The following is a 142,308-nucleotide window of genomic DNA, read 5'->3' as shown; positions in this document are numbered from 1 at the left end:
TGAACAGAAAACTTGTCCCCACTCTGACTGCAACCTCTGTACATCTGGGTAAGGCTGTGACCCTCCAGGTCATCAGTGTAAGCTCTAGCACATTTTCTCCCCTCTCAAGTTCCATCCTTGTTCTGCAAGGCTGGGTGTCTTAGAGTCTTGGATCTGATGATTTGAGCTTTGCATTTACAAGTGACATTTCTGGTGACATTGTACTTACAAACTTGGTGTATCCAATGATAGCATGGGAGGCAAGAGGACCAACTTGGATTTACTGATAACAAATAACTGCTTTGTTCTGAAGCCAAGCAGCCTGTGGGCAGTGGCACGGCACAGACTTTAGATGTTGGTCACATTCCCTGCCCAGTCATAAACTCGCTTGAGGTTAGTCGTCGATGTAATCATTTGAACAAATAAAAGTCAAGATGAATATGTTCTCAACCCAAACGCCTCTATCAAAGATAGCTGTGGTTTTCTAAAGCGTAACCTATTTGCTATACAAGCATTTTCTTTTTTTTTTTTTTTTTTTTTTTGAGACAGAGCTTCACTCTGTCCCCCAGGCTGGAGTGCAGTGGTGTGATCTCGGCTCACTGCAACCTCCACCTCCTGGGTTCACGCCATTCTTCTGCCTCAGTCTCCCGAGTAGCTGGACTACAGGCAAGCACCACCATGCCCAGCCAATTTTTGTATTTTTAGTAGAGATGGGGTTTTATCATGTTGGCCAGGCTGGTCTCGAACTCCTGACCTCAAGTGATCTGCTTGCCTCAGCCTCCCAAAGTGCTGGGATTACAGACGTGAGCCACCTCGCCCAACCTATACAAGCATTTTTTACATTGTGATACTATCTCTTGCCATGGAGGCATCTAGGATCTAATGTGGTCCTCGATGTCTGAGCTGCACTATCCAGCCTGCACAGACTTAACCTGTTAAATGGAGAAATAGAGAAAGGGCAAGAGGACAAGATGTCATTGTATAACTATTAGAAATAGTACACTAAGGATGATGCCAAAAAATATTCCTGGACAGATAGAGAACAAGAACTGGCTCTCCCTCATCAATTTCCCTTGTTCCCTGCAAATCCTTTGTAATTATTACTTATTCTGCTGGGGGAATAAGCAGGGGCCAGCAGTCTTCCTCCACGAGTCGAGTCTGCCAGGCTTTTCAGGTTGCGACCTGCTCGCCAGAGCTTACCATACTCTCTCCATTTGGTCTGGATCTCAAGTGTAGAGCTGCCTAACAAGCCACCCCCAAATTTAGTGGCATAAAATAACAACAATTGATGAGTTCTTATGAGTTTATGTATTGACTGACCTGTAAGGCACAGTTCTTCTGCTCCACCTCGTGTTGGTTGGGGTCACTCATGTGACTTCATGCAGCAGGGAGCTTAGCCAAGGCTGGAACATCCAAGATGGCCTCCATGCCATGTCTGGCAGTTGGTGCTGGCTGTTAGCTGGCTTGTATTACTGTCCTCCACATGGCATCTCATCCTGCAGGGCCTGTCTCTCCATGTGGCCTCTCAAGCAGGATAGCCCAGACTTCTTTCGACAGAAACTGCAATGCCTGTCACGGCCTAGGCCTGGAAGTCACCTAATGTTCTATCTGCCACATCCTAGTAGTCAAAACAAGTCACAAGGCCAGCTCTGATTCCAGAGAAGGGGAAAAAGCCTCCACCTCGTGTTGGGCAGAGTGCCAAGTAATGCTGTAGAAGGACATGCAGAATGGGAGACATGGGAGCAGCCATCTTTGGAAACAATCTACCTCATCCAGTGAGAGGTGTTCCGTCCATTCCCATGTTTAAGAGAAAACCCTAGGCTGGGCACTGTGGCTCACACCTGTAATCCCAGCACTTTGGGAGGCCGAGGTGGGTGGATCACCTGAGGTCAAGTGTTCGAGACCAGCCTGGCCAACATGGTGAAACCCTGTCTCTACTAAAAGTACAAAAATTAGCCAGGTGTGGTGGTGGGTGCCTGTAATCCCAGCTACTCTGGAGGATGAGGCAGGAGAATCGCTTCAACCTGGGAGGCGGAGGTTGCAGTGAGCTGAGTTCGTGCCATTGTACTCCAGCCTGGGCGACAAAAGCAAGACCCTGTCCCCCCCAAAAAAAAGAAAGAAAAAAAGAGAAAACCCAAGGAACAGGAAGAAGTTGGTACATCCTTGGCACTGGGATCTCTGATGGGAAAGTGGGGGTCTATGACAGTGGTGCTGCCACTTTCCAAGTATTGGTGTCCACATTGTCACCACTTGATAAACCTTGGTGTTGATGCGTTCTAGCCACTGCATTCACACCAAGGTACAGCTTGGCTGTACACCATGACCCTGTCCTGCTAGGCCACTTGTTTCTAGCTATCTTGGGTCTGGAAATCTCCATTTTGTGAGTCACTAAAACTATTAATGGACAAAGAGATTTTAAAGCTCACAATACAATCTTTCAGAAGGTAAAAAGTCATCGTGCTGAGAGCACTTGTGTTAGCTCTTGCATAAAAAATAAACATTTAAAATTCATCCCAAGAAGTTATGCATTACCAAAATATTTTGTGTTTTTGTTGTTGTTCGAGACAGAGTCTCACTCTGTCACCCAGGCTGGAGTGCAGTGGCACGATCTCCAATCACTGCAGCCTCTGCCTCCTGGTCTCAAGCGATCCACCTCAGCCTCCCAAGTAGCTGGGACTACAGGTGTATGCCACCACACATGGCTAATTTTTTGTGTATTTTTTGTAGAGATGGGGGTTTCACCATGTTGGCCAGGCTGGTCTCGAACTCCTGGGCTCAAATGATAGTCCTGCCTTGGCCTCCCAAAGTGCTGGGATTATAGTTGTGAGCCACCACGCCTGGCCAATATTGTAGTTTTTAATTAAAGTGAAAATCACATAACATAAAATTAGTCATCTGAAAGTGTACAGTTTAGTGACATTTAGTGCGTTTACTATGTACTTACAGAATATTTCATCATCCCATACAGAAACCCCGTATCCATTACGTGGCCACTCCCCATCCCCTAATCCCTCAGCCCCTGGCAACCTCTAATCTGCTGTCTGTATCTGTGAATTCCTCTATTCTGGATATTTCATATAAAGTGGATCATCTGATATGTGACTTTTTGTGTGTGGCTTCTTTCACTGAGCACAGTGCTTTTGAGGATCTGTCTGAATTTCAGCATGTATCGGTACTTCATTCCTTTTTACCGAAACACATTGAAATTAGTGACATTTTTATACATTTACAGGATAGTTTTTGTTTGTTTGTTTGTTTTGAGACAGGATCTTGCTCTGTGACCCAGGCTGCAGTAGTGGCATGATCACAACTCACTGCAGTCTCGACCTCCTGGGCTCAAGCGATCCTCCTGCCTCAGCCTCTCGAGGTACCTGGGACTACAGCCACACACCATCATGCCCAGCTAATTTTTGTATTTTTTTCTGTAGAGACAGGGTCTCGCTATATAGCCCAGCTGGTCTCCAACTCCTAGCTTCAAGCGACTCTCCTGCCTTGGCCTCCCAAAGCACTGGGATTACAGGTGTGAACCACTGCTCCCAGGCTGCAGGGTAGATTTTATAATTCCATTGAGTCACTTTTCATAACTACAAGCCTCATTCTTCTTGGTATCAGCCTTTATTCGTGTGCACCATACAGTGGGTTACCCAAGCCAGGCAAAGGGGCAAACCTGGATGGTCCCAAGCAGCCAGCTACCAAACACGGTGATCCGAAGACCCTTGTCAGTGTTGTTATTAGTTTGAGGACTGATCTTGGAGAAGTCCAGTACCAAAGAGAGTTGCCAGGAGAGACGGGTCAGTTGCTTAAGAGAGGAGCATAGCTGCCCTAGAACAAGAAAGGCCCATGGCCTTGACAGTGTAACCAGAGTCCCAATATTTGATAACAACACACAGGAGAAAGTAACATGATAAGCAGTAGGAATTTTAGCTCCTCCACAAAGGAAGAGCCTTTGCTCTCTGTTCTGTTCGATTGCTTGTTCTCCTATAATTGGCTGCAGTTATGAAATAACCATGCCAAGGGGCAGCATAAAAGCACCTCTGTTAACAGATTTGCAGTGCTGTGAGCTCCTAGTAGGGCGAGAAAAAAAACCTCTGGCTCTAGATAGGATACTTGAGGTTGAAAATATATTGAATACTTAAAGACCCTTTACTCCCTTGCGCCCAGGCCTCTGCACTCCATCATACAGAAACTTTTAAAAACATTCATTGATGTAATACACCTCTATTTATGTTTATGTAAACATACACTTATATGCAGTCACAGTAAAAGATGTTCACGGCCAGGCGTGGTGGCTCATGCCTATAATCCCAGCACTTTAGGAGGCTGAGGCAGGCAGATCACCTGAAGTCAGAAGTTTGAGGCCAGCCTGGTCAACATGGTGAAACCCCATCTCTACTAAAAATACAGAAATTAGCCAGGCATGGTGGTGCGTGCCTGTAATCCCAGCTACTTGGGAGGCTGAGGCAGGAGAACTGCTTGAACCTGGGAGACAGAGGTTGCAGGGAGCCGAGATCGCGCCGCTGCACTCCAGCCTGGGCAACAGAGTGAGACTCCATCACACACACACACACACACACACACACACACACACACACAGAGATGTTCAGGTAGTGGTATTATTTACTGCTTTAAGAGTTTAGGTTTTATAGTAAAAACTTAAAAATCAGGCATAGGTTGGGCACAGGGGCTCATGACTGTAATCCCAGAACTTTGGGAGGCCAAGGTGGGAGGATTGCTTGGAGGCCAGGCGTTCGAGACTAGGCTGGGCAACACAGCAAGGTCCCATCTCTACAAAAAGTAAAAATGCAAAAATTAGCCGGGTGTAGTGGCATCCACATGTGATCCCAGCTACTTGGGAGGCTGAGGTGGGAGGATCACTTGAGCTCAGGAGTTTGAGGCCACAGTGAGCTAGGATTGCACCAGTGCACTCCAGCCTGCGTGACAGAGTGAGACTCGGTCTCTAAAAAAAAATAAATAAATAAGTAAAAATTCAGGCATAGCACAAAACAATGTTTAGACTACAGTGATTTTCTGATTTATGAGTGTTGTGTGGCACCATTGTGTTTATGCATAGACTAGAATACATATATGTCAGAAATAACTGTGTGTGTTTGTGTTTGCGTTTTGTCTTTATGAATTTTCATTCCCTTGGAGATTATCCAGGTAAACATACTTGCTAATTACCTCAATTCATTGTCTACCCCAGGTCTCAAAGTCAGTAAATGAGGGAATCTTAGAAATTATAGTAGGCTGGCCGGGCGTGTTGGCTCACACCTGTAATCCCAGCACTTTGGGAGGCCAGGTGGGCAGATCACGAGGTCAGGAGTTCAAGACCAGCCTGGCCAACATGGTGAAATCCTGGCTCTCCTAAAAATACAAAAATTAGCTGGGCATGGTGGCGCATGCCTGTAATCTCACCTACTCGACAGGCTGAGGCAGGAGAATCGCTTGAACCCAGGAGGCGGAGGTTACAGTCGGCCAAGATCATGCCACTGCACTCCAGCCTGGCAACAGAGCAAGACTCCATCTCAAAAAAAAAAAAAAAAAAAAAGGAAAAAAAGAAATTATAGTAGGGTGACGTTGAAGCACAATATGATCACACTTCATGAATAAAATTTGACAAATATGACACTAAAATTTATTCCGTTTACAAGGTGGAGTAACTTTGTAGGGCTACACAATTACTGCTATTGTTGGAAGTTTAAAAGGTTGATTTTAAAATACAGACATTCATTATTATAACTCAGTTTAGCTCAACTCGTGTTTACATTTACAAAACCTTAGATATTTAGTGTAAGAAATGCTGACGTACGTGATCTGCAAGGTAAGTATTATGGGTTTAGAAAGGTCAACATAATAAAATTTCTCATGAGAAAATCATAATGGATACATCTCAAATCTTGCAAAAACCAAAGCGCAGTGTTCGCATTGTCACTTTTACATACTTCATACTGTGATAAAACTGGAGAGAAGACAAAGACATAGAGCTATTTTTTAAATGAAGAATAAAACAATTTAATCTATTCAAGGATTTTTCTTATAAAGAAATATTGAGGAAACCTGGAGTTTTAGATTATTTTCTTGGCTTTATTTGTTTTTTCTTGACATATTGTAATCATGCATATTTATGATGTCAATTCATATCATGTTGCACAATGATCCAATCACGGTAGTTAGTGTACCTATCACCTCATGCAAGTATCATTTCTTTACAATGCGAACGTGCAAATACCTCTCTTCCAGCTATTTTATTTTATTTTTTATTTTTTATTTTTTGAGATGGAGTCTTGCTCTGTTGCCCCCAGGCTGGAGTGCAGTGGTGCGATCTCAGCTTACTGCAACCTCCGTCTCCTGGGTTCAAGCGATTCTCCTGCCTTGGCCTCCAGAGTAGCTGGGACTACAGGTGCCCACCACCACACCCAGCTAATTTTGTATTTTTAGTAGAGATGGGGTTTCACCATGTTTGCCAGGCTGGTCTTGAACTCCTGACCTCAGGTGATCCGCCCATCTCGGCCTCCCAAAGTGCTGGGATGCCAGGCCTCTTCTAGCTATTTTAACAGTAATATGCAGTATCTTACAGTGAACCATCATCATCCCACTGTGCACAGAACAGCAGAACTTATTCGTCCATCTAATTGTTATTTTGTAACTGTTGACAAACTTCTCCCTGTGCTCCCTTCTCCAGTCTCTGTGCTTCTAAGATATCAGCTTTTTTTGTTTTGTATACAGACACGGTCTCACTCTGTCACTCAGGCTGGAGGGCAGTGGCATGATCCTAGCTCACTGCAGCCTTGAACTCCTGAGCTCAAATGATCCTCCCACCTCAGCCTCCTGAGTAGCTGGGACTACAGGCTCACACCATCATGTCTGGCTAATTAAAAAAAAAAATGTATATATATATTGTAGAGACAGGGTCTCACTAGGTTGCCCAGGCTGGTTTCAAACTCCAGACCTCAAGGGATCTTCCTGCCTTGTCCTCCTAAATCACTGGGATTACACTTGTGAGCCACTGCACCTACCCTCAACTCTTTAAAAAAAAATTCCACATATGAGATCACACAGCATTTGTCTTTCTGTGTCCGGTTTATTTCACTTAACATGATGTCTTCCCGGTTTATTCATGTTGTTGCAAATGACAGGATTTCATTCTTCTTATGCTTGAATGGGATTCCGTTGTGTATAGATACCATATTTTCTTTATCCATTCATCCGTCAATGGACACTTGGGTTAATTCCATACCTGGCTACTGTGAATAATGCTGCAATAAACATGAGGGTGCAGATCTCCTTGACACACCATTTCATTTCCTATGGATAATGGTGTGGGATTGCTAGATCAGATGGTAGTTAGCTCTATTTTTAATTTCTTTTTTCTTTTTCTTTTTCTTTTTTTTTTTTTTTGAGACAGGGTCTCGCTGTGTCACCCAGGCTGGAGTGCAGTGGCACTATCATGGCTCATGCAGCCTCAACCTTCTGGGCTCAAGCAATCTTCCCACCTCAGCCTCCTGAGTAGTTGGGACTACATGTGTGTACCACCACGCCTGGCTAAACTTTTTAAATTTTTTTTTTTTTTTTGAGACGGAGTTTCACTCTTGTTGCCCAGGCTGGAGTGAAATGGCGTGATCTCGGCTCACCGCAACCTCCGCCTCCTGGGTTCAAGCGATTCTCCTGCCTCAGCCTCCCTAGTAATTGGGATTACAGGCATGTGCCACCATGCCCGGCTAATTTTGTATTTTTAGTAGAGACAGGATTTCTCCATGTTGATCAGGCTGGTCTCGAACTACCGACTTAAGGTGATCCACCCACCTCGGCCTCCCAAAGTGCTGGGATTACAGGTGTGAGCCACCGCACCCGGGCTTAATTTTTTTTTTTTAATTTTTTGTAGAGATCAGGTCTTGTTATGTTGTCCAGGCTGCTCTCAAACTCCTGGGCTCAAGTGATCCTCCCACCTGGCCTCCCAAAGTGCTGGGATCACAGGTGTGAGCCACCATGCCTGGCTGATTTTAAATTTCTTGTGCCTCATATTGTTTTCCACCAACACCAAGTGTTCCCTTTTCTCCACATCCTCATCAACACTTGTTTTCTTTTGTCTTTTAAAAAATAGCTGTTCTAATTAGAGTAAAATGGTATCTCATGGTGGTTTTAATGTGCATTTTCCTGATAATTAGTGATGTTGAGCATTTTTTCACGTATCTGTTGCCCATTTCTGTGTCTTCTTTTAAGAAATGTCTATTAAGGTCCTTTGCTTTTTTTTTTTTGAGACAGAGTCTCACTCTTGTCACCCAGGCTGGAGTGCAGTGACGCAATCTTGGCTCACTACAACCTCGGCCTCCCGGGTTCAAGCAATTCTCCTGCCTCAGCCTCTGGGAGGCAGGATTACAGGCGCCTGGGATTACAGGCTCCTGCCACCACGCCAGGCTAATATTTGTATTTTTAGTAGAGATGGGGTTTCACCATGTTGGTCAAGCTGGTCTCGAAATCCTGACCTCAGATGATCCTCCTGACTCGGCCTCCCAAAGTCCTGGGATTACAGGCGTGAACCACTGTGCCAGGTCCCATTTTGTTTTGTTTTGAGACAGAATCTCACTCCATCACCCAGGCTGGAGCACAGTGTACACACATGGCTTACTGCAGCCTCAAACTCTTGGGCTCAACTGATCCTCCCACTTCAGCCTCCCAAGTAGCTGGGAATTTACATGCCATAGTTACAGTGTTATAGTGTTTTGTGTTTTTTTATGTACTTACTATTACCACTGAATTTTATACCTTCAAGTGATTTCTTATTGCTCATTAACATCCTTTTCTTTTAGATTGAACTGCTCCCATTAGCATTTCTTGTAGACAGGTCTGGGACTGATGAAATCCATCAGCTTTTGTTTGTCTGGCAAAGTCTTTATTTCTCTTTTGTGTTTGAAGAATATTTTTGCCAGTTATACTATTCTAGGGTAAGCTTTTTTTCCTTCAGCACTTTAAATATGTCATGCCACTCTCTCCTGGCCTGTCAGGTTTCCACTGAGAAGTCAGCGGCCTCCGTTGCATGTTATTTGTTTCTTTTCTCTTGCTGCTTTTGGGATCCTTTCTTTATCCTTAACCTTTGGGATCTAAGTGTTTGGTCACTGCAGCTGTATCTGCTTTAGGGGGCACCCCAAGCCCAGTAACCCTGTGGTTCTTGCAGGTGGCAAAGGCAGCCAGGCCAGTGTCCTCCCCTCCAGGGTGGCGAGTTCCCCCCAGTCCTGGGCGGATCCAGAGATGCCATTTGGGAGCCAGTGCCTGTAGTTGGGAGTCTTAGGAATCTAGTTGGTGCTCTATTCTACTGCGGCTAAGCTGCGAGACACACAGGCCTTCCCACTCTTCCCCCCTTTCCACAGGCAGAGAACCCTCACCCCACAGCCACCACCGCCCCAGGCCCACGGGGAGTACTGCCAGGCTACCATTCGTGTTCACTCGAGGACCAAGGGCCCTCAGTCAGCTTGTGGTGAATATGCTGCCAGGCCTGAGCCTCTCCCTTCAGGGCAGTGGGATCCCCTCTAGCCCTAGGGCAGGTCCAGAAATGCTGCCCAGGAGCCCAGGCCTGGAACTGGGGACTCCAGGAGCCCACTTGGTGCCCTACTCCGCTGTGGTCGAGCTGGTACCCAAGCTGCGAGACAAAGTCCCCTTTACTCTTCCCTCTCTTTTCCTCAAACCGAAGGGGTCTCTGCCTGTGGCCACCGCAGCTGGGAGTGTGCTGGGCCCGCACGGCTCTGAGTGTCAGCCAAGGCCTGCAGCAAATACGGCCTGGGTATGGCTGCTGGTTCCTCAGTGCCCAAGAGCCCAAGAGCCCTTCAGTCAGCAGGTGATGAGTCCCGCTAGGACTGGGTCCTTCTCTTCAAGGGAGAGGGTTCCCTTCCGGCCCAGGGTGTGTCTAGAAATGTCGTCTGGGCCTGGAATGGGCCTGGAATGGGGCTGGCCATTCCAGGCCAAGCTAGGGCCTGGAATGGGGGCCTCACGACTCTGACCAGTGCCCTATCTTACTGTGGCTGAGCTGGTATCCAAGACACAAGACAATGTCCTCCCCACTTTTCCCTCTCCTCTCCTCAAGCAAGAGGAAGGAGGGGCTCCTGGAGCTGTGAGCGGCACTGCCTGGCCTTGGAGGAGGGGAGGTGTAAGCATGGCCTGAGCTACCCTGGCTGCTAGCTCACTAAGTCGCTTGTACCCCAAGTCCACTGGCTCCGAGCCCAGTCCAGCACCAGGACTTGCCCGGGACTTGCCGTCCTTGTTGCCTAGACTGCCTTTCAAGTTTATTTCAGGCCCCTGAATACTTTAGGCCACAGTGGTGAGGCTTTGCTGGAACGCAGGCTCCATCCGCTGAAGATGGGCGATTCCTCTCCGGCTTGGGCTGATGTAAATCCTCCCTTCGTGTGCAACCGCTTTGCTTTCTGCTGGGACAGGGCAGCAGCGTTGAGTTCCGACGCAAAGCCCCACAGTCACCGTGCCCTCCCTCCCCTAAGTGTACAGCTTCTCTCTCTGCACCAGGAGGCTGCTGTGGGGCGGGGGCTGGGGGTGGGGGGTGCCGGGGCTGAGGCCGGGGCGCGGGGCGGGGAGTGATTCAAGACTGTCCTTCCTACCCTTGTCAGGGCCTCTTTCAGTGATGTGAAGTTCAACCAGGTCCTGTGATCGCTCATCTGATTTTTGGATCTTAGGAAAGTGCTTTTTTGTGTGGCTAGTTGTTCAATTTGGTGTTCCTGCAGTGGGGATGATCACTGGAGGCTTCTATTTGGCCATGTTGTTCCTGCCTCTCTCTCTGTCTTCTATGTTGTTAAAGCCCTTTCAATATTAGTAAGTGTATTTAACACAGTAGAGATTCCTGAAGCTTCTTCATGACTGTTCAATTTGGGCCTGATAGCAATATGCGTTTCCTTGTTTCTTATCCTGTGACTGAGCAAGCAGGACATTGTAACAGTGGAGGAAAAATCCCCAGTTTTCCATGTTCTCTCATCCAAAAACTTTTTGAGAGAAAGAGTATATTTAGGAAGCAGGACGACCATTTAGATTTTTACTAATAGCCTGGTTTTATATGGCTACTTATAAATGTTTTGATTTAACTTCTTAAAGTGTAATATCCCAAAATTCTATGATTTATTTTTCTCTTTTCCCATTTCAATATTTATTTATTTATTTATTTATTTATTTTGAGACAGAGTCTTGCTCTGTTGCCCAGGCTGGAGTGCAGTGGAGCCATGGCAGCTCACTGCAACCTCTGCCTCCCGGGTTCAAGCGATTCTCTTGCCTCAGCCTCCTGAGTAGCTGGGACTATAGGTGCACCCCACCATGCCTGGCTGATTTTTGTATCTTTGGTAGAGACCCAGTTTTGCCATGTTGGCCAGGCTAGTCTCGAACTCCCAACCTCAGATGATCCACCTGCCTCAAGCTTCCCAAAGTGCTGGAGTTACAGGCATGAGGCACCACACCCCGCCCCATTTCAGTATTTAAAAACTACTTTTGTGCACAGAAAAGAAATAACATGATGATTTGTTCCCCACAACTTCAACTTATTTAATTTAATTAAAATTTCTAAACAGGTTACCATGTATATAGGAAGGAAAACCCACATTGTTTAGAGACCAAAATTTATATAATTTAGGGTTCCTCTTTAAGAATACTAAATCACTTGCAAATGTGTCCATTTATTTAGAAAAAGATAAGAAATCACAACAAATTACAAATTTTAAAAAGCTGACAAATACAACAAAAGGCAGCAAAGTACAATGTTTTTGTTCCTATTATTATATTTTGTACTGAAGTTACCTGTGTTATCTTTTTTCCCCACATTTTGGCTGCATAGTGTTAGATCGCATCTTCATCTGACAATGATATTGTGACATAATTCTCACTAGAGGGAACAGAAAGATAAAGCAGTCTTCCTTCCACTCTGCTTGACTGAAATGTTTTCTGATTGCTATCACACAGTCTTTTGCTTGTTTCCTTATCAGTAAAGCTGCACCAGAAACTTCCTCTGTCATTTCCTGCTCAGAGGCACTCCCTGCCCCAGGACTAGCTCTCTGGGTGTGGCCTGTGGTGTGGCCCATCAGTCCGCCCAGGGGTCACTCGCCCTCTGGCCAGTTGCTGGGTTGCTTTTCCTGCAGCAGCTGCCCTACCCTGGCCAGGCCCTTACTGTCTCTGGTTCTCTCCATCCCAGGACCATTCTAATAACCGTTTTTCCTTTTTTCTTTTCTTTTTTTTTTTTTTGGAGACGGAGTGTCTCTCTGTTGCCCAGGTTGGAGTGCAGTGGCATGATCTCGGCTCACTGCAAGCTCCGCCTCCCAGGTTCAAGCGGTTGTCTTGCCTCAGCCTCCTCAGCCTCTGGAATAGCTGGGATTACAGGTGCTCACCACCACACCCGGCTAATGTTTGTATTTTTAGTAGAGAAGCAGTTTCACCATGTTGGCTGGGCTGGTCTCGAACTCCTGACCTCAAGTGATCCGCGCACCTTGGCATCGCAAAGTGCTGGGATAACAGGCGTGAGCCACCGCACCCGGCCCATCCTAATAACCTTGAAGCCTGATTGTAGCCTCCCCTTTCCCACCTATCCTCAACCATGCAGGGAGTGGAGCAGTGCCTCACGGGGTTCCTCCTCCTGGAAGTCAAAGAAAAGTCAAGCTTTTGATGAGGTCTGGCAGCTCCCGTGCTACCATTGACCAGGGTGTGAGGGTGGCCCAGGCCTCTAGTGCCCAGCTGGGGTAGCTGCCCGGTCCCCAACTGTGTGGAGAGATTCTCACCATGGGGAAACTCTAACTTTGAGAGTTTCTCTTAAAAGGCCAGCACTTTTATAGTATCAGAGGTTTGGCCCTACATTTTAAAATATTTTTCTCTGGTGAGTCTTTGAAGCCAATCAATCAGAATAGTGGTTCCATCAGCTGGGAGAGCCTCAGCATCTTCATTCGTTCATTTCCTTTGCAAATGGGCAAAAGTATCCTTCGGGGGAAACTCCTCCCCTTTACTCTTGTTCTAGCTGTACAGAAAAAAAGCCACCATCACCCAGCAGGATCGTCTTTTTTTTTTTTAATTAAAAAAAAATTTAGGGACAAGGTCTTGCTCTGTCACCCAGGCTGGAGTGTAGTGGCATGACTGTAGCTGACTCCAGCCTCGGACTCCTGGGTTTAAGTAATCCTCCCACTTCATCCTCCCAAAGGGTTGGGGTTTACAGGCATGAGCCACCACGCCCAGCCACCCAGCAGAAGAATCTCATCGAACCCTCCAGCATGCTGGAGAGTGTCAAGGAGGCCTCCCCTGAGGACATGAGTCCCTCCCCTGTGACTGTGCCCGGACTGAGGGTCTTTGATGGCTACAGAGTTTCACGGTGTCCCTACAGAGTTGGTCAGCTCAGGAACCCCCAGGTAAGGACTGGCAGGGAGAGGGGCTGCTCCCTACTGTGCACAGCACTACAGAAAGTGTGGATGGAGGATGAGCTGCTATTCAGTGCTGAAGCTTGAAGCTCACACTGGCTCCCACAGCTTCTTCTGCCATCCCGTCACCTTATTCCATGCAATCCAATGTATGTATTTTCCTGGGATTTCTCTAGTTATTCAGAGCAGAAGGACCAGCCTCAAGGAGTTCAAGTAGAGGTCAGTCTCATGGGGGCCAGACAGGCCTAGATGGCCATCACTCACTCGCTTCCCTCTCAGTACAAGACTCAGACCCCCATGACCATGATTGAGATGTCGCGGGTGCCCTCGAGCCACCCCCCCAGGAGCCAAATTCTTCCCGAGAGTCCATTATCCCGGGGACAGCTGTCTTGTGATCCTGTTCCCTGGAGAACTCAGGCACGGAACAAGCCCTGATCCCCTTCGGTGACGACTCAGTAGTGTGCACAGCCAGGAAACCACAGAAGACAGGCAGAACCAGTTCTCCAGCCGTAGCTACAAGTTAACTATAAAAAGACCCCTGGGTCCACAGGGCAGGGCTACTCGGCTGGCTCTGGCCCAGGCTCTTGGGCACAATTCTGGCCACAGATGGGAAGCACAGAGAAGATAACCAATGGTGTCACAAACAGGTTTTCCAAGATTTCAATCTGGGAGACAAGACACTTCATCCAGGCTTCCGGTTTCAAAATTGGAAGACAAATGTCCTAAGGGGTCTTGTCAGTTTTGTATACTGGCACACAGCCATGATTTACAGAAACAGGACTTTTGGTCTCTCACCCTGGAAGACAAGAGGAACTAATCAAAATGGGCCAAAGGACCAGAAACTTCCAGTGGACATCACACTTGGACAGATGAGAGCTTGGAAAGCAGCTCAATTGCTGTGACCAAAGTTCGGCTCCCCCCTCAGTGACAGTCCTCCTGGAAGGAAGGTAAGAGACTCAGGGAGCCTCTGGGGTCCTGCTGGGACTTCCCAGGCCAGGGCTGTGCTCCAGTGGCAGCTATCTTGAGGCCAGGGACATTGAGGGGAACCTCTAAACAATGGAAACAGCCAAAGAGATGATGAGCATAGGTCCAAGTGCAGCCAGGCAGCCTGAAAAGAGAAAGGGAAGGTGGAGTTCTCAGGGACAGGCTTCAGAGGAAGAGGAGGGTTTAGATGAGTCTCTTCAGTAGGGCCAAAGCAAGTTCATTTCCCAAGGGCTAAAAGTCTGCCATGTTTTTATGAGTTGTTTGGGTTAAACCTGGGTCATGTTGACCTAGATACATCTCCAAGAAACACCAGATATGGGAATCTTAATAAGAAAGAATGAGCAACATGGTTGTGATCTTCCAACAGAAATACAGTGCAAGAGGCTGGGTGCGGTGGCTCACGCCTGTAATCCCAGCACTTTGGGAGGCCGAGGCGGGTGGATCATGAGGTCAGGAGTTCAAGACCAGCTTGGCCAACATGGTGAAACCCTGTCTCTACTAAAAATACAAAAATTAGCCAGGCGTGATGGTGGGCGCCTGTAATCCCAGCTACTCGGGAGGCTGAGGCAGAGAACTGCTTGAACCCAGGAGGCGGAGGTTGCAGTGAGCCGAGATTGCACCACTGCTCTCCAGCCTGGGCGATAGAGCGAAACTCCATCCCCCCTTCCCCCCTCCCCCAAAAAAAGAAATACAGTGCAAGAAAGTCCAGTTTTTTTCTCATAACAATGTTCTGCTTAAGTTTGGAGAAAATATGCTTTTTCTTAAGCTTGAAATGAAGTTTAGCTACTTGTGGATGGGGTCTTTGTGTCATTCCCACGTCAGACACCAATCTATACTGTTGTCAGGAGGCTGGCGACATGACTGATGGGAAAAGGAAAAACTTCACACAGGTGACTCCTTAGAGCAGGGAGCAAAGCAGTGACGCCTGTCAGAGGCAGAAGCTTCCCTGGCAGGACTAATGACATTTACAATCCTCATTGAGAGAAACAAGAGAAAAGGCACATGGAAACTATACTATGAATGGAAATGGCTATAACCACAGATGCAGACAGGATTTTAAAGTAATGGCTATTGTGAATAACTTTATGCCAATACATTTGAAAATACAGTTGAAATGAACAAAGTCCTAGAAAAAGAAATTACCAGTATTGACTCAAGAAAAAGCAAAGACCCTAAATAGTCATATAATTATAAATTTTTTGCTAGTAATAAAATATCTTCCCTTCAAACCAAACTCTAAGCCTAGATGACTTCATCAGCAAGATCTATCAAATATTCAAGAAGCAATAATTCTAATTTTACACAAACTCTTTCAGAGAATTAAGAAAAAGAGGCTCCACTCTTGTTAGAAGGCAAACATAACCTTGAAACCAAAACCTGTCGAGGACATTATGAGAAAGAAAATTATAAGCCAACTTCACTTGTAGGCAGAGATTCAGAAATCCCAAACAAAATACTAGCAATATATAAAAAAGATAATACATGGTGACTGGACTGGGCACAGTGGCTCACGCCTGTAATCCCAGCACTTTGGGAGGCTGAGGCGGGTGGATCACCTGAGGTCATAAGTTCAAGACCAGCCTGGCCAACATGGCGAAATCCAGTCTCTGCCAAAAATACAAAAAATTAGCTGGGCCTGGCGGCGTGCACCTATAATCCCAGCTGCTCGGGAGGCTCAGGCAGGAGAATCGTTTGAACCCAGGAGGTGGAGGTTGCAGTGAGCTGAGATTGTGCCACTGCACTCCAGCCTGGGTGACAGAGCGAGACGCTGTCTCAAAAAAAAACAAAACCAAAAGAAAAAAAAAAAGATAATACATGGTGACCAAGATGTGTTTATCTCAGGAGTGAAAAGTTAGTTTAATAATATAAAATCATTTATTGTAATTAACCAAATTAATGTTAGAAAAATTACATGATCAGCAGGGCATGGTGGCTCATGCCCGTAAGCCTAGCACTTTGGGAGGCTAAGGCAGGCAGATTGCTTGAACTCAGGAGTTTGAGACCAGCCTGGTTAACATGGTGAAACCTAATCTCTACAAATAATAGACACACACACACACACAAATTGCCGGTGGTGGCACATGCCTGTCATCCCAGCTACTTGGGGGGCTGAGGCAAGAGGATCGCTTGAGCCCAGGAGGTTGAGGCTGCAGTGAGCTGAGATCATGCCACTGCACTCCAGCTTGGGTGATAAAGCGAGACCCTGTCTCAAAAAAAATTAAAAAAAATACCAATTACATGATCACCACAATAAGCACAGAAAAAGCATTGGATAAAATTCAATATCCATTCATGATTAAAAAGAAAAGTCAGGAATCTAGGAATTAAAATGAACTTCCTTAGCAAAGGATTTATTAAAATGTTATAGCATCATCATATTTAATGACAAAAAGTTGAAAGCATCCCCTGGAGATCATAAACAAGAAAAGGCCAGTGCAGTGGCTCACACCTGTAATCCCAGCACTTTGGGAGGCTGAGGTGGGTGGATCACTTGAGGCCAGGTGTTAGAGACCAGCCTGGCCAACATGGTGAAACCCTGCCTCTACTAAAAATACAAAAATCAGCCGGACATGGTGGTGGGCGCCTGTAATCCCAGCTACTTGGGAGGCTGAGGCAGGAGAATCACTTGAACCTGGGGAGTGGAGGTTGCAGTGAGCTGAGATCTCGCTACTGCACTCCAGCTTAGGTGACAGATTGAGACTCTGTCTGAAAAAAAAAAAGAGAGAAAGAAAGAAAAAGAAACTGTAAAAAAAGGAAAAGGAAGGAAGCTGTACCTCTACTTCACACCATTACAAAAATCAATTTTGCATAGATTGAAAACCTAAATATGAAGGGCAAAACCATAAATCTTTAAGAATAAAATGAGAATAGCTCCATTACTAGGGGTAAGCAAATGGTTGCGTGGGTGTTCAATTTAGAATTGTTCTTTAAACTGTACAATATATTTGATGCACTCTATTTCAAACAGCCTTATCAAGGTATAGCCTACATAAAACAAAGTGTGTATTGCTTAAAGTATACAGAGGCTGGGTGTGGTGGCTCACACCTGCAATCTCAGCACTTTGGGAGGCTGAGGCAGGAAGATTGCTTGAGGCCAGGAGTTTGAGACCAGCCTGGGCAACAAACATAGTGAAGCCTAGTTGCTACAAAAAATTTAAAAACTAGCCAGGCATTGTGGCATGCACTTGTGGTCCCAGCAACTTGGAAGGCCAAGGCAGGAGGATCACTTGAGCCCAGGAGTTCAAGGTTATGGTAAACTATGATTGCCACTGTACTCCAGCCTGGGAGACAGAGTGAGACCTATCTCTAAAATAATGATAATAATAAAGTATATAATTTTGCTGGGCACCATGGCATGTGCCTGTAGTCCCAGCTACTCAGGAGGCTGAGGCAGGAGGATTGCTTGAGCCCAGGAGTTTAAGACCAGCCTGGGCAACAAACACAGTGAAGCCTGGGCAACATAGTGAGACCCCCATCTCTAATTTTAAAAAATAAATAACATAAAGTATACCATTTGGTCCATTTTGACACAGGTATGCACCCTTAAAACCACCACAATCAAGGTAATGAACACAGCTATCAACCCTAAGAGCTTCCTCCTGCATCTCTGTAAATCCTCCCTCCCAACACTTCCCATATCCCAATCTCCGGGCAACCCCTGATCAGCTTTCTGTCACTATAGATTAGTTTGTATGTTCTAGAGTTCCATATAATCATACAGTATATCCTCTCAATGTGGACTCTTTCAGTGTAATTATTTTGACATGCATTTAGATAGTTGCCTGCTTGAATATCATATTCCTTTTGGTTGCTGAATAGTATTCTTTTGCATGGATGTACCACAATTTATCATTCACCCTCTGAAGGACATTTGAGTTGTTTCCAGTCAGAACTACTACAAATAAAGCTGCTATGAATATAAAACTTCACAGAGAGGTTAATTCTGGGTCGAGAATGCAGATTGAACATCTGCATCTAATTCCACACCCCAGTAAAGCTATAGTAAAGCAACTTTGGGGAGAAAAAAAGGGGCATAAATCGACATGAATGGGGAGGGCAGGGGATGACACAACAGGGACAAGGTTTGGAGAGCCGGACAAACAGCTCTCAGAATGTCAGAGGGCAAGCTGCAGAGAGGGAGCCCAGGGCCCAGGAACTGGAGCTAGGGGTGGAGGGGGCACTAAAATAAAGAGGACTGGGTGAAGGTTGGCCGCAGTGACTCACACCTGTAATCTCAGCACTTTGGGAAGCTGAGGCAGGTGGATCACTTGACCCCAGGAGTTCCAGACCAGCTTGGACAACAAGGCAAAACCCCTTCTCTATCAAAAATACATAAATTAGCCAGGCATGGTGGCACATGCCTGTAATCCCAGCTACTTTGGAGGCTGAGGCACAATAATTGCTTGAACTGGGGAGGTGGAGGTTGCAATGAGCTGAGATTACGCCACTGCACTTCAGCCTGGGAGACAGAGCAAGACCCTGTCAAAAAAAAAAAAAAAAAAAGGAAAAGAAAAGAAAAAGGACTGGGTGAAAGCTGGTTACTAATGGTTACTAAGCACTCTGAGCTCCGGGTGCTAGGGTAACCTATTGTCCCAGCCACTTTCAGTGCTGCCAGCCCTATGTCCTCTGAACGCCCTCAGTCCCAGGCAAACGTCTCTGCCCGTGTGCCCCTGGGCAACTGTGCCTTCTCCATCCTGACAGAAATGGGGGACTTTATTCTCTGGAGAGGGTAAAGGAGTCAGTGAATTGTGGGACACCAGGTCCAATTGAAGGCAGTGAAATTCTACCTGGTGCAGAGCGACGCTGTGAGCCGGCACTGCCTGCAAGCGCTGAGCAACGTCCCCTCCCCTGCTCTGCTCCCAGAACTCTGCAACCAGGTCCCGGCCCTCCAGGCAGCTTGTTACAAGTGTCTTCTCTGGGGAATCTGATGTCCCCAGAGCTTCTTGTCGTTCTCCCAGACTGAAAGGCAGGAGCTGCCAAATGGAAAAGGCCCACAGTATGCCCTGCATGTGGCTGACAACAGAGCCTCTCCCAGGCACATCACCGTGACATCTCAGAGCACGGAGGACACGAGGAAAGTTCAACGAGCTTCCAAGGAGAGTTCAGTGTACAGGCACGAAGCAGAATGGCCGGCTTATATTTTTGTAATGAAACGGTCAGTCAAGTGAGACACAGCACAGGCTCAGGAAAAAAGAGTCGATTATCCTCACAGGTCCTAGACATGGGAGACACGGCCCGGCACACGAGGCCCCACAGGGAAGCACCAGGGGGTCGGAAGACAGAATACAGGGGCGACAGGAAGACTGAGGCCAGAGCCTTTACTGGGGTTTCCACAGCAAAGGCAAGGCCAGCAGTTTAGAGAGCTTAAGGGCACAGGGCTGGTCCCTGGTTGCCTGGCGCCTGGCTCTGGGATGATGAAGGCGGAGGGAGGAGGAAAGGGCCTGGGCTACTCAGTCTGCACACCAAAGGTCTGTTAGCGGCAGGGCCCTTCCTTCTCTCTAAGAATTGGCTGGCCCTGGGAGGACAGTCTCCCCAGCCAGAAAGAGTTTTTTTGTTTTCGTTTTTGGAGTTTTTAGAAAAGATGTCTAAACATTATAATATACAGGTAATGTATGTGCACACACACACACACAGACGCACACACACACACAACACACACACTGCAATGGCAACACCTGGAGCTAATGGAGCAATTCCCTCCAAACGCTGGAGGAAAATCATTTCCAACCTAGAATTCCACATGTAGCCACATCATCAACGGCATCAGTGGACAGAAGGTTGTCAGACATGCACGTTCTCAAACATTTCTCTTCCACACACTCTTTCTCAGTGCGCCAAACTCAGGGGGTAGACAAGAACAGGATGACAAGGGCTACAGGGACACTAGTGCCAACAGACAGGAGACACAAAGGAGACCCCGGGAGGAGGGTTCAGCCTGACCAGCTCCCAGGCTTGAGGGCAGCCAGCCTGGAACGGCAAAGTGTGACTTAGAGACAGAGGTGTGCAGTCTCTGGTTCCCATCCCAGCCCTGTCAGGTGCACGACTGCAGACCCCTGTTTCCCAGGAGTTGCTAACAACCTTGCCCACTGGCTTTCCCAGAAATGAACTGTCAGGGAAGCCGAGGCCCGGCCGTGACCCAGAAACTCTGTCTGGCTTCCTTCTCCTGGGAGCCTTGGCCTAGAGAAAGGGTAAGCAGTTGCCCTTTCCTTACTCACCACTTGGTTTTCTACGCATCACCTTTCTTGTGCATTTCTACAAAGCGAGACTTCCCTGTCACTCTATATAAACTCACAACCTTCCCACTGCCTGTCATGCTAGACTCTGGGGCTAGAACACTGAAGACATCCGCAAAGATTCCATTTCCTCCTTGACACCGATAACAAAGGCAAGAGAGGTGCAAGTGTGTTTGCAGAAGTTATCCATTCAGTGAACTGACATGTGAGTGCTGAGGATGGGCCAGGCACTTCCAGATGCTGGCTTGAGCCCTGTTCTTGGGGCACGCTTCTTTGAGCGGAGAAGACCAAAGTGAACACACCTCTAGAATCTGAAACGTTCAGTAGCGATAGGTGCTTGTAAGGAGGGCAGAGCCAAGGCGGAGAGCAGGACCAGGTTGCAGTGGCAGTGGCAGCTGCTGTTCCAGATGTGCTGGGTGGAGAGGGTTTCTCAGCGGCCAAGGCCATTTGAGTAATTGATTCTGATTTCCTTTGCAGCATGATATATTATCATCCTTTGTAAATTTGTCCTTGGAACTAGATAGCGCACATTCTGTGTAGCGTACACAGTTTGACACATAGTTTTAGCCAGCTTGTTTCCTTCTCTTGGTTTTGCCCCAAGAAAAAGACTGTGTTATACTTCTGCCCATTTCTTCTTCACCTACTTCCAGCAAATTGTGCTTTCTCTAATAAATGCTGCCTGGTTCATAAAGATTCATTACAGTTACCTCTTTATGGCAAAGTGGTCTCCTTATTGACATAAAATTATACTTTTTTGATACCATTTAATGTTCTTTGAGTTCTGCTTTGCCAGACACCATTACTACTTTTTTCATTAATTTACATTTATTCACCCAAACTGAAAGAGGTTGCTGAGGGCAGATGGGTCTCTGAAGAGTTCAGACAGTTGTTCAATTAACTGGCGCTTCTGAGGGACCAACCAGTGACCCTTTTCTTGGAATGACAGGGCCATAGGGCATAAGTCAGTAGCTGGTTCACAGGGAATCATCCCCATTTTCGAAATAAGTGATTATCTGGAAGGAAACATTCTGGAACCAAGTCTAGCAAACTCAGATGCGAGGAGCAACAGCGGTCTGAACAGTGGCGGTGAGCAGGAAAGCCACGTAGATGGAGAATTGTGAGAAAGCGAAAATGTCTAAAGCTGTGGGGTAACAACAAGTGAAAAGCTGAACAAACTGAAAAATCAACAGCTTTTCTTAGACCTATAAGAAAAGCTCACTTCCACTGCCCCGGAAGTTGGAGAGACAGACAGGTGGATACAAAGAATCATGACTGGGCAGAAACGTCCATGGGAACCACTGCTGGAGGGGAGACCTGAACTGTAATTGACGAATTGCTGGAGGCTAGGTATGGACAAATTTCAGAGCTAAAAACTTCAGGGGTGGCCACTGATGGGGTGAGCACACTTTTGTGAGTTTTACCTCCAGGAGCTTGACCAGGTTCTCACAGTAAATATCAGAGAATAACTTCCTCATGCTTCTGGCAGGGGGAGGGAAAAGGAACCATTCTGAAATCATTACCTTCAACTTCTCAGAAACCCTGGAAGCAAGGAAGGAGCAGAGTGAAATGTTTCCAGTGTTGAGAGAGAAACTCCACCAATCTAGAATTCTGTACTCCCGGAAGTTATCCTTCAAGAGTGATGGAGAATAAAGACTTTCTCAGACAAATAAATATTGAGAAAATGTGTTGCCAGTAGACCTGCATTGCAGGAAATGGTAAAAAAAAAAAAAAAAAAAAAAAAAAAAGCCCTTTAAAGAGAAGGACAATGACATAGGGTAGAAACCTGGATATATGTAAGGAAAGGAGAGCATCAGAGAAGGAATAAATGAAAGTAAAAGAAAAACGTTTATTTTTCTTATTCCTAATTGATCTAACAGCTAACAGTTTCTTCAAAATAATAATACCAACAATCTATTTGATTATGTAGCCTAATATACAGGTGAAATGAATGACAGCAATGGTGCAGGGATGAGAGGGAAGCATTAAGATTATTGTGTTATTATAAGGTACTCACACTACCTGGGAAGTGGTACAGTGTTATTTGGAAGTGGGCTTGGATTAGTTGTAAATGTATATGGCAAACTCTAGGGCATCTGTTAAAAAAGGTATTAAAAAAGAAGTATAACTGATATGCTAAGAAACGAGAGAAAATAGAATCATATGAAATGCTCAATTAAAACCACAAAAGGAAGAAAAAGAGCAGAAAACAAAAATAGAAACAAAAGCAAAAATTAGAAAACAGCACCAAATATCATTAAATGTCAATAGTTTAAGTACACCAATTAAAAGACAGAGATTGGCTGGGCATGGTGGCTCAGGCCTGTAATCCCAGCACTTTGGGAGGCCAAGGTGGGTGCATCACCTGAGGTCAGGAGTTCAAGAGCAGCCTGGCCAACATGGTGAAACCCCGTCTCTACTAAAAATACAAAAATTAGCCAGGCATGGTGGCAGGCACCTGTAATCCCAGCTACTTGGGACACTGAGGCAGGAGAATCACTTGAACACAGGAGGCAGAGGTTGCAGTGAGTGAAGATTGTGCCATTGCGCTCCAGCCTGGGTGACAGAGTGAGACTCTGTCTCAAAAATAAAATAAAATAAATAAAATAAATAATAAAAGACAGAGATTGTCAGAGGAAGTCACAAAACATGACCCAATTATATGTTGTCTACAGGAAACCCATTTGATGTGTAGACACCTGTAGATTAAAGGTAAGTGGATGGAGAAAGATATATCATGCTAACAAATAATCAAAAGAAAGCAAGCAGTAGCTATATTAATTTCAGACAGAGCAGACTTCAAAGCAAGGAAAGTTATCATGGATAAAAAAGGGCATTACGGGCTGGGAGCGGTGGTTCATGCCTGTAATCCCAACCCTTTGGGAGGCCGAGGCGGGTGGATCACCTGAGGTCGAGAGTTTGAGACCAGCCTGACCAACATGGAGAAACCCCATCTCTACTAAAAATACAAAAAATTAGCCGGGCGTGGTGGTGGGTGCCTGTAGTCCCAGCTACTCAGGAGGCTGAGGCAGAAGAATCGCTCGAACCCGGGAGGTGGAGGTTGCAGTGAGCCGAGATCGTGCCATTGCACTCCACCCTGGGCAACATCTCAAAAAAAAAAAAAAAAAAAAAAAAGGCATTACATAACAATAAAAGGGTCAATTCTCCAAGAACACGCAACAATCCTCAATATGTAAGTGCCTAACAACAAAGTGTTCAAATACATGAGGCAAAAACTGGTAGAACAACAAGGAGAAATTGATGAGTCCATTGACAAAGTTAGAGACTTCAATACCCCTCTGTCAGAAATTAGTAGATCCAGCAGGCAGAAAATCAGGAAGGACATAGTTGAACTCACCAACACCATCGATCAACCTAATATAATTGACATCTATAGAATACTTTATCCAACAACAGCAGAGTACACATTCTTCTCAAGCTCCCATGGAACATTCACCAAGATGGACCACATTCTGGGCCATAAAGCACACCTTAACAAATGTAAAAGAATAAAATTACACAGTGTTTTCTCTCAGACCACATTGGAATTAAACAAGAAATGAATAACAGAAAGATAACTGGAAGTCCCCAAATACTTGAAGATTAAACAACATGTGTCTGAATAACACATGGGTAAAAGAAGAAATCTCAAGAGAAATTTATAAGTATTTTGAACTAAATGAAAATGAAAACACAGCTTACTAAAATGTGTGGGATGCTGTGAATGCAGTGCTTAGAGGGAAATTTATAGCATTGACTGCATATATTAGAAAAGAAGAAAGATCTAAAATGAATAATCTAAGCTTCCACCTTAGGAAACTAGAAAAAGAAGAGCAAATTAAATTCAAAATAAGCAGAAGAAAAGGAATAATAAAAATTATGGCAGGCCAGGCACTGTGGCTCATGCCTGTAATCTCAGTGCTTTGGGAGGCTAAGGCAGAAGGACTGCTTGAGCTCAGGAGTTTGAGACCAGCCTGGGCAACATAGTGAGACCCTATCTCTACAGAAAATAAAAATAAAATAAAATTTAAAGTAAAAATTATAGCAGAAATCAATAAAATTAAAAACAGTAAATTAATAGAGAAAATCAATGAAATCAAAAGCTGGTTCTTTGAAAAGAATAATACCATTTGTATGGCTCTCGCTAACTAGGAAAAAAATAGCGAACACAAATTACTAGTATCAGAAATGAAAGAAAGAACATCACTGTGGATCCCATGGACATTAACAGGATAATAAAGAAATCCTATGAACAACTCTATGCCCACAAATTTGGAATCTACATAAAATGAATCCATTCCTTGAAAGACACAATCTGCCAAAACTCACACAAGAAGAAATAAACAACCTGAATAGGCCTATATCTTTTTTTTTTTTTTTTTTGAGACAGAGTCCCACTCTGTCGCCCAGACTGGAGTGTAGTGGTGCAATCTCCGCTCACTGCAGCCTCCGACTCCCAGGTTCAAGTGATTCTCTTGCCTCAGCCTCCTGAGTAGCTGGGATTGCAGATGCCCACCACCACGGCCGGCTAATTTTTTTTTGTATTTTTAGTAGAGATGGGGTTTCGCCATGTTGGCCAGGCTGGTCTTGAACTCCTGACCTCAGGTGATCTGCCCACTTTGGCCTCCCAAAGTGCTGGGATGACAGGAGTGAGCCACCACGCCCAGCCTGAATAGGCCTATACCTATTAAAGAAATTGAATCAATAATTAATAACCTTCCTAAAAAGAAAGCGCCAGGCCCAGATGGGTTCATTGTTGAATTCTACCAAACATTTAAAGAAGAAATTACAGTCATGTGGCACATCAGAGCCTTTCAGTCAATGACAGACCACATATATGATGGGGATTACAATGCTTAGGATATGTTTAGATACACAAATACTTACCATTGTGTTACAATTGCCAACAAAATTAGTACACTAACATGCTGTACAGGTTTGTAGACTGGGAGCAATAAGCTAATCCATATAGACTACAATTTAAGTTTGTATAAGTACACTTCGTGATGTTCACACAATAATGAAATTGCCTAATGATGCATTTCTTGGAACATAACCCCATCATTAAGTGATGCATAACTGTATACCAGCTCTTTATGATCTCTTTCAGAAGAAGCTGAGAGAATACTTTCTAATGCATTCTATGAGGCTAGCACCACCTTGATGTCAAAACCAGAAGACATACCAAGAAAACTATAGACCAATATCCCTAATGAACATAGATGCAAAAATCTTCAACAAAGGATTAACAAATAGAATTCAACAATGTATACAAAGAATTATGACTATGACCAAGTAGGATTTATCCCAAGTAGGCAAGGCTGGCTCAACATTCAAAAATCAATTAAAGAGGCTGGGCACAGTGGCTCACGCCTGTAATCCCAGCACTTTGGGAGGCCAAGGCAGGTGGATCACCTGAGGTCAGGAGTTTGAGACCAGCCTGACCAACCTGGTGAACCTCTACTAAAAATACAAAAATTAGCCGCGTGTGGTGGTGGGTGCCTGTAATCCAACTACTCGGAAGGCCAAGGCAGGAGAATTGCGGAGGTTGCAGTGAGCCAAGATCGCGCCATTGCACTCCAGCCTGGGCAATAAGAGCGAAACTCTGTCTCAAAAAAAAAAAAAAAAAAGGAAAAAGAAAGAAAGAAAAATTTGTCCAAGTGTAGTGGCGTGCTCCTGTAATCCCAGCTACTCGGGAGGCTGAGGCAGGAGAATCGCTTGAACCTTGGAGGCAGAGGTTGCAGTGAGCCGAGATTGCGCCATTGCACTCCACTCTGGGCGACAGAGTGAGACTCTGTCTCAAATCAATCAAAGAAACAAACAAAAAACAAACAAACAAGAAAATTGGGTCGAAAATCTTTAGAGAAACCTCCCCAAAGAAGATAGACAGATGGCAAAAAAGCATATCAGAAGATGCTCCATATCATACATTATCAGGGAAATGCAAATTAAAGCAACAATGAGACGCCACTACACACCTACTAGAATGGCCAAAATCCAGAACACTGATAACACCAAATGCTGGCGAGGATGTGGAGCAATGGAAACTCATTCCTTGCTGGTGGGAGAGCAAAATGGTATAGCCACCCTAAAAGAGAGTTTGGTGGTTTCTTATAAAACTAAACATACACTTGCCAGATGATCCAGCAATCACACTCCTTGGTATTTACCCAAAGGAGTTGATAAGTTATGTCCACACAAAAACCTGCACATGGATGTTTATAGCAGCTTTATTCATAATTGCTCAAACTTGGAAGTAATCAAGATGCCTTTCAGTAGGTGAATGGATAAATAAACGGTGGTATATCCAGTTGATGGAATATCACTCAGTGCTAAAAAGAAATGAGCTCTCAAGCCATGAAAAAACATTGAAAGAAGCTTAAATGCATATTACAGAGTGAAAGAAGGCAATCTGAAGAGGCTACAGACTGTAGGATTTCAACTCTATGACATTCTGGAAAAGATAAAACTATGGAAACAGGGAGAATATGGGAATTCTCTGTACCTTCCTCTCAATTTTGCTGTGAACCTAATAGTGCTCTAAAATATAAAGTCTTTAAAAAAAATCTGGCCTTCCCTCTCCTTTGCCCTGCAGGGGCAGGTCCTGTTGCCTGCCTGTCCCAGGATCCAGGCTCAGCTTGTTTCTGGCTGGGTTTGACCATAGGAGACCCGAGCCGGAGACTAGAGGGAAGAAGAAGTGGGGAGAGCAGCTCGGCAGCAGCTGCAGCTCCTACCAAAAGGCCCCTGTGATTCTAGGCCTTCTCTCTGTGGCCCCCCAACCTCGGGTGGGCTGTGCTGATCCCCTATCAACCTCCAAGTAGTCCTGGGTACCCTTTTCCTGGTATTTAGTGCCCTAAGTCGAAGTGGTTTCTGTTTTCCTGGGACTACTCTAAACTGATGAAATAGTCACTTGGAGACTGATATGATTTGGATATGTGTCCCCACCCAAATCTCATGTTGAATGGTAATCCCCAGTGTTGGAGGTGGGGCCAAGTGGGAGGTAATTGGTTCACGGGGGTGGGTTTCTCATGAATGATTTAGCACCATCCTCTTGGTGCTATCCCCACAATAGTGAGTGAATTCTCACCAGATCTGGTTGTTTAAGAGTGTGTGGCACCCTGGAGTCCCAGCTACTCAGGAGGCTGAGGCAAGAGAATCACTTGAACCCGGGAGGCGTAGGTTGCAGTGAGCCGAGATAGCACCATCCACTGCACTCCAGCCTGGGCAACAGAGTGAAACTCCGTCTCAAAAAGAAAAAAAAAAAGTAACCCCGACAATGTAAAATTAAAGTGTAGCTGATGCAAAATGGTCAAAGATAACTTTACTAGTGAAAGCTAATGGAACAAGAGGCTTAAATGTATTATTTAAACACACAAAGAACTAAAGATAACAGTGGATGGTGTTACATACATGGTCATATATCAGGTGTGGGGGTCCCCAATACCACCTTCAGGAACACCCAGGCCTGCTGGAGTTAACTCTTGCTACACATAAAGAGGAGAGAAATGTGTCCCATCCAGCAACAAAAACCTATCCTTCCATGTTTTGTGTATAGGTTGATGCTAAAAGCTGAAAAGCAAAAACAAAAATTCACATTAGAAAGTCTATATAAATATTTTCAGTGCCAGGTCAAGAAGAGGAATGCTAGGATTATATTTCCTTCTTATGTGTCTAATTCGATAGTCCCTGAGCCATTTGAAAAGAGAACTTTCCTAGCACCCAGGTCCCAATGATTCTCTTCTTACCATCAATTAAGAAAATTATGATCTATTTTACTTTACTTCTGGCTTTTTTCTTTATTTTGTTTTTATTTTTTGAAATGGAGCCTCGCTCTATCACCCAGGCTGGAGTGCAGTGGTGCAGTCTCGGCTCACTGCAACCTCCGCCTCCAAGGTTCAAGCAATTCTTGTGCCTCAGCCTCTTGAGTAGCTGGGATCACAGGTGTGCACCACCACACCCAGCTAGTTTTTATATTTTTAGTAGGGACAGGGTTTCGCCATGTTGGCCAGGCTGGTCTTGAACTCCTGGCCTCAAGTGATCTGCCCACCTCGGCCCCCCAAAGTGCTGGGATTACAGACCTGAGCCACCGCGCCCGGCCTGCTTCTTGTTTTGATCATAACTTTCTTTTCTTTTCTTTTTTTTTTTTTTTTTGAGATGGAGTCTCGCTCTGTCGCCCAGGCTGGAGTGCAGTGGCGCTATCTCAGCTCACTGCAACCTCCGCCTCCCGGGTTCACGCCATTCTCCTGCCTCAGCCTCCGAGTAGCTGGGACTACAGGCACCCGCCACCACGCCTGGCTAATTGTTTGTATTTTTAGTAGAGACGGGGTTTCACCGCGTTAGCCAGGATGGCCTCGATCTCCTGAACTCCTGATCCGCCTGCCTTGGCCTCCCAAAGTACTGGGATTACAGGCGTGAGCCACCGCTCCTGGCAGATCATAACTTTCTTGTATAGTTCTTTCCTCCTGGTATTTCTAATTGCTTTTCCTTATTTTCTTGTACTATTTGCCATCATCATATCCAACTTCAGACTCCCAATCACACCATCTAATATGTTGAATTCACATATACACAATTTTTTTTTTTTGAGACGGAGTCTCACTCTGTTGCCCAGGCTGGAGTGCAGTCGCGCAAGCTTGGCTCACCGCAACCTCTGCCTCCCAGGTTCAAGTGATTCTCCTGCCTCAGCCTCCTGAGTAGCTGGGATTACAGGCACCCACCACCATGCCCAGCTAATTTTTGTATTCTTAGTAGAGACGGGGTTTCGCCATGTTGGCCAGGCTGGTCTTGAGCTCCTGACCTCAGGTGATCCGCCTGCCTCAGTCTCCCAAAGTGCTGGGATTACAGGCGTGAGCCACCACACCCGGCTATATATATATTTAATTATTGGAGTCCTCTCTCCCAGAGCCTACCATTCTCCTACTCCAACCTGGACTGATTGCCAACCAGGCTTTCTGCCCAGTTGGCATCCCTGGTATTTCCCATCACAGCTCTCCTGGATTAGATCCATTGTCTTATGGATCCCACATTTTCCTTTTTCTTGGCTTGCACCCTTGATTTGCTGCAGAGCATCCCTAAGTAGCTTCCTAAGAAAGTACATTTCAGAGGCAAATTTTCTTAGCTCTTGTGTATCTAAAAACATTTTTATTCCATTATCACACGTAATGGATATTTTGGATGGTGTATTTCTATGTGGAAAATCATTTTCCCTTGGAATTTGGAAAGCATTGCCCAATTATCTTTTTGTTTTCTTGTTGTCCTGTGATCTTTTATCATTCAGTGTTGTTATGAACTCTGGTGCTACTCTGATTCCTGTTCTTTTTCCTTTATTTCATTTTTCCATAATTCTTGTTAGTTGCTTGCTGGACTTCCTAGATCACTCCTCAAAGTCCTTATATTTTCTCTCATATCTTTGTCTCTATTGTTTTGTTCTATTTTCTGGGAGACTTCTTCAGTTTTCTTTTCCAATATTTCTATTGAAATTTGAATTTCAATAATTCCTTCTTGTTCTCTGATTGCTCTTTTTACATAATATTCTGTTCTTGTTTTATGAATACAGCATTTTCTTTTAGTTCTGTAGATATGTTAATTAAATTAATTTTTTTGATACATTCCCTGAATTTTCTTGAATTCCAAGTTTATATTTTTTCTACAGGTTTATCTTGACTCTTTTTCCTGTTGAAGGCTTTCATCAAATTTCTGATAATATTTACTGGCTGGTTTATATTTAATAAGGAAGGACTGGATAAGTATTGTGGATTTAATCTGCTGTTGGGCAAATAGGTCTGTTTTCCTGCTGTGACTCTTCTCTGTGTAGGACAGGGAGGTGAGGAACAGAGTATTCCCCAGATGCTGGAATGAGGAAACAATTGTTCAGGGGTTGTCAGCATCCATGCTGGAAGCCTTAGCTCTCCACCAACATTTCAATCAATTTCTTTACAGAACTGTCAGGTGTTTTCCCTGTAGGCCTGTGCCAGCTCCCAGCTCAGCTGTCTGGTGGGGAGAGGAGGTTCCAACTGGTACAGTCATTCTGTACTGGGGCCTTCAATTAATCCCCATGTGTTCAGTCCTATTTAATTCTGTCGTTTTCTGCCACATGCCTGCTGATTCTGATTGTCTGGTGTTATATCTATAGCAAACTCACTCCCACCTCCTCTGCGGCTCCCTTGTCAAATATTCCCACTTGGATTTTTACTGCCTATTTTATTCATCAATCAATTCCCATATGCTTTCTATAAAGTTGTTGTCCTTTGATGATAACCTCTCATCCTCACCACATTCTCTTCACTCTGGTGGGTTTATTCCTTTCCTTTTTTTTTTTTTTTTTTCAGACGGAGTCTTGCTCTGTCGCCCAGGCTGGAGTGCAATGGCACGATCTCGGCTCACTGCAACCTCTGCCTCCTGGGTTCAGGTGATTCTCCTGCCTCAGTCTCCCAAGTAGCTGGGATTACAGGTGCGTGCGACCAGGCCTGGCTAATTGTTTGTATTTTTAGCAGAGGCGGGGTTTCACCATGTTGGCCAAGCTGGTCTCGATCCTGACCTGAAGCAATTCACCCTCCTTGGCCTCCCAAAGTGCTGGGATTACAGGCATGAGCCACCACACCCTGCCTCCTTTCTGTTTCTTGACATTCTTCTTCTTTTAGTGCACTTCTATGAGTAAAGAAGGAAAACTGTGTGTGTGTGTGTCTGTGTCTGTGTCTGTGTCTGTGTGTCTGTGTGTATGTGTGTCTGTGTCTGTGTGTCTGTGTGTATGTGTGTCTGTGTATGTGACTGTGTGTGTTTGTGTGTGTCTGGGTGTGTGTGTGTTCATGCACATCTGTGCCTGCTCATGGTGTCTTATATCAGAATTTATTCATTTCTTATCTATTTTCTAACAAATATGGTTAAGGCTGTTAATTTTTCTAGGTGACCTCTGTAGCCTTATCTCCTAGGTTTTAATATGTAGGGCTCTCAATGTTGGTCATTTCTTTTGTTTTTAGAGACAGGGTCTTGCTCTTTCTCCCAGGCTGGAGTGCAGTGGCATGATCCCACCTCAGCCTGCTGAGTAGCTAGGACTACAGGTGCGCACGTGCCCAGCTAATTTATTTCATTTTTGGTAAAAACGAGGTCTCACTTTGTTGCCCAGGCTGATCTCGAACTCCTGGGCTCAAGCGATCCTCCTGCCTTGGCCTCCCAAAGTGCTGGGATTACAGGCATGAGCCAGCGCTCCTGGCCTGGATGAGCTCTTCTGAAATATATATATTTTCTATCAGTTTAAGAGATTTTTAAACAAATGGAGTAAAAGTTTGTGTTGTTTGTCATATTGATAAAATCCTTCTGGTTGTGGGCTTTCTGTCAATTACCATCTATACTAGATTTTCCTGGTTTTTATCTTCTACAGTCCTGTTTTTAAGAGGACCTTAAACTATTACAGTCCCATTTTTTAAATGACCAATTTTTAATTCTAATAGTAAATAATTTTGATTATAGTATATTTTTCTTTTTTTTTTTTTTTGAGATGGAGTCTTGCTCTGTTACCCGGGCTGGAGTGCAGTGGCACGATCTCGGCTCACTGCAAGCTCCGCCTCCTGGGTTCACGCCATTCTCCTGCCTCAGCCTCCCGAGTAGCTGGGACTACAGGCGCCCACCACCACGCCCGGCTAATTTTTTGTATTTTTAGTAGAGACGGGGTTTCACCTTGTTAGCCAGAATGGTCTTGATCTCTTGACCTTGTGATCTGCCCGCCTCGGCCTCCCAAAGTGCTGGGATTACAGGCGTGAGCCACCACGCCCGGCCGATTATAGTATATTTTTCTACTTTTCAATGGCAAGTGTGAAACTGTATAACTTAAGTCCCTTCTATTCAATCTAAGGAATTTAGCAAGATTCTCTTCATTATTTTTTAATATTTCAAAAACTTCTTGATTTCTAGTCTTGTACATTACTCTTTCCAATCTAGATTTAACTTGTTATAGCCCATGAAACTTCTTGACTTTTGATTGAGGCAAAGAATTTCCAGAGTTATTGATGAAGAATTAACATTTCTATAATGTTAATGGTTCCCTTCTAGGAATATGGTAGCGTCTGTTTTTGTTTTTGTTTTCTTCAGGTCTTCTTTCAGATTTTTCAGTAAAGTTTTATAGCTTTTTGATGCAGGTTTTGACATTCCTTATTAAGTTTATTCCCAGCTGTTTTATAATTTTTGTAGTGAGAGTGAGTTGAATCTTTTTTCCCTCATTACATTTTCCAGCTTTTTATTACTGGTTGTGTTTATATGCCTGCATCCTAACACCAGGGAACTGACTTGAAATGGGCCTTTCTCCCTGCAGTGACTCACCAAGAATGAGGTTTAAAAGAGAATGGAAGAAGGATGTATGTGGGGCTTTTTATTTTTGTTTTTTAATTGACACATATTTAGGAAGTACAATTTGATATTTCAATATATATTTATGTTGCACAATGGTCCAAGCAGGGTAGTTAATATATCCATCACCTCATGCATGTACCATTTCTTTGTTGTGGGAACTTACAAAAGTCTCTCTTCTAGGTATTTTGTAACATACAATATATTGCTGTCAACCATAGTCACCCTGCTGTGCAATAGAACAACATAATTTTTTTTTTTTTGAGACAGAATCTCGCTGTGTCACCCAGGCTGGAGTGCAGTGGTGTGATCTCAGCTCACTGCAACCTCTGCCTCCTGGGTTCGAGCGATTCTCCTGCCTCAGCCTCCCGAGTAGCTGGAACCATAGGCACCCGCCACCATGCCCAGCTAATTTTTGTATTTTTAGTAGAAATGGGGTTTCACCATGTTGGCCAGGCTGCACTCAAGCTCCTGACCTCAAGTGAATCACCCACCTCAGTCTCCCAAAGTGCTGGGATTACAAGCGTGAGCCACTGCACCTGGTCAAAACACCAGAATTTATTCATCTTATCTAATAATAACTTTGTACCTGTTGACCAATCTCTCCACATCCTCCTCTCCCTGATCCTCTCCCCAGTCTCTGGTAACTACTGTTCTACTTTCTGCTTCTATGATATCAACTCTTTTTTGTTTTTGAGATTCCACATATGACTGAGATCATGTGGTATTTGTCTTTCTGTTTCTGGTTTATTTCCCTTAACATTATGTCTTCCAGGTTCATTCATGTTGTCCTAAGTGACAGGATTTCATTCTTTTTTATGGCTGAATAGTATTCCATTGCATATATATACCACATTTTCTTTATCCATTCATCTGTTGGTGGACACCTAAGTTGATTCCGTATCTGGCTATTGTGAATAGTCCTGCAATAAAAATGGGAGCGCAGATAATTCTTCCACATACTGATTTCATTTCCTTTGGATATATACCAGTAGTAGGATTGCTGGTAGTTCTATTTTCAATTTATTGAGAAACCTCCATACTGTTCTCCATAGTGACTATTCTAACTTACTACCCCACCAACAGTAAGAAAGTATTCCCTTTTCTCCACATCTTTGCCAACTTGTCTTCTTTTGTCTTTTTGATTAAAGCCATTCTAACTGAATTGAAGGGGTATCTCATTGGGCTTTTGATTTGAATTTCCCTGATGATGAGTGATGTTGAGCTTTTTTTCCCCTCCCTCCTTCCCTTCCTTCTCTTTCTTTTTTCGAGACAGGGTCTCACTCTGTCACCCAGGCCAAAGTGCAATGGCACGATCCTAGCTCATTGCAGCCTCAAACTCCTGGGCTCAAGTGATCCTCCCACCCCGGCCTCCCAAGAAGCTGAGATGACAAGTGGGAACAACCATGCCTGGCTAATTTTTTATTTTTTTAGAGACAGCGGTCTTGCCATGTTAACCAGGCTGGTCTTGAACTCCTGGACTCAAGTGATCTTCCTACCTCGGCCTACCAAAGTGCTGGGATTACAGGTGTGAGCCAAGGTGCCTGGCGAGATTTTTCCCATATACCTGTTGGTCATTTGAATGTTTTCTTTTGAGAAATGTCTATTCAGGTCTTTTGCCCTCTCCTAGATTTTATCTATCTATCTATCTATCTATCTATCTATCTATCTATCTATCTATGTATCCATCCATCCATCTATTTCGAGATGGAGTCTCGCTCTGTCACCCAGGCTGTAGTGCAGTGGCGCGATCTCAGCTCACTGCAACTTCCACCTCCCAGGTTCAAGCGATTCTCCTGCCTCAGCCTCCTGAGTAGCTGGGACTACAGGTGCGAGCCACCACTCCTGGCTAATTTTTTTTTGTATTTTTAGTGGAGATGGGGTTTCACCATTTTAGCCAGGATCATCTCAATCCCCTGATCTCGTGATCCGCCTGCCTCGGCCTCCCAAAGTGCTGAGATTACAGGCATGAGCCACCGTGCCTGGTCACTTTTTTTTTTTTTTTTTAAGACAGGGTCTTGCTCTGTTGCCCAGGCTAGAGTGCAATGTGCAATCATAGCTCACTGCAGCCTCAAACTCCTGGGCTCAAGTGATCCTTCCACCTCAGCTTTCCAGGGAGCTGGGACTACAGGTGTGTGTCACCACGTCTGTCTAATTTTTAAATTTTTTTTTGTAAAGACGGGGTCTTGCTTCTTGCTATGTTGCCCAGGCTTGTCTTGAACTCCAGTTCTCTGATTTTTTAATAAAGTCATAAGTAAATGCTGAATTTTATCAAATGCTTTTTCTGCATCTATTGAAATAATTATGTAGTGTTTTTCCCCTTAAGTTTGTTAAGGTTGGGTTTCTAATTTTAAACCATATTTGCATTCTTAGGATAAAACTCAACTTGGTTGTGATAGATCATATACTGCAGGATTCAGTTTATTTGTCTCGAATTTTAAAACTTATTTCCACATCTTGTGTCATACTTTTCTTGGCTCATCATAGTAGATATATTAGTCTAGTAAAATAAGTTTGGAGACATTTATTTCTTTTCTGTGTATGATTGGAATTGTCTACTCATTAAAGATTTGGTAGAAGTCATCCGTAAAGCCCTCTTGGTCTCTTTTTTCTCTCTCTCTCTCGCTCTCTCTTTCTCTGTGTGTGCGTGTGTGTCTGTGTGTGTCTGTGTGTGTCTGCGTGTCTGTGTCTGTGTGTAGGGGGATGGGTAGCTTTTTAAATACATAGTCAATTTCATTGTGGTTACAGGGATTTTCTGTTTCTAAAGTCGGTTTTGGTAAGCTGTACTTTCCTAGGAATGTATTCCTTTTGCTTATGTTTTCAAATTTACTGACACACAGTTCATAATAAAACCTTTTCATGAGTAACATAATTTACTTTTCTCTTTATATCCAGCTTGTTAGAGGGTTGGCTTTTGTTTTTCAGCTTTTCAAAGAAGCAGGTTTAAAATTTTCTCAATCCTCTCCATCATTTGTTTCTATTTCATTAAGTTTTATTCATCCTTATTTTTCTTTCTTCTACTTTTGCAGGCTTACTCTGTCATTTCTTTATGGCTTCTTGAATTGGATGTTCGGCGTGATGACTTTTGGACTGCTTTAGCCGCATCTCTATACTTCAGCATCACACACCAAATGGCTTACTCAACATCTCCACTTTCACACCACTGGGCACCCCAAGCTTAATACAGCCAAAGCAGAACTCTTGATCTGCACCTCTGAAAATGTACTTTTCCTGTAGTTCTCCCCACTATGGTGAAAAGCACCCTTATTTCCCCAGTTGCTCAGGCCCCAATCTCAGGAATCATCCTTGTTTCTTCCCTTGCTCTATGCCCTACATCCAATCCTTTTGTTCAGTTTTGAAAACATATCTTGAATCTCACAACTTCTCAGAGCTGCACTGCTACCACCCTAGTTAAAGCCACCATCAACTCTTTCTCCTAGATTTTTCCAGGGCCTTGCAACTAGCCTTGTGCTGTAGTTTTATCACATCCAGTTCTCCACTCTACACCTGCAACATAGATCAGACAGCTCCTGGCTCAAAATCCTCTGAGGGCTTCTCATCTTAGAATAAACTCTCGGTTCTGGCCAGGTGCGGTGGCTCACGCCTGCAGTCCCAGCACTTTGAGAGTCCGAGGCGGGCGGATCACTTGAACTCAGGAGTTTGAGACCAGCCTGGGCAACATGGTGAACCCCCATCTCTATCAAAAATACAAAAACTTAGCCAGGCGTGGTGGTGCGCATCTGTGGTCCCAGCTACTTAGGACGCTGAGGAGGGAGGATCGCTTGAGCTCAGGGTGGACATTGCAGTGAGCCAAGATTGCGCCACTGCACTGCAGCCTGGGTGACAGAATGAGACCCCATCCCCCCCAAAAAAAGAATGAACTCCCAGTTCTCATAATGGCCCCAGCTGCCTTTCCAATCACATTCCCTACCACTCTCCAGCAACACTGACTGCAACACTGACTTCCTTGTTAGTCCCCAACATGCCAGGTACAGTCTCTCCTCATGGCCTTTGAACTTGCCTGGAATGTTCTTTCCTCAGATATTCATATGAGGGAGTAAAATGAGGGTGAAAACCAGTAGATATCTAAATAGCACCCCCTTCACTCTTAGTTTATCTTTCTCAAAGCCCTTATCACTATGTGAAATGATATATTATACTTATTTGTATGCTAGTATGAATCTTCCCGACAAGAATGTTAGTTTGCTGTCTGTTCAGTACCGTGCATCCAGAGCCTGGAAAAGTGCCTGGCACATAGCAGGTAGTCAATAAATGAATGGGGGCAAGCAGCCAAATCAGAATCAGGTTTTCTTGCTAAGCATAGAACTAACAGAAGGATCACTGAATGGACTGGATAATGACTGGCATCAGGGTAAGGTCCCCTTAACAAACACTCCTGTCCTGAACACCTGGTTAGCTAACAGTTTTCTCATACTCTTATTTTCCCAAAACACAATTGCTGGATCTCAGCTCTTCTAGGAAAGTGAAAAACTGCTGGATCTCAGCTCCCAAATCATATCTTCCAGGCAGAGCTAACATTGCCCCTTATTCACACCTCCACCAAACCATCTGATCCAACAATGACAGGTGTCACGAGGCCTTGGCATGCACTCTCTTCCCCCGCCAGAGTTCTGCGAAGGCCAGGGTTGGGATTTGTTGTCAGTTTATTCCCCGCCTCTATGAGAGCGTGAGCACCGGGCAGGCTCGGATGAAATAATGCATTGAGTAGGCCTCTGAAACCAAGGCCCCTCAGCTGGGGCAACGTCAGGCTCCAGGGTGGGCAACTTTGCTGCTTCTGCTGAAGATGGTGATATTGAGAAAATGCGGGTGCAATGAAACGCTTATTGCAGCGCACTCGGTGCATCTGTGGACAGAGGGTCAATCTCCCCTCAGAGCCGCGCAAACAGGCATCCCAAGCCTAGGCCTTCACTTGCTCCAGCATCCGCAAGGGTCCATTAATCCTTAACATTCAAATTCCGCCCACTAAACCAGCCCCTCCGCGCCCAAGCCGCCTCTTTTCCCCAAACGACGGCCGAAAGCAGCCAATCAACAGCTGGAGGGGTCCGCCCCCTTTTCCCTGGCCGAAATGGACAGGAAATCTCGCCAATTGACGGCATCGCCGCTGAGGACCCCCCCCCCGCCCCCGCCCCCCCGTCCCAGCCCGGCCATCACAGCCAATGACGGGCGGGCTCGCAGCAGCGCCGAGGGCGGGGCGCGGGCGCGCAGGTGCAGCAGCGCGCGGGCCGGCCAAGAGGGCGGGGCGCGACGTCGGCCGTGCGGGGTCCCGGCGTCGGCGGCGCGCGCGCTCCCTCCTCTCGGAGAGAGGGCTGTGGTAAAAGCCGTCCGGAAAATGGCCGCCGCCGCCGCCGCCGCGCCGAGCGGAGGAGGAGGAGGAGGCGAGGAGGAGAGACTGTGAGTGGGACCGCCGTGGCCGCGGGCGGGGACCCTTGCCGGGGGGCGGGGGTCAGGGGCGGGACGTGGCGCGGGAGGGGCCCGCGGGGTCGGACGACACGGCTGGCGGATGGCGTCCCTCCTCTCTACCCTCCCCCTCCCGCCGCCGCCGGTGGCGACTCTCCCCTCGGCCCGTCACCCGTGCTCGCGGGTGACCGTCCTCGGCGCGGCCTCCCTGGAGCCGCCTTCGCCTGACGCCCCTCTTCCTCCCGCCCTCGGCGCGCATCCCGGCCCCCGGCCCCGCGGGCGCCCTGTCGCCGGGGCTTCGCCTGTCGGGGCTGCGCGCGCTCCTGCCCTTCTCGGGGCTTTGGGCCGCGGCGCCGTCGCGCGCCCGCGGCCCCGGCCTCTCCCTGGATCGCGCTCTCCCCTCTCCCTCCCTCGCGCGCCCCCTCTCCCGTTACTCGGCCCCCCCACCGGCGCGCGTGCGCACTTCGCCTCCCGTCGGGAGAGTGCGCCACAAGGGCTCCTGAGCTCTCACCCCCATCTCTGGGCTTTGCCTCCCCCTCCTTCTCGCCCATTCCATGAATTTCTGCCCCCCGCTACCCCCCCGCGAGCGAGTAGGTCCACCGGCTCCTTTCCCCATCTAGCAGGAACAAGTAGGTGGGGATTATTATCCACAAAAGGGACTAGACATTGTGTTCTGGGTCCCACAGCTCATCATAAAGAGGTGGTTATAGTTCCCATCAGGAGCCGTGGGTAGGGGACTGTGCGTCCAGCAGCACCCGAGGCTCTTCGGCGCCTGAGGCTCTAAGGTGCGAGCGTGTCCCCAGGGTGCTCAGAGGTTCTTTGGAGTGCTGTGGCTTCGGAATGTGAGCACCCTCCCATCCTACCCTCCCCTTCGCCGGCGATCTTCCAGTTACATAAGTGGAGTGGGACATAGTAGGTAACGGGCTCTCATCGCCCTGGAGCGCTCGGGATCACCGGTACCAGATGGGGCAAGTTCATCGCGACGCTGTGGCTCCTGTTCATTGTGCCTGAAAGGTTATTCTCTGTTCAGTTTGGTCATCACCGAATCACCCAAACTGAAACTCAGATGACTTTTATATGGCAGTGGCAATGTTTCTGTGGTTTTGCACTAAAGACTTAAGGTCATTATGAAGAGTTTAAAAGGATTGCTCTCGCAGGGGAGACCGTTTATGACATTGCTAAGTATGGACCCCGAGGGGGAAAAAGCTCATTCTGGAATTGCTCTGTGGCGGTTGCTTCTGTTGTGAGTGTATTCGGGTGTGGGTTGGTCCCAGCAGAAATGGGCTCCACCATAAAATTGATATTCCTGACTCATGGTCAGGCAGATGTGTGCTTCTGGTTATTTTTCCAGGAACAGGAATGGGCTCTGTCGAGCCTTTCACACGTTGTGTCTCTGCTGTGCGGGATCAGTACCCGAGACTGTGAGATAACAGGATCGAATTCAGGGGTTGGTTGGTGATCCAGGAACCATACCTACTTGGATGTGATACTGAGTGGCTTAGATGTTGTAGGACTCTCATAAGTTTTAGGCATTTTGTTATACTATAAAAATGAAGCATAATACGGCCTCGGTAGTAACATTGCACTAATAGGTAATTATTACTCTAGAGAATTTTGGGTTCCATGGCTGGAATGTTCATCAGTATCTCAGCAATTTCAGTTAATAACCAGATTAAGCTGACCTCTTGAGTCTTTTGAAATCTGCTGGGTCCCTATAATAAGACAGGGTCTGGATTTTTTAATCTTTTGGGAATTTCCACCAAGGATTTAGGGAAATAGGCTTATTTATGGGCTTTTCAGGATTTCTATTTCAAATCCCAATGAGGAAGTCTAGGAAACACTTGCTTTTATTTTCTTACCTGAATATGTCAGAACCTTAAATCACCCAATCAATCTAGAAGTACTACAGTTGATTAAAGTAAGTCACCACAGGTCACTCATTCGTGGCAGGTCAGCTAGGTGGCTGATCACTGGAATACAGTCATATCCCCAGGCAGACACACGAGCCTCACTTGACGATCACAAAGTTTGTACATCTGAGCTTGAGACGTGACAAGTTGAGGTCTCTGCTTTGTTCTTCATAGTTGGCAGTTTGTCTCCTCGGGTGCCCCTCCGGTTAGCTGTTTATCATACGCCTAGCCCTTTCAACAGTGCAGGCAGCTTCCAGAGTATAGTTTTCTCTGCAAAGTGCCTGGTGGAAGGGTACCTCCTTTTCCATTGTCCTAATGGCTCCATTGGGCTTCCATACCAGCCCTTTCCAGTGTCCTAACAGCTCAAAGAAACCCATCTGTGGCTTTCTTGTTAGCACTGGCCTATCAGACCTTCCTATTGCCTGTTACTAAAATTTTGCCTGGAATGCTTTAAGCTTAGAGTACTGGGTCTTTGTTTTACCCGATTGATAGGAGAGTGTCATGCAGTCAGCCGAACTCCGACTTCTGTGCTGTTTAAATCCTTAGGTAGGTCTGGGGCAAGGCACAAACCACTGTGTATTCAAAGGGTTATGGTGCTTGCATTCTGTGTGTATATGTTTGTAATTTCCAACCAGAGTCGTTTCCCGTGCCTGCCCTGCCTCTGTGCAATCTAGTCTAGTGGGGTAGGGAGGCAAGCTGTGGAGTTTGAAAAAAAAAAAAAAAACTGGCTAAATGAGTTTAATAGGCTGTTACCCCCTCCAGAACATTCCTCCCATGTGGAGATGGAACGAGAAGTTCATTTCTTTAACCTAAAATAAAGAACAACAGAGATAAAATTGTTAGTTCCTTATTGGAGCCTGGTTTCCACTGCTAATGTACCTGCTTGGGACGCTGCATGATAAATGACGTGTCCTGGAACCTGAAATCTTTTATAAAGGTTAATATCAGCAGAAATCTTTTAATTAGCTAAGAGCAGCTTGTTCTCAAGCTGCCCGAGTTATCTTGGAGGAGGAGAGAATCACAGGAAATGTTTGATATTTCTAGTAACCAGTGTTTTCAGTGCGTGGGGTAAAGCACACTCCTAGACTGGCCAGTCCCAAAGAGTGTGGCAAGACACCTGCTTGTTTTCCCTGCCCTCTGCTACGGTGACATCCTTGCAGACCAGTCTTGCGTGGCTGGCAGACGCAATCTTTTTCTCTTGGGTAGAGCGTTATCATCGCTGCGATGGAAGGACCTTGTCCTCGGTGCCTCCATACCAGCCCTTTCCAGTGAAACTACTGCTGTCCCGGCAAGCCCCTGTGCGTGTGCATCATTCCGGGTAGGACAAGATATGAACAGGTCCCTCTTCTTTGGGCTTAAGTAGAAGTTGTGCTCTTCTGCTTTTACCTGTTCTCTTCTGCCTTTCTCTTGCAAGAAACCTTCTCCTGTCGAAAGCTTGGTTTGCATGCCATTGCTTAAATACTTTGATGGTATGTATGGTATGTGGGATAACTGAGTGGGAGCCAGAATTGGGGGGTGGGCAGGGCATCCCCACCCCCACCCCCACATCAAAGGGGGAATGACCATTTCGTTAGAGAATAAAGCCTGAGTCTTATAACTTCTTCAAGCACATGTATGCTGGGTCTCCTGGCGTGTGACTGTGTCCCCGCTGTGCTGTGTGGCTGTTTTGCAGTTACTGTAGACACTGTAGTCTGGGCTGTCATTATTGCCTCTGAAGTTGACAGGACCAAGCCTTAGTAAGGATGCACTTGTTTTCCTTGCCTAAGAGCTAGGGGTGTTTTATATATATATATTAACTTTCTTTTTTAGACTTCACAAACTGCTCTCATTTTCTGGCTCGCTCTTTCTTTCTTTTTTGAATTGAGACAGTCTCGCTCTGTCACCCATGCTGGAGTGCAGTGGCACGATCTCAGCTCACTGCAACCTCTGCCTCAGCCTTCCAAGTAGCTGGGATTACAGGCAACTGCCACCACGCCCGGCTAATTTTTGTTTTTTGTTTTTTGTTTTTTTTTTTTTTAGTCGAGACGGGGTTTCACCATCTTGGCCACGCTGGTCTTGAACTCCTGACCTCGTGATCCACCCGCATCAGCCTCCCAAAGTGCAGGGATTACAGGCGTGAGCCACCGTGCCCAGCCTCTGGCTCTTTTCTTTTTGACATGAAATCTTAAGTTAATTATCTTAAACTTTAAGAACTAGAAGGATTCTTAGTCCAGCACCATCAGTTTACAAACAGAAAAAACTTGTGTCCCTGAGAAGTTGTGACTTTTCCAGGGCCTCCTAGCCAGGATACCAGTTTGGTTTTTATTATATAGCTAGCCAAGTAATACTATTAACTTGACTTCTGGAATTTCAAAGTATTCTATGACTTGACTATTTAAGGGAATTATGAGGCCTCACTGAACCTCAAAAGATAATTTTAGGTACCATCCCGGTAGCTATAGAGCAGCAACAGACCAGTAAAAGACTTGGTTGATATTGCCCTTCTTCTGGGTTTGATTACATGAGTAATTGTGTGAATAGTCTCTAAGTTGTACGCTCTGAGCTTTTGTTTTTAGCTTATAAAAGTGCTACTCTTGGGCTAGCATAGTATCAGAAATTAGCTAATTAATATGGGGCAGTTTAGGCTTTAACTAGGAAATGATGGTTATCTTAATGACAGGAAAGGTACTGACGAAAGTCCTTTTTTGAACATGTGTTCAAAAGAAAAAGGGAAACTATCAAAACTAATAACTGAGTTTGTTCAACATCAAGATTGACTGATCTGAGAGGCTTAAAACTGATTGCCCTGAAATAGACTTGCATGTTTTGGATGATAGCTTTGGGTCTCCCAGAGCACTTGGTTTCCCTTGGTGCTCATTTTTTCTCTCAGGATTAAAGCCCCTTTACGTGATGTTGTTACAGCAGCTCATTGCAACTTCATTCAGCTGCTTGAAAAAGAAGGGAGACTGCCTCTATGTTCCATGTGTTCTTTCAGGGATGGTATTTTGATGTTGCATATTCTCTTGAACATGTATTCTTCCCTGAGAATTTCTGTGTGACGTGGTAGAAGAAATACTTGCCAGAAATCACCACTCATGGTATGCTTTTGTAGCGTCAAAGTGTCCCCTAGAGATGACAAGACTTGTGATAGTGTTGATTCTAACAAGCATGAATCTTTCCTTTATTTTAGCACTGTGTGTTACGTGCCAGTAATTTGCAGCTTATCCTTTGTTTCTAGCTAGGTAAGCTGGGAAATAGCCTAGTACTTTGTCTATGTGTTTATCTTCAAAATGTCCCAAATAGCCCTGGGAAAAAGGTCGTGCAGCTCAATGGGGGCTTTCAACTTACAATTTTCTTTGTTTTAGGCTCCATAAAAATACAGACTCACCAGTTCCTGCTTTGATGTGACATGTGACTCCCCAGAATACACCTTGCTTCTGTAGACCAGCTCCAACAGGATTCCATGGTAGCTGGGATGTTAGGGCTCAGGTAAGTAACCTTCCTTTTTTTTTTTTTAGTATATGTCCTGGTTTGGCCATCTGTTTTTTTTTTTTTAAAAAAAAAAAAAAAGGAAAAGAGGAAAAAAAATATACTACTCTTGGACAGTATAAAAGTACCCCAAAGACTAAAGACATAACTGTGCCAAACTGTGCCATATAATAAAAAAAAGTCACTTCCCTGAGCCCTGAAAGGTCAGTGTGTGTAGGGTTACTTGGTCGCCACAGCGTGATCTGGGGGCGGGCGTCAGATTAGAGCCGGAACTGGTGATCTGCAACTTCAGTTCACCTTGAAGCAGGTCAGCTGAGCTGAGAGCGCTTGCACTGAGCCCTTTTGCGCTGCTGCTGTTGCCTTAGCGGTCTTCAGCGTGTGTTTGCTTCGGTTTGGGGTAAATGGCTTAGTGGTCAACATTAGTGAGCAGTGGTAATGCATTTTCAGATATGGGAACTGGTATATGGTTGGTTCCCTAGAAGGACACCCTCCTGAAAGCTGTCTCAGAACACCGGGGGCCATGGCTAATGTCATGTGCTTGCTACACCCCTCCCATGGTAACTAAAGAGAGTACCCAGATATACATCTGGTTCTTGGGACTCTAGAGGAGGATGAGTACTTTGTAAAAAGCTGGGGGCCCAAGTCATTCTAGGTCTGACGCTCAGGTGCTGTATCAGCTGCAGTTTGAACTACTTGGCACCATTGTGTGGACTTTAGTTTTGTAAAAATGAATGGTTCCTTAATTTCTCAACCTTCAGGCTTGACATCTCAAGCTGTTTTTTGTTGTTGTTGTTGTTGTTTTGTTTTGTCTTTTTGATTAGTGGTCACTCCGCAATTGATGTTTTGACATGTGGATTTCAGAACTTCTGTGTGGTAAAGCAGAATGTTCCAATTGAATTTTCCCATTTTTTTTCCCTTAAGCAAAAATGTGAGTTTTCACTTATGCGGCCATTGTGATTCCAACTGAGACTGAGACCCTAAGTCGTTCTTTGTTGTGTCTCTCTAGTGGTTTCTGACACCTCATTGTGAAGCTGTTGTAGACATCCATAAGAAATAGCCTGCATAGGGATTATGTGAGGGCAAGGTTTGGCTGAAGGAGAATAGAAGGTGTGGAAGGAAGCGAAGACCAGAAGAGCATCACACTGCCTCAAGTCCCAAATTTGATTCTGCTCCTGATCCTGTGACTCAAATTGTCATTCTCTTTTACTGCTGTGGGGTGTGCTCTGGGCCTAGCTGACAGGACATTCTTTGTACTCCACGTATTTATGCTGGTGGGAGTTGTATGGCTAGTGCTTTGTGCTTTGTCTCAGAAATTGTGTGGACTAAATGTAATATGGGCAGTGAATGGGTTTCTTCTGGAAGATGTTAGGCCTGGAGGGTGGTTTGGGTTTTTATGAGTCTTTTTCTCAGATTACAGATTACGAATGGATGTTATAAAACAGGCAGTGTTGACACCATACAGTGTCTCCTAAGAAATGTACAGAGAGTTCAACCTGAGGAAGCTAATTGAAAATAAACTTTTAAAAAATATAGAAAGAGGAGATTTAAAAAATATCTTATTACTTACGAATGGGAAAGATGTAGCCATTTGAGCTTCAAAGAACTTTTGAGGGAATTCTCAAAGGACAGTACCTGTCTTTAGTAGATAAATGCTTGATATCTATTTTTCTTCTTTTACTTTTTAAAGAATTACTACAATAATACACGGATTTATAGAAAAATCAAACCACTTAAAAATTTATCAGGTGGCTGGGCAAGGTGGCTCATGCCTGTAATCCCAGCGCTTCGGGAGACCTTGGCGGGTGGATCACCTGAAGTCAGGAGTTCGAGACCAGCCTGGCTAACACGGCGAAACCCCGTCTCTATTAAAAATACAAAAATTAGCTGGCTGTGGTGGCTCGAGCATGTAGTCCCAGCTACTCAGAAGGCTGAGGCAGGAGAATCACTTGAACCTGGGAGGCGGAGGTTGCAGTGAGCCAAGATCACACCACTGCACTCCTGCCTGGGTGACAGAGTGAGACTCTGTCTCAAAAAAAAAAAAAGTATCAGGTAAAAAAATGAAGGCTCCCCGCTTAGTCTCTGCTCCCACTACCCAGAATAACCCCTGTTAATAGCGTAATGTAGATCCTTCTAAGTCTTCTAAGACTAAACTGTGTACTTTTTGTGTTGTAATTAACAGGAGAGTTTTTGTTTTGTTTTTTCTTTTTTTGAGATGGAGTCTTGCTCTGTCATCCAGGCTGGAGTGCAGTGGCGCAATCTTGGCTCACTGCAACCTCCACCTCCTGGGTTCAAGTGATTCTCCTGCCTCAGCCTCCTGAGTAGCTGGGATTACAGGTGCCCGCCACCACACCCAGCTAATTTTTGTATTTTTAGTAGAGACTGGGTTTCACCATGTTGGCCAGGCTGGTGTCGAGCTCCTGACCTCAGGCAATCCACCTGCCTTGGCCTCCCAAAGTGCTGGGATTACAGGCGTGAGCCACTGCGCCTTGCCTCAGGATGGTGTTATATATACATATTCTGCATTTATCCATCTCATATATTCATCTCTGCCTCATTTCTTTTAAATAGCAGTGTAGTCCAGGGCTGACTTACCATCATGCATTTCGTTGTCTCTCTATTGGACTTCCCAGTGGTTTGTTATTAAAAATGCTACAGGATTGAAATTCCTCATGTGCCAGTCATTTTGAAGAATGGCTGCCTAGACTTGGAATTTCTGGTGGATACCACCACATCACTGTCCAAAATGGCTATCCCAGTTCCCACAATAGTCTGAGAAAGTGCCATTTTCCCATATCGTCCCAGAATTGGATATACATCTTTTAAATTGGTGCTGCTTGGATTATTACTGAGGCTAAACCTCAATAATCATTGTCATAGCTCTTAATATATTAAAGATGTTAACTCTTTGTCATGCAGATATTTTCCTATTTTGTCTTATGTCTTGATTCTTATCTTTCTGATATATAAAATTTATGTTATGATTTCTTGTTTTGCTTTCATACTTAGGAAATCCTTTCTTACTTTTTTTTTTTTTTTTTTTTGAGACGGAGTCTCACTCTGTCGCCCAGATTGGAGTGCGGTGGCGTGATCTTGGCTCACTGCAAGCTCCGCCTCCCGGGTTCATTCCATTCTCCTGCCTCAGCCTCCCGAGTAGCTGGGACTACAGGTGCCCGCCACCACGCCTGGCTAATTTTTTTGTATTTTTAGTAGAGACAGGGTTTCACCATGTTAGCCAGGCTGGTCTCGATCTCCTTACCTTGTGATCCGCCTGCCTCTGCCTCCCAAAGTGCTGGGATTACAGGCGTGAGCCACCGCGCCCCGCCAGGAAATCCTTTCCTACTCTTAACAACAGATCAGTAGTCATCTATATTTTCTTCCTAAAAAACCTGATGATGTGTTATATTCATACATACGTATTTAATACATACAAAAGGGCCAGATGCGGTAGCTCATGCCTGTAATCCCAGCACTTTGGGAGGCTGAGGCGGGTGGATCACCTGAGGTCAAGAGTTCAAGACCAGCCTGGCCAAGATGGTGACATCCCGTCTCTACTAAAAATACAAAAATTAGCCAGGCGTGGTGGCGGGCGCCTGTAATCTCAGCTACTGGGGTGACTGAGGCAGGAGAATCGCTTGAACCCAGGAGGCAGAAGTTTCGGTGAGCCAAGATCATGCCACTGCACTCCTGCCTGGGCGATAGAGTGAGGCTCTGTCTCAAAAATAAAAAATAAAAATAATAATTTTATAGTTAAGTTGCCCTGTATTTTTCCTGTGATTAAAAAAAAAATACCTGTTTTGTATTTAACTTTGGGGTGGGATAAGGTATAGCCCACTTAGTCAGTTGTGTCTAAGCCACTTGGTGAACCAGTCAATCCAGTCTTCACCTTTAACAAATGCTGATTTCTTCAAGTGAGCAAAATATCTCTTAAACTTTTTCCTATTTTCTCTATAAAGTTGCTTTTTTCTGAATTTTTTCTTTATGAGGCTTGATGGCAGCCCTATCAGCAGACAATCGTTCATTCACCCAACAAATATTTGAGCATCTGCTTCAAGCCAGGGGCAGTGCTAAGCCCTGGAAGTGGTATCTTCTCCTTATCCGGGGGTGGGGCTACAGTGTTCATTCCAGAAGACTCAAGAAAGTAGCAGATCATCACAAAAGTAGGTTTTACATAAATGAGGAGGAATCCACAGCGTTGTGTATATGTGTGTGTGTTTTAAGTTCTGACATAAGTTGGAGCTTTAGGGTAGACTGTGACATAAGAGTAGTTTGTTTTCCAACTCATGTAATTGCGGGCTGCTTTTTGTCTTGAATTATGATAATGGTAACTTTTTTCTGTTGAAACAATTCTGTATTCATCTTAGCTTGGTTGGGATGCAATAAAAGTTTTGTACTGGTAAAAATGATAATTTTCTTCTATGATGATTTTGAAGCTTTTCTGTAACACCTGATAAAAATAAAGAGAGGGGTCAGGCGTGGTGGCTCATGCCTATAGTCCCAGCTACTCGGGAGGATGAGGTGAGAGGATCCCATGAGCCCAGGAGTTTTAGGCTACAGTGAGCCATCATCACACCACTGTACTCCTGTGCTCCAGCCTGGGCAGCCTCGTTCTTTATAGTAAGACACTGTCTCTTTAAAAAAAAAAAAAAAAGAAAAAAGGCTTTTAGTGAATATATTCTTAGGATAGCAAGTGTAATTTTTGTAAATTGCATTATTTGAATCTAATAAATACCCTCAAAGCTGAAATCGAATTCTGATTTTGATTGAAAATATTTTTTACTTAAAGGAAGAGGGATAGAATAAATGACACGATTAAGGAAAAGACTTCTTGTATAAGGCCGGGGTTTTTAAAATGATTTTTTGAATAGTTAGATGGACAATACGGAATTAAAAAGGTGGTATAAAAAGTTATACGGGGCTAGGCACAGTGGCTCATGCCTGTAATCCCAGTACTTTGGGAGGCCGAGGTGGGTGGATCACCTGAGGTCAGGAGTTCGAGACCAGCCTAGCCAACATGACGAAACGTCATTTCTACTAAAAATACAAAAATTAGCTGGGCGTGGTGGTATGCACGTGTAATCCAGCTACTCAGGAGGCTGAGGCAGAAGAATCGTTTGAACCCAGGAGGCAGAGGTTGCAGTGAGCCAAGATCGTGCCATTGCACTCCAGCCTGTGCGACAGAGCGAGACTCTGTCTCAAAAAAATAATAATAGAAAAAAGTTATATGGGGCTGGGCATGGTAGCTCACGCCTGTAATCCCAACAGTTTGGGAGGCGGAGGCAGGTGGATCACTTGAGGTCAAGGAATTCGAGACTAGCCTGGCCAACATGGTGAAACCCCGTCTCCACTAAAAATACAAAAATTAGCCAGGCGTGGTGGTGCGCACCTGTAGTCCCAGCTACTTGGGAAGCTGAGGTGGGAGAATCGCCTGAACCCAGGAGGCAGAGGTTGCAGTGAGCCAAGATCATGCCATTGCACTCCAGCCTGGATGACAAGAGCGGAACTCCGTCTCAAAAAAAAAAAAAAGATTTATATTGTAAAGTCTCTTTGCTACCCTGCCCCAAACATTCATTTCTTTCCCTGGAGGCAGCCACTATTACCAGTTTCTTTAAAAAAAAAAAAAAAAAAAAAAAAGTGGCTGGGCACAGTGGCTCACGCCTGTAATCCTAGCACTTTGGGAGGTGGAGGTGGGTGGATCATGAGGTCAAGAGATCGAGACCATGGCCAACATGGTAAAACCCCATCTCTACTAAAAATACAAAAAATTAGCTGGGCACGGTGGCAGGCACCTGTAGTCCCAGCTACTCGGGAGGCTGAGGCAGGAGAATCGCTTGAACCTGGGAGGCAGAGGTTGCAGTGAACTGAGATCGCGCCACTGCACTCCAGCCTGGCGACAGAATGAGACTCCATCTCAAAAAAAAAAGCGTGTGTGTACCCGTGTATTAAATTTTTATTAAAAAATATATATAACAGGCCGGGTGCGGTGGCTCATGCTTGTAATCCCAGCACTTTGGGAGGCCGAGGCAGGTGGATCACGAGGTCAGGAGATCGAGGCCATCCTGGCAAACCCGGTGAAACCCCATCTCTACTAAAAATACAAAAAATTAGCCAGGTGTGGTGGCGGGCGCCTGTAGTCCCAGCTACTCGGAGAGGCTGAGGCAGGAGTTGGCGTGAACCCGGGAGGCGGAGCTTGCAGTGAGCCGAGATCGTGTCACTGCACTTCAGCCTAGGTGACAGAGCAAGACTCCGTCTCAAAAAATCTATCTATCTGTCTGTCTATCTATCTATCTATCTATCTAACAATTTACAGTTTTAATCATCTTTACAGTTCAGTGGCACTGAGTACATTCACATTGTTGTACAGCCATTACTACCATCCATCTCTACAACGTTTCGTCTTGCAAAACTGAAATTAAATACCTGTTAAACACTAACTCCCACTTCTCCCCTTCCCACCCTCTGGCAACTACTATTCTACTCTTTGTCTCTACTGGATGTACTTTTGTGTGTTTAGGTTTGTGTATATATTTTACATGTGTGTATAAATACACAAGGGTATGTGGGCATTGTGTTTTTACACATACTATAAAATATTGTGCACATTTGTTTACTTTAATGTATCCTGTAGATTATTTAGAATCAGTTCATACAGAGCCATATCATTCTTTTTAAGGGTTGGGTTTAAATAGTCTATTATGGATGTACCACAATTTATTTAACCAGTTTTTAAATTTTTTACTTTTTTTTTTTAATTTTTTTTTTTTAGAGACGGGATCCCACTCCATTACCCAGGCTGGAGTCCAACAGCATGATCATAGCTTACTGCAGCCTTGAACTCCGGGGCTCATGTGATCCTCCTACCTCAGGCTCTCTTGTAGCTGGAACTACAGGGATGTGCCACCATGCCTGGCTAAATTTTTTATTTTTATTTTTATTTTTGGTAGACACGGGGTTTCACTGTGTTGCCCAGGCTGGTCTTGAACTCCTTGGGCTTGAGTAATCCTCCTGCCTTGGCCTCCCAAAGTGCTGAGATTACAACCATGAGCCATGGAGCTTGACAAGAGTAGCCTTTTAATTGCAAACCATTAAAGACAAAGTTGCATATGAGTAGATAAGCATACAGATTTATCACTGCAATACTATTTGTAGAGATCACAGAGCTGTTAGGCTAGGAAGAAGTTTTTAGCAGTTAGCACTAGAAAGCAAAACTTTGGAAACTTCCATTTCTTCAAAAGTGACCTCATCTGAGTAGGGCATGTGAGGGAAGGACCTTTTTACTTGACAAGGGTAACTTCAGCCAGGTCTTGTTTGTGAACCTTGAAGAAAGTGGAGCATTTTTATTTTGGGACCATTCTAGGTTGTGGTAGTTCCTTGGTACTCGGGGTTGGAGAATCTCCCTCTGCTGCTGGACCTTCTGCCTCCTTCATGCTGTAATATGCATAAGAGGTGTCCTAGAAGTATTCAGGAACAGGCTGTGGTTGCTTCGTTGTTCTGTGACTGTTGAACTCTTTATATAGGAGTACTTTTTTAAGCTGTACTAATTGAGCATTTATTATGTGTCAGTTACTGTGCTAGCTGCTGGAAACTATCCTACCCTCAGCAGTCTTGTGGTCTTATGGGAGGTACAGACAGGCAAATGGGCTATGACTTTACAAGAGGCTAACTTCTGTGATGGAGAGAAGTTCCAGCCACTAAGGGAGCACATAAAAATCAGAGGAGATCCTACCAAGAATTGGGAGGTAGGTCGGGGAGGAGACTTCTTTGAAAAATGGCATCTAAGACTTGAACAATAAGGAAACATTAGCTAGGTCAAGGACAAAGCATCAGTGGGGAGAGATGCATGAGTCTTTTGGAAGGACCAGCATGTGTAGAGGCTCTGACAGGAGAGAATCTCTCAGGCCCATTCAGAGAGTCCAGTGTGTGAAGACGAGGCATGAACAACCAGCCAGGACATGGGGAGAGGAGCATTTTTCTTTTTTTTCTTTTTTTGAGACGGAGTCTCGCTCTGTCACCCAGGCTGGAGTGCAATGGCACGATCTGGGCTCACTGCAACCCCCACCTCCAGGGTTCAAGCGATTCTCCTGCCTTAGCCTCCCAAGTAGTTGGGATTACAGGTGCCCACCACCATGCCCGGTTAATTTTTGTATTTTTAGTAGAGACGGAGTTTCACCATGTTGGCCTCGAACTCCTGACCTCAGGTGATCCACCCGTCTTGGCCTCTCAAAGTGCTGGGATTACAGGTGAGAGCCCCTGCGCCCGGCCAGGCTCAGCTTTCTTTCCAGGTCCCATCACACTCTTAGATGTTCCCTGGGCCCCAGAAGGCAGCGTGAGGTGCTCCGCCCATCTATGCTGTCCTTTTCCACCCCACCCTATCCACTGGGCCCCTGGGGCTCCCACTCCACTCCAGGTCTCTTCATGGAACCTTCTTTCCCTTCACTTCTGTCCTGGGAGACCTGGGAGACTCATGCGAAGAGGCATCATCTTCTCCAGCACAGTTCATTGTCTAATGCACGAAAGTGCTGGGCTGTGAGAAGGTCAGGAGCTTGCATGGAATGGGAGTCAGCTGTGGTACAAAGTGCGCCGCTGCCTAGTTCTACTGATTTTTGATTTTTTATTTTTACATAAGACTTTGATGGTAAAGGAAACAGTGTGTGAGCAAGCTGACTCCTGTCTTGTCAAGTACCAGGTCCGCTCTGATGAGCCCCTGTGGACAGCACTGCTGTAACTCCCCAAGCCTGGGCTCAGGAGGTGGGCCCTAAGCCCTGTTCCCAGCTCTTCCTCCATGCTGTCAGCTCTTCCACCATTCCTGGCGTCATTCTAAGGTCCTGTCTTCCCGTAGTCTTCCCCTGCCCTCTTCCTTCCTGGTCTCTATGCTCAGCTCAAGTAGTAGCTATTTGGGTACTTTTCACCCAGACTTAGGAAATGTTAGCAGTTGGTTGTATTCTTGTCAGCCCTCTTGCTATGGAACTCAAATAGGACAGATTCAGCTGAATTCCCAGCCCTGTGTTTGCACTCTCTGTCTGCCCTGCCTCCCCAAGGTAGCCTGTCCCCTAAAGGTCACCGAGATACTCCCCATGCAAGGTTTTTGTTGTATTACACATGACAACATGGAATAAAGTGTTTTGCAAATTTACTGGATGATATCCTACTATATGGAACATCCTACAACTTACTCTTTTCACTCAGCATTTGACTTTTGAACCTGGTCTGTGTTGCTCCGTGCAGACCAATGTTCATTCGTTTGATATGTCTGCTTGTACCATAGAAATAGTTTTACAATAGAAGCCTGTCCAGAGCCTTGAGGGAGAAGGGGATTGTAGAGAAACAAGGATTGGCATCTGGTTTATGTTTACATCCTTTAGTCCTGTTAACCGAGAAGAAGATATTTTTATTTCCATGTTTGCAAAAGCTTTCCACAAAAAAAGCATCCATTTTCTAGACTTATTAATAGGGCAGTCCAAAGGTTTTATTTTTAGATTTGAAAGAAAGCAAAGTAGGCTTCTGAGATATGCACATTTCCCTGTGTCCCTGTCTCTTTTGCAACATTCCACATTGCTGCTAAAACTTGAACTTGAGCACTTTCAAGCATGTGCTTACTTTCTATGTATGACTCATTTTTTAAAACATTAAAGCACTTTTGGCCGGGTGTGGTGGCTCATGCCTATATTCCTAGCACTTTAGAAGGCCGAGGCAGGTGGATCACTTGAGGTCAGGAGTTCAAGACCAGCCTAGCCAATATAGTGAAACCCCATCTCTACTAAAAATACAAAAATTAGCCGGGCGTGGTGGCACACACCTGTAATCCCAGCTACTCGGGAGGCTGAGGCAGGAGAATTGCTTGAACCCAGGAGGTGGAGGGTTGCAGTGAGCAGAGATTGAGCCACCGCACTCTAGCCTAGGCGACAGAGCGAGACTGTCTCAAAAAAATAAAAATAAAAAAAGCATTAAAGCACTTTGTTTGGTGGTATGTAAGTTTTGGCATTACTTTGATAAGTTGTATTTTAAGTCTTTCTATACACAGTAACTTATTTTTAAAATACAAGTTCCGTGTGCTTCTGGGTTTTGTGTTTTTTGTAAACAGCAGAAGGTATTAGTCCATATTAAGTACTAATTTGTTCTAATATTTTCAGCTGTTTTCGGAATTACACTTGGCAAAAAAATAGACAAATGTCTGCAGTTGTGACAGTTTGTTTTTTTGTTCTTTTTAACTCCAGAATAAATAATTCTAGTGAGTTTTTTTCTTGGCTCATAAGAACATGGGAATGATTAGAGTCATCATAACACTTAAGTAGTTATAGAAGGTTGAACATCTGTAATCAGTTGTATAAAATTTCCTAGTCATCCTTCCAGGTTGTTTAAGACAAAGAAATACATAGTATTTATTAAGCTCTTATAAATTTTAATTGTAAAACATCATTGTAGAAAACTTTGAAAATGCGTATAGGTACAAAGATAAAAAATTAGGCCAGGCATGCCGTGGCTCACGCCTGTAATCCCAGCACTTTGGGAGGCCAAGGTGGGAGGATCTTTTGAGCCCAGGAGTTCAAGAACAGCCTAAGCAACGTATTGAGACCCTATCTCTACAAAAATATCATAAAACAAAGTAGAATCACTCTGGCAATTCCACTATCCAAAAAAAAAAAAAAACAAAAAACTGCTGTTAGTATTTGGTATGATCTTTCTAGACCAAGGCCTCCAACTTCGGTTGAGAATTCAGCAGGGTCTGTGACCTTGGATGGGAAAAACATTCGGTCTTTATTTTCACTAATGTCTCTGAAAACCCAGATTTTTAGCCGGGCATGGTGGCTCGTGCCTGTAATCCCAGTGCTTTGGAAGGCCGTGGAGGGCAGATCACTTGAGACCAGGAGTTTGAGACCAGCCTGGGCAACATGGCAAGACCCTGTCTTTTAAAAAAAAAAAAAAATCCAGCCAGGTGTGGTGGCTCATGCCTGTAATCCCAGCACTTTGAGAGGCTGAGGCAGGCAGATCACCTGAGGTCAGGAGTTTGAGACCAGCCTGACCAACATGGTGAAATCCCGCCTCTACTAAAAATACAAAAATCAGCTGGGCATGGTGGTGGGCACCTGTAATCCCAGCTATTCCGGAGGCTGAGGCAGGAGAATCACTTGAACCCGGAAGGTAGAGGTTGCAGTGAGCCAAGATCACGCCATTGCACTCCAGCCTGGGCGACAGAGCGAGACTCCGTCTCAAAAAAAAAAAAAAAAAAAAAAAAACTCCACATTTTCTTCAGTGACAATTGTAAGCAACAGACCATGGTAGTATTTCAGCAGTGACTGTCACCAGTAGAGATCAAAGATACTTTCATATCATATTATAGTTGTTACAGATATTTTGAAATATATATGTTCATCACTGCTTCAAACTTAGGGTAATTATTAGAGCCCTCTCTAGATCTGGTTATTTAATGATTTACTGAAGAAGCACATATTATTTGAGCACCAACTCTTGAAATATGTTGTTAATCAATTTCTGTGCATTTTACACATTTCAAAACATTCTTCTGAGGAGGGTTCCAGAAGGCCAAAAGGGTCCATGGCAGAAAAAGGTTAAGAACACCTGTTCTGTACTTTGTACCATGTGGCTACAAGTATAAAAACAGACCTTAAGCCAGGTATGGTGATGCACACCTGTAGTTCCACCTACTTGGGAGGCTGAGGTGGGAAAATCACTTGAGCCCAGGAGTTTGAGGCCAGCCTGGGCAACAGAGCAAGACCCCATCTCTTAAAAACCAGTGAGCACTTGATTAGTCAGTTAGTGGGGGAAAACACAGGTACAGTAAAAGGAGTCAAAATTACACTTAAACTTAGGTCATCTTATTATATCAAACATTTATTAACATGTTTAGTGTTTTGTGTATATTATGCAAAGTGTAATGCAACTAAAACTGTTTAACACTTCTCGATATCACATAAATTTGTTGGTGCATAATAGCCTAAAAGTTATTTTGGCTGTTGGCATTTTATTTTATTACTTATTTATTTATTTTTTTTGAGACAGAGTCTCACTCTGTCGCCAGGGTGGAGTGCAGTGATGCGATCTCAGCTCACTGCAACCTCTGCCTCTCTGGTTCAAGCGATTCTCCTGCCTCAGCCTCCCGAGTAGCTGGGACTACAGGCGCGCGCCACCATACCCAGCTAATTTTTGTATTTTTAGTAGAGATAGGGTTTCGCCATGTTGGCCAGGATGGTCTTCATCTCTTGACCTTGTGATCCACCCACCTCGGCCTCCCAAAGTGCTGAGATTTACAGGCATGAGCCACCGTGCCGGGCCTGCTGTTGGCATTTTAAACATCCTTCTAGAGTCTTTCTTATTTGCCTGTAAGCATGTACACATGTTGTTGTTGTTTTGAGACAAGGTCTGTCACCCAAGCTGGAGTGCAGTGGTGCGATCACAGCTCACTACAGCTTCCACCTCTTGGGTGCAAGTGATCCTCCCACGTAGGTGGGACTACAGGTGTCTGCTACCATGCCCAGCTAATTTTTGTATTTTTTTTGTAGAGACGGAGTTTCGCCATGTTGCCCAGACTGGTCTCAAACTCCTTTGCTCAAACGATCCTTCCGCCTCAGCCTCCCAAAGTGCCGGGATTACAAGTATGCACCTCTGTGCCTGGCCCACATATTGTTTTAGATGAATGAGATCATATATGTACTTTTGTAACTTGCCGCCTTTCCTCAACAAAATGTTGTAAATATCCATATCCATAAAAATAGACGTATATCTTCACTTTTCCCTAAAATGAAAATAACTTACTTGCATTTTCTTTCTTTGTTTTTGTTTTTGTTTTGAGACAGGCTCCTGCTCTGTTGCTCAGGCTGGAGTGCAGTGATGTCACAGCTCACTACAGCCTCCACCTCCAGTTTCAAGTATTCCTCCTACCTCAGCCTCCAAGATAGCTAAGACTACAGGCACATGTCACCACGCCTGGCTAATTTTTAAAAATTTTTTTGCAGAAATGGGATTTCACTATGTTGCCCAGGCTGGCCTCAAACTGCTGGCCTCAAGTGATCTTCCTGCCTTGGCCTCCCAAAGTGCTGGGATTACAGTCATGAGCCACTGTGCTCGGCCTGCATTTTCTTATTATGAAAGTAATACATGTTCAATGGACAAAAAATTTTCAGAAAATATGCAAAGATGAAAAGTAAAAATTGTCCATAAATCTGTCATCTACAGATAAAGATAACGTCTGGATAATGTTTTTCTACCATCATTTTTAGTAACCACATAACATTTCGTTGTATGTCTATGCCTTAATTTAATTAAGAGGCATTTCCATTATTTCTGTATTTTCATGACTCTGAATGATGATATGTCTGCCTGCTGATGGCTACAACTCTGTTTCTGCATTTCAAACCTCTCTCTTGAGCTCCAAATTTGATGGCCTCGTCAGCATTTACTTGAGTTGCTCATAAGTATCTCAAATTTAACAAGTCCCAGTCTTGATTTTTTCCCCCTTCAAACCTGTTCCTCATGTTGTCTCTATTTCAGTAAACAATATCAACATCCACCAGTTACTCAGTCCAAAATTCTAGGAGTCATCCTTGATTCTGCTCTTTCTTTTTTTTTTTTGATACGGAGTCTCATTCTCATCACCCAGGCTGGAGTGCAGTGGTGCAATCTTGGCTCACTGCAACCTCCGCCTCCCGGGTTCGAGCAATTCTTCTGCCCCAACCTCTTGAGTAGCTGGGCCTGGCTAATTTTTTGTATTTTTAGTAGAGATGGGGTTTCACCATGTTGGCCAGGCTGGTCCCGAACTCCTGACCTTGTGATCCGCCCACCTCAGCCTCCAAAAGTGCTGGGATTACAGGCGTGAGCCACTGCGCCCGCCCTGATTCTGCTCTTTCTCTCATCATCCCTGATCTGTCGGTAAGTCCTGTTAGGCCAACCGCTTCTCAGCATCTGCACTGCCAGTATGCTAGTCCAAGCCACAAAACACCTCTCAGAGGTACGCAACAGGACTTTGTGGTTTTTTTTGGTTTTTTTTGTTTGTTTGTTTGTTTTAGGTAGAATTATTTTATAGCTTGAAGTGTAGGGATGACCTTTCTTTTAAAATTTTATTTATTTTCTTAATTTTTTATTTCCATAGGTTTTAGGGGAACAGGTGGTATTTGGTGACATAAGTTCTTTAGTGGTGATTTCTGAGATTTTGGTGCACCCATCACCCGAGCAGTTTACACTGAACCCAATTTGTAGTCTTTTATCCCTCACCCCCTCCCACCCTTTCCCTCAAGTCCCCAAAGTCCATTGTATCATTCTGATGCCTTTGCATCCTCATAGCTTAGCTCCCACTTATGAGTGAGAACATACAGTGTTTGGTTTTCCATTCCTGAGTTACTTCACTTAGAATAATAGTCTCTAGTTCCATCCAAGTTGCTGTGAATGCCATTAAGTCATTCCTTTTTATGGCTGAGTAGTATTCCTTTGTATATATATGCCACAATTTCTCTATTCACTTTCTGATTGATGGGCATTTGGGCTGGTTCTGTATTTTTGTAATTGTGAATTGTGCTGCTATAAGCATGCGTGTGCAAGTATCATTATGCAACGGGACTTTGGATGACATATTGAACAACTTCCTCACTGATATCCTTGTGAAACGCTACATATTTCATGGGTCTGTTTGTTATACCAACACTCAATTCTAAATGATGGAATTATTTCACATTTAGTCTCTTTTTCATCTAGCCATTATAGTTTAGTTTAAACACCAAGTTCCATTCCTGCTCCATGCTGAAGGATTTGCAGTACATCAGGCTATAGTCCATCGATTCATTCCACAGTTGAGTAAGTAAGGTATCTATAGTACCTCAGGCCCTGTGTTAGGCAGGGATGGGGTAACCTAGACAGATTTGGTACCTGTCCTCATGGAGCTTGACTTTAGCGGCAGAGACAGATCTTAGATAATTGTACAAGTACTTAAGTGTTCAGAAGGACAAGTATGGAGGTGGGAGCCACTACAATCCTCTACAGTCATTTGCTGCACAACGTTTCAACCGACAACAGAGCACACATACAGTGGTGGTCCCATAAGATTAGAATGCCATATTTTTACGGTACCTTTTCTATGTTTAGATACACAAATACTTACCATTGCGTTCAGTGATCTACAGTATTCAGTATAGTACCATGCTGTACAGTTTTATAGCCCAGGAGCAATAGGCTATATACCATATAGCCTAGGTGTGTAGTAGGCTACACCATCTAGATTTGTGTAAGAACACTCTCTGATGTTAGCACAAATAAATCGCCCAATGACACATTTCTCAGAACATATCCCTGTTGTTGAGCGACTCATGACTACAATGGGGGAACAGCTCAGCCTTGGGAGGGTTAAGGAAGTCTTCTCCAAGGAGGCAATGCCGACGCAGGGAACCGAGGGTTGAACAGAAGTGGGCAAGGTGCAGAGTGGAAGAAGGCTTTCCAGATGGAGAAGAGCACGTGTGAAGGCCCTCAGTCTGGCAAGAGCTTAGTCCTCCTGTGTGGCAGGAGCTGAATGAGGGGTTAGGGGAGAGTGGCAAAGGGGCCGGGCCATCAGAGAGGTCAACAAGGGCTGGATCATGCAGGATTTTGAATGTTAACATCAGAGCGATAGAAAACATGAAGGGTAAGGTTGTTTGGGTTTTGAATTTTTATCAGAATATTGCAACTACTTGGCAACAAGTTAGATATAACAAAAGAGGTCACCATAAAAACAGCAGTCTACCCCTTCTCCTTCCCTTCCCTGACTCAGACATCAGACATGTCAGCTTTTAACTGTTTCTGATTTTAGTTCCTTTGATGATTACCTTCAAAATTAAATCATATGCTTATACATCTTTCTTGATTTGCCAACTTTAGGGAACTGTATTAACTCCCTGAAATGAAAGAGGATGACTTAGCTTATGTTACCTCCCCATGTTGAAATTCATATTCACATTTCTCTGTAATTTTTTTTTTGAGACGGAGTCTCACTCTGTCGCCCAGGCTGGAGTGCAGTGATGTGATCTCGGCTCACTGAAACCTCTGCCTCCCGGGTTCAAGCGATTCTCGTGCCTCAGCCTCCCGAGTAGCTGGGATTACAGGCGCACTGGGCTAATTTTTGTATTTTTAGTAGAGGCGGGGTTTCACCGTGTTGGCCAGGCTGGTCTTAAACTCCTGACCTCAGGTGATCTGCCTGCCTCGGCCTCCCAAAGTGCTGGGATTACAGGTGTGAGCTACCGTGCCTGGCCCACGTTTCTCTGTAAATTTTAAACAATATTTTAGTCCATATATCAGTTCCCCTCTGTTTAAGATAAGGATATCAATAACCCTACTTTTCCTTCTACTTTCCCTCAACTTTTGCGTCCTAAAAGCTATACGTGATCATACCCCTTCTTGCATTTGTTAACATGTGTGTTCTGCCCTGCAACCACAGCCAAGTTGTAGGTTAATTCTAAAGTTGAAAATAACATTATTTACATTATTACACATGTGAGTATTGTTCTTGGCGAGACCAAATAATGAATGTGCCAGGATTACATTTCCTTCTTTACAGGTCTGGACCACTCAAAGGAGAATGACCAATCAAGGTCAAATGGATTCCCTTTTCTTAGACTCTGTCACCTGCTTAAAATCCTTGCTAGAATTTAATCTGCTTCATATTCAAACCTTGGCTTGCTTATATAGCTCTTTGTTTTGCCCACCATTTCTAGTTGCCTTTTTATTTTGTTTACTATTCCTCCTTGATTATGTTGTAAAATGCTATTAGCAGTGCTGTTTACTTCGTACGATTCGACTTTTTCCCCACTGAAGACCTTTCTCTTGGAAGGCCTCTGCCCTTCTGCAATCTGGGCAAGTATCTGCTCTTTGATTTAAGGTTGCATATACAGCTGTACCTGGACCTTCTCTTCACTGGGCTCTTGGGTTGGAGCCCCTGTGTCTTAGAACCCATATCTTCCTTTTACGTGGTTTACTCCCTCGTTTTCTGGACTGCATCCTTAAATAATGTGCTCAGATAGAGTGCATGGGGAGTAAACTGTAGTGGATACCATTGTCACCTACCCCATATCCATTTCTTCTTTGCCCATTCCTAACAGAATCCTGATACTATTCACCTTTCTACCTTATTCCCAACTTCAGAAAGGATCCTTAAGTCATTCCACACATTGCATTCCTTTGGCAACTGTTACTGGTCAAGGATGGACATACGATCTAAGTTGGTTCACTCAGACTGAAGGGAAGGACTTCGATGGCACGTTCAGGGAAGACTTTCTCTTTTTCTCTCACTGGAGTCAATGAGAAAGGTGTTGCTGGGGGCTCTTCTGTAACCTCAGACTGAGGGACAAAGCCTGAGGATAAAGCCTGCTCACCAAGGAAGGCGGAGCAGAGAAACGTGAAGAGCCTGGGTCTTGATGCCGTTGCTTAGCTGGTGATTGCACTGTGGCTGGGGCCTGTCCTGCCTGAGCTAGGGACTCAGATAGGATGGACTTTCTTACTGAATGAGCCAGCTTCAGTTTTCTTTTCTGTTACTTGTAACCAAAAGCATTGTAACAGATAGGTCTTCTGAGTCACTGCATGCCTGAAATACCTTTCTTCTACTCTTACACTTGATGGGCTGAGTATAGGGTTCCACGTTGAAAATCATTTTTTCTCCTAACTTTGGAAGCATCTCTTCTAGTATGCAGAGTAACAAATGCAACAAATGCCTGATGCCAATCTTATTATGGTTCTTTTGTAGGTGCCCTTCTTTTCTCTTCCTTCCCTGGAAGTTTTTAGGATTTTGTCTCTTTATTTTTAGTGTCCTGAAATCTCATGAGAATGTGTCTAGAGTTGTGTCTTGTTCACTGGTGCTGTGGTCATTCAATCTGAATACTTTTGTCAACTTTTTTTTTTAAAAAAAATTACTAATTTACATCCTTTCATTTTCTCTATGGGGACTACTGTTTAACTTTGGACCTCTTATATTGGTCCTCTGTCTTCTCTCATATTTTTCATTTATTGGGCGATGGGGTGTGCTCTGAATTTTGGAAGATCTCCTGCATTTCTTTTCTTTTTCTTTTTTTTTTTTTTTTTGAGGCAGAGTCTTGCTCTGTTGCCCAGGCTGGAGTGCAGTAGCCTGATCTCGGCTCACTGCAACCTCCGCCTTCCAGGTTCAAGCAATTCTTCTGCCTCTGCCTCCCAGGTAGCTGGGATTACAGACCTGCACCACCACGCCCGGCTAATTTTTGTATTTTTAGTAGAGATGGAGTTTCACCATGTTGCCAGGCTGGTCTCGAACTCCTGACTTCAAGTGATCCGCCCGCCTCAGCCTTCCAAAGTGGTGTGAGCCACCGCACCCAGCCTCCTGACTTTATTTTCTATCCCTTCTGTTAAATTCTTTATTTCAGCCAAACCTTTTTTTGTTTTTTCTTTAAACTTACTGTGAAGCCTGTGTGTGCCTACTGCCTAGATTAGACAATTGTTAACATTTTGGCATATTTTCCTGGTCTGTATAGATAGGGTGCATTTTTATACCTTTTTTGCTTACCATTTAAAAGGAACTCACAGATGTCACGACATTTCACCCCTAAGTACTTCAGTATACATCTCCTAAAAATAAGGACATTTTCCAATATAAGCACAATACCCTGATCACATCTTTAAAAGTTAACAATAATTCTCTAATGTTATCAGGCACCCACTTTAAATTCAGATTTCCTCCAAATGTCTCTTATCGCTGTTGAGGGGCTCCAAAGCAATTAAGATTTATACATTGCATTTGAATATGCTTCCTTTGTCTCTTATTTATTTATTTATTTATTTATTTTATTTTGAGACAGAGTCTCGCTGTCTCCCCGGCTGGAGTGCAGTGGTGTGATCTCCGCTCACTGCAACCTCCGCCTTCCAGGTTCAAGTGATTCTCCTGCCTCAGCCTCCCAAGTAGCTGGGACTACAGGCTTGTGCCACCACGACTAGCTGGCCCACATTTTAGATGTCTGTCTTTTCTTGTGATATAATTTAACTTGTTTGTCCATATATATTACTTGTAAACAAGAAGTTAGGTCTACAGGCATGTTCAGGTTAAACATTTTGGGCAAGAATATTTCATAGGCAGTACTGTGTACTTCATATAGCATCAGCTCACCAGGCACTTAATGGCTAGTTACCCTGTGGTTTGTGATGCTATGTTTTACACTTGATTAAAGAAGGAGGTGACTGCCAAATCTCCCCATTGTAGACATACAGTTTTCCTGTGGTAATTGATATATAATCTGTGATGTGATGCTTTGGCACCATACAAATATCCTGTTGCCCAACAGCCATTTGCATAATGATTTTAGCATTCATTGATCCTTGCCTGAAACCATTATTACATTGGGGGTTGCAAAATGATAGTTTTTTTAATTGTCACCTCTTCTACATTTAGTACTGTCATTTCTCTATAATGAATTTTCCCTCATCAAATAAGGAGGCATTATATTTCCTCCTAAAAAGACAGTATAGATGCTTAATCTTTGCCTTTATTACGTTTCAGAGTAAGGAGTTGGTAGAATAAGCACCTCAGATGGTGGCAAAATATTTGCTGTTGTGTTTCCTTTTCTCTTTCATGTCAATATGGACTCATAGAGATTTATGTATTAATTAATTGTTTTACAATTCAAATTGGGTCAACAAGAGTCCATTCATGTTGGTTCCTATATTCTCCTGGCATACCCTCATTAATTAGTCTTTGAGCAATTTCTTGTTTTCTGGCACAAGATATTCCATCCCAATATGTGCTTTTCCTGTCCTAGAACTGATTCCAAGGACCTCTGGTTCCTTTTAGTGGCAACGGTATTTAGAATCCAACATGTGGATGCTAAATGTGCTGATTCTTACTGGGGTAACATTATATCTAGGCACTTTCAGAGGACATCGCTAGAAAATATATTCAGTTTTTATTTTTTATTTTTAATTTTTTTGTAGAGACAAGGTCTCACTATGTTGCCCAAGCTGGTTTCGAACTGAGCTCAAGCGATCCTCCCACCTCAGCCTCCCAAAGTGCTGGGATTACATCTGTCAGGGCAAACTGCTGGTAAAGATTTTCACAAAAGAAAAATAAACCAAAGTGCTGGGATTACAGATGTGAGCCACTGTGCCTTCAATTTTTTTTAAGTCATGAATAAATAATGATGTCTTCTATGGCAATTTAACATTACAGGGTTCTTCTTTAACTTTTTTTTTTTTTTTTTTTTTTGAGGCAGGGTCTCGGCTCTGTTGCCCAGGCTGGAGTGGTGCAGTGGTGCAATCCTAATTCACTGCAGCTTCAAATGCCTAGGCTTCAAACAATCCTCCTCCCTCAGCCTCCCGAGTAGCTAGGACTACAGGTGCATATCACCATGCCCAGCTAATTTTTAAAAATTTTTTGTAGAGGTGGGGGTCTCGTTGCATTGCCCAGGCTGGTCTCGAACTCCTGGCCTCAAGTGATCCTCCCATCTCGACTTCCCAAAGTGCTGGGATTACAGGTGTGAGCCACCGTGCCTGGCCAACTTTTATTTGATCTGTATATATCTTTTCTTTACACTGAAAATGTTGGGTCTTACTAATATTAACATAGTTACTTATTTGCTTTATCTTGTAATAGACATAAAATTACAAAATTATAATACCAATATTACGATAAATAGCTGGGCATGGCGGCGCTCGCCTGTAGTCCCAGCTACTCAGGAAGCTGAGGTGGAAGGACTGCTTGAACCTAAGAGTTTGAAGCTGCAGTGAGCTGTGATTGTGCCCCTGTACTCCTACCTGGACAACAGAGTGAGTGGGGGAAAAAAAAGAAATAATGGAAGACCCAGAGAAAGCCCCAAATATTTAAAAATTAAACAATACACTTTGCAGCTTCCTCACCTCTCTCAGCCTTCGTAGAATTGAAGAGAGTTAGGGCCTTGCACTAGATTAGGCTTTGCCTTAAGGAAATGTTGTGTTTGATTTGATCTTTTATCCAGACCATTAAAACTTTCTTGACGTTTATTAGTAATAAGGCTATTTCACTTTCATATCATTTGTGTGTTCACTGGAGTAGCACTTTTAGTTTCCTTCAAGAACTTTGATTCACAACTTGGCTAACTTTGGTACAAGAGGCCTAGCGTTTGGCCTCTCGGCTTTCAACATGCCTTCCTCACTAAGCCTGATCATTTGGTTTTTGGTTTAAAGAGAAAGACATATGACTCTTCCTTTTACTTGAATGCTTAGAGGCCATTGTAGGGTTATTAACTGGCCTAATTTCAGTATTGTCGTGTCCAAGGGAATAGGGAGGCCCGAGGAGAGAGAGAGAGATGGGGGAACAGCTGATTGGTGGAGTAGTCAGAATATACACATTTATCGCTTAAGTTTGCCATCTTTTTTTTTTCTTTTTTTTTTTTTTTTTGAGACAGTCTTGCTCTGTCACCCAGGCTGGCATGCAGTGGCGTGATCTCAGTTCACTGCAACCTCTGCCTCCCGGGCTCAAGCAATTCTCCTGCCTCAACCTCCCGAGTAGCTGATATTACAAGCGTGCGCCACCATACCCAGCTAATTTTTATATTTTTTAGTAGAGACAGGGTTTGCCATGTTGGCCAGGCTGGTCTCGAATTCCTGACCTCAAGTGATCCACCCGCCTCGGCCTCCCAAAGTGCAGGGATTACAGGCGTAAGCCACTGCGCCTGACCAAGTTTGCCACCTTTTTTATTTTTTTTATTTTTTGAGACAAAGTCTCACTCCATCACCCAGGCTGGAGTGCAGTGACGCAATCTCGGCTCACTGCAGTCTCTGCCTCCTGGATTCAAGCGATTCTCCTGCCTCAGCCTCCCGAGTAGCTGGGACTACAGGCATGTGCCACCACGCCCAGCTTGTTTTTTTGTATTTTTAGTAGAGACGGGGTTTCACCATGCTGGCCAGGCTGGTCTTCAACTCCTGACCTCAGGTGATCTGCCCGGCTCAGCCTCCCAAAGTGCTGGGATTATAGACGTGAGCCACTGCGCCCGGCCAAGTTTGCCATCTTTTATGGGTGCAGTTTGTGGTGTCTCAAAATGATGATAGTAGTAACATCAGAGAGCATTGATCACAGATCACCGTAACAAATATAATAATGAGAAATTTGAAACATTGTGAGAATTACCAAAATGTGACAGAGACATGAAGTAAGCACATGCTATTGGAAAAATGGCACTGGTAAACGCTTGATGCAGGGTTGCCACACACCTTCAATTTGTTAAAAACTCAGTATCTGCGAAGTACAGTAAAGCAAAGCACAATCAAATGAGGTGTGCCTGCATATTACAACCAAGAGGCTTTTTGCAGAAACACGAGTGTGCTTCAACATTCAAAAATCAGTTGGTGTAATTCACCACATTAAGATAATAAAGGAGGCCGGGTGCGGTGGCTCACACCTGTAATCCCAGCACTTTCAGAAGCCGAGGTGGACAGATCACTTGAGGCCAGGAGTTCGAGACCAGCCTGGCCAACATAGTGAAATCCTGTCTTTACTAAAAATAGAAAAATTAGCCGGGCATGGTGGCACTCACCTTTAGTCCCAGCTATTCGGGAGGCTGAGGCAGGAGAATCCTTGAAACCAAGAGACGGAGGTTGCAGTAAGCTGAGATCACGCCAATGCATTCCAGCCTGGGCAACAGTGAGACCCAGTCTCAAAAAAAAAAAAAAGAAAAAAAAAAGATAATAAAGGAGAAAAACCATATAGTCTATTCAACAAATACAGAAAAAGCATCTGACAAAATTCAGTGCCCTTTCATGATAAAAACTCAGCAGATTAGAAATAGAGGAAGTGCATGTATGAAAGAGCTACAGATAGATTGTACTTAATTGTGAAATATTGAACATGTTATCCCGAAAATCAGGAAAAAGGCAAAGATGTCCACTCTAACCACTTCTATTCAACGTTATACTAGAGGTCATAGCCAGTATAATGAGGCAAGAAAAAAGGTAAGAGGCGTTAATATTTAAAGGAAGTAAAACTGTTTCTATTTGTAGGTAATGTAGAAAATGTGAAAGAAACTATCAGAACCTGCTAGAACTAACAAGTGAATTCAGCAGGGCCTCAGGGTACAAGATCATTATTCAAAAACTAATCAGAAATGAAATTTCAAATGCAATATCATTAGGAATAATTTAATAAGAAATGTACAAGATTTACACGCTGAAACTGAAAATGTTGCTGAAAGAAATTAAGGACCTAAATAAATGGAATGTTGTACCATGTTCATCAGCTGAAAGACTAAGTGTCTTTACAATGTCAGTTCTCCCTTCATTGAACTGTAGATTCATAACCCCAGTCATAACTGCAGGGGTTTTTTTGTAGAAATTGATGAGCTGATTCTAAAATGTATATGGAAACTGGGCACGGTGGCTTCCATATACAAAATGCCTGTAAACCAGCACTTTGGGAGGCTAAGGCAGACAGATTACTTGAGGTCAGGAATTTGAGACCAGCCTGGCCAACATGGCGAAACCCTGTCTCTACAAAAAATACAAAAATTAGCCAGACGTGGTGGCACACACCTGTTATCCCAGCTACTTGGGAGGCTGAGGCATGAGAATCACTTGAACCTGGAGGTGGAGGTTGCAGTGAGCCAAGATCATGCCACTGCACGCCAGCCTGGGCGACAGAATGAGACTTTGCCTCAAATAAATAAATAAATAAAATGTATATGGAAATGCAAAGGACCTAGAACATCCAAAGTAAACTTGAAAGAGAACAAAATTAAGGGGCTTATGTGATGTGACTTTATAGTCACTTGATTTTTAACAGAGGCACCAGAACAGTCCGGTGCGGGAAAGGAAAGTCTTTTAGCACATGGTGCTGGATGATAGCAAATGACATCCATACCAGACAAAAATGAACCTTGACCTTACGGTAAATATTAGTTTCTTAGAGTTGCCACAAACTAGGTGGCTTAAAACCACAGAAATTTGGCTGGGTGCAGTGGCTGACGCCTGTAATCCCGGCCTTTGGGAGGCCGAGTCGGGCAGATCACCTGAGGTCAGGAGTTCAAGACTAGCCTGGCCAACATGGTGAAACTTTGTCTCTACTAAAAATACAAAAAACTTAGTCAGGTGTGGTGGTGCACACATATAATCCCAGCTAGCCAGGAGGCTGAGGCAGGAGAATTGCTTGAACCTGGGAGGTTGCACTGAGCCAAGATTGAACCACTGCACTCCAGCCTGGGTGACAGAGTGAGACTCCGTCTCAAAACAAAACCACAGAAATTTGCTGTCTCATAATTCCAGAGTCTAGAAGTCCAAAACCAACTGTCAGCAGGGCCATGGTCTCTGTGAAACCTGTAGGGGAGTCCTTCCTTGCCTCCTCCTAGCTTCCAGTGGTTGGCAACCTTTGGCATTCTTTGATTTGCAGCTGCATTACATCAATATCTCTTCCTCATCACACAGCATTCTCCATGTATGTCTTTACATGGCCTACTTCTTGTAAGAACAACAGTAATATTGGATTGGGGCCCGCCCTACTCCAGTGTGACCTCATCTTAACTAATTACACCTGCAACAATGCTGTTTCCAACTAAGGCCTCAGTGTGAGGTACTGAGGGTTAGGACTTCAACATATCTTTTTTGGGGGACATAGTCCAACCCATGACACTACCTCACACCATACATAAAAATTAATTCATGAGAGATTATAGACCTAAATGTTTTAAAAGCTAAAAATATAAAGCTTCTGCAAGAAAACAGGAGAATATCTGTGCAGTCCAAAGAGATTTTTTTTTAAAACACAGTTTCACTCTGTTGCCCAGGCTGGAGTGCAGTGGTGCGATCTCAGCTCACTGCAACCTCTGCCTCCCGGGTTCAAGCGATTCCCATGCCTCAGCCTTCCAAGTAGCTGGGATTACAGGTATGCGCCACCATGCCTGGCTAATTTTTGTATTTTTAGTAGAGGCAGGGTTTTGCCGTGTTGGCCAGGCTGGTCTCAAACTCCTGACCTCAAGTGATCTGCCTGCCTCGGCCTCCCAAAGTGCTGGGATTACAGGTGTGAGCCACCGTGCCAGGCCAAAAAAAGATTTATTAGGATACATGAAGCAATAACTATTAAAAGAAAAAATAAATTGGACTTCATTAAAATTTAAAACTTTCGTTCCTCAAAAGATACCATTAAGAAAATGAAAAGACAGAGCTGGGTGTGGTGAGGCTTGCCTGTAGTCACTACTGGGTACTTGGGAGGCTGAGGCAGGAGGACCACTTGAGCCCAGGAGTTCTAGGCCAACATAGGCAATATAGTGAGACAGTGTCTCTTAAAAAAAAAAAAAAAGAAAAAAGAAAATAGGCTGAGAGCTGTGGCTTATGCTTGTAATCCCAGCACTTTGGGAGTACAAGGCAGGTGGATTGCTTGAGCTCAGGAGTTCAAGACCAGCCTGGGCAACATAGCAAAATCCCGTCTCTACAAAAGATACAAAAAATTAGCCAACCATGGTGGCATGCACCTGTAGTCCATAGTCCCAACTACTCAGGAAGCAGAGGCAGGAGGATTGCTTGATCCCAAGGAGGTCAAGGCTGCAGTGAGCTGAGGTCGCACCACCGCACCCCAGCCTGGGTGACTGAGTGAGACCCTGTCTCAAAGAAAATGAAAAGACAAGTCCACCAAGAAAGTAGTTGAGACCAGTCATAGAAAAAATAGAAAGTCATATATCTGACAAAGGATTTGTATTCAGAAGAATTCCTACAACTCAGTAATAAAAAGACAACCTGATTTTTAAAGGGTGAAAATATTTTAATGGATACTTTTTTTTTTTTTTTTTTGAGACAGAGTCTCACTGTGTCACCTAGGCTGGAGTGCAGTGGTGCCGTCATACATAGCTCACTGCAGCCTCGAACTCCTGGGCTCAAGTGGTCTTCCTGCCTCAGCCTCCTGAGTAGCTAGGACTACAAGCACGTGCCACTATGCCTGGCTAATTTTTAAATTTTTTGTAGACATGGGCTGGTGTCTCTGTGTTGTCTAGGCTGGTCTCGAACTCCTGGGCTCAAGTGATCCTCCCACCTCTGCCCCCCAAAGTGCTGGGCCACCACGCCTGGTGTGGTGTCACCAGACATGAGCCACCATGCCCTGCCTGATACTTTTCTTTTATCATCTGTTTATTTCTTGTTTATGGGTGTTTCTGTTCTGATTTTATGACTTCTATATTCTAAGATTTATCTGAGAATATTATTTGTTTCCTCTAAGGACAGACTTGGTCTCTCTTCCATGGGGCTGGTTCTTGAGCCACCGGGGATGGGGAGAGGACCTGGGTAGCTGCCGCGCTGCCCCTTCTCTGCTGTGGTGGAATGGCCCGTTGCCTGCGGGGTCTCTCTCTGAAGGGTGGTTTGGAGAAGTTCTGTGGAGGCGAGGCAGGGGTCAGCTCTTGCCCCATGGACCCTCAGAGGCTGGGAAAAGGTAGGCATCACCTGGGCTGCTGCCAGCCCCATCAGGAGCCTTTGGGTGGGGGTGGGGGGGGCCGGGGAAGGGAAGGTTCTAGCTATTGATTTAGAAAAGACCCTTTGATTTCTTGCCTGAGGGAAGAAGTGGCACCTTGCCACTCCAGGTTTGCTCTGTTCACCAGCCCCAACAGCATCAGCCTCACCTGGGAGCTTATCGAAGGTGCCCTGCCCCAAAGCTTGTGGGTCGGGATCTGGCAGTCAGCAGCCCCCAGGTGTTGCGCACATGACAGCACTGCTTGCCCCTCCTGCCGTCTGGTCTGGTCTGGTCTGGTCTGAGAGCTGCTTTGGGGCTCTGACAGGTATACAGGCTCTCATCTGCTCTATAGCTCTCTTGTAGTACATTCCTGTCTGTTCCATTAGTCAACATGTTCCTGCCTACTTCCAGCATCTAGAAATTTGCTGAGTGTATCTTATCCGTTCAGAGGTCCTCTCCTGCTATTGCCTCTGTTAGAAATTTCTTCCCTTTCATATGTCTGTACTTCTGTTTCTTTGAGGTTTGAAGGGTCAAGTGGCAATTACATGTAGGCAGTTGGTCATCCTCTGGTGAAGGCTTTAAAGCCCAGGAATAGCAAGATCCATTATGTCTAAAACTAGCAAAAACCCTACCTGTCACATAGTAAACTGAATTAGAGGTGATGGGGACAGAAGCCAGATTGGAGTGAGTGGAAGGTGAGGGAGTGGAGATTGGGTATAGACAACTCTTTTTAAGAAGTTTTGTTGTGATGGTGACCAGAAAAATAGGAGTAGGGTAGAGGGGGATGAGGGTGTTTTTCACGTGGGTGAATATGAGAGCATGTTTGCATCCTTCTGGGAATGGCCCAGGAGAGAGGGGAGCATGAGAAGGAGGAAATGGGGACCTGGAGGAGCAGACTCCTTGTGTGCAGGGGGAAAGCGGCATCTAGAGCTGTTGCAGGAGGTGGGCTTTGAGTAAATGCTTCCTTTTTGGTAAAGACGGGGAATGGTAGAAGTTGCACGGACTGTTTGTTAAAGCTCAGAAGCTGAGCGAGAATTAGAGCTTAAGTTTATGGAGTAGTCAGAATAAAGTACCCCTAACTGTATTCTTGCACAGTGCTTAAGTTTATGGAGTAGTCAGAATAAAGTACCCCTAACTGTATTCTTGCACAGTGCAGGAAGCCAGGTATCTGAAATCAAGATGTTGTGGGGCTCCATTCCCCCCAGAGCCTCTAGCATGGGATCCTTCCTTGCCTCTTTCAGCTTTCGGTGGCTGCGTGGCAGTCCTGGACTTTCCTTGGCTTGCAGTTGCATTGCTTCATTCTCTGCTTGTGTCTTCACGTGGCCTTCTCTGTGTCCCCATATTCTCTGGATGCTTGTCACTGTATTCGGCCCACTCTAAATCCAGGATGATCTCATATCAAGATCCTTCACTTAATTACAGAAGCAAAGACCTTCCAAATAAGGTCAGAGCCACAGGGTCTGGGGGTTAAGACGTACACCTAACTATTCGGGGCTACCATTGAACCCCTGTAGAAGCCTGTCCATTTCCAGGATAGCAGAGCCCAAGGAAGGGCCAGAAGTCCCCCCAAAACAGTTGTTTGCATTCACCAGATTCTAAGCTATAAGCAGATGGGCAGTGGCAGTCAGTCCTAATCCATATACCATTGGCAACAATAGTTTAGTTCACTGTAGACATAATGAGATGCTTATCTTCTGCTAAGTAGTCCTCATGGTAACAGCCATATTACTCCTGGCTTTGAGTGACAGCGCTGTGCTCTTGTCTGGTGTCCATATACTTCAGCAGCTGGAAACAAGACAGTGCTCATGATTCACCAGAAAGTTTCTGTAGTTAAAATCAAGTGATCCCTTGAGTGTATTCTAATATTTGTCTGTACCATGTTCTATGACAAGACATGGAAACAAAACATTAAGAAGTTTTGTTAAAAAGTATCTTTGATTATGCTCTTGAAGACAACTTTTTGTTTGTTTGTTTTGTTTGAGACGGAGTTTCACTCTTGTTGCCCAGGCTGAGTGCAATGGTGTGATCTCTGCTCACTGCAATCTCCGCATTCCCGGGTTCAAGCGATTCTCCTGCCTCAGCCTCCCAAGTAGCCAGGATTACAGGTATGCACCACCACGCCTGGCTAATTTTCTTATTTTAGTAGAGACGGGGTTTCACCATGCTAGTCAGACTGGTCTCGAACTCCTGACCTCAGGTGATCCGCCCGCCTCTGCCTCCGTAAGTCCCAGGATTACAGGCGTGAGCCACCGTGCCTGGCTGAAGACAACTTTTTAAAGATGCATACGCTCTGGGCTGGGTGCGGTGGCTCACACCTGTAATCCCAGCACTTTGGGAGGCCGAGGCAGGCAGATCACCTGAGGTCAGGAGTTCAAGACCAGCCTGGCCAACATGCTGAAACACCATCTCTACTAAAAGTATAAAAATTAGCCGCTTGTGGTGGTGGGTGCCTGTAATCCCAGCTACTCAGGAGGCTGAGGCAGGAGAATTGCTTGAACCCCAGAGGCGGAGGTTGCAGTGAATTGAGACTGTGCCACTGCACTCCAGCCTGGGCGACAGAGTGAGACTCTGTCTCAATAAATAAAATAAAGATGCATATGCTCTGAAGGCTGGCTACATTTTATTCTTTCTCAAACAACTTTTACAGTGGATAGTGCTGTAAAAGTTGTTTAGCTCTGGTCATTTTATCTTTCTTGTGATCTGCAAAAGGAGAGATCCTTTTCCTTTTCACTGCCTCTAATACCCAACTCCAGTACTCCTTTGACCTCACAGGCACTTAGAATCCATCAGTGGCTCCATCTTTTCTCAGACTTCACCTCCTTTATATCCTTATTCCTCTCCTTTGTAGCTTCAGTGCCAGTCAGACGTCGTTACTCCCTGGCACACTACCTCAGCACTTCAACACTTTCTTGCTTTGCTATATTCAGTTGACAAAGCCCCAGCCTCATAAAATTCAGTCATGTCTGCCCCATGCCTGCTCCATCCTGAAGCTGAATGTGACTCCTTCATTGATCCCCCGTAAGTTCACGTCTACCCCAGGTAAACTTCTTGCCGCCAAGCCCACCTGCATACTGCAGTTCCCGTCTCTCCTAGCCCCTCCCACCCTCCTCATCAGCTGTCACACCTCCTTGCAGCTGATATCTTAGTTCCCAGAGAGCACAGAAGCAAGCTCAAGAGAGGGTCTACAGGCCAGCGTCTACTCCTTCACTCTGCCTCCCTCATGCTGTCACGGAGCGCCTGTCCCAGGCCCTCGCTCCTGTTCTAAGGCATCTCTCCAGTCCTCTACTGCACTCTCCCCCATCAGAGATTCCTCCGTCGCCTGCCCTAGAAACTTGTTGCCACTTCTCCCCCCACCTGTCTAGCATCTCTGTTTTCCTTTACCAGCAAGACTCTAGTCCCTGTCTCCACACCCTCTTCAACCTTCTCCAGTTGCTCCTTTGCTGCCACAGCTCTGCCAAGCTGCTCCATGAGGTCTCCAGTGATGACCTTCATGTTGTTAAATCTGGGAGTGCTTGTCACTTCTTGTCCCAGAGCTGTCGTCATCAGTTAACCCCAATACCCATATGAGGCAATCCTTTCCCTCCCTTGAGTCTCTGCACTGATGTGCACCTTCTCAGTGCAAACCACAGCTTTTGTCTCTTTCTAGCTGAATACGTGACTGACTGTGCTTATCTTAGCTGTCACCCCTGCTGGAGCAGAAGCTCCACAGGACAGGATTGTCTCCTTGATTCACAGATGTAGCTCAAGCTCCTAGAACAGTGCCTGGTGTCTGTGGGTCCTCAGGAAGTCCTGGGTGAGTGTGTGAATGTCTGTCCTCCTCGGTCTTTTCTGTTTCGCATGTGATGTTGGAAGGCCTCAGGTTCAGGCTTTTCTTCTCCACCCTCACTCCCGAAGTGATTCCGTCCAGCCTCATGGCTCCCAAATTTATGTCTCCAGGCTGACTGGGTCACGGGAACTCCTTATCCTCCCTAGACCTTCTCTTTCCCTGGTCTTCTCCTTTCCAGTAAACAGCAACTCCAACTCCCTGCTCCTCAGGCCAGAAACCTGGCGCTAGTTACCTCGTTTGTTCACAAATACTGTTACTCCACCTGCAAGATGGGTACAAAGTCTCATGAGTTCCCCTGCTTCCACTGCTCAAACCCTGGTCCAGGTGTCCAGCTTCCCTGCCTCTGCCCTTGCCCCCTGGTTCTTTGTTTAGTCCTGCAATATTATAGGCCACACCAGGGTGCTCTTCTGTTCAGAACCCTCCAATGGATCCCTGCTCGCTCAGAATCACAGCCCAACAGGATCACCTCTCTTGCCACTCTTCCACCACTCATGCACTGCGGCCTCACTGGCCTCCTGGCTCCTCCCTGGACCCTCCAAGTATGCCCCTGCCTCAAGGCCGTGACCTCTCCTCTGCCCTCTGTCCCAGGTATCACACATGTCTGCTCAAGTGTCACCTTCCCAGTGTGGCCCTCCCTGAGCACACCCGTGTCTGTAAATCAGGCAGCCTGCCTCTGCCCCACCAGTTCCCCCTGCCTAGCATAGGACTTGTCACCATCTGCCACAAGCTGTGTTACTGCTTGGTTTTGTTTCTGCTCTCCCACTCCCCTCCCCTCCCTCCCTCTCCCTACCCCTATAGAATCTGAGTCCCATGAGGACAGAGATTTTTTTTTTTGCCTCTTCCTCAATATATCCCCAGTGCCTAAAATCATGCATATTTTAATTTATTGAGTGAATTAACAAATAAATTCTGCAGTGGGACATTGCCCTAAGGTTTTGTCTTATAAGAGGGACAGAAGAACATGCAGCATGCTCTGCTGTTGGCTCCTTAGCTTCTCCATGGCTAACAGGAACAATATTGTTTATGAGAGAATCAAAGCCATAGTCATGAGTTAGAAGGTACATATAAAGACAAATATGTGGAGATTGAGTTACTTTGGTGGGGGCGGCGGGGTGTGCAGTTAGCTGAAAACATGGAACAAATCAATGAGAGTCTAAATAGCACCCACATATTTGCCCTTCTTTTAAAACATACTCCTTTATGAGTGTATAATTTAACAGCACAGTTTCCCAGTGCAGCTTTGCGAAACAAGAGAAATGAATTTTAAAGGCTGTCAGGTGCCTTTGCAGTCTGTGGCTTAGTATTTGTGTAACAACATTTGTGTTTTGCCAACAGATGTACTGCTTAAAGTACCCATGAGAATGGCCTCTGTGGTTTTCTACTTTCCCAGATGGAACCTTAGGAACTGATTATTGAGAAGAGGCTGACACTACCCACCTCAGCTCCCAGGCTTCAGGGCCTTGGTTACTACTCCTTTGGGCCCTCACTGACCCTTGCAGACGTCTTTTGCAACCTCTGTAGCCAGAAGGGACAACTGCTTTCTGGCATGTTGCTCTTTCCCTAATGGCTTATGAGCTTCTTGAACACCAAAGCGTGTGTGACTTCCTCACGCCTTCCCCTGTATAGTATAGCACCCCTAACTGTATGTATAAGGAGAAGGAGTGAGCAATTGATGGCGTCCCCCTGGATCTCCAAGGGAATGGGAAGGGGCAGGGTTTCTGGATTCAGTCACGTGGAATCTGGTCGTTGGTGTCTAAATGTGCCTGTTACTTGTGCCCAATGTCCAGGTTCACCAGGAGGCTTAGCCTGCTCATTTCCCTGCTAGGTAGCTGTATTTTGGGAGAGCATTTTTTATGCTCTAATTGAACTTTGTGGGTCTCAGCAATTTGAACAATGTTTTGTTTTTCTTCTGGTCAGGTTACAAAGGAAAGAAAAGGAATCTGGTGTTGTAGGAGGTGGTGTGTTGTGTAATTACTTGTTTTTTTTTTTAAGTTTTTTTATATTTTTGCAACAAGGCAAGTTTTCTTTGAATAAATAATGCTGGGAGCTTATCACATAGAAGGCATATGTGTTGTACTCAGTACATTCTGAATTATCTGGGTTTATTTTTATCTCTTGAATTCACTTATAAACAATTCAAAGGCTGCTTTTTTAGCTAACAGAAATAGGAAGAGAATCTCAGAATCTATTTTGTCATTTTTTCAATGGGTTCAGTTATAGTGATTATGCTAACTCGGTGGAAAAGCAGTGTAGTGAGTAAACCTCACATATGGCATGCATATCATGAACATTTTGTTGCTTTTTTGGCTTCTGACCATCTTCATACCTTTTTTTGTGTTAAAAGTCTCCCCATTGTGTATATCTTAGTGAGAGGCAGGTGGACCCTAGTTTCTACCTAAGAAAACCTGAAGATGGGGTTGGGGGCCTGTGGTGTACTTCCTTCTCATGCTGTCCGTGAGCACTGCAGTGGACCCAGGGCCCCTCAGTGGGTGTCTTCCATTTCTCAAGATTGCCTCTTGCTTGTGAGATGACGGTTGCTGCTCTAAGTCATTACCCCTCCAGGTAGGAAGAAAGAGGTCATGGGGGAAAGGCAAAATGGCACTTGACATATTAACTTCTCGGCCCATTCAATATTTCCATTTCCATCTTCACACCCATCATCTTGTCCTAGGGAACAAACAGCACCAGCAGCTCAGTAGCTATAACAGCAATTATTTATTTCTCACACATGGGTCTGGGTCAGCTGCAAGATGGGATTCAGATCTGTTCTCAAGCCTGTCGTTCCAGGACCCAGGAGGGAGAAGCAGCTGCCAGGGGAAGTCTCTTCGTAGGCGGAGGTCAGGAGTCCAAGAGGAGTGAGCAGAGTCACAGAAGCCTCTTAAAGCCTCTTCTTCCCCCATCCCATCAACACGTGAGCAAGCCCAGAGTCAGTGGGTGGGAGGTGTGCTCCGCCCATAGTCAGTAGAACAAGAGCAAGCTTGAAAGAGAACGATGAACAGGAGTGCGCTCGGCCACTGTCTCCTTAGCCATAACGTAGTCCCATGGTCTGCTGGGAAGCGGGGAATAACTCTCCTTAGGTGAGCGCAGGGTCTCGTTAGTAAGGGAGATAGAGAACATGGATGTTGGGGGACAACTGGCAGTGCCTGCCACAGGGGAATGGATATATTCCCTCCCCTTCCTCTCTGGAAACTAGGGGATGGCGATGAAGCCTAGGTTTGGCCAAACCCATTCTGCCTTCAGGGACTTTGACTCTTGAGGGACAGTGAGGGATTAGTCATGGTGGTGGCAGTTGAGTCACAAAACCAGCAATCGTGGCTAATGTCCAGTGATGACATGCAGCAGCACCCAGGGTGGGTGTCCCAACCAGCAGGTCCCTGCAGTATAACCTTGCTGTGTTTGCAGTGGTGCAGCCTCTATTCCTGCTGCTTTTCTGAGCCTAGTTCTCTAGTTCTCTCTCCATTTCCAGATCTGCTGGCCAAGAACTCCTTTGTGATTGAATTTAACCAGAGTTGATTTCTGTTGCTTGAAACTCAGGACCTTGATGCAGTGTGCAGGGTCTGGGCAAGGTAAAAACACACTTTCATGATTTTACCTCAAGTATAGTAGATGAGCTTAGGCTTTTTGAGACAGGTAGCCTTGGGATTAATTCTCAGCTCTTGCACCTAGCGGGTGACCTCAGCAATCAAGTCACTTGCCCTCCTTGAGCCTCAGTGTTGCCCTCAGTTAAATATTGCTCTTGTGTGTTGCTGAGCATTCAATGAGATTGTATATAAAGTGATCATTGTGAAGGTATTGGGACATAATTTGGGAAAGTGTCCTGGTCTAAGCTTTTGATTGGCTCTCCATCATTTGGGTAATGGGATAGTGATTTAAGAGTACCATAGCAGCTCAAGGGGCCCTTCTGGAAAGAGTATGAGGAAGGTCAGGGACAAGTCTGAAACAAATCATCCTGGGCTTAATGCCTGTGACTGGGCAGTGGGTACAATTATCTCAGGCTAGTCAGTAGTCATTTATTGTGAGAATACATGGGCAGATTTTTTAATTTCCTTCTCAGTCTAGACTTGAATGCAAACAGTTCTTATTGCTAACTTACCACTAGTCACCACTAATGAACAAAGACTATGAACAGGAAATTCATAAAAGAAGAGATACAGATGGCCAATGAAGATAGGAAAAGAGTTCTGCCTGCTGGTAATCAAAGAGATGCAAACGAAAACAAAAATGATGCCTTTTCACCTACCAAATTTGTCAAGATTAAAAAGAAAGCAAAGAGCCAGCGTCAGCTGATGTTCATACCTGCACCTGCTCGGTAGCTTGCTAATGTTCTGCCTGCTCCACACGCCAGGCCAGCCTCCACGGCGCAGCCAGGTGAGGCCTTTCCTTGTATACAGGCACGTTTGGATTCACTGTTGCATAAGTGACACATGTGCATGCTTCACAATTCAGGAAGTGCAAACTCCAGAGTCATGCAAGGTCTGAGTGTCCCTGCGGCCCTGGTCTCCCAGCTGCCTAGGCCTCTCTTCAGGGAACGGCTGCATCCAGGGTCTTGTCTGTGTCTTTTGAGGTGTTCTATGTACACGCAGACACATCTAAACCTATTTTTATTTTCCCTGCACCTGCTTGGGCTACTGTAAGCTGTTAAATTTTTCTTTCTCGGAACTTGTCCATTTTGTCTGACTAGCATAGAGTTGTTCATGTTATAGTTTTTTATACATTTGCAACATCTGTAATTATGTCTGCTTTTTCATTCCTAGCATTTGTTGTTTACTTGTACCTTCTCCCTTTTTTCCTTGTCTTGGTAAAAGTTCATTAGGTTCATTGGTCTTACAAGAAGCATCTTGTAGGCATTATTGCCCTGTATTAATCTGTGTCTCTTTTCTAGTTCATTAAATTCTGCTTTTGCTTTTATCTTTATTATTTTTTCTATGGTCTTAGAGTACATTCTCTGTTTTTTTGTTTGTTTGTTTTTTGTTTTGAGAGAGAGTCTTGCTCTGTCGCCCAGGCTGGAGTGCAGTAGTGCAATCTCAGCTCACTGCAACCTCCACCTCCTGGGTTCAAGTGATTCTCGTGCCTCAACCTCCCGAGTAGTTGGGATTTACAGGCATTTGCCCCACACCCGGCTAATTTTTTGTATTTTTAGTAGAGATGGGGTTTTGGCATGTTGACCAGGCTGGTCTCGAACTCCTGACCTCAGGTGATCCACCTGCCTTGGCCTCCCAAAGTGCTGGGATTACAGGCATCAGCCACCACGCCTGGCCCTAACTTCTTAAGTTATAAATTTGGTTCATTGATTTTTCTACCCTTTTTTCAAATGTAAACATTTAAGGCTAACCCTCTGGAACTACTTCAACTGTATCTAGCAAGTTCTGATAGTATTGTCACTTTAAGTTAGCCCAAAGATATTTTAAATTTTCTTTGTTTCTTCCTTTGACTCACAACTTATTTTAAAATGTGTTTTTCAATTTCCAAGCACATGGCTTTGGGTTTTTGTTTTTTGTTTTTTTCCTAGTTGCTCTAGAAAAAAAAATTGACTGCATGAGGTGGCTCACGCCTGTAATCCCAGCACTTTGGGAGGCTGAGGCGGGCAGATCACCTGAGGTCAGGAGTTCGAGACCAGCCTGGCCAACATGCCAAAACCTCGTCTCTACTAAAAATACAAAATTAGCCGGGCATGGTGGCACACACCTGTAGTTCCAGCTACTCGGGAGGCTGAGGCAGGAGAATCACTTGATCCAGGAGGCGGTGGTCACAGTGAGCCAAGATTGCGCCAATGTACTCCAGCCTGGGCAACAAGAGCAAGACTCCGTCTCAAAAAAAAAGAAAGAAAGAAAGAAAGAAAAAATCACTTCTAACTAAATGGCACTGTGATCAAAGAACTTGGTCTGTGTGACACCAGTTCTTGCAGTTGGTTGAGAAGTGCCCCATGACACATTATCCACAACCAGTGGACAGAATATGTCACCACCAAGCATGGGTGCAGGATTCTACATATATTCATTACCTCTGTCTTATCCTTTTGTTGTGAAAGTATTTTCTCTTCTTACTGTCATTTGGTTTACTTGATTTGTCAACTGATGGAATATGTGTTAAAATCTACTGTGGTGATGGACACATCAGTTTCTCCACAGAGTTTGGTAATTTTCATTTTATTATTTATTTTGAGGCCACGTTTTCAATTTTAAATACAGTTTCACATTCCTGGTATATTGAACCCTTTGGTATTATGAAGTGACCATACTAATATTTTATTTTTTTAATTATTATTTATTTTATTTATTTTTCTTTTTTTCTTTTTTTTTTTTGAGACAGGGTCTCCCTCTGTCACCCAGTCTGGAGTGCAGTGGTGCAATCTTAGCTCACTGCAACCTCCGCCTCCTGGGCTCAAGTGGTCCTTCCACCTCAGCCTCCTAAGTAGCTGGGATTACAGGCTTGCACCAGTGCGCCTGGCTAAGTTTTTGTATTTTTAGTAGAGACGGGGTTTTGCCATGTTGCCCAGACTGGTCTCAAACTCCTGGGCTCAAGCAGTTCACCAGCCTTGGCCTCTAAAAGTGTTGGGATTACAGGTGTGAGCCACCACGCCCGGCCATCCCAGTTTATTTTCCTCCTTTCTGTGTCTTTATGCACCGGTGAGGTGGAGCTTTTGAAAATATCAGATAGCTAGATTTTTTTTTTTTTTTTTTTTGAGACCGGAGTTTTGCTCTTGTTGCCCAGGCTGGAGTGCAATGGCGTGATCTCGGCTCATTGCAACCTCCACCTCCCAGGTTCAAAACAATTCTCCTGCCGCAGCCTCCTGAGTAGCTGGGACTACAGGCACGCGCCACCACGCCCGGCTAATTTTGTATTTTTAGTAGAGATGTGGTTTCACCATGTTGGCCAGGCTGGTCTCAAACTCCTCACCTCAGGTGATCCACCCACCTCAGCCTCCCAAAGTGTTGGAATTACAGACGTGAGCCACCATGCCCAGCTGATAGCTAGATTTTTTTTATTATTTTTTTTTGAGACGGAGTCTTGCTCTGTTGCCCAGGCTGGAGTGCAGCGGTGCGATCTCGGCTCACTGCAAGCTCCGCCCCCCGGGTTCATGCCATTCTCCTGCCTCAGCCTCCAGAGTAGCTGGGACTACAGGTGCCCACCACCACGCCTGGCTGATTTTTTTTTTTTTTTTTTTTTTTTTTGTATTTTTAGTAGAGATGGGGTTTCACCGTGTCAGCCAGGATGGTCTCCATCTCCTGACCTCGTGATCCGCCCACCTCGGCCTCCCAAAGTGCTGGGATTACAGGCGTGAGCCACCGCGCCCGGCCTCAAGATTTTTTTAAAAAATCCATTGTCTGTTTCGTCCTTTAACATCTGTTTGATTTCTGATGTATTTAGATTCATTTATAGCATATTTGTGCATTCTATTTTTCCATATTTTCTGTTCTTTTAAATTTTTCTTCTTTCTTGCCTTCTCTTAGACTTTTAAAAAAAATTGTAGTAAAATACACATCACCTAAAATTTACCATTTTTAAATGTACAGTTCAGTGGCATTAAATACAAATTGGAGGCCAGGCATGGTGGCTCATGCCTGTAATCCCAGCACTTTGGGAGGCTGAGGTGGGAGGATTGCTTGAACCTGGAGGTCGAGGTTGCAGTGAGGTGTGATCACGCTACTGCTATAGCCCAGGCAACAGAGTGACACCCTATCTAAAAAAAAAAAAAAAAAAAAAAAAAACAGATTGGCATCACACAGTGTGTGTGCTGCTGTGCTGTGCTGTATCATTTAACATTAAAACATAAACATCAGCACTGTTATGGACTGAATGTTTGTGTCCCCCAAAATTCCAGTGTTGAAGCTCAGACCTCCCATGTGATGTTATTTGAAGATGGGGTCTTTGGGAGGTGGTTAGGTTTAAATGAAATCAGGGGGGTGGGTGGGTTTCCCATGAAGACATTAGTGTCCTTATAACAAGAGACAGCAGAGAGCTTGCTTTCTCCACCATGTGAGTATGCAGTGGGAAGGCAGCCATCTCCAAGCCAGAAAGAGAGCCCTCACCAGGGGCTGAATGTGCTGACACCTTGATCTTGGACTTCTAGCCTCCAGAACTGTGAGAAATTTCAGTTGAGTAGGCCCCCCAGTCTGTACTATTTTGTTATAGCCTGAGCAGACTAATACACCCATGTTATGAAAATCTATAAACATCCCTTTAAAGGCCACCTAACCCATCATATTACCTCATGCATCTTCTTTGCTGAGCTTTCCAAAAGAGTGGCTTAGGCCGGGCATGGTGGCTCACGCCTGTAATCCCAGCACTTTGGGAGGCCAAGGTGGGTGGATCACCTGAGGTCAGGAGTTCGAGACCAGCCTGACCAACATGGAGAAATCCCATCCCTACTAAAAATACAAAATTAGCTGGGCGTGGTGGCGCATGCCTGTAATCCCAGCTACTTGGGAGGCTGAGCCAGGAGAATCACTTGAACCTAGGAGACGGAGGTTGCAGTGAGCCGAGATTGTGCCATTGCACTCCAGCCTGGCCAATAAGAGCGAAACTCCATCTCAAAAAAAGAGTGGCTGGCCGGGTGCAGTGGCTCACGCCTGTAATCCCCGCACTTTGGGAGGCCGAGGCGGGTGGATCACGAGGTCAGGAGTTCAAAACCAGCCTGGCCGAGATGGTGAAACCCCGTCTCTACCAAAAATAGAAAAATTAGCCAGGCGCAGTGGCAGGCACCTGTAATCCCAGCTACTTGGGAGGCTGAGGCAGGAGAATCGCTTGAACGTGGGGGGTGGAGGTTGCAGTGAGCCGAGATGGTGCCACTGCACTCCAGCCTGGGTGACACAGCGAGACCCCGTCTCAAAAAAAAAAAAAAAAAAAAAAGAGTGGCGTATGTTCCCGGTCCCCACCTCTCATTCGCCAGCCCCTGTGACCAAACCCCTGGGATTAGATCTCCATCGGGTCCCTCCCCTCACCCTAACCTCACATGCAGTGGTTCCTGAGAAGCTGCTGTCTATCTGATCACAGGATCCAGCAGGATCTGAGGGCTCATTCACTGAATCTGTACTACCCAACAAGGCAGGCTTGTCCTTACCCACACTCTTCAGGTGAAAACTTAATCAGATTCAAGCGTTTATCTTAGTGGCCTCTCGTGGTGTGTGATTTCCTTCTTGCAGCTCTTTACTGGCTAAAACTCTTCACTGGGAGTTAAACCAGGTGTGGTCCTTGACCCTCATGATTTTGTCCCGCCTCCTATGCTGGGCTCTGTATCCTTGTCTCCAAGCAGTCTCGTGTGACAGGGAAGTTACCTATTATTGTATGTTCCCCTCTTCTTGTCACCTCTGGTGTGGCACTTGTTCCATTTCTTGTTCAGTGAATGAGATTTGTGAACGTGCCACATCTGTGGGAGGAAGGCAGTTCGCAGCAAGAGTTGTAGTTCCCTTGCTTTGCCCTGAGGGCCAGGACTTTACACTAGATTTTCTTGTTGCATTCCTGCACTCATAAAGTACACGTAAACTTAGAGGTGGTGTGTTAAATGCTAGAACTTAAAACTCAGTTCAGCTAGGCTCAAGTGCCCCACAATTTTTGTCCCACCAAACAATTTCATGAATATCTACAGATTGTTCCCTCAATATGCCTCAATATTGAGGCATATTGATTTGGGGAGCACAGACAAGTCAAGGTTGATGTGCATCTGCTGAACACGATCTTAAGTTGTTGAAGTAGGTACTATTAATGAACGAACGTCTATTTTAGCTCCAAGAGCCCCTGGTCTTCCAGAAGAGACTCCCGATGATCTTCCAGAAGCAGCTGGGCTTCTTTTGGTCCTCCCCCACCCAGGTGCAGTCCCGTTCTCCCTGCCTGGGTGAGTTTGATTCCTCTGCCGTGGAATAGGCTTGAGCCTCTTCCACCAGGACATCCGTTAGGTGGCGACAGAGAGCATTAAAAGGAACTACTATGGAAATAAAACTTGTTTTGCTTCTTGGGGAAAAAAAAAAAGAAAAAGGCTTGTGGGGCGTGTGTGCATTTTAGTCAGATTTTACTGTGCAAAATATTTGAGAGATTTCTGCCCTCTTTCTCCCTTCCATTCTTCTCAACCCACTGTCCGCCCTACCACCCCCATCTCCTTCAAGATAAGGTAGATCAGAAGACCAAATAGACAAATGCCATGTTCACTGTTTTCTGTTACAGTTGATAGCCATACCAGTCACCCAAGCTGGAAACCCAACAGGCCCCTGCCCTTCACTGCCCACATCCAGGGGAGCCACCAAGCCCCACAAATTGTTCCTTTAACTGTTTGTCCCTCTTCTGTCTTGTATCATCTCTTCTACCGCTGTCCTGGTTCAATCCCTCATCTCGCTCTAGGACTCCCGTGATAACTTATGATCTTTCCTCCACCTCTGTATCTTCCACACAATCCCTATCATCAATCTCATTCCCCTGCTTTAAACCCAAGAGTGGCACCCTGTGTTTGAGTGACATCAGGGCCTCTCATGTGGCTCCTGCTTCTCTTTGTGGCCCCTTCTGTTGCTGCTTTTCTCATGGACATAGCCCTCAGCAGTCCAGGACTGCTTGTACTTCCTCCCAGGTACCATGTTTCTTGCACTCCTGGCCTTTGTCATTGGCTCTCCTGCCCAAGTCCCCTTCTCCTTTCCCTCCCCTGTGGCCTTGCCTTGTCCTGCTTATCCTTGAAGACCCAGTCAGGTATCTCTTCCCCAAAGAGCCCTTCCTAACCACTGCCCCCCTCCCCTCCGCGACACACATACCTGGGTTAGGCCCTGCCTCTCCACACCTGTGCCTCCTGCCAGGTCCTCAGCGGTCTCTGATCCCATGTGCCTCCAGGCATGGCATAGGGGGGCTGTGACACTCAGCCTCTCGGCCCACAGACCCCTGTTGTGGGCTTGCTCACTGCCCCAGTCAGTCCTCTTATTGAGGATTCCGTGCCAGTTCCTGACTCCAGCACACACACGCATGTAGACAGCCCTCCTAGTGCCTGGCTCCTTCCCTGTCTCTTCTGCCACTCATTCCCATGGTCGTATCCTGGAGTTGGTCATCACTGGAAGCCCCTCCACCCACGGAGTTCTAACTTAGCTCTGCCTGTGACGAGGACTTACTGTCTTCCCAGCTTGCAATGTCAACCACTGTTTGACGCCCCTGGGACTCCGTTGGTCTTCCCTCCTCTTGTGAACTGTGCCCATCACCAGACGAACTTGTTTTAGAATTTACCGTCGTAACTGAGCTCCCTTCAGCTCATACCTCCTCGGCTCCTGCTCAGTCTCTGTTTCTCCTTTTAGCCAAACTCTCTAAGAGTTCTCTCCACTCATGGGCCCTCTTCCTTGCCTGCTGCTCCTCGCCGAGCTTGCTCCATGAACACTTGCTTTCCCACATTCCATGAAATAATCTTATCAGTCATCAGTGGCTGTCACTCCTTCTCAGCCCTTTCCTTGTGTCTCTTCTGGTACCTCATACTCTCCAGGTGGCCATCTCACCTCACATCTTGAACCTCCTCTGGGTTTGGGAGAATTCTCACCTCACGAGTTGATGGGAGGCCAGGCGACCTCTGATTGTAGTCACTGCAAATGCTGCAAATGCCAGATGCTTATTTGCCTAGCTTCCCTTTTGGTCAGGGCAGCAGTTGGCAAACGGTATCTTCAAGGGCCAAGTCCAGCCCACTGCCTGTTTTCATAAATGAAGCTTTACCAGGACCCAGTTCCACCCTGTCCTTTATGCATTGTCCAAGACTGCTCTCCTATAAAACAGCAGGTGGGCTGGTTGTGACAGATACTGTCTGGCCCACAAGGTGGAAAATACTGTCTGGCCCTTTACAGAAAGAAATTACCTGAGTTCTACACGAGGGTGTAGGTATGTACCCTGGCCTCTGCCAGTCAGACTCACATGCTAGGAGGAGCAGGGCCAGGCAGGAGAGCCGTGTCTCCTGGCATTGGGGCTGTAGGAAAGATGAGCTCCTAGGCCACAGTGCCAGTGGCCAGTGCTGCTGCCTTGCAGGGTGGCACAGGCAGTGCTGGCTGTTTGGACTGGCTTGGCAGAAGGATTTGAAGTATTGTTCCTAGCCAACTGGACTCAAACCTGTTCTTCCAACCCTCTAGGGATTTTCTCATCACCCAGTAGCCTTTTCCCCCTAGTTTTAAAAATTGCAGTAAAATACACAAAGATAAAATGTACTGCCTTAACGATTTTTAAGTGTACAGTTCTGTGGTATTGAGCACATTTATATTGTGCACCCATCACCACATGCATCTTCAATAGCTTTTCATCAGTCCTTGTCTGCATAAATCAGCTAGAGTTGGTTTCTATTGATTGCCGCCAATAATCTTAACAGATATGTCTGATCTTCCTTCTCTGCACTGACTCCTCTTTCTCTGTCTCTTCTGCTGATTCTTTCTCCTCATCACAACTCCAAATAACAGGGGGAGGGTTGTTTACACTTACATTCAGGACGCCGTCACCCACTCGCCTGGCTCTTCAGACCTCTCCCCTGAACTCCAGATTCGTACATCCAGCTGCCCTTTAGGCCTCTAGAAAACTAAATACCTCAGTATCAAAAACATGAGAAACGAAAGTCAGAGTCCTAGATCTCTCGCCCTTTCCCTGTCCCAGTGCACATGCCCTTCAGGGATGGCACCTAGACCAGCTCCCTGCATCCCTGCCTAGACTCTGCAGTAGTCTCACGTGGCAGACCCAGAGGTCACTCTCCTCTCCAGATGCCCTGCAGACACCCCAGTTAGCAGGCAGTGTCCAGCTGTTCCTTCAGCTGGCCTCAGCTGCAAGAGCCTCCTCACCCAAGGTCACGCCATTCCCAGGACAGCACCCTGGTGACTGAGGGAGGTGAGGGTACAAGGCCCTTATAGGGCCGCCTCTTTGACTTCTTCCCACCTCCCTTTATGGATGTCAGTTCCTGATGAACATCTTACACCCCAAACCGTGACCCAACATCTGCTTCTGCAGAGCGCCCCCTGTGGCATCTTGTACCCTCCTGCCCCACTCCCTCTACTCTATATCTTCCCATAGTTAGAATGGGCTTCTTTTTTTTTTTTTTTTTTTTTTTTTTTTTTTGAGATAAGGTCTCCCTTTGTCACCCAGGCTGGAATGCAATGGCACAGTCACGGCTCACTGCAGCCTCAACCTCCTGGGCTCAAGCAGTCCTCCCACCTCAGCCTCCCAAGTAGCTGAGACTACAGGTATGCACCACCACACCTGGCTAATTTTTATATTTTTTATAGAGACTGGGGTCTCCCTATGTTGCCCAGGCTGGTCTCGAACTCCTGGGCTCAAGCAATCCTCCCACCTTGGCCTCCCAAAATGCGGGATTACAGGCATGCACCAGTGTGCCCAGCCTCAGATGGGCTCTTTGAAAAATGTTCATTACATCAGGTTACTCCCTTGAGAAAAACCCTCTCAGAATAAAACCTGAAGTCCATTACTTGAAAGCAGAGCCAGCTTCGTGGGCCTTTGTAACTGCCCATGGGTTTGCTGGAACCCAGGCTTGGTTTAATACTCTACTCTCACCATCTCAAAATTCTTAATTTTTGAACAAGAGGCCCTGCATTTTCATTTTGCACCAGGCTCCACAAATTGTGTAACTGGGCCTGCCTCAGCAGCCACATGGAACGTGATCCCTCCCTGCCTATTTGAGCTCATTCTCTACCATTCTCTCCCTTGCTCACCTGGCTCCCACTGCTCTTGCTCTTCCTGGAACTTGCCAAAATGTTGCTAGAGTCAGAACCTTGGCTCTCGCTGCTCCTCATTGGCTGGACCCCTCTTTACTTGACCTGCTCCCTCACCACTCACTTCCTTCAGATCTGTGTTCAGATTTCATCTTCTCAGAGAGGCCTTTGGCCCCTGTCCATCTCTCTGAATTTACCTCTGACCTCTCCGCCACCACCACTGCACTAAGCTGCCTCAGAACTTTGTAGACATTATGTCTGCTCTTCTGATGTTTCCCCCTTGGAAGAATCCCAGGGTGCCTGAAGAATGGTTTCTTTATCCTTGAAGTTGAGTAGGTTGACTAGAGTCTGGCTTGCTATTGAGCATTCTTTATCAAATTGTCCTGGGAACATAGTGTATTCTTCAGGCTGCAGATGTAGTCGTCGCTGTTTCAGGTCAGCTCTCTTATGGATCTTTGACAGCATCTTCTGTTCCATTTGTTGAGTTCTGTACTTCAGGGACACAAATTCCTTATGTTGGATTGTCTTTGTCTCTCTTCCAATGCTATTAGCTTTGCCATAATTGGTTTAGCTTTTGTCTTTTTCATCTGCATTCACTTTGTCTAATTTGATTTTCAGCTATGTATATTCTGTTTCTGGCTGTTTTTCAATGTATTTATTAGTTTCATAATGATGTGTTTTGGTCTGCAGTTTGTTTCTCTAGGTTGGAAATTTGTCTTTTCATCTTATTCTGTTTTATCATCCCATCTTTGAACTCTTTTATTGGGAACATGTTCTTACGAAGTTGTGGGGAATTTTTTTCCCTTCCTTGTGTATTCTCTTCTTGGTGGGAGACTTTGCCTTTCTCATGCCATCTCCCTCCCTGGGCCTCTTTTTTTTCTTCTGGCCATAATATGTTTGCATAGTTACCATGTCGCTTCTTTTCATCTTGGCTCAGGCTTGGATGGCTCTACATAGTCGTTCTGTTTGCTTTGAGACAGTGGAGGAATTCTTGGCTCTCTCTTCCCAGTTTCTTGGCATCTTCTCTTGCTGTTTTCCCCTCTGAGCTATCGCGTGCAGGCTTGTTATCTTGTATTCGGAGAGAATTTGCACGCTGGAGGGAGCTGCAGCCATGTAGTCTTCAGCCCTATCTGGATTCTTCACTTTGTTCTAAGAACTGTGTTGGATGTCTTATACTAAGGCTCACTCTAGCTGCACGAGGGATGTGTGTGCCATTTCCATGGGGATAGGGGGCACCTCAGTCTCTGGGTGGTTCCATAATCTGTGTATACCTAAGAGCAGTTGCTTCCCACAGAGCTGGGCTGGCTCACTGGGCACTTCGCCATTTCTCCTGCACCTCCCAGCTGGAGTTTCTGGGTCTAAAAGGAAAAAGTGAAGGACTCCCACTTGGTTGCTTCTCTCCAGCTTACTGGCTGCAAATTCCCAGGGTGTTGCCTGCTCCCTAGGGTGGTTTCTGGGGACGGGGCAGGAGCCTGGCTTTGCTGCTACTTTGTCCTCTGGAGTCTTTTCTCAGACTGCTTTGAATTACACCCCTTTCCTTTGTGTGCTGAAATCTTCCCTTCACACTCTCCTTCCCTGCCTTTCTTTTGTGTCTTATCTTACTAGGACTGGAAGAGGGCAGTTGTGCAGGAGGTCTGCATCTAATTCCCTAATCCATGTGAGAGTGCTCCTGTTGTGTGCTTTGTGACACGATGGTGAGAAATACTCCCTAGAGCAGTGGCTACCAGAAGGAAGCCATCCCCTCCTGTTCACACACACACACACTCCTTCTGGCTGTCCTCAGATGCCTATTCTAGGTAAATGTCAGATTCCAAAGAAAATCCAGTTGAGATCTTTTTTCTTTTTTTGAGACGAGAGTCTTGCTGTGTTGCCCAGGCTGGAGTGCAGTGGCACAATCTCAGCTCACTGTAACCTCCGCCTCCTGGGTTCAAGCGATCCTCCTGCCTCAGCCTCCCAAGTAGCTGGGACTACAGGCACACACCACCACACCCGGCTAAAATTTTTTTGTATTTTTAGTAGAGACACGGTCTCACTGTGTTGGCCAGGCTGGTCTCGAACTCCTGACCTCGTGATCTGCCCGCCTCAGCCTCCCAAAGTGCTGGGATTACAGGCTTGAGCCATCGCGCCCAGCCTCCAGTTGGGATCTTGACTGGAATGACTGGTGTTCAGTCATTATAGTTTCCACTTAATTTGTATTTGTACACAGGACAGTTACTAATTTGTTGATACTTGTTTGATCCCCAGTCCCTAGAGTTGTTTATGGGATGGAGCTTCAGTCCCTGCTGCTTCCCCTGTGGCAGCAGCTGGAGTCAGGGTGGGGACCCAGGGTGCTGCTGGCAGATTCTTGAGACAGGTAGAATCTCCTCTATATCAGTGTCTCTCTCTGTCCCAGCAGTGCCCAGGAAAACCTGGCCAGCCTGTCACTGACCTCTCCATCTAGGGCACTGGTGGTTCAGGTCCTTCTATTTGCCACTGGCAAACCGTACTTCTGCCAGTCTGGCTCTTAGGCCCAGTTTCTCTGATCTTGCAGATTTTCTCGGGCTCTGCTACAGAATCCTCATACCTCCAGCCGGTCCCTCCTTTGCCCATGTGTTTAACTGTGGTGGAATCGTGTGAGCGCTGCTTCTCTTATATGGATCCCAGCCACACCACATTCTACAGCAGTTCCTCTGAAGGCATTGATAGAGATATTTCCTCCTGTTTTGCATTTCGTTGGTCATTTCAGTAGAATCAGGGTGAAATAAACATGGGGGCTCAGATGTCAGCATTACGAACCAAGTACTTCAGGCAGGCTGATGTGGACTGACCTACACTAGTGAGACGCAAGATGACGAAAACAAGGGCACTCACTCCAAGTTACTGATGAGATGTTTGGATCAAATGAGCCAGTCCTTAAGCAGAGTTCTCTAGTAAAAGAGATCTCCTTTCTGCCGTTTCTTGTTCCCCAAAATGTGTTGCCTTCATGGTGAAAATTTATTTTGGCAGATTTTCTCTTCTTCGATAAAAGCAGCCAACACTTTGTTAAAAGTCTGTGAAACTTATTTACATGAAGTATGCAAAGGTAAGAAAAAAACATTATCAACAAGAAATGGAGAAAGCCAGCAGCTGAGGACAGAAAAGTCGTGCACAGTGTCAGTGTCTATGGAAACAGGCCACTTGGACCTTGAGGACTAGGTATTTGGAATTGGAGGCGAGCTTGGCCTGGTGAGTCTCTAACCACTTGTGTGTAGGATCAGTGTGAGAACCCTGCTAGAATATAGAGGCAAAGATGCAAGGGGAAATCATTGGAGAAGTTACCAGGGAATGATGAGCTAATCTGAAAAAAATACATGTTTCTAAGTTGGGCGTGGTAGCGCATCTGTAGTCCCAGCTACTTGATAGCCTGAGGCAGGAGGATCGCTTGAGCCCAGCCTGGGCAGCATAGTGAGACCCTGTCTCCCTAAAAAAAAACTTTTTCGTTGTTTTGTTTTGGGATTTTTTTTTCCTGGTCTTTTTTCCCCCTTTTTGTGAATAACGGGATCTCACTATGTTGCCCAGGCAGATCTCGAACTCCTGGGCTCAAGCAGTCCTGCCTCTGCCTTCCTAAGATTACAGGTATGAGCCACTGTGTTAAGCAAAAAAAGTTTTTTAAATGAAAATCATTTTTTAAAAGACAGGCTTTCCAGGGGAGGGTATTATCCCACTTATATGAAGTGTCAACAGTAGGCAGATTTGTGGAGACAAATAGATTAGTGGTTACCAGGGGCTGAGAGGAGTGGGAGTGGGGAGCAACTGCTTAATGGGTAAAGGGTTGTCTTTGGAACTAGATAGTGGTGATGGTTGCATGACATTGTGGATGTACTAAATGCTATTAATGATAAATTTTATGTTATGTGTATTTTACCACAATTTAAAAAAAAATGATCAAATGCCCTCAGAATAGCCAACAACCTTCCACTTGGCTAAGTGCCTACTCATTAAACTTCTTGAACTAAATTCCTTTCTGATTGTCATGGTTACTGTGTCCTGGGCTTCAGAGTTTCACATTCAGGTCGGCTTGGTCCAGTCTGGCATGTATCACTATAGGTCCCCACATTGGCCTCTTCCTCAGATGGACAACCCATCTATCTGCCGGGGCTCTGTGCCACAGCCAGATAGACTTGCTCTGAGACAGCTGTGTGGGCTCTGAGCACTGGCCAGGCATCACAAAACCTATCTTTATGATTTAGAATAATTGGTGGTCAGCTGCTGTTTTAATGTTTTTTTTTTTAATTTAGATATAATTCACATACCATGAAATTTACTCATTTAAAGTGTACAATTCATTCTTCAGTATAATTCATAGGCTCACAGAAAAAATTGTTTAAAAATAAAATGTGCTATTCAGTGTCTTTTAGTACATTCACAGAGTTGTGCAACCATCGCCTCTGTGTCATTCCAGAACATTTTCAGTACCCAAAAGAAACCCCAGACACAGTAGCAGTCACCTCTTATTACCCGCAGCCCCTGGCAACAACTAATCCACTTCCTGTCTCTATGGATTTGCCTATTCTGGACATTTCCTATAAATGGAATTATGCACTATTTGGCCTTTTGTGTCTGGCCTCTTTCACTGAGCGTAATGTCCTCAAGGTTCATCTGCATTGTAGCATGTGTCAGAATTTCTTTCCTTTTTGAGGCTGAATGATATTATATCCTATAGATAATGAAGTTTTGATTATCCACCCATCCCTTGGGAACGTATATTTGGGTTGCCCCCACCATTTGGCTATTGTAAACTGTGCTGCCATGAACATTGGTGTACGGATATCTGTTTGGTTACTGGTTTTGGTTTTTTGTTTGTTTGTTTTGGTTTTTTGAGACAAGGTCTTGCTCTGTCGCCCACGCTGGATTACAGTGGCGCGATCTCTGCTCACTGCAACCTCCACCTCCCAGGTTCAAGCAATTCTCCTGCCTCAGTCTCCTGAGTAGCTGGGACTACAGGTAGCACTCACCACCATGCCCGGCTAAATTTTTCTGTATTTTTAGTAGAGACAAGATTTCACCATATTGGCCAGGCTGGTCTCAAACTCCTGACCTCAGGTGATCCACCCACCTCAGCCTCCCAAAGTGCTGGGATTACAGATGTGAGCCACCGCGCCCGGCATAGTTGTGGTTTTTTGAGAGTATATGGCTAGGAGTAAAATTGCCAGGTCATATGGTAACTCCATGTTTAACATTTGAGAAACTGCCAAACTGTTCTCCACAGCAGGAATTTTTTAACCTGTATGTGGTAGGCTTGTGTTTAGATTTTCATTTTACACATCTATAAAGATGAGATTTGCTGTATGGCACTGGTTGCCTGTATTTGGGGAGGGTTCTGCTTTTGGTTGGCAAGAACTGCATTTTATTTAAGCTTTGCAAAACATAACTGTTTTCTCGCATCTTCTCAAAAGTGGAGGATTAAGAAATGGACTGCAAATTCAGAGCAGGGCAGCTGAACCTCAGGCTCCACCATTGTAGCCTTCAAGCTAAACCTCATTCTCTCTTGCTCCCTGGAGACCACTGAGACACTCTGCCTGTGCCAGTTTGATTTCTCACATTTTTAAAGGGCTGGAGCTTGTGTCTAAAAGTGCTGTAGCCTTTATTGATTCATGCAGAGAAGCCTCCTTGATTCCGTGATTCTGCAGCTAATACTGGAAGTAGAAAGAATTGGAAGCACCATCTGGATGACACTTTAGGGTGGAAGCAGCCAGTACAAGGGGGGGCTAATTATTTCCTCTGGTCCCAGACTGTTCACCTGGAGCCGTAGCCACCACCCTGCCCTTAGGTTAACTGCCTCGAGTGGTAGTTTAGCTCTTTGTGCTGTGCCGAGGGATAACTGGAAGTGAAAGGTGCTGAGAAATGCCATCTCCTGAAAGTGGCGAGCATGAGTGAATTTACGAAAGGTTGGGATATTGCTGGGGCTCTGGAAGTTTCTCTGGAACTCACTCCAGGGGACAGGGAGGGGGCTGAATTCCAATTCAAGTGAAAAATACCTTTCATCTGCCTTGTTCACCTGGCTTTTTGCCTTTTTGTAAAATCTGAAAACTTCAGGGATTGAGTAGTCTTTCCTCAACTGCAGTTGCCTGGCTGGCCACACCTGCCAGCTGTTGCTTGTACCCCTGTAATTTGCAGGGCCTTCGGGCCTTTCTCACAAGATCACTGCAGGTCACATTTATGAGGAAAATGCAGGCAGTTCCTGCCATCAGCCCCCTCAGGATGTCATGGTTTGGCCTGAAAACAAGATTCCTGCAACTCTGATTTTCCTTTGCTAGATCAAATGAAGGATTTGATCTAATGTTTGCATTCTAGCAGCAAAATCATTCAATGTTTTATTTCTTAAGAGCCTTACTTCATATTTTGTAGGTATTTAAGATTTTGTAAAGGCCTTTCTGCTTCAATGTGTGATGTGTGCATTCTTAGAAAAAAATCTTGTGTTCTGTAAATCACACAATAAAAACATGAGTTTGTGCAGGAAAAACTGGGGTGGGGTGGATCACTCCAAACTTGTGTGGTGTGGTAACTGGAGCTTACTGATGAAACCATGAACAGTTCTGGCTGAAAGAACCCCACGGTACACTGAGGTCTGTTGGCATTGCCCCCAGCACCGCCACGGTCCCTTTGTGTGCGCCACCACGCCTGGCTAATTTTTTATTTTTAGTAGAGATGGGGTTTCACCATGTTGGTCAGGATGGCCACGAACTGACCTCGTGATCCGCCCTCCTCAGCCTCCCAAAGTGCTGGGATTACAGGCGTGAGCCTCCGTGCCCAGACTTCAGCTTTTTTTCTTAATGTCTTTGTGTAATATGAAGGCATTCTCTTTAATTGTTAAAAAGCTTGCCTACCACTGCTTCAAAATATTACTGTCAGTTGGCACAGCTTCCGATTATATTGATGTCATCTCCCTCCTTTTAAACATGTTACCATATTGGCACTGTATTTCCCCTAGCCCATTGATCACTTGAGAGTTAGTCATAGTCCTCGTGCTGTTTCACTCCTAAACGTTTAAGCATGCCTTTCCTAAGAGCAGACAGTACAGTTAAGACACTCAGGAAGTTTAGCAATGAGCTAACACAGAACCTTACATTTCTCCACATACCCCATAAATGCCTTTTTTAGAGCCTTTGAGCCTGGAATGCAGAGTCCAGGACCGTATGTTGTATTCGATTGTGTCATCCCTTCAGTCTCCTTTATCAGAAATGTTCCCCCACCCCCTTGTTTTCTCTCATCCTCTTGAGGAGTCCAGACCCTGGTTGCATGGCACGCCCTCTCTGGACTCTTCCTGCTGTCTCCTCGAGGTGAGCTTCAGTCTCCTACTCGTGATGCTGGTTCATCTCAGCAGCACTGAGGGGCCTGAGCTCAGTTTGATCGTTTGTTTAAGGTGGTGCCTGCCAGATTTCTCCACAGAAAAGGGCCCCATACTTTTATTTGCTCTTCAGCCTGTGTATTCCTTCCTTTCTTGCCAGCTTGTGGGTGGCTTCTCTAGCAGCTTCTGTAAGATACTCCGTTTGGCAGTTGTAGTTGTTTCAGCAGGAGAGGTGTCTGCATACCTGACCACCACATGGCTAGAAGTCGATCCATCCTCTAGCGTAACCATCCTCCATGCTACTGTCCCTGGGGCACTGAGGCCCTCCTCAGTGACTTCCTCCACCTCATCTTCCGCCATCTCCAAGCCACCAGTGTCCAATGGACTACTGATATGTCCCAAACTCATCATTTGTTTATTCACCAATTCAGAGCCCACCTTTTTTTCAGCACTGAGCTAGCCTCTCCTTGCTAGAAGCTTACGGTCGAAGGTCTCCAGCCATCAGAAGAAGCACGTGGAGCGTTGCATCCGTGTTGTGGTTATTCATCCAGCATGCGTTGAGTAAGGGTTGCACCTGTGCCTGGCATTATGCATTGAGTGGGGAGATGGGCATTGGCACGTACAGTGGGGTGTTCTAAGTACACTGAGGGCTCAGGTGCCCTGGCTTATAGAGCGGGGAGGGAGGCAGGAGCAGGGAAGGTGTTTCAGAAGTGCCATCTTTTTTTTTTTTGGAAATGGAATCTTGTTCTGTCGCCTGGTCTGGAGTGCAATGGCACGATCTCAGCTCACTGCAGCCTCCACCTCCCAGGTTCAAGCGATTCTCATGCCTCAGTCCCCAAGTAGCTGGGATCACAGGCACACACCACCATGCCCGGCAAATATTTTGTATTTTTAGTAGAGGCAGAGTTTTGCCATGTTGGCCAGGCTGGTCTTAAACTCCTGGCCTCAAGTGATCTGCTCACCTCAGCCTCCTAAAGTGTTGGGATTACAGGCATGAGCCACTGTGCCAGGTCTAGAAGTGCCATCTTAACTGAACCTGAAAGATGAAAGTTCTCCAGATGAACCTGAAAGTTCTCCAAATGAAAAGGTGGGAGGGGATGACAGGTTTAGGCCCAGAGCCTCTGGTGACACAGGGTGGGCATCATTGGTCACTTTTTCCTCAAGGGAGGGGCGTCACACGGGTGATAGGGTAGGAGCTATAAGCATGTTGATAGTGCCGCCTCTGCCCATCTGGCCTGGCATGCCCTGAGCCCTCCGTCCCACCTGTGGAACTCATAAGCCCTGACAGCCCACCCACTCCTGATTCATTATCCACACCCCTGTGCTTCCACTGTGCCTGGAACAAGCTTTCTTCAGGGGGAAGGGAGGCTGGAACTATGTTGTAGTTACCTATTTGTCCTCCCTTCCAAACTGTGAGTTCTTGGAGGTGGAAGGATGCTGCAGGATCTGGCTCAGGACGAAGGCAGTTGGTGAACAGACACGTGTGTTTGTGACTCACAGTGATCTCAGACAAGTTCCTCTGTCTAGTCGAACTTCCTTTATTCCATCTGTAACACTCAAGAGTAGAATAGGTGGTTTTTCTGAGGATACTTCAACTCTAAAATGTATGAACTTGTGAACTAGGTATTTAGTTTTCCTCGTAATCAAGATTGTGTGTGGGGGGGGAGGGGGGTTCTGATTAGAGGGAGGATGAAGAGAGGTGTATGGGGGTTTTTTTTGTTTTTTGTTTGTTTGTTTGTTTCTGAGATGGAGTCTCACTCTGTCACCCAGGCTGGAGTGCAGTGGCGCGATTTCGGCTCACTGCAACCTCTGCCTCCTGGGTTCAAGTGATTCTCCTGCCTCAGCCTCCTGAGTAGCTGGGATTACAGGTGTGCACCACCATGCCCAGCTATTTTTTGTATTTTTAATAGAGATGGGGTTTCGCCATGTTGGCCAGGCTGGTCTCGAACTCCTGACCTCAGGTGATCCACCTGCCTTGGCCTCCCAAAGTGCTGGGATTATAGGCATGAGCCACCGCACCTCGCAGGTTTCTTTGAAAAAGTTTGTGTTTTGGCAAACACCATAAACCCCCTGGGGGACAGCCTTGGGGAGTCACCTGGCACCCTAGCCCAGCCTCCCTCCCTTGGGTCCTGCGGTGAAGGCTCAGTGAGGGTGTGCAAATGCCCAGGTCACCCTGGGACTGGGCAGGCCCTCTGGGCTAAGAGTAAACTCATTTGGAGTACCTATTTTCTATTATTGTTTTTTATTTGTTAAATTGAAAGGGTACAAGTGCAGTTTTGTTGCGTGGATATATTGTATAGTAGTGAAGTCTGAGCTTTCAGTGTAGCCATCACCTGAAGAGTGGACATTGTACCCGTTAAGTAATGTCTCATCCCTCACCCCCTCCCACCCTTCCCAGTCTCCAGTGTCTGCCATTCCTCACTCTGTCTGTGTGCACATGCTATTCAGCTCCTGCTTCTAAGTGAGAACGTACGGTATTTGACTTTCTGTGTCTGAGCTGTGTCACTGAAGACAGTGGACTCCAGCTCCATCCACGTTTTTTATCATTTTTACCTGCACTCCACACCCAGCACAATCCAGGCTTCTTTGTGGGTTTTTTGAAATTTGTCTTTAATTATAAAAGTAGCAGCCAGCAAATTAACAAACACCCATGTGCCTTTCATTACACAGAATTGAAAATCATACTATATTTGCTTCAAGTAATTTCCATTAGAAAGAACTAGAATATTACAGTAGAGTTAAAGACCCTTTATTTCCCATCTTCAGTGCTATTAAGAGTTCATTTAGGGCCAGGCATGGTGGCTCACGCCTGTAATTCCAGCACTTTGGGAGGCCCAGGTGGGTGGATCACCTGAGGTCAGGAGTTCAAGACCAGCCTGGCCAACATGGCAAAACCCCGTCTCTACTAAAAATACAAAAATTAGCTGGGCGTGGTGGTGCGCATCTGTAATCTCAGCTACTTGGGAGGCTGAGGCAGGAGAATCGCTTGAACTCAGGAGGGAGGCAGAGCCTATATGCAGTAAGCCGAGATTGCGCCACTGCACTCCAGCATGGGTGACAGAGCAAGACTCCATCTCAAAAAAAAAAAAAAAAAGTTCATTCATTGTACACTTAGAAATAGTTAAAAAGGTAAACTTTGTTTTGTGTATATATATATATATATAAAATTTATTTTTTTGAGACATATATACGTGTCTGGTTCGTTTGCCCAGGCAGGAGTAGGAGTGCAGTGGCATGATCAACGGCTCACTGCAGCCTCAACTTTCTAGGCTCAAGTGATCCTCCTGCCTCAGCCTCCCAAGTAGCTAGGATTACAGGCACACACCACCACGCCCAGCTAATTTTTTTGTTTGTTTGTTTGTTTTCTGTAGAGACAGGGTTTTGCTATGTTGCCCAGGCTGGTCTCAAACTCCTGAGCTCAAGCGATCCACCTGCCTCGCCTCCCAAAGTGCTGGGATTACAAGTGTAAGCCACCACACCTGACCTGTTTTGTATATTTTACCACAATAAAAAGCCTTTAAAACCCCAAGCAGACAGTTCATTTTCATTCAGGCCCAACTCGGAATCTGATCACAGCGGGGTTTCCCCCCTTTCTAGCGAGTAGCTGAAGAATTATTTTCTCTCCTTGATGGTATAACTGTCGCTGTGGGTGTTGCTCCCCCGCCGCTCCAGTGGTTTGGTTTTTTTTTTTTTTTTTTTTTGAGACGGAGTCTTGCTCTGTTGTCTAGGCTGGAGTGCAGTGGCGTGATCTCAGCTCACTGTGACCTCTGCCTCCTGGGTTCAGGCGATTCTTCTCCCTCAGCCTTCTGCGTAGCTGGGACTTAACAGGCACCTGCCACTAGGCCCGGCTCATTTTTGTATTTTTAGTAGAGACGGAGTTTCACCATGTTGGCCAGGTTGGGCTCGAACTCCAGACCTCAGGTGAGAGCCACTGCACCCAGCCGGCCCCTCAGTCTTTTCCTTCTCAATCAGTGGCACCACCATCTTCCCAGGCTTTGGACATGGTCCCTGACTCACCCCTGCCCCTCACCCCCACATTAATCCACCAGCGAGCTCTGTTGCTTCACCACCTAGACCAGCCCCAAATCCTCAGCTGCCCCGACCCTGGGCCACACCCGGACCGGACCACTGCTAGAGGCCTCTCATGGGCCCTTCCTGTTTTTCTCTTGCATTTCCCGGGCTTTCTGGCACAAGATGCCCCAGAAGCAGAATCACATATCTCTCCTGGGAGCCAATCCAGTGTGTTTACTGCCCCTGGAGTGTTATTGTTGGCCTTAGAATATATCCCACTACAGGTTTCCAGAGCACTGTAGTCAAAAGTTATTTGAAATAAATCTTTTCTCTGTGGTATATTGTCAATTTGGTATAGAATTAAATTTGTTTCTTTTCTTTTTTCTTTTCTTTTTTTTTTTTTTTTTCCAGAAGACAGGGTCTCAGCCAGGCATGGTGGCTCATGCCTGTAATCCTAGCACTTTGGGAAGCCAAGGTGGGTGGATCGCCTGAGGTCAGGAATTCAAGACCAGCCTGGCCAGCACGGTGAAACCCCATCTCTGCTAAAAATACAAAAATTAGCCGGGCGTGTTGGCAGGTACCTGTAATCCCAGCTACTCGGGAATCTGAGGCAGGAGAACGCTTGAACTCAAGAGTCGGAGGTTGCAGTGAGCCGAGATCACGCCATTGCACTCTAGCAAGACTGTGTCTCAAAAAAAAAAAAAAAAGAGAGAGGGTCTCGCTCTGTCACTCAGGCTGGAGTGCAGTGATGTTGTCATGGCTCACTGCAGCCTCAGACTCCTGGGCTCAAGTAATCCTCCTGCCTCAGCATCCCAAAGTGCTGGGATTGTAGGCTGAAGCCACCATGCCTGGCCCAAACTCATTTGTTTTTATTTGCATTAAGTGTAATAAGGTTTTGTTACTTTTAGTTTGAATTTTATTTTGGGTAATATAAACATTTACATGATTCAGAAGTCAGAATTACACTGAGGCATGTTCAGCTAGGTCTCACTCCTGTGCCTGTACCCTTACCTTTTTCCCCCTACCCCATGCAGGGAATCAATTTCATTAGTTCCTGGTGTGTCCTTCCTTAATACCCCCCCCTTCTTTCTTAGGTAGAATGCAGTACATATGTTTGTGCTTTGCTCCCTTTGCTTCACAGTGGATCCTGGAAATCACTCCATCGCAGTTCTTAGAGCTCTTGTTTAGTCCCTTTGGATCTGCACAGTACTCCAGTGTGTGGGTGCACCATAAGTTTATTCAACAAGTGCTCTGGTGATAGGGATTGGGAGTATTGGAAGCCTTTGGCTAGTAAAAATAATGCTGTAGCAAATAACATCATGCATATGTTCTTTGAGATTTCTGGAGGTGTCTCTTTAGCATAGATTTCTAGAAGGCATTCCTTATGTCATGCTTAGGTTTATAGTTTGACTTCATGGTGATTAAGGTATTTGGGAAATGCAAATGAGAGTTTCGAAGAAGCCAGATCTTTCCCATTAGTTCACTGTTTTTCTCTGACATCAGGACCGTCCAGGTTCCAGGGAGCAGCCCTGGCATTAGGCAGCGCCATGATGGATTGTGTAGAAGTAGCGATTCCCATCTGTCTGCTTTCTTGGCCCACTCTGCTGGTGGCTCCCCTTCTCTCCCTCCTTTATGGGGAGCTGCTTAGGGGTCCATTCTCAAAGGCTGATCTCTGGTGGGCCACAGGCCACACCTAGCTTCCCAGGGTTCTTCGTCATTTCCTATTGAGAGCTGTAAGACTTGGAGACTTGAAAAGGAAGCTCTGGCTGGGCACGGTGGCTCACGCCTGTAATCCCAGCACTTTGGGAGGCTGAGGCGGGTCGATCACCTGAGGTCAGGAGTTCGAGACCAGCGTGCCCAACATGGTGGAACCCCGTCTCTACTAAACATAACAAAAATTAGCCCGGCATGGTAGCACGCGCCTGTAATCCCAGCTACTCAGGAGGCTGAGGCAGGAGAATAACTTGAACCCGGCAGGCGGAGGTTGCAGTGAGCTGATATTATGCCATTGCACTCCAGCCTGGGCAACAGAGCGAGACTCCGTCTCAAAAAAAAAAAGAAAAAAAAGCGAGCTCTGTGCTGGGACAGATTAGGGACCCCTCTTTACAGCAAGAAAGACTGCCCTGTGGGTTGTAGGATGCCTTTGTGTATGCAATGGCTCTAGGTGACTCTGGCAGCCACATTCTGGGCCCTAAACTGCTGGAGGAAGATACAGGATACGGAGGAACTCAGGGGTGAGTCATAGTAGGGACAAGACATTCCCTCACTCTAAGACCTTGTCACTAGATTGGAACATCTCTTGCCTCCCTACACCAGACATGATGGTTCTGGAGAGATACGTCCTTGCAGCTTCTGAGTCCCAGCACTAACCAGCCTTCGGTAACTTCCCTACATCATTTGAGTTCTGGTTTCCCAAGGATGCTTGCCAGTGAGTGCCGTGGTGCCCTCATTGCACAGTCTGTGCAGTGTAGACAAGAGGGGAAGTCTCTTGGGGTAGACCAGCCGCAAGGTGGTGAGCAGCACTGATGTGCACCACATGGGACAGGGGAGTTGTGGGGCTGAGAACATGGAGGGTGAGAGTAGTCATGCTCTTTTCCAGAATGAACTGCTAACGAAGGGACTTGCAGGTGGCTGCTGCTTCTTTCCAAGCCGCCCCTGTTGTTGCTGAGGCTCTGGAGTCCTAGGAGGTTTCACGGTGGCATGCTAGACAGATTACTAGAGCATCATGGCCAGTTACTGATGCTGGGGCGTGGGGCCTCACGGTGGCCATTTCTGACGAGACCCCACCAGGCCAAAGTGATGTGTAGAGAAGGAGCTGCTTCTGTCACTAGAAAAGAATGGGGAAGCGTCCCACACTAGAATAGGTAGGGTGCTCTTCTGCACCAGCAGGAAGGGGATGTATGGCTCTGCCTGGACCACACCTTTTTCCTTGCTCTTCCCTCCGCATCTGCTGTGGCCAAGGCCATTCCTCACTAGGGAACATCTTGTGTTAAAGGCTCACGCCACCTGGGACCACTTCTCTTATCACCCCCAGGACCCTAGGCGGCAGTTTCCCGTGGCCTGAGTTAGCTGATACTTACATAGTGCCATTGTGCCTTTTCTCCTGTGATGCTCACAGTAAGGAGGCCTAGATAGGGTTACCTGTTGTCAAGATAAGGAAACTAAAGCACAGAACGCTGAGGTCATTTGCTGGGTTCATGTTTGGAAAGCGGCAAAGGATTTGAATGCAGGTTGGCTGGCTCCAAACCTGTGTGTGCTTTCCATGACACTGTACTGTGTGCCTCATTGAGCATTCATTCTAGAAAACCAAAAAGACACCCAAGCCCCGGCCTTCAAAAAGGAGACCCCCCTCCCCCATTTGGCTCCCTTTCCAGCAGTCGAAGGCCTCTTGTCAGCCATCGAGCCCAGAGTCCCTTGAAGTGCGACTCATGCTGGGGTGGTATGCTCAGGAGCCACAGTGTTTCCGCTCAGAGGAAAGGGCTCTGATTCTCCTGCAGTGCTAGGAGACTTGTGGGTGGCCACAGTGCAGGTCAGGCACACCGGCCAGCACCACCCACAGCCCAAATTCCTAAAGAAATATTTGGGTCCCAGCTTGGCCCGAGTCTCTGTTGTCCTGGGGAAGAACATCAAGATCTGAGTGTATGATGGCCTGGGGCCTTGCATGTGGTGGGGGTCCAAGCCTGCCTCTGCTCACTTGTTCTGCAGACTGGCATGTTCTCTGTGATACTTACGTACTTGTTTAACACTTCAGGGAAGAAAAGTCAGAAGACCAGGACCTCCAGGGCCTCAAGGACAAACCCCTCAAGTTTAAAAAGGTGAAGAAAGATAAGAAAGAAGAGAAAGAGGGCAAGCATGAGCCCGTGCAGCCGTCAGCCCACCACTCTGCCGAGCCCGCAGAGGCAGGCAAAGCAGAGACATCAGAAGGGTCGGGCTCCGCCCCGGCTGTGCCGGAAGCTTCTGCCTCCCCCAAACAGCGGCGCTCCATCATCCGTGACCGGGGACCCATGTATGATGACCCCACCCTGCCTGAAGGCTGGACACGGAAGCTTAAGCAAAGGAAATCTGGCCGCTCTGCTGGGAAGTATGATGTGTATTTGATCAAGTAAGTAAGAGCAACTCCTGTCTCTACAGGGCAGGGAGGGCAGGGACAGGGATCCCTCATGGAGCAGGAAAATGTATGTGCCCAGGGCGGAGGCGGGGGGAACATAAACAATGAACACTGAGACCAGGTAGGCTTGAAATGACCGTGTACAGAGGTCGCTGCCCTGAGTGGGAAGTTCTCAAGGTAGCAGGTCCTCTATCCTTTCCACACCTCGAGTCCTTATCTGGGGATGGAATAGCTGCAGAAGCAGAGGAACTTGCAGAGCCAGGGGTTCAGAGGGGTGAAGAAGCATGTTTCAGTTCTGCCTCTTAAATGATCCCAAAAAGGTTAGCAGTTTTCAAATGACATTTGCAGCCAGCTTCATTTAATTCCATAACCCTGAGAAGGGTGAGCAAAGGATTATCTTGTTGAAACTGATTCCTGGAGAGACTGAGCACCATACCTGAGTTCAAAATTGGGAATGTTCTAGATGGTGACTCAGGCCCAGGCACCAACCAGCAGAATGGGCCTCAGCCCGACAGCCCTTCTGTACCAGGCCTGACTCTTTGGTTGCTGAACTTTGGAGAGGCCTGGGGGTTCAGCGGCAGGCAGACGAGTGAGTGGCTTTGGTGACAGGTCCTCAGGGGCAGCCAGGCAGTGTGACTCTTGTTCAATAGTAACGTTTATCAGAGCGTTGTCACCACCATCCACTCTGCCCTATCTCTGACATTGCTATGGAGAGCCTCTAATTGTTCCTTGTGTCTTTCTGTTTGTCCCCACAGTCCCCAGGGAAAAGCCTTTCGCTCTAAAGTGGAGCTGATTGCGTACTTCGAAAAGGTAGGCGACACATCCCTGGACCCTAATGATTTTGACTTCACGGTAACTGGGAGAGGGAGCCCCTCCCGGCGAGAGCAGAAACCACCTAAGAAGCCCAAATCTCCCAAAGCTCCAGGAACTGGCAGAGGCCGGGGACGCCCCAAAGGGAGCGGCACCACGAGACCCAAGGCGGCCACGTCAGAGGGTGTGCAGGTGAAAAGGGTCCTGGAGAAAAGTCCTGGGAAGCTCCTTGTCAAGATGCCTTTTCAAACTTCGCCAGGGGGCAAGGCTGAGGGGGGTGGGGCCACCACATCCACCCAGGTCATGGTGATCAAACGCCCCGGCAGGAAGCGAAAAGCCGAGGCCGACCCTCAGGCCATTCCCAAGAAACGGGGCCGAAAGCCGGGGAGTGTGGTGGCAGCCGCTGCCGCCGAGGCCAAAAAGAAAGCCGTGAAGGAGTCTTCTATCCGATCTGTGCAGGAGACCGTACTCCCCATCAAGAAGCGCAAGACCCGGGAGACAGTCAGCATCGAGGTCAAGGAAGTGGTGAAGCCCCTGCTGGTGTCCACCCTCGGTGAGAAGAGCGGGAAAGGACTGAAGACCTGTAAGAGCCCTGGGCGGAAAAGCAAGGAGAGCAGCCCCAAGGGGCGCAGCAGCAGCGCCTCCTCGCCCCCCAAGAAGGAGCACCACCACCATCACCACCACTCAGAGTCCCCAAAGGCCCCTGTGCCGCTGCTCCCACCCCTGCCCCCACCTCCACCCGAGCCCGAGAGCTCCGAGGACCCCACCAGCCCCCCTGAGCCCCAGGACTTGAGCAGCAGCGTCTGCAAAGAGGAGAAGATGCCCAGAGGAGGCTCACTGGAGAGCGATGGCTGCCCCAAGGAGCCAGCTAAGACTCAGCCCGCGGTTGCCACCGCCGCCACGGCCGCAGAAAAGTACAAACACCGAGGGGAGGGAGAGCGCAAAGACATTGTTTCATCCTCCATGCCAAGGCCAAACAGAGAGGAGCCTGTGGACAGCCGGACGCCCGTGACCGAGAGAGTTAGCTGACTTTACACAGAGCGGATTGCAAAGCAAACCAACAAGAATAAAGGCAGCTGTTGTCTCTTCTCCTTATGGGTAGGGCTCTGACAAAGCTTCCCGATTAACTGAAATAAAAAATATTTTTTTTTCTTTCAGTAAACTTAGAGTTTCGTGGCTTCAGGGTGGGAGTAGTTGGAGCATTGGGGATGTTTTTCTTACCGACAAGCACAGTCAGGTTGAAGACCTAACCAGGGCCAGAAGTAGCTTTGCACTTTTCTAAACTAGGCTCCTTCAACAAGGCTTGCTGCAGATACTACTGACCAGACAAGCTGTTGACCAGGCACCTCCCCTCCCGCCCAAACCTTTCCCCCATGTGGTCGTTAGAGACAGAGCAGTTGAGAGGACACTCCCGTTTTCGGTGCCATCAGTGCCCCGTCTGCAGCTCCCCCAGCTCCCCCCACCTCCCCCACTCCCAACCACGTTGGGACAGGGAGGTGTGAGGCAGGAGAGACAGTTGGATTCTTTCGAGAAGATGGATATGACCAGTGGCCATGGCCTGTGCGATCCCACCCGTGGCGGCTCAAGTCTGGCCCCACACCAGCCCCAATCCAAAACTGGCAAGGACGCTTCACAGGACAGGAAAGTGGCACCTGTCTGCTCCAGCTCTGGCATGGCTAGGAGGGAGTCGTCCCTTGAACTACTGGGTGTAGACTGGCCTGAACCACAGGAGAGGATGGCCCAGGGTGAGGTGGCATGGTCCATTCTCAAGGGACGTCCTCCAACGGGTGGCGCTAGAAAGGCCATGGAGGCAGTAGGACAAGGCGCAGGCAGGCTGGCCCGGGGTCAGGCCGGGCAGGGCACAGCGGGGTGAGAGGGATTCCTAATCACTCAGAGCAGTGTGTGACTGGTAGTTAGGGACTCAGTGGACAGGGGAGGGGCGAGGGGGCAGGAGAAGAAAATGTTCTTCCAGTTACTTTCCAATTCTCCTTTAGGGACAGCTTAGAATTATTTGCACTATTGAGTCTTCATGTTCCCACTTCAAAACAAACGATGCTCTGAGAGCAAACTGGCTTGAATTGGTGACATTTAGTCCCTCAAGCCACCAGATGTGAGTGTTGAGAACTACCTGGATTTGTATATATACCTGCGCTTGTTTTAAAGTGGGCTCAGCACATAGGGTTCCCACGAAGCTCCGAAACTCTAAGTGTTTGCTGCAATTTTATAAGGACTTCCTGATTGGTTTCTCTTCTCCCCTTCCATTTCTGCCTTTTGTTCATTTCATCCTTTCACTTCTTTCCCTTCCTCCATCCTCCTTCTTCCTAGTTCATCCCTTCTCTTCCAGGCAGCCGCAGTGCCCAACCACACTTGTCGGCTCCAGTCCCTAGAACTCTGCCTGCCCTTTGTCCTCCTGCTGCCAGTACCAGCCCCACCCTGTTTTGAGCCCTGAGGAGGCCTTGGGCTCTGCTGAGTCCGACCTGGCCTGTCTGTGAAGAGCAAGAGAGCAGCAAAGTCTTGCTCTCCTAGGTAGCCCCCTCTTCCCTGGTAAGAAAAAGCAAAAGGCATTTCCCACCCTGAACAACGAGCCTTTTCACCCTTCTACTCTAGAGAAGTGGACTGGAGGAGCTGGGCCCGATTTGGTAGTTGAGGAAAGCACAGAGGCCTCCTGTGGCCTGCCAGTCATCGAGTGGCCCAACAGGGGCTCCATGCCACCCGACCTTGACCTCACTCAGAAGTCCAGAGTCTAGCGTAGTGCAGGAGGGCAGTAGCGGTACCAATGCAGAACTCCCAAGACCCGAGCCAGGACCAGCACCTAGGTCCCCAGCCCTTCCTCTGCTCCCCTTTTTCCCTCGGAGTTCTTCTTGAATGGAAATGTTTTGCTTTTGCTTGATGCAGACAGTGGGGCCAGAACACCACACATTTCACTATCTGGTCCATAGCTGTGGTGTAGGGGCTTAGAGGCATGGGCTTGCTGTGGGTTTTTAATTGATCAGTTTTCATTTGGGATCCCATCTTTTTAACCTCTGTTCAGGAAGTCCTTATCTAGCTGCATATCTTCATCATATTGGTATATCCTTTTCTGTGTTTACAGAGATGTCTCTTATATCTAAATCTGTCCAACTGAGAAGTACCTTATCAAAGTAGCAAATGAGACAGCAGTCTTATGCTTCCAGAAACACCCACAGGCATGTCCCATGTGAGCTGCTGCCATGAACTGTCAAGTGTGTGTTGTCTTGTGTATTTCAGTTATTGTCCCTGGCTTCCTTACTATGGTGTAATCATGAAGGAGTGAAACATCATAGAAACTGTCTAGCACTTCCTTGCCAGTCTGTAGTGATCAGGAACCATAGTTGACAGTTCCAATCAGTAGCTTAAGAAAAAACCGTGTTTGTCTCTTCTGGAATGGTTAGAAGTGAGGGAGTTTGCCCCGTTCTGTTTGTAGAGTCTCATAGTTGGACTTTCTAGCATATATGTATCCATTTCCTTATGCTGTAAAAGCTAGTCCTGCAACCAAACTCCCATCAGCCCAATCCCTGATCCCTGATCCCTGATCCCTTCCACCTGCTCTGCTGATGACCCCCACAGCTTCACTTCTGACTCTTCCCCAGGAAGGGAAGGGGGGTCAGAGGAGAGGGTGAGTCCTCCAGAACTCTTCCTCCAAGGACAGAAGGCTCCTGCCCCCATAGTGGCCTCGTATTCCTGGCACTACCAAAGGACACTTCCACGAGAGCGCAGCATCCGACCAGGTTGTCACTGAGAAGATGTTTATTTTGGTCAGTTGGGTTTTTATGCATTATACTTAGTCAAATGAAATGTGGCTTCTGGAATCATTGTCCAGAGCTGCTTCCCCATTACCTGGGTGTCATCTGGTCCTGGTAAGAGGAGTGCGTGGCCCACCAGGCACCCCTGTCACCCATGACAGTTCATTCAGGGCTGATTGGGCAGTCGTGGTTGGGAACACAGCATTTCAAGTGTCACTTTATTTCATTCGGGCCCCACCTGCAGCTCCCTCGTTCCCCAGTCTCTTTCCCTTCCAGTTTATTCCAGAGCTGCCAGTGGGGCCTGAGGCTCCTTAGGGTTTTCTCTCTGTTTCCCCCTTTCTTCCTCATTCCCTCTTCTTTCCCAAAGGCATCACGAGTCAGTCGCCTTTCAGCAGGCAGCCTTGGCGGTTTATCGCCCTGGCAGGCAGGGGCCCTGCAGCTCTCATGCTGTCCCTGCCTTGGGGTCAGGTTGACAGGAGGTTGGAGGGAAAGCCTTAAGCTGCAGGATTCTCACCAGCTGTGTCCGGCCCAGTTTTGGGGTGTGACCTCAATTTCAATTTTGTCTGTACTTGAACATTATGAAGATGGGGGCCTCTTTCAGTGAATTTGTGAACAGTAGAATTGACCAACAACTTTCCAGTACCCATGGGGCTAGGTCATTAAGGTCACATCCACAGTCTTCCCCACCCCTTGTTCCAGTTGTTAGTTACTACCTCCTCTCCTGACAATAGTGTATGTCGTCGAGCTCCCCCAAGGTCTACCCCTCCCGGCCCTGCCTGGTGGTGGGCTTGTCATAGCCAGTGGGATCGCCGGCCTCGACAGCTCAGTGAGCTGGAGATACTTGGTCACAGCCAGGCGCTAGCACAGCTCCCTTCTGCTGATGCTGTATTCCCATAACAAAAGGCACAGGGGACACCCAGAAACGCCACATCCCCCAATCCATCAGTGCCAAACTAGCCATCGGCCCCAGCTTCTCAGCTCGCTGGATGGCGGAAGCTGCTACTCGTGAGGGCCGATGCGGGTGCAGACAATCTTCTGTTGGGTGGCATCATTCCAGGCCCAAAGCATGAACAGTGCACCTGGGACAGGGAGCAGCCCCAAATTGTCACCTGCTTCTCTGCCCAGCTTTTCATTGCTGTGACAGTGATGGCGAAAGAGGGTAATAACCAGACACAAACTGCCAAGTTTGGTGGAGAAAGGAGTTTCTTTAGCTGACAGAACCTCTGAATTTTAAATCACTTAGTAAGCGGCTCAAGCCCAGGAGGGAGCAGAGGGGTACGAGCGGAGTCCCCTGCACGGGACCATCTGGAATTGGTTTAGCCCAAGTGGAGCCTGACAGCCAGAACTCTGTGTCCCCCCCGTTTAACCGCAGCTCCTTTTCCAGAGCATTCCAGTCAGGCTCTCTGGGCTGACTGGGCCAGGGGAGGTCACAGGTACCAGTTCTTTAAGAAGACCTTTGGGCATATACATTTTTAGCCTGTGTCGTTGCTCCAAATGGATTCCTGTTTCAAGTTCACACCTGCAGATTCTAGGACCTGTGTCCTAGACTTCAGGGAGTCAGCTGTTTGTAGAGTTCCTACCATGGAGCAGGTCGGGAGGGACCTGCCCGGTGGCTGGGCAGAGCCCTGCTCCCTCCGGGTCTTCCTGCTCCTCTCTCTGCTCTGACAGGATTTGTTGATTCTCTCCATTTTGATGTCTTTCTCTTTTAGATATTGTATCAATCTTTAGAAAAGGCATAGTCTACTTGTTATAAATTGCTAGGATACTGCCTCCCCCAGGGTCTGAAATTACATATTAGAGGGGAAAAGCTGAACACTGAAGTCAGTTCTCAACAATTTAGAAGGAAAACCTAGAAAACATTTGGCAGAAAATTACATTTCGATGTTTTTGAATGAATAAGAGCAAGCTTTTACAAAAATGCTGATCTAAAAATACTTAGCACTTGGCCTGACATGCCTGGTGAGCATTACAGGCAAGGGGAATCTGTGGAGGTAGCCAACCTGAGGACATGGCTTCTGACCCTGTCTTTTGGGAGTGGTATGGAAGGTGGAGCGTTCACCAGTGACCTGGAAGGCCCAGCACCACCCTACTTCCCACTCTTCTCATCTTGACAGAGCCTGCCCCAGCGCTGATGTGTCAGGAAAAACACCCAGGGAACTAGGAAGGCACTTCTGCCTGAGGGGCAGCCTGCCTTGCCCACTCCTGCTCTGCTCGCCTCGGATCAGCGGGCCTTCTGAGCTGGCGTCTCACTGCCTCCCCAAGGCCCCCTGCCTGCCCTGTCAGGAGGCAGAAGGAAGCAGGTGTGAGGGCAGTGCAAGGAGGGAGCACAACCCCCCCGCTCCTGCTCCGGGCTCTGACTTTGCACAGGCAGAGCCCAGACCCTGGAGGAAATCCTACCTTTGAATTCAAGAACATTTGGGGAATTTGGAAATCTCTTTCCCCGCAAACCCCCATTCTGTCCTACCTTTAATCAGGTCCTGCTCAGCAGTGAGAGCAGATGAGGTGAAAAGGCCAAGAGGTTTGGCTCCTGCCCACTGATAGCCCCTCTCCCTGCAGTGTTTGTGTGTCAAGTGGCAAAGCTGTTCTTCCTGGTGATCCTGATTATATCCAGTAACGCATAGACTGTGCGCATAGGCCTGCTTTGTCTCCTCTATCCTGGGCTTTCGTTTTGCTTTTTAGTTTTGCTTTTAGTTTTTCTGTCCCTTTTATTTAACGCACCGACTAGACACACAAAGCAGTTGAATTTTTATATATATATCTGTATATTGCACAATTATAAACTCATTTTGCTTGTGGCTCCACACACAAAAAAAGACCTGTTAAAATTATACCTGTTGCTTAATTACAATATTTCTGATAACCATAGCATAGGACAAGGGAAAATAAAAAAAGAAAAAAAAGAAAAAAAAATGACAAATCTGTCTGCTGGTCACTTCTTCTGTCCAAGCAGATTCGTGGTCTTTTCCTTGCTTCTTTCAAGGGCTTTCCTGTGCCAGATGAAGGAGGCTCCAGGCAGCACCCAGGTTTTGCACTCTTGTTTCTCCCATGCTTGTGAAAGAGGTCCCAAGGTTCTGGGTGCAGGAGCGCTCCCTTGGCCTGCTGAAGTCCGGAACGTAGTCGGCACAGCCTGGTCCCCTTCCACCTCTGGGAGCTGGAGTCCACTGGGGTGGCCTGACTCCCCCAGTCCCCTTCCCGTGACCTGGTCAGGGTGAGACCATGTGGAGTCAGCCTTGCAGGCCTCCCTGCCAGTAGGGTCCGAGTGTGTTTCATCCTTCCCACTCTGTCGAGCCTGGGGGCTGGAGCGGAGACGGGAGGCCTGGCCTGTCTGGGAACCTGTGAGCTGCACCAGGTAGAACGCCAGGGACCCCAGAATCATGTGCGTCAGTCCAATGGGTCCCCTCCAGGAAGTAGTGAAGACTCCAGAAATGTCCCTTTCTTCTCCCCCATCCTACGAGTAATTGCATTTGCTTTTGTAATTCTTAATGAGCAATATCTGCTAGAGAGTTTAGCTGTAACAGTTCTTTTTGATCATCTTTTTTTAATAATTAGAAACACCAAAAAAATCCAGAAACTTGTTCTTCCAAAGCAGAGAGCATTATAATCACCAGGGCCAAAAGCTTCCCTCCCTGCTGTCATTGCTTCTTCTGAGGCCTGAATCCAAAAGAAAAACAGCCATAGGCCCTTTCAGTGGCCAGGCTACCCGCGAGCCCCTCGGAGGACCAGGGCTGGGGCAGCCTCTGGGCCCACATCCGGGGCCAGCTTCGGCGTGTGTTCAGTGTTAGCAGTGGGTCATGATGCTCTTTCCCACCCAGCCTGGGATAGGGGCAGAGGAGGCGAGGAGGCCGTTGCTGCTGATGTTTGGCCGTGAACAGGTGGGTGTCTGCGTGCGTCCACGTGCATGTTTTCTGACTGACATGAAATCGACGCCCGAGTTAGCCTCACCCGGTGACCTCTAGCCCTGCCCGGATGGAGCGGGGCCCACCCGGTTCAGTGTTTCTGGGGAGCTGGACAGTGGAGTGCAAAAGGCTTGCAGAACTTGAAGCCTGCTCCCTCCCTTGCTACCGCGGCCTCCTTTCCATTTGATTTGTCACTGCTTCAATCAATAACAGCCGCTCCAGAGTCAGTAGTCAATGAATACATGACCAAATATCACCAGGACTGTTACTCAATGTGTGCCGAGCCCTTGCCCATGCTGGGCTCCCATGTATCTGGACACTGTAACGTGTGCTGTGTTTGCTCTCCTTCCCCTTCCTTCTTTGCCCTTTACTTGTCTTTCTGGGGTTTTTCTGTTTGGGTTTGGTTTGGTTTTTATTTCTCCTTTTGTGTTCCAAACATGAGGTTCTCTCTACTGGTCCTCTTAACTGTGGTGTTGAGGCTTATATTTGTGTAATTTTTGGTGGGTGAAAGGAATTTTGCTAAGTAAATCTCTTCTGTGTTTGAACTGAAGTCTGTATTGTAACTATGTTTAAAGTAATTGTTCCAGAGACAAATATTTCTAGACACTTTTTCTTTACAAACAAAAGCATTCGGAGGGAGGGGGATGGCGACTGAGATGAGAGGGGAGAGCTGAACAGATGACCCCTGCCCAGATCAGCCAGAAGCCACCCAAAGCAGTGGAGCCCAGGAGTCCCACTCCAAGCCAGCAAGCCGAATAGCTGATGTGTTGCCACTTTCCAAGTCACTGCAAAACCAGGTTTTGTTCCGCCCAGTGGATTCTTGTTTTGCTTCCCCTCCCCCCGAGATTATTACCACCATCCCGTGCTTTTAAGGAAAGACAAGATTGATGTTTCCTTCAGGGGAGCCAGGAGGGGATGTGTGTGCGCAGAGCTGAAGAGCTGCGGAGAATGGGGCTGGGCCCGCCCGAGCAGGAGGCTGGAACGCTCTGCTGTGGGCACAGGTCAGGCTAATGTTGGCAGATGCAGCTCTTCCTGGACAGGCCAGGTGGTGGGCATTCTCTCTCCAAGGTGTGCCCCATGGGCATTACTGTTTAAGACACTTCCGTCACATCCCACCCCATCCTCCAGGGCTCAACACTGTGACATCTCTATTCCCCACCCTCCCCTTCCCAGGGCAATAAAATGACCATGGAGGGGGCTTGCACTCTCTTGGCTGTCATCCGATCGCCAGCAAAATTTAGATGTGAGAAATCCCATTCCCATTTCATGGGAAAAACATCTCCTTAGAAAACCTCCCGAGACACCTGACAGCCCCTCCCTCCTCTGACTGTAGTGACCGTTGCATGCGGGGTGCAGCATCTGGAAGAGCTAGGCAGGGTGTCTGCACCCTCCTGAGTTGAAGTCATGCTCCCCCTGTGCCAGCCCAGAGGCCGAGAGCTATGGACAGCATTGCCAGTAACACAGGCCACCCTGTGCAGAAGGGAGCTGGCTCCAGCCTGGAAACCCGTCTGAGGTTGGGAGAGGTGCACTTGGGGCACGGGGAGAGGCCGGGACACACTTAGCTGGAGATGTCTCTGAAAGCCCTGTATCGTATTCACCTTCAGTTTTTGTGTTTTGGGACAATTACTTTAGAAAATAAGTAGGTCGTTTTAAAAACAAAAATTATTGATTGCTTTTTTGTAGTGTTCAGAAAAAAGGTTCTTTGTGTATAGCCAAATGACTGAAAGCACTGATATATTTAAAAACAAAAGGCAATTTATTAAGGAAATTTGTACCATTTCAGTAAACCTGTCTGAATGTACCTGTATACGTTTCAAAAACACCCCCCCCCACTGAATCCCTGTAACCTATTTATTATATAAAGAGTTTGCCTTATAAATTTACATAAAAATGTCCGTTTGTGTCTTTTGTTGTAAAAAATCAAGTGATTTTTTCATAAGGTTCTTTTACTATTGGAAAAGATGGGCAGCACGCAGTTTTATTTTATTTTTGTAAGTTTTTTAATACATGTGAAAGCAAAGAATACTCAGCATGCCTTTCTAAGTGACGCGTTTGCACCTTTTGTTGGGAAGTACTGTATCCTGTGCTGTTAGCATTCTCGATAAATCTCTCTGTGAAAGTGACTCAAGGTCTGGGCTTTCATTATAAGACAGAAGTCCCCCTCCAGCTCACATGACAGCATGGTGCTGCATTTCCTCATTGGATCTGGCTGTCCCTGGACACAGGTAGCTGCCTTCAGGCCTGCCACGAGCGGCCAAGGGAAGCCTCCTCCATATGCTGGCCTCGCTGGCCCCTCAGCTTCTTCCAAGCCAGTGCTTTCCAGGCACACTGCTCCAGCGTGTGACGGGAAGGGCCTGGCATGAGTCAGCCTGCAGCACAACCTCCCTGCTCCAGACCCGTATGGTAGGGGCACCCCCTAGGTCTGGCTGTGCTGTGGTGCTTTTGGACACCCCCACCCCCGCAGGCTGTGGCTCCTCCTGTGTCTCATTCTGGCCAGGACCCTCACATGCCCTCTGTTGACTGCTAACCTGGTTCTCTGACCAGGCAAGGGCAGGCTGAGGGGTTTGCCCAAAGGGGGCCCCCTTGTTACTGGCTTCCTTGGCTCTCAGGAGCAGCCTCACCAGGTTGGTAAGGGGCTGGAGGAGACAACTGCTCAAAGGAGTCCAGCTTCACATGCACATGCTAGAACGTACCCTCTGAAGGCCTGGCCTTGAAAGGTAGATCCCAGGGTTGAAAAGTCAACTTGTATGCATTGAGCATTTCGTGTGCCAGCCCTGTTCCGTGAGCTGATGGGCCTTTGTGTGTAAGTAGGACCAAGTCCCCCCGTGGAGGTTAGCATGGGTGTGCATAGTCATTTCAGATACTTGAGTTGGTACATCTCAGTAAAGTCTGTCCCGTGAGAAGCCATGGGTTTCATGGTATGGTTGGCATCTTCCTTGGGAGTGGCCACAGTGGTGGTGGCTTCTGGGAAGAGACTCCAACAGGGGCCAGCTGTGGGCCTTGGGCACTTCTCGTTTCCAGGAAAAGTCCTAAGTCTGTAGGGCTAGGGGTGGGGAACCCCTTCGCTGTCAGGATCAAGAGGGCAAGGGGAACTGTCGCTGGAGGAGACATCCAGCTGGAGAAACAAAAGAGTAAGTCCGCGTTGCTGCTTGTGGGGTCTTCCCCATCTCAGGGCGGGGACCGGGGGTGGCGGTCCAGACAAGTACTCAAGGACGATGCCCAGGAGGGGACAGGTACGGGGTGGCAGGAGCTCTGCCGGCGGGCTCAGGAAGCCTTCACCACAGCTGCCTGAGCTCACCCTTGCCAAATGAGGGCTGGGGCAGCAGCAACGCATACACTCACGGCTGTGGCGGGCAGCGTTCTTGGCACATTTCAGGACACCTAAGGAGACTGAATAGCTCAAGGCTGCTGCTGTGTGCAGGGGGCTAGACGTGGGGCGGGCAGGCAGGGCTCCTGGTAACAGCCCTGCAGGCCGCAGTGGAAAGCAGGGCTCCGGCAGGACCGCCCAGGAACTTTCGGCAGGCCCGGCCCCGGCCCCTTTCCGAGCAGCCCGGGCCTCCGCCCTGCCCTCTGTCCCCAACGCCGGGAGCCGCCGTTCGTCCTCCAGAGCCCCGCCCGGGCGAGCCCGGGAGGCCGATTGCCGCTCGCGGAACGCGCTGGGACCCGGGCCCTCCCCGGCGCGGGGCGACCCCGTGTGGCCCAGTGCGCGGCCGCGGCGCGCAAGATGGCGGCGGGCCCGGGCACCGCCCCTTCCGCCCCGCCGGGCGTCGCACGAGGCCGGCTCGAAGGGGAAGTGAGTCAGTGTCCGCGCACCCGGCCGGCCCAGGCCCGCGCCCGCCGCGGCCCTGAGAGGCCCCAACAGGTCCCGGCCCGGCGGCGGCGGCGGCGGCCATGGCCGGGGGGCCGGGCCCGGGGGAGCCCGCAGCCCCCGGCGCCCAGCACTTCTTGTACGAGGTGCCGCCCTGGGTCATGTGCCGCTTCTACAAAGTGATGGACGCCCTGGAGCCCGCCGACTGGTGCCAGTTCGGTGGGTGGCGGCGGGCTGCCGGGGGGCGGGAGGCTCGCGGGCTCCCGGCGCCGACGCCTGACGCCCCCCGCCCCGCAGCCGCCCTGATCGTGCGCGACCAGACCGAGCTGCGGCTGTGCGAGCGCTCCGGGCAGCGCACGGCCAGCGTCCTGTGGCCCTGGATCAACCGCAACGCCCGTGTGGCCGACCTCGTGCACATCCTCACGCACCTGCAGCTGCTCCGTGCGCGGGACATCATTACAGCCTGTGAGCGCGGGACTCCGGGCACCCCACGGCTGGGAGGCCGGCGGGCCCCACGGGGCTCCCCCACCCGGGCCTCAACCTTCCTTTCCTTCTTTGGCGTCCCAGGGCACCCTCCCGCCCCGCTTCCGTCCCCAAGCACCACTGCCCCGAGGCCCAGCAGCATCCCTGCACCCGCCGAGGCCGAGGCCTGGAGCCCCCGGAAGTTGCCATCCTCAGCCTCCACCCTCCTCTCCCCAGGTAAGAGGGCCTGGTTGTTGGGCTCGGTGGACCCAAAGAAGGGCCCACCTTGACCATGGCCACGGCTGTAGACCCTGCTGCTGGTCTCTGCCTGTCTCTCACTGGTGTCTTTATGAAGCTTTTCCAGGCTCCCAGACCCATGCAGGGCCTGAGCTCGGCGTGGTCCCAAGCCCTGCTTCCCTGCGGCCTCCACCGCCATCTCCAGCCCCTTCCTCTACCAAGGTAGGTGTCCCCTGCCCCCCAGGGAAGATTCGAGACAAGGAGGAAGGAATTCAGCCTTTGGTGTACCGCAGAGCCCCAGTCAGCCAAGCTAGGTCAGCTGGGAGGCAGCTGTGGTGGGGAGAGCCTGGAGCCTTGGGCAGAAGGGAGGAGACAGGGACCCCACCTGATCCAGGCTCTCTTCCCACAGCCAGGCCCAGAGAGCTCAGTGTCCCTCCTGCAGGGAGCCCACCCCTCTCCATTTTGCTGGCCTCTCTGTGAGATTTCCCAGGGCACCCACAACTTCTCAGAGGAGCTCAAGATCGGGGAGGGTGGCTTTGGGTGCGTGTACCGGGCGGTGATGAGGAACACGGTGTATGCTGTGAAGAGGCTGAAGGAGGTGAGTGTCGCACCCTGGCAGGGACCCTGGAAGGCCATCAGACAACCCTCACTCACTTCTCCAACCTTTCCCCCTCGCTTCTCCACACAACTCCTTCAGCCCTCATTCTGGCGCAGGGTCCCTGGCCCCTTGGTGGTTCTGGGCCTCGGGTAGGTGGCACTGGTGGCCCGAAGGCCTTCGCTTCGAGAGCCTCACGCTGCCCGTCTTCCCTGCCCCTTCCCCCACCGCACCCTGGGGGCTGCAGGACGCTGACCTGGAGTGGACTGCAGTGAAGCAGAGCTTCCTGACCGAGGTGGAGCAGCTGTCCAGGTGAGGCCAGAGGGGGAGCCACACCAGGTCCCGTGGGGCTTCAGACCCCACACCACAGGACCTGGCTCCCTTGGGCACCTGAGGCCTGGCAGGCCTGGGCGAGCTGAGGCCCCAGCTAGGGCTGCCCACCCAGTCTGGCCTGATGGAAAGTGCTCCTCTTTTTCAAACAGGTTTCGTCACCCAAACATTGTGGACTTTGCTGGCTACTGCGCTCAGAGCGGCTTCTACTGCGTCGTGTACGGCTTCCTGCCCAACGGCTCCCTGGAGGACCGTCTCCACTGCCGGGTAGGCTTCCCAGGACCCAAAGCACTCCTGACACCTGGCTGGAGCTGGGCGCGGGGCCTAGGGCTTTCAGCCTGTGTGAGTGGGTCCTGCCAGCAGGCCAGGCCTGCACTTCCAGCTCCCCAGCAGCACCTCGCTCAGGATTTGGCCCACGGTGGGGGTCACTTTTTTTTTTTTTTTTTTTTTTTTTTTGAGGTGGAGTCTTGCTCTGTCACCCAGGCTGGATTGCAGTGGTGTGATCTCAGCTCACCACAACCTCCACCTCCCGGGTTCAAGCGATCCTCCTGCCTCAGCCTCCCGAGTAGCTGGGACTACAGGCACGCACCACCACACCTGCCTAATTTTTGTATTTTTAGTAGAGATGAGGTTTTGCCACGTTGGCCAGGCTAGTCTCGAACTCCTGACCCCAGGTGGTCTGCATGCCTCAGCCTCCCAAAGTGCTGGGATTACAGGCGTGAGCCACCATGCCTGGCCCGACCCAATGTTTTCTATAGAGCTGTTTCCCAGGCCTCTCCCCTTTACAAGCAGCGTAGCTGGAGGGTCTCATCAGCAAGCTCCGGAGGCAAGGGGGTCTGGGGCTACCAGCTGGACCACCTACAGCTGAGGGAGGGCCCCCTTGCCTTCTCCAGCATGCTGTGTTTGGGGAGAGCGGGAAGAATGCCTTCAAGGACTTCCCGACCACCAGGGACAAAGGGATGAGCCCTGGGAGCCGAAGCCCAGCAGATTCTATTGAACGCGTCCCCAGCCACTGCCCAGCCTTGAATGCTTTGACAAGCAGCCAGAGTAGCTTAGTCTGCACCCGCTTAAGAAGTGGAGACTTTGCTCCTCGTTTTCCAGAAGGGGGAAACTGAGGCCTAGAGAGTGAAGTGGCCGTTCCAGGCTGCTCTTCCAGGTGACAGGTAGAAGGATGGTTGGGATCAAGGAATGGCCATCCAGCAACCTCCCCTGTGCCCCTTTGCCGCCCCAGACCCAGGCCTGCCCACCTCTCTCCTGGCCTCAGCGACTGGACATCCTTCTGGGTACAGCCCGGGCAATTCAGTTTCTACATCAGGACAGCCCCAGCCTCATCCATGGAGACATCAAGAGGTGAGGAGGGGCCCGTGAGAACTGCCGGGGCAGGGCCTGCAGCAAGGGGGGCCCCGTCCTATCAATGTGGGGATCACGCATGGCCTGGGACCTCAACACCCCGGCATGGCACACGTGTGGGAACAGGCCGAGGATGGCCCCTACTGATGAGCAGAGGCCCCCAGGCAGCTGGAGCACTCAGGGCAGTGCCAGCGCTTTCTGTGGGCAAGGCACCGGGCTGGCAGCCTCGAGTCCAGCCTTATCTAAGCTGGGCAGGTGTAGGAGCTACGACCGAGCTGACGCCACTGTCTTCCCTCCCCAAGTTCCAACGTCCTTCTGGATGAGAGGCTGACACCCAAGCTGGGAGACTTTGGCCTGGCCCGGTTCAGCCGCTTTGCCGGGTCCAGTCCCAGCCAGAGCAGCATGGTGGCCCGGACACAGACAGTGCGGGGCACCCTGGCCTACCTGCCCGAGGAGTACATCAAGACGGGAAGGCTGGCTGTGGACACGGACACCTTCAGCTTTGGGGTGGTGAGCCACTGACCCCTCTTCTGGCTCAGAGGAGGACAAGCCACAGGCAGGCAGAGGCTGGGGCTGCAGAGTGCACTGCGGGCCAGGGGCCATCTGCCAAGACCCCAAGAGGCTGCAGCTCCGGGGTCCCCCTCCCTCCGAGGCTCTCCTCCTCACCCTGCACCTAACTGTGTGTTTGTAATTTGTCTTCAAGTGGGCTCTCCGAGTTGCCTGAGCTTCAGTCCCATAACATCTGGCTCTGCCTTTGTCCACACCCTTGTCAGGCCCAATCCATGTCCACACCAGAGGCCTCTTCCCTGCCAAGGCCACTGCCATGCTCTCCCTCTTCTCTCTCTCCAGGTAGTGCTAGAGACCCTGGCTGGTCAGAGGGCTGTGAAGACGCACGGTGCCAGGACCAAGTATCTGGTGAGCCCCTTGAGGCAGGGCCAGGAGGGACACGCAGCTGCTGGGAGCCAGCAGGCACAGCCCCAGTGGTGGGGATAACTGGGGCGCAGTGCCCATGGATGCCTCTGCTGCCACAGTGGCCTCATTTTTGAAAGTAGGCAGAGCCCCAAACAACTTCGTTTACCTTACTGAGGACAAACCTGTCTGTCCTGCAGACACTATGGGCCTGTACAGACCCCACCTGGGCTGGGGGCAGGGGGAAGGGCGGTCCCAGGGCACTGAGACCCAAGCTGCAGTGGAACTCAGAGGACTCGGGCCGGAGAAAGGCGGTGGTAGAGAAGAAGCAGGCCCCGAGGAACCTCCTGAGCCCCAGCAGGCTGCACCTGAGCTCTCCGTGCCATGCAGGGCAGTCTGAGCTGCCTCACGGTCGTCTTCCACTCAGTCTGCCTCGCCGTGGACTGTGGTGGGGTCAGGAGACTAGAGACCTGGGTTTTAGCCCCAGCCTGACAGTGGCCTTCCAGCAAATTCCTGCTCCCCTGTGGGCCTGTCTTCCCATATGCAAAACAGACTTCACAGAATGTGCTCAGCCAGTAATTGCTTCACTGCTTCTCCTCTTGTTTGGGGCCGTTTCTGTGTGCTGTGGGGTCTCCATCAGGATTCAGCCCCGCTGAGAACCCAGGAGCCGGGCTCGAGCCCTCCTTCCTTTGCCTTCCCTATCCGTCCATCCATGCATCCTGCTGAAGAAGAGCACCAGGCTCCTTGGGGATCCTTGGACTTCCCCACTTGCTCCCCACTCTGCAGCCACAGTGCTCTTTTCAAAGGCCCCTTTGCCTTTTCTCTGCTCTTGGGGTGAAGGCCCAGTCCCTTATGTGGTTGACCCCCCAACACCCCAGGTCCCCGGGACTCGGGGCGCTCCCTGCTGCCTGCTTCACAGCCTTAGTATGTGCCGTTCCCTCTGCGAGAAAAGCCACCGCCCACCCAGGTGGTTCCTCCTGGTCTGTCTGATTTCAGAACTGGAGATGGCCTCTGGTCCTGTTTCCACCCCGGGGGTGCCTCTCTGTGGGGCACCCCTCTCTGCGGGGCGCCTCTCTCTGGGGTACCTCTTTGTCTGTGGGGCACCTCTTTGTGGGGTGCCTCTCTGTGGGGTACCTCTGTCTGTGGGGTGCGTCTTTGTCTGTGGGGCGCTTTCTTTCTCGGCTCCTCTCAGGCTACTTCAGAGCCCAGCTCCATGGGCCTCTCCTCCACCAGGAAGTCAGCTCTGTCAAGCCAGGGCCCAGGGTTCTGTTTGTTCCTATATCCCTAGGGCCCAGAGCACCACTGGCCCACAGTGGTTGTTTAATAAATCTCTAGAAGCTACTCGGGAGTCTGAGGCAGGAGGATCGCTTGAGCCTGGGAGTTGGAGACCAGCCTGGGCAACATAGCAAGATAGCCATGGTGGTACACACCTGTAATGCCAGCTGCTTGGGAGGCCGAGGTGGGAGGATCACTTGAGCCTGGGAGGTTGAGGCTGCACTGAGCCATGGTTGCACCACTGCACTCCAGCCTGGGTGACAGAATGAGTCCCTGTCTCAAAAAAAAGTAAGCTGTAGAAAGACCAAGAGCTGTGGCACAGTGTCTCACACCTGTAACCCCGGCACTTTGGGAGGCTGAGGCGGGAGGATCACTTGAGCCTACTTGCAGACCGGCCAGGCCAACAGCGAGACCCCATCTCTTTTTTTTTAATCAAAAAAAAAAAAAAAAACCATATGATTGAGTGACAAGGACCTGAGGACTGCAGCTGCAGGTATGGCCACCTGGTAGCCATACTGACAGGATCTATCCCACAGAAAGACCTGGTGGAAGAGGAGGCTGAGGAGGCTGGAGTGGCTTTGAGAAGCACCCAGAGCACACTGCAAGCAGGTCTGGCTGCAGATGCCTGGGCTGTTCCCATCGCCATGCAGATCTACAAGAAGCACCTGGACCCCAGGCCCGGACCCTGCCCACCTGAGCTGGGCCTGGGCCTGGGCCGGCTGGCCTGCTGCTGCCTGCACCGCCGGGCCAAAAGGAGGCCTCCTATGACCCAGGTAGCCAGCTGCCCACTGGGACGGGGTGGCCAGACAGAAAGCCCGAATTCCAGGCCTTGCTCTGTAGTGACCCCATCTCAGCACCTGCTAGGTCTCTCCGGAGTCTCGACACATTTCTTGCTTGCCCTTTGGTTCTGTTTGGGGCGGCACCCCTCTGAACTGAGGGGCCCCGGGCAGTCCTGCTTTGCGGAGCCCAGCTCCGACCCCACTTCACATAGAAGGAAAGAGCTGCTGCCGCACCCCCTGCTGGGCGCACTGTGCTACTGCATCTGCCTTTTTCTGTCCCCTCCCTAGTACCCCACCCCTTCTCCTCTGGTGACAGTTGAAAATGGAGAGGCCCCGTTTGAGGGCAGCGGGGCAGTGAGATTCATTTTGTAGAAAAGAAAGAGGCCATTCTCAGTCCTTGCTTTTGGCAGCCGCGCTTCTCAGCACTCCCTGTGACGGGAACAGAGGGGCGAGGGGCAGAGCGTTCCCAGCTGCAGGGTATGCCATTTTAGAGCCCCGGGGCAGGTCACGGATGGCCTGGAGCAGCCCTGTGGTTTGCCCATGGGGTGACCAGCCAGGGCTGCCATCTCACCCTGAGAGTCCCTCTTTTCCACTTGCAGGTGTACGAGAGGCTAGAGAAGCTGCAGGCAGTGGTGGCGGGGGTGCCCGGGCATTCGGAGGCCGCCAGCTGCATCCCCCCTTCCCCGCAGGAGAACTCCTACGTGTCCAGCACTGGCAGTGCCCACAGTGGGGCTGCCCCATGGCAGCCCCCAGCAGCGCCATCAGGAGCCAGTGCCCAGGCGGCAGAGCATCTCCAGAGAGGCCCCAACCAGCCCGTGGAGAGTGACGAGAGCCTAGGCGGCCTCTCTGCTGCCCTGCGCTCCTGGCACTTGACTCCAAGCTGCCCTCTGGACCCAGCACCCCTCAGGGAGGCCGGCTGTCCTCAGGGGGACATGGCGGGAGAATCGAGCTGGGGGAGTGGCCCAGGATTCCGGCCCACAGCCGTGGAAGGTAGCTGGGGAGACGGGTTCCCAGGAGAGGGACCAAGGCCTCCTTGGGCCAAAGCCCCTGTAGTCCCCACCCCAGCCTTCTAGAAGAGAACCAGGGCCAAGTGTTCCGCTCACTGTGTCCTTAGCAAGCCTGGTTTCCCCTCCCCAGGCCACATCCTTCCCAGGTGGAACTTGCTCTCCAGCCCTCCCCCCACCCCATTCCTGAAGGCTGGGAACAAGGAGGGCTCTGTCTGGTAGCCTGAGAGCTGGGCCCTGCCCTTGAACTTCTCTGAGGAATTCAGGCCTGAGGCCAGGGAGGCAGGGTGCTAGGGTGGGGGCTGGGGAGACGCAGCATGAGGCTAAGGGAGTGCTATCTCCTCCCCAGGACTGGCCCTTGGCAGCTCTGCATCGTCATCATCAGAGCCACCGCAGATTATCATCAACCCTGCCCGACAGAAGATGGTCCAGAAGCTGGCCCTGTACGAGGATGGGGCCCTGGACAGCCTGCAGCTGCTGTCGTCCAGCTCCCTCCCAGGTGCTGCCGCCCAGGCTGGCCTCTGGGGTGCTCAGGCGCATCCCTGCCAGCCCCAAAGAGCAGAGTGTCTGTCCCGACTGCGCTGAGGGCGTGGGGCAGCCGGACAGGCCACTGGCTCTGGCGACCTCTAGAAGCCCAGCCGGCCCCACATGCCTCCCTTAGCAAGACCCTGGCCCACTCCCTCCCTCGCCTCCTGACAGTAGCACCTCCTTTAGCCCGAGGGTGCCTGCCCCACTCTGTGCTTTCAGGAAATAGGAAGCCCCAGCAGGAATTTTCCATCCCAGGTACTATTTGAAGAACCACTGCTTAGGAACCCTCAGCTGGGCGAGGTGGCTCATGCCTGTAATATCAGCACTTTTGGAGGCCAAGATGGGAGGATCACTTGAGCCCAGGAGGTGGAGGCTACAGTGAGCTGTGATCAAGCCACTGCACTCCAGCCTGGGAGACAGAGCCAGAACCTGTCTTAAAAACAAACGAACAAACAAACAAAAACCCTCAATTCCCACGAACGCCCCAGGAGATAAGGGAGCATGGCCCAGGCCTTGAGCCAGGGCTTCTGGCAGTAGGGGAGCCTCCCCCATTTGCTAAGCGAACTTTCCTCTTCCTTCTGTAGGCTTGGGCCTGGAACAGGACAGGCAGGGGCCCGAAGAAAGTGATGAATTTCAGAGCTGATGTGTTCACCTGGGCTGATCCCCCAAATCCGGAAGTCAAAGTTCTCATGGTCAGAAGTTCTCATGGTGCACGAGTCCTCAGCACTCTGCAGGCAGTGGGGGTGGGGGCCCATGCCCGCGGGGGAGAGAAGGCGGTGGCCCTGCTGTTCTAGGCTCTGTGGGCACAGGCAGGCAGAGTGGAACCCTGCCTCCATGCCGGCATCTGGGGGCAAGGAAGGCGGGCATCATCCAGTGAGGAGGCTGGCGCATGTTGGGAGGCTGCTGGCTGCACAGACCCGTGAGGGTAGGAGAGGGGCTGCTGCGCAGGGGCGTGGAGTAGGGAGCTGGCTCCCCTGAGAGCCAGGCAGGGCGTCTGCAGCCCAGGCCTCTGGCAGCAGCTCTTTGCCCATCTCTTTGGACAGTGGCCACCCTGCACAATGGAGCCGATGGACCCTCCTACCTGCTTACAATTTGGAAAAGTGTGGCCGGGTGCGGTGGCTCATGCCTGTAATCCCAGCACTTTGGGGGGCCAAGGCAGGAGGATCGCTGGAGCCCAGTAGGTCAAGACCAGCCAGGGCAACATGATGAGACCCTGTCTCTGCAAAAAAATTTTTTAAACAATTAGCCTGGCATGGTAGCGCACGCCTGTGGTCCCAGCTACTGGGGAGGCTGAAGTGGGAGGATCATTTATGCTTGGGAGGTCGAGGCTGCAGTGAGTCATGATTGTATCACTGCACTGCAGCCTGGGTGACAGAGCAAGACCCTGTTTCAAAAAGAAAAACTCTGGGAAAAGTGAAGTATGGTTGTAAGTCTCATGGTTCAGTCCTAGCAAGAAGCGAGAATTGTGAGATCCTCCAGAAAGTCGAGCAGCACCCACCTCCAACTTCGGGCCAGTGTCTTCAGGCTTTACCGGGGACCTGTGAGCTGGCCTAATGTGGTGGCGCCACAGACGAGCTCCAAGCCAAGTCAGGCTTCGGAGGCCACAAGCTCAGCCTCAGGCCCAGGCACTGATTGTGGCAGAGGGGCCACTACCCAAGGTCTAGCTAGGCCCAAGACCTAGTTACCCAGACAGTGAGAAGCCCTGGGAAGGCAGAAAAGTTGGGAGCATGGCAGACAGGGAAGGGAAACATTTTCAGGGAAAAGACATGTATCACATGTCTTCAGAAGCAAGTCAGGTTTCATGTAACCGAGTGTCCTTTTGCGTGTCCAAAAGTAGCCCAGGGCTGTAGCACAGGCTTAACAGTGATTTTGTGTTCAGCCGTGAGTCACACTACATGCCCTGTGAAGCTGGGCATTGGTGAAGTCCAGGTTGTCCTTGAGTAATAAAAACGTATGTTGCAATCTCGGGCTCTACTTGTGGACTTTGTTGCACTGAAAGCCTTGAGCTTTCCGGATGCCTTACACTTCAGGGTTCTTGAGTGTCCAGGGTCTTGTTACTACTCTGGGCGGGCCACACCCAGTACTTCCCATGTCAGGTTTTTCCTGATGTAGCCCATGTTTTTTGTGCTATTCTAAATGGTATCTTTGATTTTCTAGTTCATCATGATATTATACAGAAATGCAATTGATGCTGGGTGCAGTGGCTCACGCCTGTAATCCTAGCACTTTGGGAAGCTAAGGTGGGCAGATCAGTTGAGCCCAGGAGTTTGAGACCAGCCTGGGCAACATGGGGAAACCCCATCTCTACAAAAAGTACAAAAATTAGCCAGGCATGGTGGTGCATGCCTGTAGTTTGAGCTACTTAGGAGGCTGACGCAGGAGGATAGTTTGAGCCCAGGACGTTGAGGCTGCAGTGAGCCATGATTCCACCACTGCACTCCAGCCCGGGCAACAGAGGGAGACCTCGCCTCAAAAAAAAAAAAAAATGCGGTTGAGTTTTGCATATGAACCGTATATTCTGTGACCTTGTTTAGATTCTTTTTTTGAGATGGAGTTTTGCTCTTGTTGCCCAGGCTGCAGTGCAGTGGCGCTATCTCAGCTCACTGCAACCTCCGCCTCCTAGGTTCAAGTGATTCTCCTGCCTCAGCCTCCTGAGTAGCTGAGATTACAGGCGCCCGCCACCACACCCAGCTACATTTTTTTTGTATTTTTAGTAGAGATGGGGTTTCATCATGTTGGCCAGGCTGGTCTCAAACTCTTGACCTCAGGTGATCCACCCACCTCGGCCTCCCAAAGTGCTGGGATTACAGGTATGAGGCACTGTGCCCGGCTTTTTTTTTTTTTTCTTCTTCAGACAAGAGTCTTACTGTATCACCCAGGCTGAAGTGCAGTGGTGCAATCTTGGCTCACTGCAACCTCTGCCTCCCAGGTTCAAGCGATTCTTCTGCCTCAGCCTCCGTAGTAGCTGGGACTACAGGTGTGTGCCACCACGCCCAGCTAATTTTTATATTTTTATTTAGTAGAGACAAGGTTTCACCATGTTGGCCAAGCTGGTCTCAAACTCCTGACCTCAAGTGATCTGCCCGCCTCAGCCTCCCAAAGTGCTGGGATTACAGGTGTGAGCCATGGCACCCAGCCCAGCCTTATTCTTTTAAATAATCTGACAATCTCTGCCTTTAGTTGGTCTGTTTAATCCATTTCCATTTAATGGTTGGGGTTAAGTCTGTCATCTTGTTATTTGTTTTCTATTACCCCATTTGTTCTCTGTTTCTGTTCTCCTCTGTTTTTGACTTCTGGATTAATTACATATTTCTGGGATTCTGTTTTTTCTCTGCTATTGGCTTGGTTGCTCTAGTAAGTCAGTGAGACTGCTGGTTTCTGCTCAGGCCCCCTTGCTGAACCATGGTCTGAAAGTGCCTCCAGGCAGAAACTCAGGATACTTGTAAGGCTCACCTTCTTTGTTTTCTCTCTGGTCACAGCCCTGCACGGCCTATTGTCCAATATCTAAAAATAGTTGCCCAGTGTTTTAGGTGTTTACAACTGGCATCAGTTATTCCATTGTGGCCAGAATTGCAAGTTTCTCCTCTTCTCTGAGGACTTCTTCACTCATAACGTCACCCCACATGATCAATTTCTTCCTTGCTTCTGGATCTATTTCTTTTTTTCTTGAGACAGAGTCACTCTGTCACCCAGGCTGGAGTGCAGCAGCATGATCTCGGCTCCCTGCAACCTCCGCCTCCCGGGTTCAAGCGATTCTCCTGCCTCAGCCTCCTCAGTAACTGGAACTACAGGCATGTGTCACCACGCCCGGCTAATTTTTGTATTTTTAGTAGAGACGGGGTTTCCCCATGTTGGCCAGGCTGGTCTCGAACTCCTGACCTCAGGTGATCCGCTCACCTCAGCCTCCCAGAGTGCTGGGATTACAGGCGTGAGCCAGCCACTGCGCCCGGCCTCTGGATCTATTTTCATCAAACATGTCCTGATAGCTTCCGTTCTTGAAGAATAAAAATAAAAACTCATTTCACCCAACACCCCCTCCAACCACAACCCTAATTCTCTGTTCCCTCTTGGTAGCTAAACTTTTCAGAATCCTTGTCTGTGTTCTCACTTGCCCATTGCCTGTGCCGTCCGTCTTCCTCTGCTTCTACCCCTGCCACTCCATTCCAATCAGCGTTCGTCCGGAACACCAGGGATCTCCGTGTTGTCAAATCCATCCAGTCCTTTTGGACTTTCTCTTGCCGGTGCCCACTCCCCCACCAACCGCTTGTCTCTTGTGACCTCTGACACTGAAGTCTGTGTTCTTTCTCAGCGTGCGTGGGCTCTCTCTACCCAGCCTCTACAACGTGTGAGTCCCTCCAGACACGCCCCTGCGCCCTCTTAGCTGCCTGCGCTCATTCCGAGGGTGATCTTCCTCATTCTCACGGCTCTATCGTGTCCATTCCCAAATGGCAGCGCCTCCGTCGTGCTCTCTCTTCTGAGGTTTTGGCCTTCCGATTTCTCTCACAGGCACCGTAAACTAGTTCCAGCGCCCACCCAGCTGCCCACGCCAGAGCCTCAGGAGTTAGGCTTTTCTGAAGGACTTTGTTAGGGAGGTATAAGTTAAAGGTAGAAAAGTACACAAACTGTACTTGTACAGCCCAATGACTGTTTTATATGTACATAGACCCACATATGAATCTGCTCCAGTTATCTCTTGCTAGGTACCAAGCCACCCCAAGATGTAACGGCTGAAAATAATGGCAATGTTTGTTTTGCTCGCGAGCCTGCGCTCTGTGAGGTCTCAGTTGGCAGAGCTCATCTGCTGCAGTCGGTTAGCCGGGGCAGCCCGATGGCCACGAGCTGGAACCACCCAGCGGCTCCTTCGTGTCCAGCGGAGGACTCTGCCGGGGTGAGGACACCTCCATGTGCCTGTGAGGCTGCGTTCTCTGGGGAGCATCTCAAGCTAGAAAGCCCAGTGGAGGCCACGTCATCTAATGGCCTGGCCTCGGGATCAGGTGCTGCCACTTCCCCGGCAGCCTGCTCATTAGACGCAAGCCTCTGAGGCCGGTGTATGCAAGGGGAGAGGCGCTGTAGGCCGCCTTTTTTGATGAGAGTAGCACCAGAGAACATCCAAACCTGGCTTTAAACACGTAGAGAGTTTTGCATGTTCTGGAATTTCATGTCAATGAGATTGTGTCGTGATTTACTTTGGATGTGTGTCCCCGCCCCAGTCTCCAGTGCTGGGTCATGGGGGCAGATTTCTCATGAATGGTTCCGCGCCATCCCTGGGTGCTGTTCTCATGATAGTTGTTTAACAGTGTGTGGTACCTCCACTGTCTGGCTCTTGCCCCTGCTGTAGCCATCTGATGTGACTGCTCCCCTTTTGCCTCCTGCCATGATTGGAAGCTTCCTGAGGCTTCCCCAAAAGCAGATGCAGCCACGCTTCCTGTACAGCCTGCAGAACTGTGAGCCCATTGAACCTCCTTTCTATATAAATTGCTCGGTCTTGGCTATTTCTGTACAGCAGCGTGAGAATGGATTAACACATGTGGTGCGGACTCGCGTCTGCCTTCTATCGCTCTGCACTGTTGTTCTGATGCAGCTGTGAGTAGCGCTAAGCCATTGCTTTGCCTTCCCAGCTAGCGTTCCACTGTAGAAACGGACCGCATTTGACTCTACTCTTGGGCGTTTGGATTGAGTTTGGGGCTGGCATAAAGCTGTTATGCACATTTCCGAACATGTCTTACTGCACGTACACACTCATTTCTCTTGGGTGTTGTACACATCTGTATACACATGTTGGAACATCTGAGCAGGGAGACCTGATGGGAGCTGGCAGTGCTGCGATGGCCCCACACCAGGACTCACAGTGCACAAATGCCTACTGCGTCCCCTCCGCCTTCCAGATCCCAGGTGAATGGCTCCTGTGGGCAACCCTAACCCAGGGCCACACAGGGACAGGGATTCTCGGAAACATGAAAGCAGTACAGGCGTGTGTCCGTGGGAGCAGAGTTGCTGCATCACAGGCAGTGCCTGCGTTCAGCTTTAGTAGATGCTGCCAGACATTGTCCAGAGCAGCTGGATCAGCTGACATGTCCCCAGCAGTGTATGAAAGTTCTGGCTGCTCCACACTTGGTATTGGAAGCACATTTTCATCATAGTCATTCTAATAGGCACAACGTGGTATCTCATTGTAGTTTTAATTTGCATTTCCCTAATGACTAATGGTGCTCAGCATCACTTCATTTGTTTATTGGCCTTTCTGTGAAAGGCATATTCAAATATTTTGCTTGTTGTTTAACTAGGTTGTCTTTTCCTTATTAATATGTGGTACTTCTTTGCATATTCAAGATAGATGATGTCTTTTCGGCCGGGCGTGCTGGCTCACGCCTGTAATCCTAGCACTTTGGGAGGCCGAGGCAGGCAGATCACTTGAGGTCAGGAGTTCGAGACTAGCCTGGCCAACATGGTGAAACCCCATGTCTACTAAAAATACAAAAATTAGCTGGGCGTGCTGGCACAAGCCTGTAGTCCCAGCTACTCAAGAGGCTGAGGCTGGAGGATCACCTGAACCTGGGAGGCGGAGGTTGCAGTGAGCTGAGGTCACGCCATTGCACTCCAGCCTGGGCGACAGAGTGAGATTCCGTCTCAAAAAAAAAGAAAGGTTGGGCGCAGTGGGTCACGCCTGTAATCCCAGCACTTTGGGAAGCCAAGGTGGGCAGATCACCTGAGGTCAGGAGTTTTAGACCAGCCTGGCCAACATGCTAAAACCCCGTCTCTACTAAAAATACAAAAAATTAGCCGGGCATGGTGGTACACACCTCTAATCCCAGGTACCCGTGAGGCTGAGGTGGGAGGATCACCTGAGCCCAGGAGGACGAGGCTGCAGTGAGCCGAGATTGTGCTACTGCACTCCAGCCTGGGTGACAGAGACCCTGTCTCAAAAAGAAATGATGACTTTTGATGAACAGTTCTTAATTTTTAAAAAATTATGCCCTAGGGATAAAAACACACCGTTCTTAATTTTAGCATAGTTGAACTCACCACTCTTTTCTGTTATGGTTAATGCTTGCCCCAAGGTCATGAAGAGATTCCTCTTTTACTTCTAGACACTTTGCTGCTTTATCTTTCATATTTAGGTCTGTGCTACATCTCAAATTCATATTTGTGTCTGGGGTAGGTAGGTATCAAGACGTCCTTTTTTCCCACAAGGACATCCAGTTTCACTCACGCCCCTTAGGAGAAAGACTCTCCAGAGAGTGAAAGTGGGGCCCCTGTGAGAAGGTGGGCAGCTGCTTGTCTGTGAACAGACCTTTCCTGCCTCTGAGCTTTCTGCATTAGTCTATGTGTCTTCCCCTGCACCAGTACCACACTTACTTAATTCCCGTAGATTTATAGTAAGTCCTGATTTCTGTTCTTCTCCAACCCTGTCTTAGTTATTCTGGGCCCCTTGCATTTCCATATACATCACAGAGCAGTCGGGCCCTTCGCATGCTGCTGGCAGGAATGTCAAATGTAAGTTTGGCAGCGTCTTCCAATGTTCAACATTCACTTGTAATGATACAACTAGCCACTCCTCGGCACTTACCCAAGAGAAATGAATTCACACATCCACAAGGAGACTTGGACCCGAATGATGATTAGCAGCTTTATTCCCGATAGCCACACAGTAGAAACAACCCAGATGACCAACGGGCAAATGGATGAACGAATGGAGCATCCTTACCATGGAATGCTACCTAGCAATAGACAGGGGCGAAGCACTCAACTCAACAAAGCAATGACTCCATTTTTGTGCCGGGCTAGGAACTGCCAGCGCCTGGGGATAGGCAGGGAGGGATGGGCTGGAGGAAGGGATGCTGGGGGCACCAAGAAACTTTTGCTCTATTCTTATTTGGTTTATGTTTATTTTCTTTTATTTATTTATTTACTTACTTACTTAGAGACAGAGACTTGCTCTGTCACCCAGGCTGGAGTGCAGTGGTGCAATCATAGCTCACTCCAGCCTCCACCACCCAGGTTCAAACCATCCTCCCACCTCAGCCTCCCAAGTAGCTGGGACTACAGGCACTCACCACTATGCCTGGCTAATTTTTTTTGTTTTTTGATTTTTTGAGACAGAGTCTCACTCTGTCACCCAGGCTGCAGTGCAAGTGGCGGGATCTCGGCTCACTGCAACCTCCGCCTCCTGGGTTCCAGCAATTCTCCTGCTTCAGCCTCCCGAGTAGCTGGGACTACAGGTGCCCACAACCATGCCCAGCTATTTTTTTTTTTTTTTTTTTTTTTTTGGTATTTTTAGTAGAGACGGGGTTTCACCATGTTGGTCGGGCTGATCTCGAACTCCTGACCTCGTGATTCACCTGCCTCGGCCTCCCAAAGTGCTGGGATTACAGGCGTGAGCCACCGCGCCTGGCCAGTTTTTGTATTTTTTGTAGAGATGGGGTCTTGCCGTGTTGCCCAGGCTGGTCTCGAATTCCTGGGCTCACACGATCCACCCACCTCAGCGTCCCAGGTAGCTGGGACTGCAGGCATGAGCCCCCACGCCTGGCCTGGTATGCTCATTCTCTTGATTGTGGTGATGGTTTGGCAGATACAACTTTCAAACTGTTCACTTTAAATGTGCAGTTTATTTTAAGTCAATTATACCTCAATAAAGCTGTTTTTGGCCAGGCGCGGTGGCTCACGCCTGTAATCTCAGCACTTTGGGAGGCCGAGGTGGGCGGATCATGAGGTCAGGAGATTGAGACCATCCTGGCTAACACGGTGAAAACCCATCTCTACTAAAAATACAAAAAATTAGCCGGGCGTTGTGGAAGGCACCTGTAGTCCCAGCTACTCGGGAGGCTGAGGCAGGAGAATGGTGTGAACCCGGGAGGCGGAGCTTGCAGTGAGCGGAGATCGCGCCATCGCACTCCAGCCTGGGAGACAGGGCGAGACTCCATCTCAAAAAATAAAATAAAATAAAATGCAGCCGGGCACGGTGGCTCATTCCTGTAATCCCAGGACTTTGGGAGGCTGAGGTGAGAAGATCACTTGAGGTGAGGAGTTTGAGACCAGCCTGGCCAACATGGTAAAACCCTGTCTCTAGTGAAAATACAAAAATTAGTGGGGTATGATGGTGCACGCCTATAATCCCAGCTACTCAGGAGGCTGAGGCAGGAGAATCACTTGAATCCGGGAGATGGAGGTTGCAGTGAGCTGAGATCACGCCATTGCACTCCAGCCTGGGCAGCAGAGTGAGACTCTGTCAAAAAAGAAAGAAAGAGAGAAAGAGAGGAAGGAAGGAAAGGAAGGAAAGATAGGAAAGAAAGGAAGAAAGAAAGAGTGTCTCTTTGAGGCAGCATGTTGATTGATTGGTTTTATTTTCCCTCTACTCCAGCCCGGCAATCTTTGTGTGTTTATCCATTTTCATTTTAATGGATTTGCCAATATGGCTGTATGTGAGATCTTTTATTGTGATAAAATATATACAACATAATATTCATCTGTTTAACTATTTATAAGTGTACAACTCGGGGGCATGGGCTTTGTTTCTTCACCCTCAACATCCTCCTCCTCCTCCTCCACACCATTAGACCGTGACCCCCGCCACCCTCCAGCTTACCATTTGTTTTCTGTTGTCCCATCTGTCGTTGGTTACTTTCTCTTTTTTTGCCTTTTCTCAGTGTCACTTTTCATTATTACTCCAGCAGTTACCCTAGGGATTGAGTCTGCAGCCCTGCCTTATGATAGCCTTAGCACTGGCGCAGCAGCTCAAGCAACGCCAGAGCCTCCCAGCAGCGAGACTGTGTTTCTGCCTGGCCTCGGGTGCTCTTGTTTTCATATATTTTAAATCCCAAAGGACACTATTAGTGTTGTTCTAAACAGCCCATTTTTTACCCACGTATATACCCTTTCTAGTGCGTTCCATGCCTTCCTGCAGATCTGTTCTTCCACCTTAGATCTCTCTCTCTCTCTCTCTCTCTCTCAAATTACTTTATTTCTTGGCAGAAAATAGGGTCAAGAAAATAACAAGTGTATAACATCATCTCAATAGGAGACATTGAAGAATACGAGTGAACACCCGTTCTCAGCTCCTTTCTGATCCGGACTTATTCCTACAAACATGTCACAAACCCTCTCTGGGTCCCAGCACATAGAAGGCAGTGTATTTTGAGTGAAGTTTGAAATAACAGTATGTGTCTCTTTCATGTGTTTATTGAGAGAAGATCTCATTATGTTGCCCAGGCTGGAGTGCAATGGCGTGATCATAGCTCACTGCAGCCTTGTTCTCCTGGGCTTGAGCGATCCCCACCTACACCCCACCCCCTGCCTGCAGCCCCCACTTTAGCCTCTCGAGTACCTGGGACCTCAGGTGCATGTCACCATGCCCAGCTAATTATTTTTACTTTTTAGTAGACACAGGGTCTCGCTATGTTGCTGAGGCTGGTCTGAAGCCCCTGAGCTGAAGCGATCCTCCTTCCTCAGCCCCCTAAAGTACTGGCATTACAGCTGAGCCACTGTGCCCAGCTATCCTGGGCTTTTTAACAGCTTTGTTAAGACGTCTACCTCACACACCACAAGGTTCAGTTGTTTGAAGTGTGCAACTCAGTGTTTTTAATACATTTACAGACTTGCGCAACCAGCAGTCTATTTGAGCATATTTTCATCATTCCAAAAAGAAACACTGGCCAGGCGTAGTGGCTCACGCCTGTCATCCCAGCACTTTGGGAGGCCGAGGTGGGTGGATCACCTGAGGTCAGGAGTTTGAGACCAACCTGGCCAACACGATGAAACCCCGTCTCTACTAAAAATACAAAAATTGCCCGGTCATCGTGGTGGGCGCCTGTAGTCCCAGCTACTCAGGAGGCAGAGGCAGGAGAATTGCTGGAACCCAGGAGGCAGAGGTTGCAGTGAGCCGAGATCGTGCCACTGCACTCCAGCCTGGGTGACAGAGCGAGACTCCATCTCAAAAAAACAAAACAAAACAAAACAAAAACAAAGAAAAAAAAACACCATACCTTTTAATAGTCACTGCCCATTTGTCCCCCATTTTCCCTTCCAGCTGAGGCAGTCACTCATCTCCTTTCTGTCTCTATAGATTCACCTACTGTGAACACTCCATATAAATGGGATAATACTCATGGGATCTTTCGTGTCTGGCTTCTTTCACTTAGCATTATGATTTTGGGGTTCATCTGTGTTGTAGTGTGTCTCAGCACGTGATTCTTTTTCTTTTTTTCTGAGACAGGGCCTCACTCTGTCGCCCAGGCTGGAGTGCAGTGGTGCTATCTCGGCTCACGGCAACCTCTGCCTCCTAGGTTCAAGCAATTCTCCTGCCTCAGCCTCCCAAGTAGCTGGGATTACAGGTGTCCACCACCATGCCCGACCAATTTTTGTATTTTAGTAGAGATGGGGCTTCACCATGTTGGCCAGGCTGGTCTCGAACTCCTGACCTCAAGTGATCCACCCGCCCTGGCCTCCCAAAGTGCTGGGATGACAGGCATGAGCCCCCGCGCCCATGCTGGGTTTTCTGTGTATTTTGCCCACATGCGTCCCTTGGCTTTTCTCTCAGTTGAGTTTATGAGCCACACTCGGTTCCACTCGTGATGTTTGGTTGGGTTTTTTACTAAAGATCTCCCCAAGAGCCATGCGTGTGGTCTCTAGGACAGCAGTTGCCGTGGCAACCCCCAGCAAGTGCTTGTGAGCGGAAGCTGGTTTCACCCTGTCAGCAGGAGGGGCGAGACAGGGGACAGGCTGGCAGAGGGACCGGAACCTGTGGTTTCTGAGGGACAGGGCAGCACAGAGACGCCACTCACCTAGTGAGAGGCTGGAGGAGCGGGTAGACTTCTCGCTACCGCCTTCACGGGAGCAGCTGCCACCAGATCACAAATGTAACAGAAATGGCCTCGCCCATGCTTTTCTGGGAGAGAAGGAAAGTCAGTGAATGAACAACTCCCTCTTGGGTTGGGTTTTCTGCTGAGTCACTGCCTTAATGGCTACCAGAGACAACTGACACCCCCCCCCCTTGCTAGGCCGGTTTCTAAGGCAACCATTGAGCAAGGCGGCCAGTGCCAACCAGCCTGGAATCAGAAGAGACGCCCATACCCGGCCACCATGTTGCCTTTTTTTATTTCTCTCCAGAATTTTTAGAGCCTATTTTTTAAAAAGAAAAACAAAGCAAGCTTTTCCTTTTAAAAAATACCCTCTCAAAAAAAAAAAAAAAAAATCCAAACAACACAGACACGTGCGAAGTAAAAATCCCCTTCTCAGTCTCCCAGCCTCCAGTCCCCTGGCTAACACTAGCTGTGGCCACCAGTCCCTGGTTTAAGTCCCCTCTACTCACGCTTCTCTCATGATTCCACGCCTTGCCAGTTTCACTTAACAAGACAAATCGAGAGTGTTCCCTGGACACAGATGACCCTGACTTTTGTTCTTTTTTAGAGCTGTATGAATGTACTCCATGTCATTTATTTCACCAGCCTCCCCAAAGGGTCAGTTCGGTTGTTCCAGTTTCTGTGTTTGTGTGTTTTTGCACTTAGGCAAGATCTTTAGGCGAGATCTCTATGAGCAGCAGTCAGGGTCTGGCTCTGTCACTCAGGCTGGAGGGCAGTGGTGCGATCATGGCTCACTGCAACCTCGACCTCCCAGGCTCAAGTGATCCTCCCACCTCAGCCTCCCGAGGAGCTGGGACTACAGATGTGTGCCACCACGCCTGGCTAATTTTTTGTTTTTCTGTAGAGATGGGGGTCTCACTATGTTGCCCAGGCTGGTCTCAAACTCTTGACCTCAGGTGATCCACCTGCCTCGACTTCCCAAAGTGCTGGGATTACAGGCGTGAGCCACCACGCCCGGCTGAAATGACCCTTTTAAATAAATGTTGGGTTAAGGAGGAAATTAAAATTTTAAAATAGTAAATATAACTTTATGGCAATACATTTGAAAATCTAGATTAACTGAATGACTTTCTGTGAAAAATAGAAATCTTCAGAGTTGTCTCAAGAAGTAGTAAAACTGCGCCAAGCACAGTGGCTCACGCCTGTAATCCCAGCACTTTGGGAGGCCGAGGCAGGCAGATCACTTGAGGTCAGGAGTTTGAGACCACCCTGGCCAACATGGTGAAACCCCGTCTCTACTTAAAAAATACAAAATATTAGCTGGGCATGGTGGCGCGCACCTGTAGTCCCAGCTACTCCGGAAGCTGAGCCCAGGAGGCGGAGGTTGCAATGAGCCGAGATCATGCCACTGCACTCCAGCCTGGGTGACAGAGCGAGGCTCCGTCTTAAAAAATAAATGAATAAAGAAGTAGTAGGCCAGGCGCCATGGATCACGAGGTCAGGAGTTCAAGACCAGCCTGGCCAAGATGGGGAAACCCCGTCTCTACTAAAAATCCAAAAATTAGCTGGGCGTGGTGGCAGGCACCTGTAATCCCAGCTACTTGGGTGGGTGAGGCAGAGAATTGCTTGAACCCAAGAGGCGGAGGTTGCAGGGAGCTGAGATGGCACCACTGCACTCCAGCCTAGGCGACAGAGCAAGACTCCATCTCAAAAAAAAAAAAAAAAAAAAAAAAAGCCGGGCATGGTGGCCCACGCCTTTAATGCCAGCACTTTGGGAGGCAGAGGCAGGGGGACTACCTGAGGTCGGGAGTTCAAGACCAGCCGGACCAACATGGAGAAACCCCGTCTCTACCAAAAATACAAAATTAGCCAGGCGTGGTGGCGCATGCCTGTAATCCCAGCTACTCGGGAGGCTGAGGCAGAAGAATCACTTGAACCTGGGAGGCGGAGGTTGCGGTGAGCCGAGATCGCGCCATTGCACTCCAGCCTGGGCAACAAGAGCAAAACTCTGTCTCAAAAAAAAAAGGAAGTACTAAAACTGAATAGACCATGAGTCACATATGAAAGGGAATTGCTAGGCGCTAAGCTTCTAAAGGGTCCCTCTAGGTCCCCAGGCTGCTCCATGTGACAGGCACAACCCATCCCCGGTGTAGAACAAATTCTTCTTGCCTTTCATAAGGAGAGAGGTGTTTGCATAAGATGGAGAGCCGAGTAAGCCCAAGTACAGCAAGAATCGAGTTTTCCCAGTCCCGAGAGGCCCTGACTGGCTGCAGCCTGATGAGGTGCTAGGTGTGGCCGTCTGGCTTCCCACCCTGTTCTGCGTCTCTGGCTAATTAAACTAAGAATCAAATATGGTCTGTATTTCTACCCATCTGCAGCCACCAGGTGCTAAAAGGGATTCCCGGCTGCCCTGTCTATGGAGTAGCCATTCTTTTATTCCTCTACTTTCCTAATAAACTTGCTTTCACTTTACTGTAAAAAATAAAAACAAAAAACAAAAGGGATTCCCCACCCCCGCCCCGTTTTCCCAATTTCAGCTGTTGGCTGTAGACTCCCCAAAATCACCACCAGAAAAACCTGTTGTTCAGGCAAAGCTGAGTTTATTGGACTCACTGCAAAGAGGAAGAACACCCCCCGCCGCCCCCCGACAGAGCCGGCCTCAGATCACCAGGGAGGAAAGGAGGAGAGAAAATGCCCGAAGTCTGAGCCGGCGTGGGGAGGGCCGGGTGGGAAGCATGGTCAGCCTTGGACGGCTGGGTGCAGTCTCGGGCCGGGCTCTGCGAGTCTCATCTTTCAGGAGCACGGGTGTGTTGGTCCTGGAAGCGAATTGACTTGTGCTAGTTCTCAGGATTGTGTGGCAGAGCAACAGGTCCCAGAACTGTTTATCACAGGGATAGGAAGGCACCTCGCTCCCGGCATTGTTGAACACAGGGCTAGGAAACAATGCTGGGTTCAGGCTTCCCAACCAAGATCCCCAGCGGACAACAAAAGGAGGACAAAGGCCACTGCCCACTCCCACTCCCCTACGAGCCCACCAAGATCACCTGTTGGTAAAGTCATTGCTGCCTGCAGTAAGGGAGACTGCAACCTTGCCCATGCCTGAGAAGTTTCTGGAAGGGCGAGGTTAAGGTTCATGTTGGAAAATAAGTACCCTTGGGTTTAAGAACCAGAATGATGCCACAGCGTGGTGCACACCTGCAGTCCAGCATTGTGGAAGGCCAAGGTAGGTGGATTGCGTGAGCTCAGGAGTTCAAGACCAGCCTGGGCAACACAGGGAGACCTAATCTCTACAAATAGTAATTAAAAAATTAGCTTGTGCACTTCAAAAAACTAAAATTAAGAGTAGGCCGGGCGTGGTGGCTCATGCCTGTAATCCCAGCACTTTGGGAGGCTGAGGCAGGTGGATCAGCTGAGGTCAGGAGTTTGAGACCAACCTGGCCAACATGAAGAAACCCTGTCTCTACAAAAAATACAAAAATTAGCCAGGCGTGGTGGTGCACGCCTGTAGTCCCAGCTTCTCGGGAGGCTGAGGTGGGAGGATCGCTTAAGCCCAGGAAGTTGAAGTTGAGGCTGCAGTGAGTCTAGATCTCATCACTGCACTCCAGCCTGGGTGACAGAGTAAGACCCTGTCTAAAAAAAAAAAAAACAAAAAAGAAAAGAAAAGAAAAGACAACCAGGCCGGGCGTGGTGGCTCACGCCTGTAATCCCAACACTTTGGAAGGCTGAAGCGGGCAGATCACAAGGTCAAGAGATCAAGACCATCCTGGCCAACATGGTGAAACCCTGTCTCTACTAAAAATACAAAAATTAGCTGGGTGTGGTGGTGCAAGCCTGTAGTCCCAGCTATTTGGGAGGCTGAGGCAGGAGAATCACTTGAACCCGGGAGGCAGAGGTTGCAGTGAGCCGAGTTCGTGCCACTGCACTCCAGCCTGGCAACAGAGCGAGACTCTGTCTAAAAAAAAAAGAAAAAGAAAAAGAAAAGAAAAGAAAAGAAAAAAGAACCAGAATAAGACTAATTACAAGCAACCTGACTGAGACATGATGCACTCGGGCCCCACGTCTTAAGAGGGATTTGGTACAACTCAATGGGGTGGGGGCAGGCGCAGTTGCTGGAAAAATAAAACCATTTATTGCATGTACTTCCAAGTACATGCAAGAAATGAGACTTACTACAAAGACTGGTTACAGGAGTGATGTCTGACAGTAAAATCAGACAAGAGCAAAGCAAATGACACCCAGTCTCAGATAGGCCCAGTGAAGACAGCCAGAATCTCCTGACTCAAACCTGCCCAGCAGGCCAGAGGACTTTTCAGTGGTGCAATCAAGTGATTTACAAAGAATGAGAACTTTGCTTCATCCTTCCAACACGTATTCCTTGTGCGCCACGTCCGGCTAACTTTTTCAATTGCATTGGCCAATTTAACATTGGGAAACGGGAAGAAACAGTGGTGATCCTGGGGATATTGTCTCATTCTTGACTAATGAAAATGCTGTGGTCTTCCACCATTAAGCACAGTACTGTTTGTGGCTTCATACAATCAGCTCATGAAGCTGTCATCTCTGCAGATTTCCCTTTTTTTTTTTTTTTTTGAGATGGAGTTTCGCTCTTGTCGCCCAGGCTGGAGTGCAATGGAGCCATCTTGGCTCACGGCAACCTCCGCCTCCCAGGTTCAAGCAATTCTCCTGCCTCAGCCTTCCAGATAGCTGGGATTACAGGTGCCCGCCACCACACCTGGGCTCATTTTTTGTGTTTTTAGTAGAGATGGGGTTTCACCATGTTGGCCAGGCTGGTCTCAAACTCTTAACCTCAGGTGATCCACCTGCCGTGGGCTCAAGTGATTCTCCTGCCTAAGCCTCAGGTAGCTGGGATTACAGGTGCCCACCACCACGCCCGGATAATTTTTGCAGTTTTACTAGAGACAGGGTTTCATCATGTTGGTCAGGCTGGTCTCGAACTCCTGACCTCAGGTGATCCACCTGCCTCGGCCTCCCAAAGTGCTGGGATTACAGGGGTGAGCCACCACAGCTGGCCTTTTTCTACTTAGGAAGCTGACGTGGGAGGGTCGACTGAGCCCAGGAGGATGAGGCTGCATGAGCTGTGGTCATGCCACTGCACTCTAGCCTGGGTGACAGAGTGAGGTCCTGTCTCAAAAAAAAAAAAAAAAAAAAAAAAAAACAATTTTAGTGGGCAAAAGATCTGAATAGACATGGCCAACAGGTCTATGAAAAAATGCTCCACATCACTCACCATCAGGGAAACACAAGTCAAAACCACCATGAGATATCATCTCACCCCAGTTAAAATGGCTTTTAACAAAAAGATTTTTTAAAAAAATAACAAATGCTGACAAGGATGCAGGGAAATGGGAACCTCATACGCTGTTGGTGTGAATGTAAAGTAGCACAGCCAGTACGGAGAACAGTATAGTCCAAAAACTACAAACACAACTACCGTATTAGCCAGCAATTTCACTACTTGGTATATATTTAAAGTTGAAATCACCATGTCAAAGAGATTCCTGCACTCCTGTGTTCATTGCAGCACTATTCAGAACAGGTAAGAGATGGAATCAGCCTAAGAGTTTATCAGTGGGTGAATGGATAAAGAAAGCGTGGTATCTGTACACAATGGAATCCCATTCAGCCTTAAAAGAGAAGGAAATCCTGTCATTTGCAACAAAGTAGATGAAACTGGAGAACACTATGTTAAATGAAATAAGCCAGGTACAAAAAGACAAATACCACACAACCTCACTGATATGTAGAAAATAAAACAGCTGAACTCATAAAGTAGAATGGTGGGTACCAGGGGTTGCAGGTTGGTGGGTGGGAGGGAAGGATAAGGAGATGTTGGCCAAGGGATTCAAAATTCCAATTAGGAGGAATTCCAATTAGTTCACATCATCGTGACTATGGTTAATAACAGTATGTTGTGTACATTTGGTTATAGTTTATTCACTTCTTTGCTTTTTTTAAGAGTCAGGTGTGAACCCTGAATATCTGAGAGAGGTCTCAGTGAATTTAGAGAGTTTCTTTTGCCAAGGTTGAGGACGCACACCCGTGACACAGCCTCAGGAGGTCCTGACGACATGTGCCCGAGGTGGTCAGAGTACAGCTTGGTTTTATACATTTTAGGGAGACATGAGACATCAGTCAACATATGTAAGATGAACATTGGTTTGGTCCAGAAAGGGAAAACTTGAAGCGGGGAGGGGGCTTCCAGGTCATGGGTAGATAAGAGACCAATGATTGTGTTGTTTTGAGTTTCTGATTGGCCTCTCCAAAGGAGGCAATCCAATATGCATTCATCTCAGTGAGCAGAGGGGTGGCCTTGAATAGAATGGGAGGCAGGTTGGCCCTAAGCAGTTCCCAGCTGGACTTTTCCCTTTAGCTGAGTGATTTGGGGGCCCCAAGATTTGGTTTCCTTTCACACAGGTCTCCCTCTGTCACCCAGGCTGGAGTGCAGTGGTGTGATCATGGCTCACCGCAGCCTCAGACTCGTAGGCCCAAGCAATTCTCCCTCAGCCTCCGAGTAGCTAGGACCACAGGCTCGTGCCACCATACCCACCTAACTTTTGTATTTTTTTTTTAGACACGGACTCACCATGTTACCTAGGCTGGCCTTAAACTCCTGGGCTCAAGCAATCCTCCCACCTCAGCCTCCCACAGTGCTGGGATTACAGGCGTGAGCCACCGCGCCCGGCCTGGATATTCATGCCTTGATCTGCTTTTGGATGATATTAGCTAATGTTATTTTAGAAATGCCTACCAGTGTTTAACAGCAGTATCGATACTTTTCCGTGTGTGCATGTGTTTGTGTGTCAAGTCTGCAACCAGATTCAGTGAGTCACCCAGGAGTATCTACTGTGTGCCAGACACCGGTGTGGACTCAGAGTGGAGAAGCAAGCAGGACCCACAACAGTCTGTCTTTGTGACACTAACATTCTCCTGGGGGACAAAGGTTATTCTGGCTTCATAAAGCACATCTGGAAACTCTTCTTTACTTTCTTTGAAACCCTGGAATTACCTCTTTTTTTTTTTGAGACGGAGTCTCGCTCTGTTGCCCAGGCTGGAGTGCAGTGGTGCGATCTCGGCTCGCTGCAAGCTCCGCCTCCCGGGTTCATGCCATTCTCTTGCCTCAGCCTCCCGAGTAGCTGGGACTACAGGCGCCTGCCACCACGCCCGGCTAATTTTTTGTATTTTTAGTAGAGACGGGGTTTCACCGTGTTAGCCAGGATGGTCTCGATCTCCTGACCTCGTGATCCGTCCGCCTCGGCCTCCCGAAGTGCTTGCATGACAGGCGTGAGCCACCGTGCCCGGCCCTATCTATCTATCTATCTATCTATCTATCTATCTATCTATCTATCTATCATCTATCTATCATCTATCCATCCATCACATCTCTTTATCTCTTAAAGGCCAGAAATAATTCACTGCAGGACTCACTAGGCCTGGGCTAGCCACCATTTCTTCTCTGCTCAGCTGCTGGTGGGGTGCTCCTACTTCTCAAGCCTCCCCACTGTGGAAATGAAGTGGCTTAGGCCTGGAATCCTAGTACTTTGGGAGCTCGAGACGGGTGGATCGCTTGAGCCCAGGAGTTCCTGACCAGCTTGGGCAACATGGGGAGACCCCGTCTCTGTGAAAAGTGACATAATTACATAATTAGCCGGGCATGGGGGCGTGCGCCTGTAGTCCCAGTTACTCGGGGGTTGAAGTGGGAGGATCACCTGAGCCCGGAGGTCCATGGTGCAGTGAGCCGAGATCACGCCACTGCATTCC

General features: G+C 47.7%; 2 protein-coding genes across 8 annotated transcripts; both read left to right on the top strand.

Annotated features, from left to right (window-relative positions):
- Positions 1 to 38,166: 38,166 nt before the first annotated feature.
- Positions 38,167 to 113,348, top strand: MECP2 (methyl-CpG binding protein 2). 5 transcript variants are annotated; one of them, XM_054470924.2, is made up of 5 exons: positions 76,706 to 76,824; positions 77,380 to 77,479; positions 78,043 to 78,281; positions 102,634 to 102,984; positions 103,746 to 113,348. In XM_054470924.2, exons 4-5 carry the CDS (start codon positions 102,887 to 102,889, stop codon positions 104,827 to 104,829), a joined length of 1,182 nt encoding a protein of 393 aa, XP_054326899.1. In that variant the 5' UTR covers positions 76,706 to 76,824; positions 77,380 to 77,479; positions 78,043 to 78,281; positions 102,634 to 102,886; the 3' UTR covers positions 104,830 to 113,348. The 5 variants fall into 5 exon arrangements, with proteins under 5 accessions (XP_054326897.1, XP_054326898.1, XP_054326899.1 ...); XM_063660373.1 differs by having other exon boundaries at positions 78,013 to 78,281; XM_063660372.1 differs by having other exon boundaries at positions 77,362 to 77,479; positions 77,968 to 78,281.
- A 231-nt stretch (positions 113,349 to 113,579) lies between these two features.
- On the top strand, positions 113,580 to 124,696 carry IRAK1 (interleukin 1 receptor associated kinase 1). 3 transcript variants are annotated; one of them, XM_054470921.2, is made up of 14 exons: positions 113,580 to 115,484; positions 115,563 to 115,730; positions 115,833 to 115,964; positions 116,083 to 116,186; positions 116,374 to 116,562; positions 116,807 to 116,871; positions 117,042 to 117,156; positions 118,121 to 118,239; positions 118,542 to 118,749; positions 119,089 to 119,154; positions 120,960 to 121,196; positions 121,892 to 122,192; positions 122,556 to 122,705; positions 123,319 to 124,696. In XM_054470921.2, exons 1-14 carry the CDS (start codon positions 115,349 to 115,351, stop codon positions 123,375 to 123,377), a joined length of 2,049 nt encoding a protein of 682 aa, XP_054326896.1. In that variant the 5' UTR covers positions 113,580 to 115,348; the 3' UTR covers positions 123,378 to 124,696. The 3 variants fall into 3 exon arrangements, with proteins under 3 accessions (XP_054326896.1, XP_054326894.1, XP_054326895.1); XM_054470919.2 differs by having other exon boundaries at positions 121,802 to 122,192; XM_054470920.2 differs by having other exon boundaries at positions 113,580 to 115,730.
- The last annotated feature ends 17,612 nt before the right edge of the window (positions 124,697 to 142,308 follow it).

This window comes from Pongo pygmaeus, chromosome X (assembly GCF_028885625.2).
Source record: "Pongo pygmaeus isolate AG05252 chromosome X, NHGRI_mPonPyg2-v2.0_pri, whole genome shotgun sequence".
In the NCBI taxonomy this organism is placed as follows: domain Eukaryota; kingdom Metazoa; phylum Chordata; class Mammalia; order Primates; family Hominidae; genus Pongo; species Pongo pygmaeus.
The sequence above is the reverse complement of the archived record's forward strand: the minus strand, read 5'-3'. Positions and strand labels throughout refer to the sequence as shown.

Excerpts from the sequence above, each read along its gene's own strand:
- MECP2 (XM_054470922.2), top strand. The coding sequence starts at position 38,262 with ATGGCCGCCGCCGCCGCCGCCGCGCCGAGCGGAGGAGGAGGAGGAGGC. Across the intron at positions 38,324-102,633 it reads GGAGGCGAGGAGGAGAGACT|GGAAGAAAAGTCAGAAGACC; the intron begins GTGAGTGGGACC and ends TTAACACTTCAG. Across the intron at positions 102,985-103,745 it reads TATGATGTGTATTTGATCAA|TCCCCAGGGAAAAGCCTTTC; the intron begins GTAAGTAAGAGC and ends TTGTCCCCACAG.
- IRAK1 (XM_054470919.2), top strand. The coding sequence starts at position 115,349 with ATGGCCGGGGGGCCGGGCCCGGGGGAGCCCGCAGCCCCCGGCGCCCAG. Across the intron at positions 116,187-116,373 it reads CAGCCCCTTCCTCTACCAAG|CCAGGCCCAGAGAGCTCAGT; the intron begins GTAGGTGTCCCC and ends CTCTTCCCACAG. Across the intron at positions 119,155-120,959 it reads GTGCCAGGACCAAGTATCTG|AAAGACCTGGTGGAAGAGGA; the intron begins GTGAGCCCCTTG and ends TCTATCCCACAG.